The 122,239-nt window shown below is 43.4% G+C and overlaps 3 protein-coding genes across 7 annotated transcripts; 2 read left to right on the top strand and 1 right to left on the bottom strand.

Moving 5' to 3' along the window:
* The first annotated feature begins 11,333 nt into the window (after nt 1–11,333).
* LOC120021382 (U2 snRNP-associated SURP motif-containing protein-like) lies at nt 11,334–22,968 on the top strand. 3 transcript variants are annotated; one of them, XM_038965131.1, is made up of 24 exons: nt 11,334–11,387; nt 12,034–12,127; nt 12,214–12,325; nt 12,443–12,552; nt 12,635–12,702; nt 12,796–12,890; nt 12,978–13,081; nt 13,232–13,397; nt 13,515–13,720; nt 14,572–14,615; nt 15,566–15,670; nt 15,774–15,840; nt 16,215–16,387; nt 16,542–16,704; nt 16,930–17,009; nt 17,112–17,199; nt 17,321–17,449; nt 17,628–17,808; nt 17,897–17,971; nt 18,054–18,117; nt 20,405–20,552; nt 22,033–22,143; nt 22,281–22,489; nt 22,580–22,968. In XM_038965131.1, the coding sequence occupies exons 2-24, from the start codon at nt 12,041–12,043 to the stop codon at nt 22,704–22,706; spliced, it is 2,712 nt and encodes a 903-aa protein (XP_038821059.1). In that variant the 5' UTR covers nt 11,334–11,387; nt 12,034–12,040; the 3' UTR covers nt 22,707–22,968. The 3 variants fall into 3 exon arrangements, with proteins under 3 accessions (XP_038821059.1, XP_038821058.1, XP_038821060.1); XM_038965130.1 differs by lacking the exon at nt 11,334–11,387 and adding an exon at nt 11,637–11,753; XM_038965132.1 differs by lacking the exon at nt 11,334–11,387 and adding an exon at nt 11,638–11,753 and having other exon boundaries at nt 13,017–13,081.
* A 143-nt stretch (nt 22,969–23,111) lies between these two features.
* On the bottom strand, nt 23,112–44,205 carry LOC120021383 (WD repeat-containing protein 44-like). 2 transcript variants are annotated; one of them, XM_038965133.1, is made up of 20 exons: nt 43,700–44,205; nt 43,223–43,256; nt 42,686–42,763; nt 30,653–31,268; nt 30,279–30,403; nt 28,799–28,891; nt 28,530–28,666; nt 28,257–28,340; nt 28,029–28,135; nt 27,751–27,902; nt 27,466–27,604; nt 27,285–27,358; nt 26,999–27,109; nt 26,781–26,903; nt 26,448–26,639; nt 26,186–26,287; nt 24,283–24,398; nt 24,070–24,197; nt 23,825–23,971; nt 23,112–23,689 (listed from the first exon to the last, which is right to left on the bottom strand). In XM_038965133.1, exons 1-20 carry the CDS (start codon nt 43,771–43,773, stop codon nt 23,601–23,603), a joined length of 2,721 nt encoding a protein of 906 aa, XP_038821061.1. In that variant the 5' UTR covers nt 43,774–44,205; the 3' UTR covers nt 23,112–23,600. The 2 variants fall into 2 exon arrangements, with proteins under 2 accessions (XP_038821061.1, XP_038821062.1); XM_038965134.1 differs by having other exon boundaries at nt 27,294–27,358.
* Nucleotides 44,206–45,432: 1,227 nt separating this feature from the next.
* On the top strand, nt 45,433–116,032 carry LOC120021409 (kelch-like protein 13). 2 transcript variants are annotated; one of them, XM_038965167.1, is made up of 8 exons: nt 45,433–45,517; nt 51,611–51,684; nt 85,845–85,986; nt 99,101–99,233; nt 101,422–101,618; nt 101,850–102,645; nt 105,721–105,834; nt 114,999–116,032. In XM_038965167.1, exons 2-8 carry the CDS (start codon nt 51,632–51,634, stop codon nt 115,484–115,486), a joined length of 1,923 nt encoding a protein of 640 aa, XP_038821095.1. In that variant the 5' UTR covers nt 45,433–45,517; nt 51,611–51,631; the 3' UTR covers nt 115,487–116,032. The 2 variants fall into 2 exon arrangements, with proteins under 2 accessions (XP_038821095.1, XP_038821094.1); XM_038965166.1 differs by having other exon boundaries at nt 51,611–51,696.
* Nucleotides 116,033–122,239: the final 6,207 nt, after the last annotated feature.

Below are 122,239 nucleotides of genomic sequence, written 5' to 3'. Positions count from 1 at the left end.
GTATTGTGTGTAGATTGATGAGGAAAACAATTAATTTAATCAATTTTAGAATAAGGCTGTAACGTAGCAAAATGTGGAAAAAGTCAAGAGGTCTGAAAACTTTCCGAATGCACTGTACAGGGAGTATCAGTACCAGATCTTTGAGGTAGATATGTACATGAAGGCAGGTTCAAGTGACTAGGCATCAGGATAGATAATAATAGGAGTAAAATTAAGAACAGTACCTACCCACTACACCTCTGCTGCGCCTCATCCATGTCCCTCTCCCTCCATCCCCAGGGCGAGCCCCCCAGTGAGTGGAGGACAGCAGACTTCCGGATGTTCCGTGGGGCTCCATCCTCAACCCCTACCTCCATGGAGATGAGGAGGCGGGGGAGGAACATTTCTAAAAACCTGTTTTTGCTTTGTCATTATGGGGTATTGTGTGTAGATTGATGAGGAAAACATTTTATTGAATCCTTTTTAGAAGAAGGCTGTAGAGTAAAATAATGTGGAAAATCTGAATGCTTTTCGAATGCACTGTATGTGGACGGAAAATTACTGATTACAATTACAAGATGTGACAAAAGGTATTTTTTTTACCCTAACAAACAGTTGTTCAGAGGTGCATTTTATCAACCTTACAGAGGTCCCCCAGGAGCTTTAAGGACGTCAGACACAGCATGCTTTGCTTAATGCATTATCACCGCACTTTCGTAATGCATAAGATTGTCTTAGATTCTGACATGAATGGCTTTCATTCCCTCTGAGTGCATGGGGTTTACAGTATGTGTATAGTAAACACAGGATTTGCACATCAGTTATGCAGTTAAAGATGCACTCCAGGAACTTAAGCACAACAAATTCATAACATACTTTATCATTCGAATTGCAATATATATACTGTGCCTTCAGAAAGTATTCATACCCCTTGACTTATTCCACATTTTGTTTTGTTACAGCCTGAATTTCACCCATCTACACAGTACCCCATGATGACAAAGTGAAAGCATGTTTTTAGTTTTCTTTCTAATTTCTTGAAAGTGAAATACAGAAATATCTCATTTACATAAGTATTCACACCCCTGGGTCAATACATGTTAGAATCACCTTTGGCAGCGATTACAGCTGTGAGTCTTTCTGGGTAAGTCTCTAAGAGCTTTGCACACCTGGATTAAAAAAATATTTGCACATTATTCTTTAAAACATTCTTCAAGTTCTGTCAAGTTGGTTGTTGATCATTGCTAGAGAGCTATATTCAAGTCTTGCCATAGATTTTCAAGACAATTTAAGTCAAAACTGTAACAAGGCCACTCAGGAAAATTAAATGTAGTCTTGGTAAGCAACACCAGTGTAGATTTGGCCTTGTGTTTTAGGTTATTGTCCAGCTGAAAGGTGAATTTGTCTCCCAGTGTCTGTTGGAAAGCAGACTGAACCAGGTTTTCCTTTAGAATTTTGCCTGTGCTTAGCTCTATTCGGTTTGTTTTTATCCTAAACAACTCCTGAGACCTTGCCGATGACAAGCATACCCATGACATGATGCAGCCACCACCATGTTTGAAAATATGAAGAGTGATACTTAGTGATGTATTGTGTTAATTTCTTTGCTACATTTTTAGCAGTTTTACTTTAGAGCCTTATTGCAAACAAGATGCATGTTTTGGAATATTTTTTTAATATATTCTGTACCATCTTCCTCAATTTCACTTGGCCATTTCTCCTATCATTTCAGATTTCTCCTATCACAGCCATTAAACTCTGTAATTGTTTTAAAGTCACCATTAGCCTCATGGTGAAATCCTTGAGCGGTTTCCTTCTTCTCCGCCAACTGAGTTAGGAAGGACACCTGTATCTTTGTAGTGATTGGTTGTATTGACACACCATCCAAAGTGTAATTAATAACTTCACCATGCTCTTAGGGATATTCAATGACTGCTTTATTTATTTTTATCCATCTTTGCGAGGCATTGGAAAACCTCCCTGGTCTTTGTGGTTGAATCTGTGTTTTGAAATTCACTGCTATACTGAGGGACCTTACAGATAGTTAGTTGTATGTGTAGGGTACAGAGATGGGGTAGTCATTCAAAAATCATGTTAAGCACAATTATTGCACACATTATGGGGTATTGTGTATAGGCCAGCGACACAAAATCTCAATTTAATCAGCCTGTAATAGAACAAGATGTGGAAAAAGTGAAAGTGAAGACTTTCTGAAGGCACTGTATATAAAAAAAACATGACGCATAAAAACAGTTCATTTGAGCATATACAGTGGGGAGAACAAGTATTTGATACACTGCCGATTTTGCAGGTTTTCCTACTTACAAAGCATGTAGAGGTCTGTAATTTTTTATCATAGGTACACTTCAACTGTGAGAGACGGAATCTAAAACAAAAATGCAGAAAATCACATTGTATGATTTTTAAGTAATTAATTTGCACTTTATTGCATGACATAAGTATTTGATCACCTACCAACCAGTAAGAATTCCGGCTCTCACAGACCTGTTAGTTTTTCTTTAAGAAGCCCTCCTGTTCTCCACTCATTACCTGTATTAACTGCACCTGTTTGAACTCGTTACCTGTATAAAAGACACCTGTCCACACACTCAATCAAACAGACTCCAACCTCTCCACAATGGCCAAGACCAGAGAGCTGTGTAAGGACATCAGGGATAAAATTGTAGACCTGCACAAGGCTGGGATGGGCTACAGGACAATAGGCAAGCAGCTTGGTGAGAAGGCAACAACTGTTGGTGCAATTATTAGAAAATGGAAGAAGTTCAAGATGACGGTCAATCACCCTCGGTCTGGGGCTCCATGCAAGATCTCACCTCGTGGGGCATCAATGATCATGAGGAAGGTGAGGGATCAACCCAGAACTACACGGCAGGACCTGGTCAATGACCTGAAGAGAGCTGGGACCACAGTCTCAAAGAAAACCATTAGTAACACACTACGCCGTCATGGATTAAAATCCTGCAGCGCACGCAAGGTCCCCCTGCTCAAGCCAGCGCATGTCCAGGCCCATCTGAAGTTTGCCAATGACCATCTGGATGATCCAGAGGAGGAATGGGAGAAGGTAATGTGGTCTGATGAGACAAAAATAGAGCTTTTTGGTCTAAACTCCACTCGCCGTGTTTGGAGGAAGAAGAAGGATGAGTACAACCCCAAGAACACCATCCCAACCGTGAAGCATGGAGGTGGAAACATCATTCTTTGGGGATGCTTTTCTGAAAAGGGGACAGGACGACTGCACCGTATTGAGGGGAGGATGGATCGGGCCATGTATCGCGAGATCTTGGCCAACAACCTCCTTCCCTCAGTAAGAGCATTGAAGATGGGTCGTGGCTGGGTCTTCCAGCATGACAACGACCCGAAACACACAGCCAGGGCAACTAAGGAGTGGCTCCGTAAGAAGCATCTCAAGGTCCTGGAGTGGCCTAGCCAGTCTCCAGACCTGAACCCAATAGAAAATCTTTGGAGGGAGCTGAAAGTCCGTATTGCCCAGCGACAGCCCCGAAACCTGAAGGATCTGGAGAAGGTCTGTATGGAGGAGTGGGCCAAAATCCCTGCTGCAGTGTGTGCAAACCTGGTCAAGAACTACAGGAAACGTATGATCTCTGTAATTGCAAACAAAGGTTTCTGTACCAACTATTAAGTTCTGCTTTTCTGATGTATCAAATACTTATGTCATGCAATAAAATGCAAATTAATTACTTAAAAATCATACAATGTGATTTTCTGGATTTTCTCTCACAGTTGAAGTGTACCTATGATAAAAAATTACAGACCTCTACATGCTTTGTAAGTAGGAAAACCTGCAAAATCGGCAGTGTATCAAATACTTGTTCTCCCCACTGTATATATTTGAAGAACGTAACATATCATACAAAATGGATGACGTGGTACACAATTTGATGACATAGTACACAGAAAACAGGGACCAGTTTTGGCTCGTGAGCACCACTTTCAAAACTGCTAGCTGAAATTATACAAAAGCCTCAGAGTGCATCTTTAAGAAACATTCAAATTAGTACCCAAATGAGCTTCAGGGAGCTGTGGGAACCTGCTGTAAATTCATGTTGGCCTGGACCACTTTTATTACAATATGTAAAATAATATTTTCAATTTACTTATGGCATGTGATTTTGATAGATAGGTTTATGTATGAAATATATTGTTTACATGAGTTTACAATTCCATGTACTATTACTCTTCGTGATTATGCAAGGGATATTTTTTATATTTTTCATTATTTGTACAGTCATTCTTTATGAGTCTGTTTCTTGTGTTACCGTATTAGGCCCCTATCCCAATTCAGAGGGCAGAAGAACCCACCATTCCAGCCCAAACAGAGACAGAGGGGTGTGAAGCCATTCGTCCTAAACAGAGCGGTATTTTGTTATTTTTCTATTTTTAACACTTACACACAACCTATAGTAGGCCATGCTATGCTATTCAGAGGAAATAATCTACAGTGCCTTCGGAAAGTATTCAGACTCCTTGACTTTTTCCACATTTTGTTACATTACAGCCTTATCCTAAAATTGATTAAATAAAACAATTTCCTCAGCACTCTACACAAAATACCCTATAATGACAAAGTGAATACAGTTTTTTTTGAAATTTTTGCAAATGTATTAAAAACAAAAAACAGAAATAGCTTATTTACATAAGTGTTCAGACCCTTTGCTATGAGACTCGAAATTGAGCTCAGGTGCATCCTGTTTCCATTGATCATCCTTGAGATGTTTCTACAACTTGATTGGGGTACTCCTGTGGTAAATTCAATGGATTGGACATGATTTGAAAGGCACACATCTGTCTATATAAGGTCCCACAGTTGACAGTGCATGTCAGAGCAAAAACCAAACCATGAAGTCGAAGGAATTGTCCGTAGAGCTCCGAGACAGGATTGTGTTGATGCACAGATCTGGGGAAAGGTACCAACAAACTTCTACAGCATTGAAGGTCCCCAAAAACACAGTGGCCTCCATCATTCTTAAATGGAAGACATTTGGAACCACCAAGACTCTTCCTAGAGCTGGCCGCCATTCCAAACTGAGCAATCTGGGGAGAAGGGCCTTGGTCAGGGAGGTGACCAAGAACCCAATGGTCACTCTGATAGAGCTCCAGAGTTCCTCTGTGGAGATGGGAGAACCTTCCAGAAGGACAACCATCTCTGCAGCACTCCACCAATTAGGCCTTAATGGTAGAGTTGCCAGACGGAAGCCACTCCTCAGTAAAAGGCACATGACAGCCCGCTTGGAGTTTTCCAAAAGGCACCTAAAGTACAGAGAGATCCTTGATGAAAACCTGCTCCAGAGCGCTCAAGACCTCAGACTGGGGAGAAGGTTTACCTTCCAACAGGACAACGACCCTAACCACACAGCCAAGACAATGCAGGAGTGGCTTCGAGACAAGTCTCTGAATGTCCTTGAGTGGCCCAGCCAGAGCCCGGACTTTAACCCGATCGAACATCTCTGGAGAGACCTTCAAAATAGCTGTGCAGCAACGCTCCCCATCCAACCTAACAGAGCTTGAGAGGATCTGCAGAGAAGAATGGGAGAAACTCCCCAAATACAGGTGTGCCAAGCTTGTAGGCTGTAATCACTGCCAAAGGTGCTTCAACAAAGTACTGAGTAAAGGGTCTGAATACTTACAGTACCAGTCAAAAGTTTAGACACACCTACTCATTCAAGGTTTTGTCTTTATTTTTACTACTTTCTACATTGTAAAATAATAGTGATAACATCAAAACTATGAAATAACACATATGGAATCATGTAGTAACCAAGAAAGTGTTCAACAAATCAGAATATATTTTAGATTCGTCAAAGTAGCTACCCTTTGACTTGATGACAGCTTTGCATACTCTTGGCATTCTCTCAACCAGCTTCATGAGGAATGCTTTCCCAACAGTCTTGAAGGAGTTCCCACATATGCCGAGCACTTGTTGGCTGCTTTTCCTTCACTCTGCGGTCCAACTCATCCTAAACCATCTCAATTGGGTTGAGGTCAGGCGATTGTGGAGGCCAGGTCATCTGATGCAGCACTCCATCACTCTCCTTGGTCAAATAGCTCTTACACAGCCTGGAGGTGTGTTTTTGGTCAGTGTCTTGTTGAAAACCAAATGATAGTCCCACTAAGCACAAACCAGATGGGATGGTGAATCGCTGTGGTAGCCATTCTGGTTAAGTGTGCCTTCAATCCTAAATAAATCACTGTCAGTGTCACCAGCAAAGCTCCCCCACACCATCACACCTCCTCCTCCATGCTTCATGGTAGAAACCACAGATGCGGAGATCATCCGTTCACCTACTCTACGTCTCACAAAGACATTGCGGTTGGAACCAAAAATCTCTAATTTGGACTCATCAGTCCGAAGGACAGATTTCCACCGGTCTAATGTCCATTGCTTGTGTTTCTTGGCCCAAGCAAGTTTCTTCTTCTTATTGGTGTCCTTTAGTAGTTGTTTCTTTGCAGCAATTCGACCACGAAGGCCTGATTCACACAGTCTCCTCTGAACAGTTGATGTTGAGATGTGTATGTTACTTGAACTCTGTGACGCATTTATTTGCGCCGCAATCTGAGGTGCAGTTAACTCTAATGAACTTATCCTCATGAGAGCCAGTTTCATTGTAGCGCTTGAGGGTTTTTTGCGACTGCACTTGAAGAAACTTTCAAAGTTCTTGACATTTTCTGGATTGACTGACTTTCATGTCCTAAAGTAATGCTGGACTATTATTTCTCTTTGCTTATTTGAGCTGTTCTTGTCATAATATCGACTTGGTCTTTTACCAAATAGGGCTATCTTCTGTATACCACCTCTACCTTGTCACAACACAACTGATTGACTTAAACGCATTAAGAAGAATAGAAATTCCACAAATTAACTTTTAACAAGGCACACCTGTTAATTGAAATGCATTCCAGGTGACTACATCATGAAGCTGGTTGAGAGAATGCCAAGAGTGTGCAATGCTGTCATCAAGGCAAAGGGTGGCTACTTTGAAGAATGTCAAATTTAAAATATATTTTTTGATTTGTTTAACACATTTTTGGTTACTACATGATTCCATATGTGTTATTTCATAGTTTTCATGACTTCAGTATTATTCTACAATGTAGAAAATAGTCAAAATAAACAAAATCCCTGGAATGAGTAGGTGTGTTCAAACTTTTGACTGGTAATGTAACAAAACGTGGAGAAAGTCAATACTTTCCGTAGGCACTGTATCACTGCACTTACAGTAATAGAGACATGCAAACAGAGGTAATTTACAGCACGAGGAAAAGAAGGCATATTACTGGGTACTGTTCAGTTAATGCTTTTTTCTTATGGTTTACAATAAATGCTCTTAGTACGATGTCTAATACCTACTAATTAATCTTAATGAATACACAGAATTATAGAAAAATAAACAATTAAATGTTCATTTTTCCGGTTCCTTCTCCGTTTCCTGGAGCAAATGGAAAAATGTATAAGTACCAAAAGGTTAGAAGGTGAGATGACGTAACTGTGGTTGCTTGTGACAAATAAACAATTTTATATTGGCAGTATTGCTCATCGTCATCTGCTCTCATATAGCTGGAGAAAAGCGTCCTCTAGTGGTTCTACCTTGACAGTGTCACTTCCCAACTGAAAAACCAATCCAGAGCCCACATACAGTAGTACAAACTGCAACCCTGCTTTACTGAAATGCCTTTGTGGTTTCTGTACAAACCAAAGGTTTACTTGTAATTAATATTGATTCAGATAGTCTACAAAAGCTAATCCTTATCTGTCCTGTGTCTTTACCTGATGTCTCTTAGGACCAAGGTTAAGGAGGCCACAGTAATGGACTGATTCAGTCCATCAGGGGCAGGGGGTGGGACGTCCCTCCAGGCTAAAGGCATCCCTCTCAGATTTAACTTCAAAGCCACTATAAATCAGGTGATATGCCATTACCTGTATTTAGAACATTTACTACCACAACACCTGCTCGTCAAACATTTTATTCCAAAATCATGGGCATTAATATGGAGTTGGGCCCCCCTTTGTTGCTATAACAGCCTCCACTCTTCTGGGAAGGCATTCCACTAGATGCTGGAACATTGCTGCAGGGACTTGATTCCATTCAGCCACAAGAGCATTAGTGAAGTCGGGCACTGATGTTGGGTGATTAGGTCTAGTTCGCAGTCGGCGTTCCAATTCATCCCAAAGGTGCTCTATGGGGTTGAGGTCAGGGCTCTGTGCAGGCCAGTCAAGTTCTTCCACACCGATCTGGAAAGACCATTTCTGTATGGACCTCGCTTTGTGCTCGGGGGCATTGTCATGCTGAAACGGGAAAGGGCCTTCCCCAAACTGTTACCACAAAGTTGTAAGTACAGAATCGTCTAGAATGTCATTGTATGCTCTAGCATTAAGATTTCCCTTCACTGGAACTAAGGGGCCTAACCTGAACCATGAAAAACAACCCCAGACCATTATTCCTCCTCTACCATTCTTTTAAGTTGGCACTATGCATTCTGACAGGTAGCGTTCTCCTGGCATCTACCAACCCCAGATTCATCCGTCGGACTGCCAGATGGTGAATCGTGATTCATCACTCTAGATAACACGTTTCCACTGCTTGAGAGTCCAATGGTGGCAAGCTTTACACCACTCCAACCAACGCTTTCCATTGCGCATGGTGATCTTAGGCTTGTGTGCGTGCGGCTGCTCGGCCATGGAAACTAATTTCATGAAGCTCCTATTGTGCTGATGTTGCTTCCAGAGGCGGTTTGGAACTCGGTAATGAGTGTTGCAACCGAGGACAGACGTGCTACGCACTTCCGAACTCGGTGGCCCCATTCTGTGAGCTTGTGTGGCCTACCACTTTGCGGCTGAGCTGTTGTTGCTCCTAGATGTTTCACTTTACAATAACAGCACTTACAGTTGACCGGGGCAGCTCTAGCACGGCAGAAATTTGAGGAACTGACTTGTTAGAACGGTGGCATCCTATGACGGTGCCATGTTGGAAGTCACTGAGCTCTTCAGTACAGGCTATTCTACTGCCAATGTTTGTCTATGGAGATTTCTTGGCTGTGTCCTCGATTTTATACACCTGTCAGCTACGAGTGTGGCTGAAATAGCCGAATACACTAATTTGAAGGGGTGTCCACATACTTTTGTTTCCTGGTTTTCAGACAGGAGTGACCCTCAATGATCGCTTCACTGGTATGAGGATCAGGGCAGGCCCAGGACAGGGTCCACAGAGGTGCAGTGGCGGGGAAGAGGCAGAGGCCGAGTAGGCCGGATTGTCATCATGCAGTGATCACTGTTGAGGACCCTTGTGCTTTCTGTAGCCTATATCAAAAGCATCTCATTAATCACACTCTTAACCCTTCCGATAGGCTTACATTTAACACTTTAAAAACTCAACATCATTGAAAATAATCTTCAGTGTTCCACCACTAGTCAATTTAAAAATGTTTGCTTTCTCTTTACAGATTTACTGAACATCAACTTGTTTGACTGTAATCTTAAAGCACTAACGCAGTTACTGTACATGCGAAGAAATTCGGGCTTGTCACCAAAAGCACTCACAAACCTTTACAGATGCACAATCGAGAGCATCCTGTCGGGCTGTATCACCGCCTGGTACGGCAACTGCTCCACCCACAACCGTAAGGCTCTCCAGAGGGTAGTGAGGTCTGCACAACGCATCACCGGGGGCAAACTACCTGCCCTCCAGGACACCTACACCACCCGATGTCACAGGAAGGCCATAAAGATCATCAAGGACAACAACCACCCGAGCCACTGCCTGTTCACCCCGCTATCATCCAGAAGGCGAGGTCAGTCCAGGTGCATCAAAGCAGGGACCGAGAGACTGAAAAACAGCTTCTATCTCAAGGCCATCAGACTGTTAAACAGCCACCACTAACATTGAGTGGCTGCTGCCAACATACTGACTCAACTCCAGCCACTTTAATAATGGAAAAATGTATGTAAAAAATGTATCACTAGCCACTTTATAAAATGCCACTTAATATAATGTTTACATACCCTACATTACTCATCTCATATGTATATACTGTACTCTATACCATCTACTGCATCTTGCCATCTTTATGTAATACATGTATCACTAGCCACTTTAAACAATGCCACTTCTATATGTTTACATACCCTACATTACTCATCTCATATGTATATACTGTACTCGATACCATCTACTGCATCTTGCCTATGCCGTTCTGAACCATCACTCATTCATATATTTGTATGTACATATTCTTCATCCCTTTACACAATGTGTGTATAAGGTAGTTGTTGTGAATTGTTAGGTTAGATTACTCGTTGGTTATTACTGCATTGTCAGAACTAGAAGGACAAGCATTTCGCTACACTCGCATTAACATCTGCTAACCATGTGTATGTGACAAATAAAATTTGATTTGATTTGATTTGGCTTTCTCATAAAGGTACATAAGTACATGAGTCTGAAAGTGTCAAAAAGGCAAGTCCTCAAATAGTCCAGTAGTCAAAGTTCAATGAAGTACCCAAAGATGTAGGATGTTGCCACTTTATCTTGATGTTGGTTTTAGTATGTATGGCACAGATATTCATTACATTTCTTGGCTGTTTTAATAATCAGTTATATGGAAACCCGCAAAAGCATTTTGCAGAGCAGTTAGGCCCATCACCTGAATTAGATTTGGCATGTCAGAGAATTTATGTGGCCGTGTTTACAAACGTTTTTGACCTCTGAAGAACTCAATTAATATTAGAACTCAAAATGACAAGTGATAAAGAAGAGCTGAAGTGACAGGCTACACCTATGTTCACACTCTTCATAAAGACCCTAGGCACACATGTTATTTTGGGAAATATCATGTGAGGTTTGGACAGTGACCTGAGCCTGTTACCCAAAGTATTTATAGCACTGGTCTATGCAGCTGCATGTATATGTAGGCCATATTACATGATGTTTATAGCAACTGCTCTGGAAATCTACTGATAAAATGTCAAATATTGATTTTAATGAGACTATTACTCATATGTTGTAAATTGGTGTAAATTAATTACGAAATATACAAAGGAACGTAGTAGAATTAAATGTTTTATTTATTTGGTAATCAATACATTTGCATTACCTGTATCTACACGTACAGAGTATTGGGTAAATATAAATTGTATTAAATGAAATTAGAAAGATTATGTAGCTAAATCACATTGCATGCATATTATGATATAATGATTTTATTATAGCCTTGGCCTACTTTTATGAACGCCTTCTGAAAGAGCTGACAAACTGAAGTCATCTTTCTGGGGTTTTTATTGGTCAGAGGGTGTAGTGACATCAGTTTTTCTCTATGTCCAATTTTGTCGTATTCAAAATGGTGGAGCAATAACAAACGCATTGTAAATTTCTACGGTAAGGAATTTGCTACTTTTAGTCTTAATGATTCATACTCATTGCGATGTAGATCATTCAAACCAATCATCTATTTTATTAACTACATATTTGTCTTGCAGTAAGTTAGAAATGATCGCCGTAGCAAAGCTTTGCACCAGATCACACACAGCAAGCAAGCGAGATTTGGCCTAGCTAGTTAGTAAACGTTAGCCACACAGTGATTGTATGGGAGGAGGGGAGGGGGGTTGGCTGGCAGGCAGGCAGGCAGGGCTCGTGTATGATCAACTGAGCTAACTAGTTTTTTGAAGAGTAATGGAGGAAATGATAGCTGGCTAGATATTAATAAGCAAGGTTAGGTTCGTATCTGGCGACAGAAATGTGCAGGTATGTCACAGTCAACAAATATGATGACATGTCTAGCTAGCTAATGTTGGTTGGCCATAGCTCGCAGTAGTTAGATAGTTACAGAACTTTCCTAACTACTGTTATTTGTTCAGATTCATGCATCTGCAGTTGTAATAAGTTTGCATGCAATTGCATTCATTACACAACACGCTTTTGCAGAGCTGTAGTTGAAATAAAATAGAAGTGTGTGAAGAGACAGAGTAGGGTGCATTTTCTTCTCCATTTCTTCAATATGACACACTGTGTTTTTTTGTATAAGTATCAGCATGGCAGACAAAAATGGCAAGAAAGGGAAACCTGTAGGTGTGAAGAGAACATTGACCAAGAGAGAACAAGAAGATCTGAAGAAAAAGGTAAGAGATTTGACCATTTTATAGATAGGCCTACACTTTGTTGCAGATGGCTATGATTTTCGATTTTAAAACAATCCCTTTTCCAGGAAGAAGAAAAAGCAGCGGAAGTTTTTGAAGAGTTTTTAGCATGTTTTGACAGTAACGACAAAAGTGGAGTGAAGACTTTTGTCCGTGGGGGTATCGTCAATGCAACTAAAGGTGAGTGAAACATCCTGGCTAATCCAACTTTGGTTGGGTCTGTGTTGCGAACACTATTTTTCATTGTTTTAATATCTACACAGTTACAATTTCTATTTGTTTTTTGTTTTTTTGCAGAAGAGGAAGCAGCAGAGGTTAAAAAGAGCAAGCTTTACCGACCAATCACCAAGTTTACTTCAGTGTCCCAGAACATCTCACCGGCACACTCTTCTGAAATCAGAAGGCCTGTGAGTATCCATGTGAATCACTTACTGTGTATACAGAATGATACATTATTTTGTCCCCTTTATATGTTTGTCTGGTCCACAGATTGTTAAAAAGAAGATGGAAGAGAAGAAGAAGAGCAACCTTGAACTTTTTAAAGAGGAGCTAAAGCAGTATGTTTTTGACACGTCGTAGTAATTCATGTTCTTTCATTATTTTACCAATTTGTTGTTTATTTTTGTGTGTAAATAATTCTGTTCTCCTAGAATACAGGAGGAACGTGAAGAAAGGTACAAAAGAAAGACAAATGAGCCTGGAGGAGGATATGGAGACTTGGACATACCACTAACGCGACGATCAAGTAAGAGCCAAGTCTGTCCCTTGCAGTGGAATAAGAATGGTTTACTACAATAAGCCTTTGTCCAAATCAAAGATGAACCCTCTGTAGCTTTTACATGTTTAGCTACATATGAACGTCTCCCTCCAGTATTTGATGATGACCCAGCCATACCGAACACAACCAACCTGTACATTGGCTGCATTAGCCCCAAGGTAAAGAAACTATCTGCTTGAGACGTTTTGACAGGAGATAAAGATTCACAATATAGCCAGCTCTTCGTTTGTTTGGGACAAATTCAACTAACTTAAATGCTGACAGAATTTTTGTGAAACTTTGCTGATATGATACTTCTAATGTGTCAGATGAATGAAGAAATGCTTTGCAAAGAGTTTGGCAAGTATGGTCCCCTGGCGAGTGTGAAGATCATGTGGCCCCGTAGTGACGAGGAACGCACAAGGGTCACAAATAGAGGCTTTGTGGCCTTCATGACCAGGAAAGATGCAGAGAGGGCCTTGGCTGCTCTAGACGGTGAGTCAATCTGTGATGAGGGAATATTGCATTCTGTTCAGTAAACAATACCAGATGATAAATGCCCTGCTCCGTGTTCCATTAACCTTGTAGGATCATTGCACCTTTTTGCTGCAGGTAAAATGGTTATGGGTTTTGAAATGAAGCTGGGATGGGGGAAAGCTGTTCGCATCCCTCCCCAGCCACTCTATACACCCATAGGGGTACTTAAAATGTCCACACCCCCACCCCCCTCCGGCCTGCCCTTCAACGCTCAGCCCAGAGACCGCTTCCGCAATGACTTTACCAAGCCATGGGGCAGGTCCAAGGAGGAGTTTGACAAGGTAGGTTGGCCCTTTTTTTTCTTCTTTTTTTTTAGTGTAGGGTAGGACTCTCCAACCCTGTTCCTGGAGAGCTACCATCCTGTAGGTTTTCGCTCCAGCCCTAATTTAACGCACCTTTCTAATAATTAGCTGGTTGATAAGCTGAACCAGGTTAGTTACAACTGTGGTTGGAGCGAAAACCTACGGAAGGGTAGCTCTCCAGGAACAGGGTGAGGAGACCCCTGCTATAGTGTGTGTGCATGGTTCTGTCAAGTTGTTTAAATAATTGTTTTACTTTGTTTTAAACTACAGTTAATTTGCCAATTTTAGGTGTGTGTAGTAGATATTCTATGCAGGTTGATACATTTATCATAGGCTCAATCAACTGGACATTGCTTCGAATTTGATCAAGAATTCAGAATGGCATTTTATGCACAAAACAAAAGGGATGTGATGGTCATGTTCTGAAATAGCAGTTCCGAGTTCCCTTTTTTAAAATCCAGTTGGTTTGTCCTGTGGTGCGTGTATAGACATGTTATGAATCTATTCCTTAGACTAGTAGTGTCTTAGTTTTAGGATATGTTCTAAGGCTGGGGAATTTGACCCAGATGGAGTTATGAGGTAGTTACAGAACCATATGTAATTAAAATGTTACTGTAAAAGTAAGAGGGTGGGGGTATTCTATAGATAATGTACTTTTAACGACAGTGTACCTGTCTCTCGAATGTGGGAACTTTTCCCCTCGTTAAAATAAAGTATAGCTGTTACTGCTGTCCTCAGTTGATATGCTGTATGTATCCTGCAGTGTTTCATCTGTGTATATATACTCACTTTTTTTATATCTTCACTATTTGATTTGACTTCACGAACAGACTCTGTCCGAAGCTGTAGTCAAAGTGGTTATCCCAACAGAAAGGTACACTCTCTCTATCCATTCTTACTACTACGACTGACCAGACATTCTCACAGACAGAACCGTGTTAGAGGACAGAGGCCCTGCCCTGGTGTACTGTTCTTGTGTACGTACGTGACAGACAGGAAGCCCCAGTCCTAAGTGCTACATCTGTATGTACATGACTAATGGGAGAGGACAGCTGAGAACATAACTGTCTCATAGTTTGTAGTAATGTTCAGGGAATTGGTAACCCCTGCTGCTTAAGACTGGAGGCCCTATATCTAACTAGTAGGAGGGCCATGGGCCTCAGTTGAACATGGTTGAAGTGAATCATTGGCCTAGTAAGCAAAGCCCATAGTTTATCACAGTTTATTCATTCATGTCATCCTCATTAGATTAGTAAATGTCACCATTGTAATCCCCTGTCAGGAAAATGGATTGTTAGACTTAAGTGATTGTTGGAGTCAATTATATCCATTGAAACATACTGGTACTAGCTTCAGTGGCAACCTTTGTTCTTCCTACCTGTGTTGGCTGAGACACTGCAGACAGATGCAGCTAGAAAGCAAATGCATTTTAGATTAAAATCAGTAGTAGCTAATAGTAGTATAATGTTGTCACTTTCATGTATATATAGTCCCTCTTTTTTCATTTACACACTTACTGCTTCTTCATTTCGACACATAATACTAGACACATGACAGAAAGACTAGTTCTGATGTAACTACACACTAGGGACAGACCGTCTCCCCCACTCACTCGTGTGTGCAGACCAACACACATCACACAACATATCCTCAACGTTGCTGTGATAAATGATTGCAGAGGGACAAATGTTCTAGAAGAGAGACAGAGAGAGGTTAAGGGGCTTGGGGCCAGTGTTCAGTGAGAGCTTTGACATGGCCACTGGTCTGGATGAGGGGGGACAAGTCACAGTGTCTGGTCTCATCCCCTCTCCTTTTACTCCACAGGAATCTGTTAGGCCTCATCCACAGGATGATAGAGTTTGTGGTGCGTGAGGGACCCATGTTTGAAGCCATCATTATGAGCAAAGAGAAGAACAATCCTGACTTGAGGTGATCTACCATTGCTGAGCTCTCCCTTTCCCTCTAGTCATACCACTGGTCTAAAGATGTCTTTTTAAACTCATTTTGAAACTGTTTTTATTCATGATTTCAGGTTTCTCTTTGACAACAAAAGCCAAGAGCATGTGTACTACCGCTGGAAACTCTACTCCATTCTCCAGGTAGGTCATGATCTGTCCTGGCTACAGCCCTATGACCATGAGGCCATCTCAAATCAAGTGTTATTTGTCACATGCGCTGAATACAACTGGTGTACTTGACCATGAAATGCTTTCTTACGAGCTCTTCCCAACAATGCAGAGTTTAAAAAAATAATACAACTAGTAACACAATTGGAATAACAAACAAGCATGAAGCTATATACAGGGAGTATCAGTACCAGACCAATGTGCAGAGGAATTTGAGGTAGACATGTACATGAAGGCAGGTTAAAGTGTCTAGGCATCAGGAGAGATAATAATAGAAGTGAAATAAAGAACAGTACACACTACACCTCTGCTGCGCCTCATCCATGTCCCTATCCCTCCATCCCCAGGGCGAGCCCCCCAGTGAGTGGAGGACGGCAGACTTCCGGATGTTCCGTGGGGGCTCCATCTGGAGGCCGCCCCTCCTCAACCCCTACCTCCATGGAGATGAGGAGGCGGGAGAGGAAGAGGAGTCTCCCTCCCTGGAGGAGGAGCTGCTGAAAAAGGGCCAGCTGAAGACAGAGTGAGTGTTGCTGTACATACAGGGCAGAGAGGGAGGTTCTGAGGCAGACTGAAGATGAAAAGCATTCTCTCATGGATCTGACGTGTTACTGGAAAAACTGACTTTGGAATATGGACATTCTCAGGATAACAATGAATGCGTGTTTTTATTCCAGGCACAGGGAGAGACTAGAGATGCTGCTGAGAGGACTCACCCCTCGTAGGGAGGACATTGGTGATGCTATGCTGTTCTGTCTGGAGAGAGCCGAGGCAGCGGAGGAGGTGGTGGGGTCCATCGCAGAGTCCCTGTCCCTCCTTCAGACACCACTGCAGAAAAAGGTCCCTTATCCTATGACAGTCTTACACGATCAAGCACATTCACATGGCATATAGTATATAGAAAACATGTATTATCAACGATCCCTGGAGAAATTAAGGTTAAGTGACTTGCTCAAGGCACATCGACAGATTTTTCACCTTGTCGGTTACTGAACCAACTCTAACCACTAGGTTACCTGCCGCCCAGATTATTGCTCACAGTCATGTCTATCTTTATTCCCACAGATTGCCAGACTGTACCTTGTATCCGACATCTTGTACAACTCCTGTGCCAAAGTTGCCAATGCATCTTATTATCGCAAATAGTAAGAAAAGTATATTTTAAATAAGTCTGTCATTACATAATACACATGCTCAGTGGTCATACTGTGTCCTTCTAACGGTTTATTGTTTCTCTGTTCCTTCAGTTTTGAAGCAAAATTGCCCCAGATATTTGGTGACATTAGTGATGCATATCGAAACATACAAGCAAGACTACAAGCTGAACAGTTCAAGGTAACGAGTGAAGTTTTTAAAAAATGACAATGATTTATAATGTTTTTCCATGCTTGTGATCTGTTATTGCCTTGACCAGAACAAATACATTATCACTCACCCATATGTCTTCTGTCCTCAGCAAAAGATAATGGGCTGTTTCAGGGCCTGGGAAGACTGGGCCGTATACCCAGAGTCTTACCTGATCCAGCTGCAGAACATCTTCCTGGGTCTGATCAAGGCAGGAGAGGAGGTGATCGAGAGGGTAGAGGTGAGCTGGATCTCAGGACCTGTCCTGGACAAGACCTGGAAAAGAGTTTTGATCAATGCCTATTTTACTGATGACACTGTTACATTCTCTGATAGTGTGTGTAAATATACAATTCAGCTAGAAGCAGAGCTGAATTTAGCAACATTGGTTTATATGGGCTGGGTATACCTCACCTCAGGTGTCGTCTCCAGACCTGGATGGAGCCCCGTTGGACGGGGCGCCGTTAGACGGAGCTCCACTGGACAACCTCGACGGCTCACCCCTGGCCTGGGACCCTGCCTCCCTGGACGGGGTGCCTGTTGATGACATCGACGGGGTTCCCCTGGGTGCACCCATGGAGGACATTGACGGAATGCCTTGTAAGTCAATCTGGCAGAATTTCTGTGAAAAATGGAAACCATGAAAGCGTTAAAAGATGTGGACTTGATGTAAGTTTGTGTTCTGCAGTGGATGACCTGGCCCACTCAAGAGTGGCTCTATCTAAATGGGAGAGGGTGGACGATGCTGACGCTCTCCCACAAGGTACTGTACTGTCAGCACTGTCAACCCAACAATCATATCTCTACTCCTAACCTACAGCTCACCCTGCCGCTTCCTCTTTCAGCTAACACTGAATCCAAATGGGACACTTTGGGAGAGCGAGACTTGGGGGATGACCTGAATGCCAGGTAAGAACCTGGTGCAGGCACTCTTTTCCCCATCACTGAAACCCAAAGCATCACAGAGTTACTGTAATGTAGCATGTGCTGCTGTTGAGTGGTGTTTTCCAGCGCCAGTCCTCCAGTACCCCCAACAGTACACAGTTTTGTTGTAACCCTGCACAAAAAAAAGGGCTTAATGATTAATTGACAAGTAGAATCAGGTGTGCTTGTATGGGGCCATAACACATATGTACTGTTGGGAGAACTGGAGTTGGGACATAGTGGCTCTTGCATTTTGTTAGAGATTAGTTGACTGGCAACAAATTGTTGCTACATTTGGGGGAAAGTTCATCGATTTTGTTTGGAACAAATCGTAGATTGCTTAGGGCTGACAAGATACAGGTACACTGCAGGCAAGGAGATTGAGTCTAAAACAAGTAACTTAACTTGGTGTGTCCCTAGATCAATCCCTTTCTGGAGACCTGATTGCTGCTAAAATTATTTCTAAAATGGCAAACAAATGTAAATGTTTATATGATATTGGATATTTTAACATCAAAGTTAAGAAACTGCTTGTGTCATGTTGATTATGCTGCTCTGCTTGGTATAGTGGGCTATCAAAAAATCTGAAAGAGAATGCAGGTCATGAAAAATAATGTTATCTGTTATATGCTGAATGTCCCCCCTAGGACCTACATAGTGTTATCAGGTATATGCTGAATGTCCCCCCTAGGACCTACATAGTGTTATCAGGTATATGCTGAATGTCCCCCCTAGGACCCACATAATGTTATCAGGTATATGCTGAATGTCCCCCCTAGGACCTACATAGTGTTATCAGGTATATGCTGAATGTCCCCCCTAGGACCCACATAATGTTATTAGGTATATGCTGAATGTTCCCCCAAGGACCCACATAATGTTATCAGGTATATGCTGAATGTCCCCCCTAGGACCCACATAATGTTATCAGGTATCTGCTGAATGTCCCCCCTAGGACCCACATAATGTTATCAGGTATATGATGAATGTCCCCCCTAGGACCCACATAATGTTATCAGGTATATGCTGAATGTCCCCCCTAGGACCCACATAATGTTATCAGGTATCTGCTGAATGTCCCCCCTAGGACCCACATAGTGTTATCAGGTATATGCTGAATGTCCCCCCTAGGACCCACATAATGTTATCAGGTATATGCTGAATGTCCCCCCTAGGACCCACATAATGTTATCAGGTATATGCTGAATGTCCCCCCTAGGACCCACATAATGTTATCAGGTATATGCTGAATGTCCCCCCTAGGACCCACATAGTGTTATCAGGTATATGATGAATGTCCCCCCTAGGACCCACATAATGTTATCAGGTATATGCTGAATGTCCCCCCTAGGACCCACATAATGTTATCAGGTATATGCTGAATGTCCCCCCTAGGACCCACATAATGTTATCAGGTATATGCTGAATGTCCCCCCTAGGACCCACATAATGTTATCAGGTATCTGCTGAATGTCCCCCCTAGGACCCACATAGTGTTATCAGGTATATGCTGAATGTCCCCCCTAGGACCCACATAATGTTATTAGGTATATGCTGAATGTTCCCCCTAGGACCCACATAATGGTATCAGGTATATGCTGAATGTTCCCCCATAATGTTATCAGGTACATGCTGAATGTTCCCCCTAGGACCCACATAGTGTTATCAGGTACATGCTGAATGTCCACCCTAGGATCCACATAGGGGTACAGGAGTTCCGGAGAGGTGGGCTTGTTGCCTATGGAGTCCAGAGTGGACCAACTTAATCATACGTTTGACATCTTAAATGATCGTGCCCCAGGTTACATGAAAAACCACATTGGTATGGTCTATAACCAACACAGTCACAATACCAGAGCTAGTATTATGTCTTGTAAAATCCCAAGAGTAAACAGTGCTGTGAGGAACACATTTTGCTATGGAATAGCCTCCCCCTTGGAGATCAAGAAAAAATATCTTTAAAAAGCAGGCAAAGGTTTTCATTTGGACAAGGTTGTCTAAGTAAGAGAAATCACTCCACTGCCCCTTGTCCCTACTGCTGGTCAGGTGTATTTATTTGAAGGATCGGTATGACGTGAAATTAATATGGTTGGTTAGGGAAAAGTGACACTTTAGGATGTCAACATACATGAATGAATGTTTTTACCATCGAGGTCCACTTTGGAAACAAGCATTTTAATTAATACTTTCGAGTGATATCCTCCGGGTCCACATTGTACATGTCTGTTACCCAAAATAAATTAAATTCCTCTTATCTCCCCCTGGTCCACAGTGCTAACATTAAGGGAGGAGATGGGAAGTCCGAGGGTGACAGCAGCGATGATGACAGCCCCTCCAAGTACGACAATGCTGACTTCAAGAGCTCCCTTAGCAGTTTTGAGATGTCCGAAAGCAAGAGGAGCCGGCTGAGAGAGCTGGAGGTAAGCACAGTCAACAATGCCTACTAGGACCAAGTAACACAGTACGTAACACACTGCAGCAGACCTTCAGACTCAGTCCATACCGGTCAACCGACTAATACTAATACATACAGGGCCTTCAGAAAGTATTTACACCCCTTCACGTATTCCACATTTTGTTGTTACAGCCTGAATTCAACATGTATTTGTTTTTCCTCACCCATCTACACACAAAATCAATCACATTTATTTATAAAGCCCTTTTTACAGCAGCAGATGTCATAGTGCTATACAGAAACCCAGCCTAAAACCCCAAACAATGCAGAAGCACGGTGGCTAGGAAAAACTCCCTAGAAAGGCAGGAACCTAGGAAGAAACCGGGCTCTGAGGGGTGGCCAGTCCTCTTCTGGCTGTGCCGGTTGGAAATAAGAGTACATGGCCATGTAAGGCCATAATGGAAAAGTGAACAAATTTATTGAAAATGAAATCTCATTCAAATAAGTATTCACACCACTGAGTCAGTACTTTGTAGAATCACCTTTGGCAGAGATTACAGTGAGTCTTTCTGAATTGTGCAACATTTACCCATTTATTTTCAAAAATCTTCAGGCTCTGTCAAATTGGTTGTTGATCATTACTAGACAACCATTTTCAGTTCTTGCCGTAGATTTTAGTCAAAACTAACTCAGCCACTGTCTTCTTGGTAAGCTACTCCAGTGTAGGACAGACATCTATTGTCAGAAAGCTTAAATTCTTGTTAATCTAACTGCACTGTACAATTTACAGTAGCTATTGTTTGAGTGCAATTTAACAGTTATTACTAAAACAAATTAGGCATATTTGATCAATTTTGACCAGAAATGCAATGGTTCATCGAATCAGTCAAACTTTGCACATACACTGCTGTCATCTAGTGGCCAAAATAATACATTACGGCCTTTCTCTTGCATTTCAAAGATGGTACAAAAATAACGCTTTTTTTTGTGTATTATCTTTTACCAGATGTGTGTTAGTTTCCTTTCAAATGGTACCAAGAATATGCATATCCTTACTACAGGCAGTTAGATTTGGGTATGTCATTTTGGGTGAAAATTGAAAAAGGGGCGGATCCTTGAGTTTGAGTAAATTCTTAATTGTGGGTTAACGACAGATTTTTACCTTGTCAGCTCGGGGACAAGGTACATTTTTTTAAACACTATTGCACACAGAGTTCTTGATATGCACATTTAACCCTGAACTTATTTAGGCTTGCCATAACAAAAGGGGTTGAATACTTGACTCAAGATATTTCAGCTTCTCATTAATTTGTAACAAAAAAACAAAATTATCATTTTTAAATTCAGGCTGTAACAAAATGTGGAAAAAGTAAAGGGGTCTGAAGGTAAAACCCAATTACGCTTGGCAGTTTTTGATTTCCATTAATTTATGCAACAATTGGACCCACTGTCCAAACAGTATGAATGTATGTATCTTATATTTACGCAATGTGTCTCTGCTGCAGGTGAAGGTGATGAAGTTCCAGGATGAGCTGGAGTCTGGGAAGAAGCCCAGGAAGTCAGGGTTAAACATGCAGAAACAGGTGGCGCACTACAGGAACAAGCTGTTGCAAGAGGTGGGTTTCTAGTGTACTTTTTCATAAGCCCAGCAGTAAGGGAAACTGTCCAGATACCATGAAGTTGCAGGTTTAAATGTGACTTTAAAAGAAAACTTCACCGGTTGCAATGGCTCCACATGTTCTGTTTACCTCAGGAGTTTGATAAGGATGACAAGGAGAAGAGAGAGAGATCCATTCCGAAATCAAAAGAGCGATCAAAGAAGGATGAGCGGAGAGACAAGGCGGAGGAGACCAGTAAAGGACGGGACAAGGAGAAGAGTAAAAGGAGTCAAGACCGGGACAGGGGACGGAGTAGAGACACAGAGGAGCGGACACACAAATACAGAGGACATTCTCCTGCAAAGTAAGGCCTATGTGAAACCATTGTTCCATTTAATTTGTGTTCAGAATTCTATATTTGTGCTGACTCACCCCTATCCCACCCTTCCAACAGAATCAAGTCAAAGTCTCCCAAGAAGTCCAAGCGGTCCCGGTCGCCCTCGCCAGTCAGGAAGACATGGAGGTCTAGCTCCCGGTCGCCACACCGCTCCCACAAAAAGACTAAGAAGAGCAAACACTGATCCTGAGGCCTATGCCTCTCCCCCTGAAGCAGCCAGGCGGCTTTCATGGACTGCCCTGCTCCGCCACACGCTTCTTTCCCACAATGCCTCTGAACTGCCTCTGCAGACCAACTGACAGCTGTTTCCCTCTGCAGTGAAGATTTGGCAATTTTTTTGTAAGATGAACATTGTTTGTACAGTTCTGTTTTCCCGTCAGGTTGTTTTTAAACCCCATTCAGATTGCGACTAGTTCCTGACACAATAAATCACTCTTGGCAATGTGTCTGTGTTGTCATCCATGCTCCAGGATGGGGAATGGATTAGCTGAGGGTACCACGTCATGTCATTTAGCCTTTCTAAACAGCATTGGAAACTAATCTCATCTCCATGGAAAAAAATAGAAGAGCACTTTATAAATGAAAATCATTATCCTTAAAAAGTGGTTCCATTTTATTTTTCATAACATAAGACACAGATGTACCCGAATTGATTGGAGTTGGTTTTAATTTTAAGACTGACATTCCTGGCAAGGAGGAGAGGGTACTAGAAAAGCAGTGAAGTTCAGAGTAAGACAGTGCCTGTTAAAACTGACAAAATGTACATTAGTGTCATAACCATCCACACTGCACTTGTTTAACCAAATTCTGATCCAGTCTCACAAACCTGCTTTACTTTAAAACACAGCGCACTTGTTCTTTGTGACAGGACATCTGTGAGCCACCTTCCCATCATCATCCTCTACTTTAGGGTCCCTGTTCTCCGGAGGGTAACTCCTCCCTCCCGGAGCACTCACCAGTAGGAAATTGTCCAGTTTTAGAAGCATTGGCAGGGCCGCGTGTTGCTCTGCCTCCATGGTAGGACTGTACACTGGCACACTGACAAGAGTTCAGGGTGAAGCCTTTAAGGCAGAAGTGCTCAGTATTTTTTTACATTGATGAAAACTTTAATGGCGCCGGTGAAGTCAGCAGAGAGCAGAACCTCTGTATGATCGGCCTTCAGAGCCCCTGTGGAAAAGAAATACCATGTTAAGCATTGAAAGTATACAAAAGTGTTTTACTATCCACTCAACACAAACCATATATCTATCAGTTTATGGTAATCCCTCAGTCTTTAAGCATACAGAAACCGGCATGCTGTACCTGAGGGAATGGTCTCGGAATCAGTGGAGTCCACGCTCTTACACTCCGCATCGGCCCCAGCCCCCGCTTTCTCTGCCCCCGCCTCCTGGGGGACGATCAGGTTAGGATGGGGGGCGAAAATGGCCGATGTCACTACTGCATTGTGGGCTGAAAGACAAGAGACTAGAATTAGCGGAGGGACACTACACCCAAACTTTCATGTTACCAACAGTAAAGACCTGAGCACCACTACAGTATCTAGGTACCTTTAATTCCCTCCCAGAAGTCATTGCGGTCTCGTCGTACGGAGGTAAACTTGCTCAGATCATGGTAGGTGCTCCAGATGTACACGTACTTGTCTTCTGAGCCACTCACAATGAACGAATAGTCATGGCTGGAAAATAAAGAGCGTAGCAGTTCCTCATGATTTGTTGACCGGCAACATTGAACATGGCGGACTGAGGTGGAGCTGTTCTCACCTGAAGCTGGCTTTGATCTGACTACTGCTGTTGACATAACCCTTGTACTTCATGGACAGAGACAGGTCCCTTAGGTCATACAGGCGGATCCTGCAGTCATTGGAGGTTACCAGAATCTAATAACAAAATAAAGAGACTTAGCTAACAGACAACTGTCACTAGCAAAGTACCCTCAATTTTAAGTTACAGTTTCAGACAATGGTCAAGTAGGCTACTGTGGTTATTTGATCATAATGTAGGCCTACCAGAGTGGCTTACCGTCAAAAACAATAGAGAAAATGCATCCCATAACATTTTAACATGATAGCAGTTTATCATTCAGCCTACTGTAGCAGCCTTTGTGTGGTGTTCAATGTTGGCCTACATTCCATGAGACTTTTTGGAAAAAAACATGCAGGGCTTGACAACCTGTTTTCCACTTGTCCTACTGTAGCAGCCTTTGTGTGGTGTTCAATGTTGGCCTACATTCCATGAGACTTTTTGGAAAAAAACATGCAGGGCTTGACAACCTGTTTTCCACTTGTCCGTCAGACAAGGAGGTGACTGAAAATGTGTTTGATGCAAGAAACCACTTTACAAAATAAAATGCATTATTATTATTACAGAGAATCAGACAAATGATACTACCCTCTGCCTATTGGCTACTTAGCTTATTCAAGCCTGTCTCAAAATACAACACTGCCCCATTAGGACAAAAAAAAGCTCTTTACCTGACTCACTTTTCAAAGATGTCTAGTTTTGTGCTCTTATAGGAAGCAATCACACCCCCATTGCAATCACTCCCCCAAATGATCTATAAAATGGGCTAATAACTCACTAACTAGCAAAGGATATGTGCACACGCGGCTACATGCAGCTCTTGCTTTGATCTCAGAACAAGCGCATCTACTCACGACCGCTCACCCTGGACATAGTCCAGTTCAAAGTGAATGGCACAGATCCATACAGTGCATTTGGAACGTATTCAGACCCCTTGACTTTTTCCACATTTTGTTACGTTACAGCCTTATTCTGAAATGGATTTAATCATTTTTTCCCCCCTCATCAAGGGGCTCCCGAGTGGCGCAGTGGTCTAAGGTACTGCATCAGCGCTAGAGGAGTCACTACAGACCCTGGTTTGATTCCAGGCTTTATCACAACCGGGCGTGATTGAGAGTCCCATAGGGCGGTGCACAATTGGCCCAGCGTCATCCGGGTTAAGGTTTGGCAGTCATTGTAAATTCGAATTTGTTCTTAACTGACTTGCCTAGTTAAGGTAAAAATATAACACACCACCCCCCCACCCCCCCATAATGACAAAGCAAAAACAGGTGTATAGCCATTTTTAGACAAATTTGCTTTGTCATTATGGGGTATTGTGTGTAGATTGAGGATTTTAATTTATTTAATAAATTTTAGAATACAGCTGTAACGTAACAAAATGTGGAAAAGTGAAGGGGTCTGAATACTTTCCGAATGAACTTTATATGACAATTGTCTATTTGCATATAGGCCTACTGCAGCTCTGATTACACAGACCGCTGCGGCATGACCAGAGTATGGGCTGAGTCGTGCGTGTCAATAAAATGGAATACTACTCCGATGCATTCTGCCTACCTACAACAAAATCTCTTGCATAGTTAGTTTTGGTATGTTGCATTGAAAGTGGATAATAATGCGTTGATTTGATCACAATTCCCACAGTAAAGGGAAATGTTAATAGTGTTAACTAAGGAGGAAAACTAGAGAAAGTTGAGTGAAGTTCAATCTTGTGTTTCTCTGCGTGGGCTGATATTTCTTCTGCGCGGCAGTCCCGGGGAGCTGCACGCCCACAAATGCGTGCAGCTTAGTGGGAACATTGGTCACTAGTAGGTCATCTCCAGAGAGGCATGTCTATGGAAAGTTCATCAGAGCATGGCTATACCTTGTTCTCTCCAGGCAGAGGCTCGATGCCTGTGATTTTCCGTCCCACTCGGTTCCTGCCTCTGGTTGACCGTACATGGATCTGGGTGTGGTATTTAAGGCGCTGAAAAAAGAACCAACTTAGAAATGGTGAACCATTTCCTGTGTTCCTCATTTTCATAATTATGTTCAGCCATTGTAATGCTCAAAGAATCATCAAACATTGCCTGAAATAATGATTCTTCAAACTTGAGGAACAGTGTATAATTCTCCCTCCACCGTACCTCTGTGTCGTAGAAGATGCAGCGGCCATCGTAGGTGCCAATGACAGCGTACTTCCCGTTCTGGCAGAAGTTGGCAGCAGTGATGAGGCGTGTTTGTCCATCCACCTCGTTCCACAGAGCCACCTTCTTGTCTGGGATGTTCCACAGACGCAGTTTCCCATCCAGAGAGCCACTCAGAAAGTACCTGTCATCCTAGGAGAAATAACAGATAATTAGTCTGGCTATCAGAGTCAGAACACAAATATAGCCAACTCACTCTGCACTTAAAAAGGTCCATACTTAAACCTAAACACGCACTAACAAAGGCACACAAGCTCACAGAGGCCCACTTACTCTGGGATGGAAAGCGATGGCTGTGACAAAGTCAATATGCTGAAAGCAGCATAGACACTCTCTCCTGGATATGTGCCACAGTCGGACGGTCTTATCCATCGACGAGGAAAGCAGGAAGTAGTTCTGGATACAAAGAACACAAGGAATATTAGGACACAGTGTACAGTCATTTGGGAGTGTTGCTTTTTTTAAAGGAGGAAAGGGATTTGGAGTATCACCTTTGACCAGGACAGGTCAAGCAGGTCAGCTGTATGACCCTTGTACTTGCAGAACGGGACTTGGCGGAAGGGGAGATTCTTGTCCTCAGGGTCTTCAGGAACACTGCTCATCTGGGAACAGAAGACACTGTTGTCTGTCAGACTGGTGCTGAGGTCTGAATGGTAACACTGGTTAAGTTAGACCTTCTAGACAACTGGGTGTGATTGAGCTATTACTTCCTCCTTTAGTGGTTTGAGTTAACACAAATAAACCATGCATCTGATTATATCACAGACGGGTCCTAACCTTACTCACCCCACCGTCCGTGTCTGATTTGGAGGAACACAGGCTTTCCTGAGAGGGAGAGGGAGACACACGACCTGGTTGACAACATAAAGGGAGGAACCATGAGAAACCCACCAAACAAGCCTTACATTTTCCAAAGGTGTGGTAGAGAGAGAAACTAAACTACTCACGGTCTACCTACCTTCAGTGTTGTACTTTGCCCTCATGTTGTTGAAGTAGTCAAAGGAATTTTTCAGAACCCAGATTCGCACCACGTTGTCCTGGCCTGCTGTCGCCAACAGCCTCCCGCAGTGAGAGAACTTCATGGTCCACACTGCACCCTGAAGGAACCACAGAACAAGGATTTGGCAAAATATACATATACTCACATTTTACATCTACATTCATGGTAACATATGCTTCAGTCATGGCAGTAGTCAATTGTTTAATGGAATGAAAGCACTGACACATTAACACACAATCTTACCATGTGCTCTCCGCTCAGGTCCTGGACCACCTTAACCTGATCAAAGTCGAAGGGGCCCTTGAAGCTGTGGGCTGCCTTGAACTTGACAGGCCGGGTGTAGGGCATCCCCTCATCGTCACTGGACGACGGGTCATCCTGGTCGTTATGGAAAACTGAGACAACAACCACGCCGTGAGACTAAACAGCAGCAAAACTACTGACCAACTGATGAAGAGCAAATACAAATATGTCCATCATGAAAACAAGCAGGCATGTGATTGGGGTGGGGTTTGGCATACCTTCATCACGGACACTCTTCACCTTGTTGACGGCCTTCTCCCCATACTCCTCAGCCAGATGCTTGGCCCTCTTCACAGACTTGCCCAGGAACTTCTTCAGCCGAGTGCTAGGGGAGTGAAGACAGAGGAGACATAAAACTCCATGAACTTTATCACAGGCTCTGTCACAGCAGCAGAGAGAAAAGACTGTAACCACAGCAAAAGGCAGGGCACTGTTCCAAGTCTTACGTTTTCTGTTTCAGCTTCCCTCCGTCTGTGTCAGTCAGCGGAGCCTGGCCTCTGTCATCATCATCGGACTGTGCGGCGTCATTCCTGACAGGAAAAAAGGAACAAACGGTGGTATCTTCTTCTGTATTGCTGCATGCGAGTGCTCCTTACCAAAGCAATCTGTTAGCACAGGGGAATGATTATATAGCTGTATGTTTTTTAACCGTATACCAGGGATTGGTGTGAGCCCATGAGATATTAGAATAGTTGAGGTAATAGGAGAGCAGTTCTTACGTGATGTACTCCTTGGTCCTCCTCATGATGTGTAATGTGAGTGGGTTGATCCCTGTAGGAAGCTTCTCCTCTGCCTGGATCAGAGGGATCTCCTCCCCAGTGTCCAGATTCTTGATCATCACACTCGCCAGGATCTCCTATTACAGAGACAGCACACCCAATCAATGAATTGGAAACACACACTCAAAAAGGTATGCGTAGACAGAAGCAAACCTGTACAAAAGAAGCTGAAGGCTGGATGAATGGAAGACAGAGACGACGATACGTACCTCATCAGTCAGCTCTCTGCCAGAGTTGGAGCGTGGGCGCTGAGGACCTAGAGAGTCATCAATGGGACCGGATGCCTGCTCATCCTCATTCTCCTGTGGGAACACACACAGGTGTTAACTAACAGGTATTCAAAATTGTTAAAGGCTGTTGAAAGAGGACAACATAGAACTAAAATCCACACACTGGTATGCCGCTCTTAAAGTGTTTAATCCGAAAAGGACTGGGTCTTCGTCAGGACAAAGTGTTCACCAGGTGCAGAAGAATATATACAGTGCATTCGGAAAGTATTCAGACCACCTCCCCCTTTCCACATTTTGTTACGTTACAGCCTTATTCTAAAATTGATTGTTTTTTCCCCCCTCATCAATCTACACACAATACCCAATAATGACAAAGCAAAAACAGGTTTAGACATTTTTGCAAATGTATTAAAAATAATAAACTGAAATATTACATTTACATAAGTATTCAGACTCTTTACGCAGTACTTTGTTGAAGCACCTTTGGCAGCGATTACAGCCTCGAGTTTTCTTGGGCATGACGGTACAAGCTTGGCACACCTGTATTTGGGGAACTTCTCCCATTCTTCCCTGCAGATCTTCTCAAGCTCGGTCAGGTTGGATGGCGAGTGTCGCAGCACAGCTATTTTCAGGTCTCTCCAGAGATGTTAGATCAGGTTCAAGTGCGGGCTACTCAAGGACATTCAGGTTGTCCTTCTAGAAGGTTCTCCCATCTCCACTTTGAGGCTCTGTCAGACTGACCATCGGGTTCTTGGTCACCTCCCTGACCAAGGCCCTTCTCCCCCGATTGCTCAGTTTGGCCGGGCGGCCAGCTCTAGGAAGAGTCTTGGTGGCTCCAAACCTCTTCCATTTAAGAATGATAGAGACCACTGTGTTCTTGGGGACCTTCAATGCTGCAGACATTTTTTGGTACCCTTCCCCAGATCTGTGCCTCAACACAATCCTGTCTCGGAGCTCTTCGGACAATTCCTTCGACCTCATGGCTTGGTTTTTGCTCTGACATGCACTGTCAACTGCGGGACCTTTATATAGACAGGTGTGTGCCTTTCCAAATCATGTCCAATCAATTGAATTTACCACAGGTGGACTCTAATCAAGTTGTAGAAACAGCTCAAGGATGATCAATGGAAACAGGATAAATGGAAAGGGAAACCTGAGATAAATTTCGAGTCTCATAGCAAAGGGTCTGAACACTTATGTAAATAAGGTATTGTATTTTTAATAAATTAGCAGAAAAATACTAAAAACCTGTTTTTTCTTTGTTATTATGTAGTAGTGTGTGTAGATTGATGAGGAAAAAATAGGACGTAATACATTTTAGAATGAGGCTGTAATGTAACAAAATGTGAAAAAGGGAAGTGGTCTGAATACTTCCCGAATGCACTGTACTTCTTGGGCAACAATTAGTGGACCTGTGTGCTGTGCCAATGGAACGCATGGGAAACAATTACCAACTGACCTGTGCTGTGACCACCTTGTCCCCGCTGGTGGCGCTGGCCAAGTCCAGAGAGTGCTGCAGATCCTTGGTGATGCCTCTCACTGTGCTGCTGGGAGACACCAGGCCACACGGCTCCTCTGGCTCCGCTGCACACAAAGGCCAATCACACAGCAGACATGCAGGGTCAAAGGTCAACACAGTAACCTTGTCTCCATGGTTAAACAATTAAATTACCTACAACCTTAATTTTAATATAAATTATAAGTAGTAGGTGTGGGGACAGAACTGTAGGAACATTCCCTGTAGGAACATTTTTAATTGACATGCATATCAGCATTCAGTCTATTGACCTTATACAATTGGGTGTGTGGAGAAACAAGTACAGCGTTATTTACCATCCAGTCCTGTGGGCCTCATACACTCCTGGGACTTCTTGCTGAGGGGTAGAGCAGGTCGGGATGGGGGAGGTGGTCGTGGAGGAGGAGCTCCGCTGGGAGGAGGGGGGCGTGAGGGCGGAGGCTTCTTGGTGCTGGCTACAATGTCGGGCTCTACAGTGAACTGCCGTGGGGGTTTAGAAGGCCCAGGGTCGGTGGAGTCACCTGGCTTCTTGTCCCCCTCACAGACCTGGTCTAGGATGTCTGCAGGTCTCTGCTCCCTGTCCTCTGCAGACACCCGGGGTAGGTCAGGGAGGTCCGGCGGGAGGTCTGGTTGACTCTGGCCCTGACCCAGGGTGCTGGTGATGTCTGGGGGCTGGACGTGCTCCTGTGACCCAACCGACGGGCCGGGGATGTCTGGGAGAACCATGGAACACGCTCCCTGCTGTTCCTGAGGCTGCTTTGATCTCTCAACCACAGGCTGAGGTTCCACAGCAGGATGCTCTGGTTCTACAGGGGCCTTATTCTCCTTCTTCACCTGTGACTCCGCCCTTGTCTCAACATCCCTCTCTCCCACCAGCAGAGCCTCCTCCGCCACAATTCCCTTCTGGCTCTCCTCAATGATGCTGTCGATGATCTAGGAGGAACAAGACATCACAGATGAAAACATCATCATCCAAAGGGATGTTCTCATAACAGGATGTTCCTCTAATGATGAGTTTGTTCTTGTATTCAGTCACGGTGAAAGAGGGGTGTGGAGAAGGATTAGACAGACATGTTGAGGGGCTGTGTGCGTTGATTTTAAAGAGCGACTGCCCCTAAAAACCAACTAATCCCTTTGAAAACGTGTGGCATGTGGCATCGATACGAGTCAAACATTTATTCTAGTGTCAAAATTGACTAGTGTAAATAGGATAATTTTGATAAACAAACTCAGCAAAAAAAGAAACATCCTCTCACTGTCAACTGCGTTTATTTTTCAGCAAACTTAACATGTGTAAATATTTGTATGAACATAAGATTCAACAACTGAGACAAACTGAACAAGTTCCATAAGACATGTGACTAACAGAAATGTAATAATGTGTCCCTGAACAAAGTGGGGGGGGGGGGGGGGGGGTCAAAAGTAACAGTCAGTATCTGGTGTGGCCACTAGCTGCATTAAGTACTGCAGTGCATCTCCTCCTCATGGACTGCACCAGATTTGCCAGTTCTTGCTGTGCGATGTTACCCCACTCTTCCACCAAGGCACCTGCAAGTTCCCTGACATTTCTAGCCCTCACCCTCCGATCCAACAGGTCCCAGATGTGCTCAATGGGATTGAGATCCGGGCTCGTCGCTGGCCATGGCAGAACACTGACATTCCTTTCTTGCAGGAAATCACGCACAGAACGAGCAGTATGGCTGGTGGCATGGTCATGCTGGAGGGTCATGTCAGGATGAGCCTGCAGGAAGGGTACCACATGAGGGAGGAGGATGTCTTCCCTGTAACGCACAGCGTTGCGATTGCCTGCAATGACAACAAGCTCAGTCCAATGATGCTGTGACACACCGGCCCAGACCATGACGGACCCTCCACCTCCAAATTGATCCCGCTCCAGAGTACAGACCTCGGTGTAATGCTCATTCCTTCGACGATAAACGCGAATCCGACCATCACCCCCGGTGAGAAAACAACGCAACTCGTCAGTGAAGAGCACGTTTTGCCAGTCCTGTCTGGTCCAGCAACGGTGGGTTTGTGCCCATAGGCGACGTTGTTGCCGGTGATGTCTGGTGAGGACCTGCCTTACAACAGGCCTACAAGCCCTCAGTCCAGCCTCTCTCAGCCTATTGTGGACAGTCTGACCACTGATGGAGGGATTGTGTGTTCCTGGTGTAACTCGGCAGTTGTTGTTGCCATCCTGTACCTGTCCCGCAGGTGTGATGTTTGGATGTACCGATCCTGTGCAGGTGTTGTTACACGTGGTCTGCCACTATGAGGACGATCAGCTGTCCGTCCTGTCTCCCTGTAGCGCTGTCTTAGGCATCTCACAGTACGGACATTTCAATTTATTGCCCTGGCCACATTGCAGTATGCCTAAGGCACGTTCACACAGATGAGCAGGGACCCTGGGCATCTTTCTTTTGGTGTTTTTCAGAGTCAGTAGAAGGCCTCTTTGGTGTCCTAAGTTTTCATAACTGTGACCTTAATTGCCTACCGTCTGTAAGCTGTTAGTGTCTTAACGACAGTTCCAGAGGTGCATGTTCATTAATAATTTATGGTTCATTGAACAAGCATGGGAAACAGTGTTTAAACCCTTTTACAATGAAGATCTGTGAAGTTATTTGGATTTTTACTAATTATCTTTGAAAGACAGTTATCTTTTTTTGCTGAGTTTACATATATTTTCCTAAAATAAATGTAAGAATTGAACTCGTTTTCATTGAGAAGGCAGATAAAACGTCTTTACCAAAAGCAATCACTTTTGCATGTGAGTACACAGAATCCTCCTCCCTCCACATGTTTGTTTACGTCACATTTGTTTTGAGATGACTTCGCCGTCGGCCAGAGCCGGGCACCTGGCTCTCACCAGGGAGCCAGGTGCAATCACTTCTCACCCTGTTCAAACTCCTCCCACCGGGGTAACCCAGGCCAGATAAACAAACCCCCTCAATAGGGATCCGCGAGAAAAAGATCACGTCGTTTGTGACTGAAAAGCCCTATACAGATTGACCAACTATGGTTTGTATCCCCTACCGAAGGACGCCATCATACGGAATAGGTGGTTGGTGTTTTGTTGGTCCCCAGAGCAGTTGTAGTGAGTATACAGATATCTAGACCATAGACTGCTAGTTATGTATATTATGATAACCATGATCACTATCATTGCTAGCGTCGCTGACGTTAGCTAGCGTTAGCCTACCACAATACAACTTGGATTTGTCTCAGAAACACATTTCAAAAGGCAAATAATTAGTAGGAAAACCTTTTGTCATAATTGTGATGTCGCCAGATTGACTTTAGATGCTGTAGAACTTTAGCCTGTTAATTAAGACTGAAGGGACCACTGTATTTTAGCTAGCTAACATTACCAAAGCTAGCCATTTTTGACGCGCTTTGATCACGCACTCCGTAGCCGATGTGAGCAAGACCTTTAAAACAGGTCAACATTCACAAGGCCACGGGGCCAGACGGATTCCCAGCATGTGTAATCAGAGCATGCTTGGACCAACTGTCAAGTGTCTAAACTGACATTTTCAACCTCTCCCTGACCAAGTCTGTAATACCTACATGTTTCAAGCAGACCACCATAGTCTGTGTGCCCAAGAACGTGAAGGTACCCTGCCTAAATGACTACCGCCCCGTGGCACTCACGTCAGTAGCCATGAAGTGCTTTGAAAGGCTGGTCATGGCTCACATCAACACCATTATCCCAGAAACCCTAGACCCACTCCAATTTGCATACTCCCCTAACAGATCCACAGATGACGTAATCTATCGCACTCCACACTGCCCTTTCCCACCTGGACAAAATGACCTCTTGTTAGAATGCTATTCATTGACTACAGCTCAGCATTCAACACCACAGCACCCACAAAGCGCATCACTAAGCTAAGGACCCTGGGACTAAACACCTCCCTCTGCAAATGGATCCTGGACTTCCTGGCAGGCAACACAGCCACGCTGATCGTCAACATTGGGGGGCCCTCAGGGGTGTGTGCTTAGTCCCCTCCTGTACTCCCTGTTCACCCACGACTGCGTGGCCAAGCACGACTCCAACACCATCATTAAGTTTGCTGACGACACAATGGTGGTAGGCCTGATCACCGACAACGATGAGACAGCCTATAGGGAGGAGGTCGGAGACCTGGCCGTGTGGTGCCAGGACAACAACCTCTCCCTCAACGTGATCAAGACAAAGGAGATGATTGTGGATTACAGGACTGTAGTGGAACGGGTTGAGCGTTTCAAGTTCCTTGGTGTCCACATCAACAAACTATCATGGTTCAAAACACACCAAGACAGTCGTTAACTTCTCTAGGGTAGGTGAGACGCTAACGTCCCACCAGGCCAACATCCGGTGAAACTGCAGAGAGCTAACATTTTAAATACACTATTCGTTGTATTAAACATTCTTGTAAATACATGTATCTTACATCATTTAAAAGATGAACGTCTTATTAATCCAGCCGCTGTGTCAGATTTCAAAAAGGTGTACTGCAAAAGCAAACACGCGATTTTCTGAGGACGGCGCCCCACACACACAAGTATTACTAGCATTTTCCAACCAAGCATTAGCGTCACGAAAGTCAGAAATAACAATAAAATAAATTGCTTACTATTGAAGATCTTCCTCTGGTGGCAATGCCAAGTGTCCTAACTACACAGTGAATGTTCGTTTTGTTTGATAAAATCTGTTTATAGCCTAACACTAAACATTTGTAAACCGGTTGCGTCGTGATTTCCCTCTCATTCAACTTTGGACGAAGCGTTCGTGGTAATTACACACACTAAACAAACGTTTATCCGGTCATGGTTGGTTTCATTGCAATCCTCTGGTTGTTACTAACACAACCATACATGATGGCTCTTTTCCCGGGACGTATTGACCTAAACAAACCGATTTGAAGACACCAATCAATGACCTCATTGCGCACCAATGGTAGGACCGGTCTATCGTTGATTGACTGTATTTTGGCCCAATGACCACTGATCATCTTGAAATCTATCTTGGAAGATAGCCAATGAGCTGAGGTAAACGGCAATATGTAATGGTTATACGTTTGAAGACCAGCCTTTGTCGTAAACTCTGGCGTAAAAGAGCTTCATTCGCCATTGCAAATCCTACTTGACGGCGCCACGAGTGTTACGCATAGCAGTACATATTCAATAGCATTTAACAAATTTATATATTTAAATTATGGCGAATAAATCAGGAAAAGCTAAAACAAAGTCTAGGTATACAGATTTAACCCAAATTATAGAGGATATTGATAGACATCGCACAGCTAGCACAGCCATCTCACAGCTAGCCTTCAGGGAGCTGCTCATCCAGGAGCTTGCTAGCTACAGCAAGTCCACTGCAGCACATTCTGCTCCGTCAACCAGTGGTGTTCACCTGCCCAGATTCATCTCTGCAGGCATGAATGTGCCTCAGGGCAAAAAGGGCACAGTGGGGAGGCGACGTTGTGGCCTTTGTCACAGGAAATGCCCCATCACCTGCACCACCTGTTCAGTAAGCCTCTGCTTTACAGCAGAAAGAGACTGCTATGGGCCATGGCACCAGGACTGAGGGCTGAGGGTCTTCACAATATTTATCTATTTATTTATAAAATATACAATATTGTAAATAGAAAGTGTAAATAGTTACCCTTGTTATTTGTTTGTTATTTTTTATTATTCTTTTTTTCATATACACTGCTCAAAAAAATAAAGGGAACACTTAAACAACACAATGTAACTCCAAGTCAATCACACTTCTGTGAAATCAAACTGTCCACTTAGGAAGCAACACTGATTGACAATAAATTTCACATGCTGTTGTGCAAATGGAATAGACAAAAGGTGGAAATTATAGGCAATTAGCAAGACACCCCCAATAAAGGAGTGGTTCTGCAGGTGGTGACCACAGACCACTTCTCAGTTCCTATGCTTCCTGGCTGATGTTTTGGTCACTTTTGAATGCTTTGGTGCTTTCACTCTAGTGGTAGCATGAGACGGAGTCTACAATCCACACAAGTGGCTCAGGTAGTGCAGCTCATCCAGGATGGCACATCAATGCGAGCTGTGGCAAGAAGGTTTGCTGTGTCTGTCAGCGTAGTGTCCAGAGCATGGAGGTGCTACCAGGAGACAGGCCAGTACATCAGGAGACGTGGAGGAGGCCGTAGGAGGGCAACAACCCAGCAGCAGGACCGCTACCTCCGCCTTTGTGCAAAGAGGAGCACTGCCAGAGCCCTGCAAAATGACCTCCAGCAGGCCACAAATGTGCATGTGTCTGCTCAAACGGTCAGAAACAGACTCCATGAGGGTGGTATGAGGGCCCGACATCCACAGGTGGGGGTTGTGCTTACAGCCCAACACCGTGCAGGACGTTTGGCATTTGCCAGAGAACACCAAGATTGGCAAATTCGCCACTGGCGCCCTGTGCTCTTCACAGATGAAAGCAGGTTCACACTGAGCACGTGACAGACGTGACAGAGTCTGGAGACGCCGTGGAGAACGTTCTGCTGCCTGCAACATCCTCCAGCATGACCGGTTTGGCGGTGGGTCAGTCATGGTGTGGGGTGGCATTTCTTTGGGGGGCCGCACAGCCCTCCATGTGCTCGCCAGAGGTAGCCTGACTGCCATTAGGTACCGAGATGAGATCCTCAGACCCCTTGTGAGATCATATGCTGGTGCGGTTGGCCCTGGGTTCCTCCTAATGCAAGACAATGCTAGACCTCATGTGGCTGGAGTGTGTCAGCAGTTCCTGCAAGAGGAAGGCATTGATGCTATGGACTGGCCCCCCGTTCCCCAGACCTGAATCCAATTGAGCACATCTGGGACATCATGTCTCGCTCCATCCACCAACGCCACGTTGCACCACAGACTGTCCAGGAGTTGGCGGATGCTTTAGTCCAGGTCTGGGAGGAGATCCCTCAGGAGACCATCCGCCACCTCATCAGGAGCATGCCCAGGCGTTGTAGGGAGGTCATACAGGCACGTGGAGGCCACACACTACTGAGCCTCATTTTGACTTGTTTTAAGGACATTACATCAAAGTTGGATCAGCCTGTAGTGTGGTTTTCCACTTTAATTTTGAGTGTGACTCCAAATCCAGACCTCCATGGGTTGATAAATTTGATTTCCATTGATCATTTTTGTGTGATTTTGTTGTCAGCACATTCAACTATGTAAAGAAAAAAGTGTTTAATAAGAATATTTCATTCATTCAGATCTAGGATGTGTTATTTTAGTGTTCCCTTTATTTTTTTGAGCAGTGTATATATATATTTATTTTTTGGGGGTGTGTTAGAATAGCATTTATGTATTTTGTATATAGTTATTTCCTTCAAAATGTATTACTGTACCAATTCGGCCACTTGGGTACATTTGTGTGGGACACCTGGGTGACTTCATGCTCAATGTCATGTAGCTCGCTCATTTTTGAAGTTATGTCTAAAACGTTGCTCAGCTATTGTTGCCATCTTATGTTCTTCGTTCAAATCATCCTATCTGTATGTTTGGCTGTTCTTGGTCATTTGAAAGATGATGCAGCAACAAAAAACAGAAAACGTATGTTTATTTCCTTGTATTTTCTTCTACCAGATCTATTGTGTTATATTCTCCTACATTCAATTCACATTTCCACAAAATTCAGAATGTTTCCTTTCAAATGATACCAAGAATTTGCATATCCTTGCTTCTGTGCCTGAGCTACAGGCAGTTAGATTAGGGTATGTCTTTAGGCGGAAATTGAGAATGGGGGGTACCCCAAAAAAGTTAAGAGGGCACAACAAGGCCTATTCCCCCTCAGGACACTGAAAAGATTTGGCATGGGTCCCCAGATACTCAAAAGAGTTCTATAGCAGCACCAGAGAGTATCCTGACCATTTGCATCACCGCCTGCTAAGGCGACAGCTCGTCATCCGACCGTAAGGTGCCACAGAGTGTAGTGCGAACAGCCCAGTACATCACTGTGTCCAAGCTTCCTGCCATCGAGGACCTATATACCAGCCGGTGTCAGAAGAAGGCCCCCAAAAAATAAAAAGTCTCCAGTCACCCAAGTCAGAAATACTGTTCTCTCTGCTACCGCACGGCCAGCGGTTCTGGAGCGCCAAGTCTACGCCCAAAAGGCTCCTTAACAGCTTCTACCCACAAGCCATAAGACTGCTGAACATTTAGTCAAATGGCCACCCAGACTATTTACATTGACACACCCCCTCTTTGTTTTTACACAGCTGCTACTTGCTATTTATTATCTATGCATTGTCACTTTACCCCTACCTACATGTACAAATTACTTTGACTAACCTGTACCCCCGCACATTGACTCAGTACCGGTACCCCCTGTATATAGCCTCGTTAGTGTCTTGTGTTATTTTTTTTACTTTAGTTGATTTAGTACATATTTTAACTATTTCTTGAGCTGCTTTGTTGGTTAAGGACTTGTATTAAGAATTTCACGGTAACGTCTACACCGGTTGTGTTCAGCGCATGTGACAAATAAAATGTGATTTTATTTAGTAACAGTAAATGGCAACATTGCCAAATCTCAAAGTACACTACCATTCAAAAATTTGGGGTCACTTAGAAATGTCCTTTTTTGAAAGAAAAGCTATTTTTTTGTCCATTAGAATAACATCAAATTGATCAGAAATACAGTGTAGACATTGTTAGTGTTGTAAATGACTATTGTAGCTGGAAACTGCTGATAAAAAAAAAAAAGGAATATCTACATAGTTGTAGAGGCCCATTATTAGCCACCATCACTCCTGTGTTCCAATGGCACGTTGTTAGCTAATCCAAGTACATCATTTTAAGGCTATTCCATGCGAGTCCTCAACTGGCAGCTTCATTAAATAGTCCCCCCAAAACACCAGTCTCAATGTCAACAGTGAAGAGGTAAACTCCAGGATGCTGGCCTTGTTGAAGGGAGTAGTACACAGCGTTGTATGAGATCTTCAGTTTCTTGGCAATTTCTCACATGGAATAGCCTTCATTTCTCAGAACAAGAATAGACTGACGAGTTTCAGAAGAAAGGTCTTTGTTTCTGGCCATTTTGAGCCTGTAATCAAACCAACAAATGCTGATGCTTCAGATACTCAACTAGTCTAAAGGCCAGTTTTATTGCTTCTTTAAAATCATCACAACAGTTTCAGCTGTGCTAACATAATGTGATAGCAATGGTTTAGTGACCTCCAAAAATAATTTTGTTCACTTGCTATTTTCACAGCTTGTCAGGCAAGACCTCCGAATAAAAGTGTATCATTTGACACAAGTACCCTTGTGACACCTCCGTTGTTGCCAGTCTTCCATGACTTCAATGAAAAGGCCCCACCACAATGAGGCCTCTGATAGTGACCCGAATTGCTGCCCTAATGAACAACGACAGGTAATGTGTTTTATGTGAAAAGTTGTATATAAAAAAATCCCTCCAAGTCAACACCACCTCATAAGATTGCCTGTTGCAGTTGTTAGAGAGAGAGACAGTTTGTAGCCAAATATGCAGCATAGACAATACCAGCAAGGGGGCCCTGAACAGCAACATGCCCTTACTTTGAGAATTCCTATGAATGGAACAGTAAGCCACATGTTGGCAAGTATCCGGCCAGCAACAGCTTTCACAGGTTCATAATTTGTACAAATACAGAAGGTAACCCACTTCATTACTTTGATAAATTGCTGCTTATTTTCTACTTCTTAAATGCATATAATTTCCAGGGCATAACCAGCCTGATCGCTGTGTTTGCGATTTTATTTCACTTCACATTTTATGATATCTGAAGTGAAATAGAAAGGTTAACACAGAAATTAGGTTGGTTCCACTATTGATAATGTAATCAGTGCTCTGTGTGACCAACCAGTATTTTTGGTGAGAGGCCAGGAGCTTATCTACGCTGCTATGCCCATCAATTGGGCTCTGGCAAAGACCTCACCTCTTGCCTGCTCACCAACGGTTGTCGATGGGGAGAACAGAATTAGGTAGGTTTGGTCTGACCCGTTCAAACTTCAACATAGTATATGTTTGTGTGTCAAATATCACCGATCCCTAACTGCCATTAGTAATAGAACAGTGACTGTTTACAGAGCATTCAGAAAGTATTCACACCCCTTGACTTTATCCACATTTTGTTGTGTTACAGCCTGAAATTAAAAAGGATTACATTGAGATGTGTCACTGGCCTACACACAATACCCAATAATTTCAAAGTGGAATAATGTTTTTCAAAATTGTACAAATAAATAAAAAGCTGAAATGTCTTCAGTCAATAAGTATTTTGTTATGGCAAGCCTAAATACATTCAGGAGTAAAATTTTTGCTTAACAAGTCACATATGTTGCATGGACTGTGTGCAATAAAAGTTTTGAACATTAATTTTGAATGACTACCTCATCTCTGTACCCCACATACAATTACCAGGGAGGTTTTCCAATGCCTCGCAAAGAAGAGCACACATTGGTAGATGTGTAAAAAATAAATAAACATTGAATGCATGGTGAAGTTATTAATGACACTTTGGATGGTATCAATACACCCAGTCACTACAAAGATAAAGACATCCTTCCTAACTCAGTTGCCAGAGAGGAAGTAAACCACTCAGGGATTTCACCATGAGGCCAATGGTGACTTCAAAACCATTACATAGTTTAATGGCTGGGATAGGAGAAATTTGAGGATGGATCAACATTGTCATTACTCCACAATACTAACCTAAATGACAGAGTGAAATGATGGAATCCTGTACAGAATAAAAATATTCCAAAACATGCATCCTGTTTACAAAAAGGCACTAAAGTAACACTGCAAAAAATTTGGCAAAGCAGTATTTTTGGGGCAAATCCAATCCAGCACATTACGGAGTACCACTCCATATTTTCAGTTTATGGGTATGCTTGTAATCGTTAAGACTGGGGAGTTTTCAGGATTAAAAAAAGAAACAGAATGGAGCTAAACACTGATCAACCAATTTGAATGTGGGATAAGTCAAGGGTCATGAATACTTTCTGAAGACACCATATGTGTTCAGATGCATGAATGCAGGAGAGAGCTGGCACTCAACACATCCACAATGAGGTGATTACTAATAATACAGTACAGCACAAATGTCCAGTAATAGCAACACCCTTTTCATTCCATGTGTCAATGATGAACTCTGCCTATTTCTACTGATGGACTGGAGATGCTTTTGCCAAACGGCAGCCTCAGTCATTTGATGGGGAGACCATAGTAGGGTAGGTTTTATCTGACCTGTTCAAATTTCCACATAGTACCTGTCTGTATGTCAGATATTACCTATCCTAACTGCCATTGGTAATAGAACAGTGACTATGTGTGTGTGTTCACAGAAACATGGAGACATGATGTTTCAGACTAACAGACAGGCTTGATGTTTCTGAATGGAGAGACCTGGCACTCGGCATTAAAATGTGCCAAGGTAGCCCCCATTAACACCAATAGGCACAGTATCTATATCAACTGAGAATGAAAGATGTACATTGTTATATTAGCAGAGCACTGCTTCTATGGTATTATGTTTATTCTACATGGACCTGTAATTACATTTGAAAGTTGTCAAAACACTTAGTTTAGAATATCTACATAAATTCAGCAATTGCATTCTTCTTATATTACTCTGTAGGCTACTGACCTATTCAAAGCTTCCTCCAGCATCTCACTATACATCTGCATGTATTTATTGAACTCAGCCTGCAGGAGATATGTTTGATGTGATTGACTGGGGGGAAACAGTTGCAGGAAAGGTTCTGGCCGATTGGTTTGGTGTGGGGGTTTCTTGACACACCACACACCCAAACCAACTCACATTTGGCTTCTGCCAGCATTTCTTGAGGAGCAAGCCAAAAGGGTGCAGGTTTTTTATTGAACCTTTAACTAGGCAAGATAGTTAAGAACAAATTCTTATTTAAAATGACGTTCTACACCGGCCAAACACGAACGACTCTGGGCCAATTGTGCACCACCCTATGGGACTCCCAATCACAGCCGGTTGCGATACAGCCTGGATTTGAACCAGGGTGTCTGTAGTGATGCCTCAAGCACCGAGATGCAGAGCCGCTGTGCCACTCGGGACCCCCCAGTTCCCCTTTAATGACCTAGACCACTTAGTGGTGTAATACACCCCTCACTGGCAGTGACTCAATAGATCAGTGACAGACTAGCTACATTTACATAAAGCCCAGGACTCAGCCACCATAAAAAAATAAACATTTAGACATGAATGACACATACTCGGTGACTTTTTTTTTTAAATCACAGGGAATAAAACAAAACTTTGCTTCATAATGACATTCACAATGCCCCATCTGAGTAGGGATTCATGAGCGTTGGCATAGATTTGAAGATGAGGAAATACCTGGATGGGGTCATCTTGGCGTGCCTCAAGTGTGGCCAGCCCAACAGCCACGTCCTCTGGTGAACTCTCTACCACCCCCTGCAGGAACACAAAACAAAGGCACAAAAACAAAAGGGAGCGTCAAACAACCTCAAACAGTGCATCCAAGCACTTTAAAATACTGGGATGTGCTTATGTTTTGTAATATTTTACTAGTAAATGAGATGACAGTGTCCTGAATAGAGTCTTTAAAACACAACTTCACTGGCAACTCAGGACATGTAATAGCAAACTGCTTATTGCAAACAATCCCACTTAAAGTTGTGTTTTGGGTTAACTTTAACCTCAATAGAGCACTTAAAAGCCATCCTCTAGCTAGCTCATTCGAAAGTAGTTAACAGCTGATATGCCTTTTAAGTAATGATTTAACTAAAACCAGCACTCTGGGTTACAGTCTTTGATATGCCGCTCCAAAGTTAAACTTGACTCTTTAAAAAGGAGATGGCTGTTAGAAACAAATGTTCAAAACTGTAAAATGCTAGTAAGAGGAAGACATACCTGAGGTGTGGGAAGAACAAACTGTGTCGGTGTCCTAAGCAATAAAAAAGACACGTAAAAGTGTGTTAGTCACAAGACTAGTCCTGATATGGTTGTGTGTCAGAGACACAAGTCAGACTTCTCTCTCCCTTACACTTTGTTCACCGTGAAAACACAATTACTGTTGGTAGACTTGGGGAATTGATCTCCCCACAACATTTGAATAATTAAAAGGATGGGAGTAGAGTAAACAAGGCAAAATCATCCAGACAGATGAGTCGTTATTGTTGTCAAATAACTAATGTTTTTGTTCCTTTATTAGCTACAGAAGAAACACTGAATGTATGAACAAAACAATGTTCTCTCTTGCTAACATCTGGTGCAACTCAATAGCCAGCATCATCTACGTCATATCTGAGAACGTTTCAATACCTATCACAGCATATAAAAACACACGATAGTTCTTTAACAATAGCTGTAATTAGAAAGGTCACTTACAATTTAGGCGGTGGAGTAAAATGTACGTCTTCAGCAGCATCGTAGAATTCCTCTGTATCACTATCTGACGCCATTTAGCTAGCTAACGTGAACTAGATATCGTAGAGGCCCTGCATACATCTAAACTAAGGGAAATCGCTGCTATATTTATGTGTTCGGTTCGAAGTGATGAAGACTTCCAATTTGTGCAGCAATTAAAAAGGTCATAGACTGAAAACTCAGTTACTTCCCTAGGATACACCCAGATGTTGCTAGCTACTAAGTTGCTAATGCATTTGAGAGGCCACTCACCTGTGTGTACTAACTACTCCTAACTGGCTGCTAACGTAACCAGCTAGTTAACGAAGTTACTTAGCGCTAGTTTTTACCTAGGTACCTACCAAGTTTCTTGAATCAATTCATAAATACATACTCCGAACTAAATGTCTAACGATAAAACGCCTGCCCATTACGGTCTTCCTCAACAACAACAAAAAAGGGCTGCAGCCGGGCCAAATGTAGCTAGCTTGTGTAATCACAAATAAGGAAGAACACCCCAAAAGATTAATAACGCATACGGAAATCTCGCGATAACTTATCTGAGCCCACTTCCAAGCCCACTCCTCTCTTCTCCTCCCCTCATATTGATGTAAATGAGAACTTGTTCTCAACTGGCCTACCTGGTTAAATAAATGTTAAATAAAAAAATAAAAAATATCCTCATGTGTACAGTACATGGCATGCGTCTCTGATGGCTTCACAATCGGACACAATTGTAGCAAACAGTGAAACACCCATTGTGGAACTCGAAACTGGGTATATATTGCTAAACACTGCTCCAATAGGGTTAACCCACTTGAGCTTTTCTTGTCAATGTTTCATGTTTTTTCATGTTTTGTGTGAACCCCAGGAAGAATAACTGCTGCTTTTGCAACAGCTAATGGGGATCCTAATAAAATACCAAAAATACCACTTTGGGGGGATTGTATTGAGCCTATTACACTATTACTGAAAAAAAAGTACAATACGCATGAATCCTTCATTAACAGCCCTGAAAGAAGTAGACAATTGACCAGATCAGGTTCCCTCTTTGTTTATATATGAAGGAGAGACGAGGACCATGAGCATATGAGAGGAGGAGAAGAGAGGAGTGGGCTTGGAAGTGGGCTCAGATAAGGTATTGTTGCAAAAGCAGCAGTTATTCTTCCTGGGGTTCACACAAAACATGAACCATGACATAATACAGAACATTAATAGACAAGAACAGCTCCAGTGGGTTAACCCTTTTGGAGCAGTGTTTAGCAATAGATACCCAGTTTCGAGTTCCACAATGGGTGTTTCACTGTTTGCTACAATGGTGTCCGACTGTGAAGCCATCAGAGAGGCATGCCATATACTCTGGCTTGGGGAGCAAACATAGTCTTCAGGTCTGAGGAAAGAGTGTGGTTCATCGAAGCAATTCAATTGCAGGGGTTCAGACCAGACTCAGAAATAAAACACACTTAATCTTGTTTAAAAAATTGCAAAAAAAATTGCTATCAATAAAATTGATTTATAAATAAAACCAACAAGATCTATATTTACAGAACTCTTATTTCTTCTATGAGGTTTCACAACTCCAGTAAATTGCATATTCTACCACCAGCTGGACCACGTCTACTTTGTTTGGTGTTTCAGTTTTGTGAATATGAAAAATATTGCCGTATGATCCTACCATTTACCAGCGTGGCTACGTCACGTTCCTTGCAAACGACCATTGGATAGGTTGTAGGCGGACCTTAGTGAGATCTATGGGTAGAGTGGATTTGAGGGTTTAAGAAGAAAACAAGGACGTATCAGGTAGGAATTTCGCTATTTAAAAGTTTATAGAATGTCTTTTAAATTCTCTTTTATATGTAAAATGTTGAATACAACATCAAACGCAACCCAACGTTTTCAATTACGGGTAACTAGCTAAAGAAGTAGCTAGCTAGCTAAGTAGCTTAAGATGTAGCTTCAGCTGGCTAACTAACTTCACGGGTAGCCATGCTGTGTGGTTTGTCCTTCCTACAAATGCTCTCGCCCGGCGAAGTTGGTATACATTGACACTGCTTAATGGGTTTCAGCACACCACGATAGCTAACTAGCTAGCTAGATAAATATACGTTCCACCTTTATTTCTAATTGTTGCCTTAGCTTTTCACTTAGGTGATCATGAATGTTTGGAATAAAGATGTGTTGTAACTAACTATCCAGCCTGTAGTTACAGCTAGCTAGCTATCCAGCCTGTAGTTACAACTAGCTAGCTACCTAATTTTCAGCCTTTCTGAACAGTGGTGGTCATACTAGGTAGCTAGCTAAACAGCTAGCAAGCTAGTGAAAGTTTTAGAAGTTTCCAATAAACATGTGTAGTCATGTCCTCCATGCATGGCTACGCTGGGGTTAATTCGCTGCTAAACTTGGAGCTAGCTAACAGTTGACTGTACAGCAGCAAGTTAACTGTTATGTATTTGATATTTTGGTTAGCTAGTATGAACGCCAGGAAAGTGAGGCTTGGATAATTCTGAATAATACTTTACCTTGTTACCACGATATCGGTGTGACAAACTGAGGTTTAGAATATTAAATTGAATTGAGGGCGTCAACTGGGCGCTGTCCTTTTTTCCAGTTTCAGATTACATTCTTGCTGCTCTTTATCATCTATGGTAACGTATTGACTGACATTAGCTAATGATTTAATGAACTTTAACAATGTTAAATTTGACACTCAATTGCTCGACAATTTGTGCATCACCTGTCAGAAGGCCTTCTCGTGTTAATAATTTGTTTGTAATATAGGGTCGGTATAGGTGCACTCAGAAGGTGGATGTGTTTATTGGAGGAGCTGGTGTCATGTGGATTGCCATACTAGACAACATCCAAACCGCTAACTGAGTTAGTTACCTGCCCCAATGGGGCATGCATGTATTTGCTTTCAAAATCAGTATATCATTATGGAAGTGTAACAGTATAACTTTAAACCGTCCCCTCGCCCCGACACGGGCGCGAACCGGGGACCCTCTGCACACATCAACGACGGTCGCCCACGAAGCATCGTTACCTATCGCTCCACAAAGGCCACGGCCCTTGCAGAGCAAGGGGCAACACTACATCTAGGTTTCAGAGCAAGTGACGTAACTGATTGAAACGCTACTAGCGCGTACCCGCTAACTAGCTAGCCATTTCACATCCGTTACACTCACCCCCCTTTCCGCAGCAACCAGTGATCCGGGTCACGGCACCAATGTAACAGTATAACTTTAAACCGTCCCCTCGCCCCGACACGGGCGCGAACCGGGGACCCTCTGCACACATCAACGACGGTCGCCCACGAAGCATCGTTACCCATCGCTCCACAAAGGCCACGGCCCTTGCAGAGCAAGGGGCAACACTACATCTAGGTTTCAGAGCAAGTGACGTAACTGATTGAAACGCTACTAGCGCGTACCCGCTAACTAGCTAGCCATTTCACATCCGTTACACTCACCCCCCTTTCCGCAGCAACCAGTGATCCGGGTCACGGCACCAATGTAACAGTATAACTTTAAACCGTCCCCTCGCCCCGACACGGGCGCGAACCGGGGACCCTCTGCACACATCAACGACGGTCGCCCACGAAGCATCGTTACCCATCGCTCCACAAAGGCCACGGCCCTTGCAGAGCAAGGGGCAACACTACATCTAGGTTTCAGAGCAAGTGACGTAACTGATTGAAACGCTACTAGCGCGTACCCGCTAACTAGCTAGCCATTTCACATCCGTTACAGAAGCAGCAGACCGTCACCCATCACATGAGCCCTTTTTAATGTAATGCCAATTGTTCTTTTGATACATGTTTGTCAGATCTGTCCAAATGGGACAACTACATAACATGTACAGTAGGCTACACAGTATACATCAAAACTGCACACCTCTGTGTAGGCTAGAGGCTAGCCAGACCTAGTGGACTAAACTCCACGGTGAAGGAAGTTGATGATGAACTTCACCAACAGAGTGGAGCAGAGACCAGGCTTTGTGGAATTGAGCTCCGACGACATTGATTCGGCCATGGTCAATACTTAAAGGTAAAAGGGTAGGCGTTTCATGATTTACATGTGTCCTCTGTAGTTGCTTGACTTTCTTTGTATGCTGAAATCATACTTTCAATAAACGTGAATCAAATACAACCACCAACCTTTTGCTCGTTTCTGTCTCTCAACGATGACAACTCAGCGCAAATGCGCATGTGTAAATTGAATCTCAAAGTATGAATTTCAGCAAACAAAGGCATGCAAGTACAGATGACAAACATAGGTATAGTGTAGGCATTTCCTGATTGAAAGTTTTGACCTTGGGTGAATCGATGTAGTCGGAGCTAGATCCCACAAAGCCTGGTCTCTGTTTCACTCTGTTGGTGCAGTTATCATAAACTTCCTTCTCCATGGAGTGGTGTTTAGTCTGCTAAGCCAGACTTAGTTTTTCTCTATGTTGGCCATATTGGATGTGTTTTTGTGTTCTTTGCCCTGAGTGTGACTGGAGAAAATAGTCTACACATTGTTCACAGTCAAACAAAGGGCCCTTTGCCACTGACCTGCTACAAATAACAAGTAATGTGCCATGTTCAAGATGGCCACTGCTTGGCTTTGTGTTTTGGCCTCTCTAGATGGAGGATCATGGTTGAACCTTGTTTGTCCCGTCTAGGCCTAGTAGTTTAGTTCTTCAAGGTTGCCCTCTCCTGGCTTAGCCTGACCTATAATCATGTCCTCAGATGGAAACTTTCTAGATCAGGAGGCATTTTGTTTAGCAAGAGACGAGAGTTAATTTCAATCTTCATAGAGTTTTTTTATTTAGGCAAATTAGGCTAGGCACCGGTCGTGGACTGGTCTTTTCCAACCAATTGCATTTCAGCTTGACTAGACTAAAGTCATGCCCCAGCCCCTGTTGCACTGCGTGTATGACAACTCCAGCTACTTTGATATGCTTCTGAATTCTGACTGGTAGGAAGAGATTTCTGTTACTACTTTAAGTCATTAGGATATGCAATGTAGCTACATAATTGTACAATTTTAATGCCACTATGCTCACCTAAAATTAGCTCGGATGGTGTGGAAGCCACAGGTGTTGTCACCTTTTATTACAGGTAGCAGACTAACCACTATATTAACTACTCGCTTTTCATTTTCTGTCACCTTTCTTCCTATGTCCTTCTGTCTGACTATGTAGACCCCTGGTGTGGTCCTGTGGACTGAACTATCCACACAGACTGTGCTGCAATTATCACCCCATCTGATCTCCACTGTAATCATGACCAAGCTGAACAGTGGGGTGCAGGGAGGACAGATGGCAGACAACGCCCCAAAATATGAGTCTGAAATATTAATAGAAAGGCCATATGCTCACGCCGCTAATAAATGGAAAAAGAGAGGAGGCAGAGCTGAGCTCTGTCCACCTGGCCTTGTGGAAATTTGGGAGAGAAATATTTGTTGCTTATTTAATTGTACAAAATTTAATTGTCAAGTGTTTAACCTTTATTTAACTAGGCAAGTCAGTTAACCTCTCTTGGGTACTTGAGACGTTAGCGTCCCACCTCTTCAACAGCCAGTGAAACTGCTGGGCGCCAAATTCAAATACAGAAACACTCATGATAAAAATTCAGAAAACAAAACATATTTTACATAGGTTTAAGTATTAACTTCTTGTGAATCCAACCACGGTGTCAGATTTTAAAAATGCTTTACGGCGAAAGCATACCTTACGATTATTTGAGAACATAGCCCAGCAGACAAATCATTACAAACAGTAACCAGCCAAGTAGAAGAGTTACACAAGTCAGAAATAGAGATAAAATTAATCCCTTACCTTTGATGATCTTCATATGGTTGCACTCAGCAGACATTCATTTACTCAATAAATGTTCCTTTTGTTTGATCAAGTCTCTTTATATCCAAAAACCTCTGTTTTGTTCGTGCGTTTTCTTCAGTAATCCACAGGCTCAAACGCAGACAAAAAATCTAAATTGTATCCGTAAAGTTCATAGAAACATGTCAAACAATGTTTATATTCAATCCTCAGGTTGTTTTTAGTCTAAATAATCGATAATATTTCAACCGGACAATAACGTCGTCAATATAAAAGGTAAACAAGAAAGGCACTCTCTCGGTCGCGTGCATGAAAAAGCTCTGTGACACTTTAGGGTCCACTCATTCAGACTGCTCTTACCTCCTTTTTCAGAATACAAGCCTGAAACAATTTCTAAAGACTGTTGACATCTAGTGGAAGGCATAGGAACTGCAATTTGAGTCCTAAGTCAATGGATACTGTAATGGCATTGAATAGAAAACTATAAAACCAACAACAAAAAAACTACTTCCCGAATGGATTTTTCTCAGGTTTTTGCCTGCCAAATCAGTTCTGTTATACTCACAGACACTATTTTAACAGTTTTGGAAACTTGAGAGTGTTTTCTATCCAAATCTACCAGTTATATGCATATCATATCTTCTGGGCCCGAGAAGCAGGCAGTTTAATTTGGGCATGCTTTTCATCCAAAATTCCGAATGCTGCCCCCTACCCTAGAGAAGTTAAAGAAGAAATTCTTATTTACAATGATGGCCTCCCCCGGCCAAACCCTAACCCGGACGGCACTGGGCCAATTGTGTGCCACCCTATGGGACTCCCAATCACGGCCGGTTGTGATACAGCCTGGAATCGAACCGTGGTCTGTAGTGACGCCTCTACCACTGTGCCACTTGGTCAACCCTATCTCTCTTATTGAAAATATTTTATAATGAGATTAATTAGGATAAAGATGAAATAAAATGCAACAAAGTCTTAAATGTAGAATTTTGAACGGCTATATTTGAGCAATATTGCTAATAACATAAACCACGAGGTAGAGCTCTGCTACCCAACACGAGCCCGACATTTATAATGGATTTGCTAAAGGAGGAAGTTATTTTGGGTTCCAGGCTGGGCCTTACATTTGGCTATTGGGCCTGGGTAGGGCCTGAACGTCGCGGGCTTAAAATTCATGCCCGTGCAGGGTTATACCCTGAGGTGCCTTATTTGGGATGGGCGGTGTCCAGATTTTCATATGGTCATGTTGTTTCTGTACCATACCGGGGTATACGGTATTACCTAAAGTGCACACAAGGGGTGCTATTTCTACAAAAAATGATTGGACGCAGCGATCTTGATCCAGGAAGGGATTGAATGTCTCTGCTGTAACCAAGAAGCTTGATCTTGACATCTAGCCACTTAGCTAGCAAGTTATCAAACCAAATGCATAGCTGGAGCCCAGACCTGGATATAATTTATTTGACACCTTAGATTTTTTATAGTAATACTTAACTTATAAGCAGTGGCATTGGTATTTCGGGGGGGGGGGGGGGGGGGGGGAACCTCTACGGTATATCACCCGAGCCTTATTGATATTATAAGCTGGTTACTGGCATGAATAGAACAGTAAACACCTATTTTTGTATATAATATACTACGTCTTATAGCCATTCCGCATCCAGGACCCAAACTACCCGGTTTATAATGCGAGTTTGAAAACAAATGCACTACAGGAAGGGATTAGCCTATTGCATTTTATGACTTTGAAACTTAACAGGGGAACGGGGTTTGGCTAGGAGTCAGTCAGTGTTGGCAAGGGGGGTAGCACTGTGACAACTGTTAAAGTAGTGTAGATTGTCCATCTCCCATTTCCAGTTTGCGGTCTCGCAGCCCTGAGCTTCGGCTTTCACTGGGACAGAAGGTGACAGTGGAGAAGTGGGATAGAACTGAACCTGTCTTAGATTTTCCAAACACTCCACAAACTTTCTTTAGGCTATTCATGTGTACAGGCGAAGGGGTTGATGATTGTATTATCACCTAAATGACCTTTGAAGAGCCCTGACAATATCATTAATGTATTGTTCACCTGTTTTTCAGTGGTGTGGTTTTGGCGAGGGCATGGAGCACCCTGTACACAGAGGGGAGACGATGTCCCTCGGACTGCACGACAGGTACTGTGCAATGTATGTCCAAAATTTCTTCTACATCTATACACACAATCATTCAACGTTCCTCACTTTCCTCTGAAGTGGCTCATTTTAGCCGTTCTGGGTTTTCTCATGTTATGTGTGAACATGTAACGTTAGTAATTCTCTCATCTCTTAATTAATATATGAAGTTAGTCTAACGACATGACATTTTTTTTATTCTCTCATATTTTTGTCAGGTCTGCTTGCTTTCTCTCACGGACAGAGATAGAAATTGTGGTTTTAAACAAAAATAATATTTCCTTTTTGATAATCTGAGTTTCTACCTCTTGCATCATTTGCAATATTCTGTTTCTGTTTTAACTTTAACTTGCCTGATTACATCTTTAAAGTGAGTTAAAGACATGGACTCAGTATGGAGTGTTCATGCAGCTCAGTGTGTGTGTGTGTGTGGGCTAACTTAGCTGTTGACGATGCTGCAGCAGTGATTCAGGTTGGGTTACAGCGTGTATCCATGACTCAGTCTGTCAGAGGGCTGTCATTGTCCCCCTGTTGCTGGGTAAATGGCTGCCTCTTTGGGCCTGTCTCCAGGCCCCTCTTTGGGACGTGTTGTTTTTGTACCAAGTGACTAATGCCTTATTTCAAGCTGTGAGTGGATTTTTATCCGTAAGCCAGTTACTATCGTCAACGGTAATGAATTAGGAAGTTGTGTGATTGTGGAGAGCCAGGGGAGATTACTCACAACATCATGACTGTTGACTATTTTAAATTCTGCTGCTCTCATGACTGTATTTTTCTGTGTCCTCTCTGGTGTAGTGTCAGCGAGGCTTCTCTAAGCCCCTGTCCTTTGTGCCTTCCTGTGTGTTGCTGCAGCTGTTCAGGGATTTTGTCTTCTCGGAGCACTTCATGAAGATTTTAGTGGAGTGCCTCAACTAGAAATGCTTTCATGACACAATGTTACAGATTTAGCTCTGACTAGAAACTGTGTCAGTGCATTTTGACCTATGGTTTATTAGAATGATGAGCTCTGACTACTCAAGTATACTGTTTTTTTGTTTTTAACAAATTGTATTTCTTTCCACCAAAACAAGTTGCTGTTATGTCTAACCTAATCCTGCCTTCAGCCATTTCCATGACCATAACCACAACAACCGATCTTAATGGGCAATGCTTCAGTCGTGTGGTTTTATTGTTTCCCTTTTATAAAGTTTGTATTTCCTTATTATATTGTGTCCAGTACTTTTGAAGCTAAGCAGTAGTTTGAGGCAGCCGTTCCATAGGCTTGGGCAGGGCTCTACGCTGACCTTTTTTACAAGGAGCACGTGTGCGCCTAAGTTAAAATTGTAGGCACGCACACATAGAAATTTAGTAGCACAATGAAAAATATTTGAGGTAATAAAGCTAGAATTGTACATTTTCTAGGCTCACTGGTGCGCCTAAATAAAAAAAAATCCACATCCCACAGAAAAATATTTAGCCGCATATGCCAGTACAATTGTTATACACTGTAGATAGAGCCCTGGACTTGGGCGGTATACAGGGGTATGATTTTCAATACCGTTGAAACAATTTCTAGCTTATTCTTTATTTTTAAATAAATACCTGCAGTCGACTTGTGCGCTAGGTTAATAGATAAAGCAGATCGCATTCTTCATTTCACCTGTTGCATTATTGTTTCATTATGAAGCTGTTCCCCAAAGCAGCTGATTAAGCCAGCCACATGGTAGGTTTGTTAACAAAGAGAAAACGGAATCTTTTGGGACATGACGATCCACTGTTGTGCAAGAGAGGTGATCAAGTTACAATTGAAATTCACTACAACTGTTTGCCAGCTAAATATCTTATAACTATAGGTTTAACTATCTAAGATTCTCTACAGCTCAGGGCTCCAGCATTTGGTTTGCTAACTTGCTAGCTAAGTAGCTAACTTGCTCAAGATCAAGCTTCTTGATTACAGCAGAGACAGTCAATCTCCTGGATCAAGATCCCTGCTGTCTAATTATTATTATTTTATATATTTGAACTTTATTTATAGATTTTCAGATATAACAAAAACAGTACAACACCAACCCCTCACCCCCCACCCCCCCCCACCCCCCACCCCCCTTAATTATTTGTTTTGTGATTGTAGCAAACTTTCAGTAGTCTATTGAGATAGTTGTATAATAAGCTGGGTTGTCTGTCCTTGCAATTAGTTTGTTTGCTTGCGCTTGTTAGCATTTAGCTACTGTCCGCTATGGGAAGTTTGGAAAGACTTGCACTGCCGGTAATACAGTATACCCCGGTATGGTATAGAAACAGCATGAAAATCTATGAAAATCTGGACACCACCGAAGCCTACTGGACCAGCATGTCCCTCTGTTGTCACGCAGCTTGCTACCTCCTAACGAGCATCAAGGAATAGTTGCTAGGCAGTGGCAGTCTTTGGCCAAAGAGCGTGCCTCTGGACTGGACAACGTGGTGCAGTGGAGCGAGAGTAGACTACAAGCTGATGGGGGAGGGGTTGATGGCTTAATCAAACACACAGATTGGCAATTATTATTGACATAATGGGTTTGTCATCATTCCTCCCCTCCCAACCAACAGTAGCTTCAGCTCTCCACCATCACTATTTTGAGTGCTATTGTAATGAATAAACCATACAGCAGCTTGACTGGGTTTTAGCGAGTATATTGTGGGAGTTGAGGCGTTTTATTTCTGTCTTTCATTCTGTGCTAAGCAAAGTGTCTTTTCAATTTAAGTAGGATCACTATAATGTACATTTCATGTCCAGATGGAGGTAGTAACAATGTACCAAAAAGGCAGGAACATTTCAGTGCGTCACTTGGCAAGTTGATACTCCTAATGCCACAGTTGTTGGCCAGCAAACACTAGACTGCTGCAAACCTTCTTTTGAGGTGGACAGTTGACTCTTCTAGGCACTCTTAATAGCAAGCTCATGGGAACGTGTGCTGTTGGCAAGGTTTGTTTCCCCCATGTTCACTTTTACCAGCTTCCATCTGTTGCATCGATACCCGCCAATTGGCAAATCTACATCTGTATGCGGCTCTACGCTTCTGCTGCCCACATATGAACTCAAGTACCTAAATCCAATGTCTATTCAACCCTGTACATTGGGGGGAATCTGTATTTTCTAAAGCCGACTCTTACTTCTGTCCTCAACCACATACAGTGTGACGATTGGTTTTGTCAAAGGTCTTTTTTGTACTGCCCTGAATTGATCCCTGTGACCTAGCCTAACTCTGTCTGTATTAGAGGTCGACCGATTATGATTTTTCATCACCGACACCGATTGTTGGAGGACCATAAAAAGCCGATACCGATTAATGGGCTGATTTTTTTTTTTATATATATATTTGTAATAATGACAATTACAACAATACTGAATGAACACTTTTATTTGAACTAAACATAATACATCAATAAAATGTATTTAGTCTCAAATAAATAATGAAACATGTTCAATTTGGTTTAAATAATGCAAAAACACAGTGTTGAAGAAGAAAGTAAAAGTGCAATATGTGCCTTGTAAGAAAGCTAACGTTTAAGTTCCTTGCTCAGAACATGAGAACAAATGAAAGCTGGTGGTTCCTTTTAACATGAGTCTTCAATATTCCCGGGTAAGAAGTTTTAGGTTGTAGTTAATATAGGACTATTTCTCCCTCTACCATTTGTATTTCATATACCTTTGACTATTGGATGTTCTAATAGGTACTTTAGTATTGCCAGCCTAATCTCGGGAGTTGATAGGCTTGAAGTCATAAACAGCGCAATGCTTGAAGCATTGCGAAGAGCTGCTGGCAAACGCAGTAAAGTGCTGTTTGAATGAATGCTTACGAGCCTGCTGCTGCCTACCACCGCTCAGTCAGACTGGTCTATCAAATCATAGACTTAATTATAATATAATAACACACAGAAATACGAGCCATGGGTCATTAATATGGTCAAATCCGGAAACTATCCTTTTGAAAACAAAACGTTTATTCTTTCAGTGAAATACGGAACCGTTCCGTATTTTATCAACGGGTGGCATCCATAAGTCTAAATATTGCTGTTACATTGCACAACCTTCAATGTTATGTCATAATTACGTAAAATTCTGGCAAATTAGTTCGCAACGAGCCAGGCGGCCCAAACTGTTGCATATACCCTGACTCTGCGTGCAATGAACACAAGAGAAGTGACACAATTTCCATAGTTTAATATTGCCTGCTAACATGAATTTCTTTTAATTAAACATGCAGGTTTAAAAAAAGATACTTCTGTGTATTGATTTTAAGAAAGGCATTGATTTTTATGGGTAGGTACATTTGTGCAACGATTGTGCTTTTTTCGCAAATGCGTTTTTGTTAACCCCTTATGGCTGCAAGCCCGAGGTCGGTACACCTATGACAACATCCCCCACCCCCCCCCACACTGATTAGCATCGCTAGCATAGCGTCACAATTAAATAGTAGCATCTAAATATCATTAAATCACAAGTCCAAGACACCAAATGAAAGATACAGATCTTGTGAATAAAGCCACCATTTCAGATTTTTAAAATGTTTTACAGGGAAGACAAAATATGTAAATCTATTAGCTAACCACGTTAGCAAAAGACACCATTTTTCTTTGTCCACCATTTTTTCTCTCCACCAGTAGCTATCACCAATTCGGCCAAATAAAGATATTGATAGCCACTAACCAAGAAAAAACCTCATCAGATGACAGTCTGATAACATATTTATTGTATAGGATAGGTTTTGTTAGAAAAATGTGCATATTTCAGGTATAAATCATAGTTTACAATTGCACCCACCATCACAACTCGACTAGAATAAATACACTGAGCAACGTGTATTACCTAATTACTAATCATAAAACATTTCTTAAAAATACACAGCTCACAGCAATGGAAAGACACAGATCTTGTGAATTCAGACAATATTTCAGATGTTCTAAGTGTTTTACAGCGAAAACACAATAAATCGTTATATTAGCATACCACATGTGCAAACGTTACCAGAGCATTGATTCTAGCCAAAGAGAGCGATAACGTAATCATCGCCAAAATATATTAATTTTTTCACTAACCTTCTCAGAATTCTTCCGATGACACTCCTGTAACATCATATTACAACATACATATAGAGTTTGTTCGAAAATGTGCATATTTAGCCACAAAAAAACGTGGTTATACAATGACAAAACTAGCAAAACTAGCCTGAAAATGTCGGGCGCCATATTTGACAGTGATCTTGTCTCATGATTAACTATTCATAAACTTGACTAAAAAAATATAAGTTGGACAGCTATCGAAAGACAAATTAGTTCTTAATGCAATCGCTGAATTACATTTCTAAAATTATCCTTACTGTGCAATACAGGGTTCGCCAAGCGAAGCTATACCAAAGAAAATGGCGGAATATGCGTTTAAAAATTTTCGACAGAACAACGATTTATCATCTTAAATATTTCTTACTATGAGGTGATCTTCCATCAGAATCTTGGGCAATGTATCCTTTCTTGGGTCTAATCTTCTTTTGGTCGAAAGATGTCCTCTTGTCCGTCGAAATGCCCACTAACGTTCGACCGGTACTGGAAACGTGCCCAAAGCTTCAAAGTGCATCACTAAGAATTGCCTCAAAATCGCACTAAACGGATATAAATTGCTATAAAACGGTTTAAATTAACTACCTTATGATGTCTTTAACACCTATAACGAGTAAAAACATGACCGGCGAAATATTACTGGCTAAACCCAAGCTTGGAAAGAGAGCAGGTCCAACGTCCATCGTGCGTCAGGCGCAGCAGGAAAAGAACGGTACATCCGGTCTTTGGCTTTTTATACAGGCCCTGATTGCGCAATCGACTCCATTCAAATTGTCACCTCTTACTGACATCTAGAGGAAGGCGTGGGCAGTGTTTGTATCCTCATAGGATTTACAGGGACTTTAAAACTGACCTGGGACCAGAGGCCAACATTTCTGAAATCTCACTCCATATCAGGAAAAGTGCTGTAGAATGAGTTCTGTTCCACTCAGAGACATAATTCAAACGGCTATAGAAACTAGAGAGTGTTTTCTATCCAATAATAACAATAATATGCATATTGTACGAGCAAGAATTGAGTACGAGGCCGTTTGAAATGGGCACCTTAAACAGAGCTACTCAATACTGCCCCTGCAGCCATAAAAAGTTAAACTTGGCTTTGTTAGGAAGAAATGGTCTTCACACAGTTCGCAACGAGCCAGGCGGCCCAAACTGCTGCATATACCCTGACTCTGTTGCACAGAATGCAAGAGAAGTGACACAATTTCCCTAGTTAAAAGAAATTCATGTTAGCAGGCAATATTAACTAAATATGCAGGTTTAAATTATATACTTGTGTATTGATTTTAAGAAAGGCGTTGATGTTTTAGGTACACATTGGTGCAAAGACAGTGCTTTTTTCGCGAATGCGCTTGTTAAATCACCCGTTTGGAGAAGTAGGCTGTGATTCAATGATAAATTAACAGGCACCGCATCGATTATATGCAACGCAGGACAAGCTAGATAAACTAGTAATATCATCAACCATGTGTAGTTAACTAGTGATTATGTTAAGATTGATTGTTTTTTTATAAGATACGTTTAATGCTAGCTAGCACCTTACCTTGGCTCCTTGCTGCACTCGCATAACATGTAGTCAGCCTGCCACGCAGTCTCCTCGTGGAGTGCAATGTAATCGGCCATGATCGGTGTCCAAAAATGCCGATTACCGATTATTACGAAAACTTGAAATCGGCCCTAATTAATCTGCCCTAATTAATCTGCCATTCCGATTTATCGGTCGACCTCTAGTCTGTATGCCGTATTCTCTGACTGGCTGTCTGTGATTATACAGATGAGGCTAATCTCATCCGATTTAAGATGTGTAAGAAAGATGCATTTCCTTGACCGTTAATGTGAAAAGTTAAACATTAATCAGTAAACCATTACCCAGCTAAGCCTAATTCTAGTAGCAGTTCTATTGTACTACACCCTGGCTTGTTTTATTTAGGACTACACAGAGTTTGTATTGTCTGGCTGAAAGTGGATCATGACAAAAGACAGAATGTGAAAAGGCATACATAGAGAGTGTTCTTATGGTAGATGTTTGTAGGGCTTTGAGCACGGTTCTATCCATCCTTCTCCAGCCCTGCCTGCCTGCTGCTGTTTCTGCACTCCTCAGTAGAAGTCCTCAGCCTTCAGCACCTGCTGGAGGCCAGGCAAACTTTTGTTGCTCTCTACCTCAGTCTTTGATTTTTCTACACGTGGTGAGTTTCTCTTAACTAGCACTTTCAGCAGGATTATTTCTCACCCCAGAAACGCTTTGATAACGACAAATGCATATTATTTTCTGATAATTGCCAAGCCTTTCGAAATGTGAAACAAACCAGGCGCTGTTTCATAGCTGGAACATGACGTTCAGGGCACTTGCTTTTTTTTCTTGCTTTTTTTACATGGTTCTTATTTGGATAGTGCTGAGCCATTCATACTTTTTCATGTCGGTTCGGTTTCAGTTAGATTATATAAAAATGATCACGGTTTTCGGTTTTGATTTTTAGATTTTATTTTTTTACATTAAATTCACTATACGTTATGTGGGTTCAATGCCGTAACACAGAATAAAACAATTCATAAAAGTCCCATGATGGTAGTGACTGCCCATTACAGCTTATCACTTATTAACTATAAGTCATTCACATTACTTTTTAAAAATATTTCAGATGTTGTGTATATTACATTTGTTTTGTTTAATTACTTTATTTAATTCCAAGTCATCATCTCATCTCTATAGAGCTGCTGCCTATGCTGTATGACAAAACCACTATACCAACTATCAATCACTTAGAAGATCATGTATTTTCAGGCTCGTGAAGCAACTGCTTTATATTTCTCTCGATAGTGCGTTATCTCAGTCTCCGTGTCTGCTGCGCACAAACTGACAAGTTTTTATGCGTGTGTGCAATGGATTATGGTCATTGTAGTTAATTACCACATTTTCAGCGCTAAACTATGTAGAATATTGGCTTGTTGGAAACTTCAACTCCCTGCTACATTGCACAGTTCAGGCTGATCTGATTTATCTCTACAAAAACTGTACATCGATCTCACAGAAAAAAAAGCACGAAGTGGAATTCAAATGATTGAACCGACGTCGGTCAATTATACTGAACAAAAATATAAACGCAACAATTTCAAAGATTTTACTGAGTTACAGTTCATGTAAGGAAATCAGTCAATTGAAATAGATACATTAGCATTAGGCCTAATGAATAGATTTCACATGACTGGACAGGGTTGCAGCCCACTGGGGAGCCAGGCCCAGCCAATCAGAATGAGTTTTTCCCCACAAAAGGGCTTTATTAAAGAAATAAATACTCCTCAGCACTGTTTTACCAATCCTATGACAGCTGGATAGACTGTCAGATGAGATGAAGGTTTTGATAATTCTGATCGGGCCAGAGATAGGATGGATGAGGAGCCACACTGTGTGGTGGTAACTGCATGCGCAGTCAGCTGCTTGCTTGAGGGGGTATATGGCGTTTAGACAGTACAGTTCCCTCTGTGTCCACTAGATGGTATATGTTTGTCTGTTCTGCAGTCAGTCACGAGGGCTGTCTGTTCCCCTTATGCTCATACAGGCATGAACCCACACCCAATGGCCAGTACAAATGTCAGGCAAAGGCAAGGTGCACCAAACACAATGCAAAACAATCTTATGGACAAGAAAATGTGTAGATGGTCAACACTTTTTTTAATATGGTGTATGTGTTATTTTAGTCCAGTGTGTTTCTGTTAGAACAGTGATGGGGTGTGCGTTAAAGTGAGACAGAGTATAGCAGTGTTACAGCACAGTGAGGATGCATTCCTGTCATCCAGGGCTGTTGGGTCAGTGTGTTTGCATAGCTCAGGAGTCTGTCTGTTTCTCTCTCGCGCTGTCTCTCTCCCCTCCCCCCAACGACCCTAATCGCTTCTGAAAGAAGTCCACAGATTGATGCTCACCAAGGCTCTGATAAAAGCAGCCATTGTCAGGCTTCACTCTAAAAGCTGGAGGAGTTTGGTTATTGAGGACTAGGCTATCAGTGCTGCCTCCCCTCTTTGTTCCCAGCCTGTCTTGTTCTTCATAATACTGCTCAGTTATTGTGGCTTCCAGGGCAGAAGTCAAACGACGTAATAATGACGCAGTTTCTTCAATAGATGTTCAGATGACATTCTGTTTTTGAAGAAGGGAAGTGTTTCATGATGAAACATACAATGATTGCAAAATTGCATTGGCCTAACTAGCTTAGTCTTTTTAAATGGGCAACTCTACATTTAGGACTATCTGGTTTCATGACAGATCCAGTACCATGTTTAGATGTTTGCCCTCCGTTTTTGATTTAGGATTGTATCTAAATAAAGAGGAGCAGCTTTAGTACCCTAGATACAGGCTGTAGTACAGGTCAGTATAACCTGCACACACAGCTCGGGCTGTAGTATAGGGCAGTATAACCTGCACACACAGCTCGGGCTGTAGTATAGGGCAGTATAACCTGCACACACAGCTCGGGCTGTAGTATAGGGCAGTATAACCTGCACACACAGCTCAGGCTGTAGTACAGGGCAGTATAACATGCACACACAGCTCAGGCAGTAGTATAGGGCAGTGTAACCTGCACACACAGCTCAGGCTGTAGTACAGGGCAGTATAACATGCACACACAGCTCAGTCTGTAGTATAGGGCAGTATAACCTGCACACACAGCTCAGGCTGTAGTACAGGGCAGTATAACCTGCACACTGAGCTCAGGCTGTAGTACAGGGCAGTATAACCTGCACACAGAGCTCAGGCTGTTGTACAGAGCAGTATAACATGCACACACAGCTCAGGCTGTTGTACAGAGCAGTATAACATGCACACAGAGCTCAGGCTGTAGTACAGGGCAGTATAACATGCACACAGAGTACAGGGCAGTATAACATGCACACAGAGCTCAGGCTGTAGTACAGGGCAGTATAACATGCACACAGAGTACAGGGCAGTATAACATGCACACAGAGCTCAGGCTGTAGTACAGGGCAGTATAACATGCACACACAGCTCAGTTTTTTGATCCAGAGACAGGCGTGGTGTGTTTTTTCACCCTGATATTAATTGTATTTTGTATGGAGGAGGAGCAGGTACAAATGAACATATTCAGCCATGCTTTGTTCACTCAGACAGACGCATATTCATAATTTTTATGTGCTCACATCTGGCTCAGCGCCATCCCCACTCATCTGACAAAGGGGTTTTTAATCCCCTGGTTTCCATTGTCTGTTTCATTCCTACCGCCATCATACAGTTTAATCTGCACCCATAAACATATTCTCCCCGTCATCCTCTGAAACCACAGACAGAGACTGAGAACATGACTACCCTGCCTGAGAGACCAGGCTGTGTACTCTGTTGAAAGAGTTTCATAGTGATGAAGTGGCCCAAGACATCATGGCTCCAATGAAATTACCTGCAGTGGTTCTATTGGTTGATATTCTCCCTAGTTATGGGATGAGATAGTGAGGAGTCAACCTTGAGGGAGGGGTTAAGGGCAGGTTGGAAGACATTCCCTTAAGCTCCAGAGTGAGAAAGCAGGAGTGGGGTGACTAGGGGTCCCAGCTTGGCTGAGGCTGGCACTCTTAGAAGTTCCACAATAGGTCGTTTTTCATGACGATGGGAGTAGAAGAGATTTGAAACAAAGGGCTAGAGAGAGGGCTTGTCAAAAGGAAGTAGCACACAGGAAATGACTTCTTGACAGGGCCTTCAGAGCTCTTTGGACGAGAGAGACTGTAATCGTGGAAATGAGCTGCACAGTGCTCTATTCATGGTTGTATTTTTCTCTTAGTGCTTGGGTGAATGTTGATCTGAGGTTTAAAGGTGTTTTAGTGATCCATCTTGATCAGCTAGCTGCCTCAGGCAAGGCCGTGGCTTACTGCACACTGTGGGAAGATCTCAATTGCATACTCCTCGCATCCTCTCTCCTTGTCCCCTTTTCAAAACCCATTGGATTAGAAAGCCAGAGATCCCTCCCCTTTTGACTTTCTGATCCAATGGGTTTTGAGAAGGAGACGAGGAGAGAGGACGCTAGGAGTATGCAATTGAGATGATCTGTGTTCCTGCTAGATAAGAGGGCACCATGGATGACGGCCATGCAGTAGACACTATGTGGGGACAATCTAACTGCAAGGGTCCAGTGGAATGAGATCTTCATTGTATATCTACACAATCTGCCATGCTTGCACATTTTATCTTTGATTAAAGTCCGGAGTGGAGAATAAACATTCCCTCCAAAGGTGTAGAGGGACAAGTTGTCCGTAGAAATATAATTCTATTCCTATGATGTACTCTCTCTCCCACATGGAATTACACCTAGCCTCCTAGCCTTTGTGGGTGTATCCGAAGTCGCACTGTAGAGGTTTTATTACTAGTTATAAATGGGAGGATGTTAACTTAATGGATTGCTGGTTAGAAATACCAAACGTTCCTTTCTATTTCCCAGTGTAAACTAGTGGTATTTTAGGCACTGCTCTCCTGAGGGTGGGGAGACGCTAGCTACTGTATTTAAGCCTCTGCTCAGTGCTGTGGGTTTTTCTCCTCCCTTTCTCTTACTCATCCCTCCTCTCCCCTCCACCTCCCCCCTCACTATAACAAGCCCAGCACTGCAGTCGCCGCTCCTTTAACAAGGTGGCACTGTTGTTGAGCTGCTGGGCTAGAGCAGCCTCAAAGGACGGGAGGATTTTTCCCTTCTAACAGAGATGACTGTGAGCTGCCGTTGCCCCTGTAGACACAGGAGATAGGATCCATTGGCTTCTTCTCACTGCTACCACTGCTACCGTTAGTGTCATAAGCCGGTGTAGCCTGCGCTGCTGCTGCTGCCTGTACCACTCCACCGCTGTCGCTGCTGCTCTACCTGCCTCTGATCCTTGTGGGCAGAGTGGGATGGAAGCCCTCGCTGGAAGCCTTTTCATGGAAATGCTCTTTGCCGTTGTTTGCGCTGTAGCTCCGTGCTGGTGACAACATGCCGTTAAAATGGAAAAGCGGTTCTCCTGTCAGCTGGAAATTCCCAGTGCAAGTTCTTAAGACATCCAGGTCCTCACCGCTCTCTCCTGCCTATATGTGAGTAAGGAAAAAATTCCATTCATAGCATGCTGTGGTGGTGTATTTTCAGTTTTAGATTTCAGTTCAGTTGTGGTGTATTATTTTGGGGTATGGGGAGTCCCCCTCTCTCATTGCAGCCTAATTGGGCAGAATATGATGGGAGTGTTGTTGTGTGTCGATTTAATACCCTCCTTTGTGCCGCGTGTGATGACTGGCCAGCTAGCGGAGCGCTGTACTCTAGATCGGTGTGATGACTGGCCAGCTAGCGGAGCGCTGTCCTCTATAGCGGTGTGATGACTGGCCAGCTAGCGGAGCGCTGTCCTCTATAGCGGTGTGATGACTGGCCAGCTAGCGGAACGCTGTCCTCGAGCGGTGTGCTGACTGGCCAGCTAGCGGAACGCTGTCCTCTAGAGCGGTGTGCTGACTGGCCAGCTAGCGGAGCGCTGTCCTCGAGCGGTGTGATGACTGGCCAGCTAGCGGAACGCTGTCCTCTAGAGCGGTGTGCTGACTGGCCAGCTAGCGGAACGCTGTCCTCTAGAGCGGTGTGCTGACTGGCCAGCTAGCGGAGCGCTGTCCTCGAGCGGTGTGATGACTGGCCAGCTAGCGGAACGCTGTCCTCTAGAGCGGTGTGATGACTGGCCAGCTAGCGGAACGCTGTCCTCGAGCGGTGTGCTGACTGGCCAGCTAGCGGAACGCTGTCCTCTAGAGCGGTGTGCTGACTGGCCAGCTAGCGGAGCGCTGTCCTCTAGAGCGGTGTGCTGACTGGCCAGCTAGCGGAACGCTGTCCTCGAGCGGTGTGCTGACTGGCCAGCTAGCGGAACGCTGTCCTCTAGAGCGGTGTGATGACTGGCCAGCTAGCGGAACGCTGTCCTCGAGCGGTGTGCTGACTGGCCAGCTAGCGGAGCGCTGTCCTCGAGCGGTGTGATGACTGGCCAGCTAGCGGAGCGCTGTCCTCTAGAGCAGTGTGATGACTGGCCAGCTAGCGGAGCGCTGTCCTCGAGCGGTGTGATGACTGGCCAGCTAGCGGAGCGCTGTCCTCTATAGCGGTGTGCTGACTGGCCAGCTAGCGGAGCGCTGTCCTCTAGAGCGGTGTGATGACTGGCCAGCTAGCGGAGCGCTGTCCTCTATAGCGGTGTGCTGACTGGCCAGCTAGCGGAGCGCTGTCCTCTATAGCGGTGTGCTGACTGGCCAGCTAGCGGAGCGCTGTCCTCTAGAGCGGTGTGCTGACTGGCCAGCTAGCGGAGCGCTGTCCTCTATAGCGGTGTGCTGACTGGCCAGCTAGCGGAGCGCTGTCCTCTATAGCGGTGTGCTGACTGGCCAGCTAGCGGAACGTTGTCCTCTAGAGCAGTATGGCTTATTATCCATGGACGTGGCCCATTTTACAATTTTCTGGGGCAAGGACCACATCCACTGCCCCTCTCCGCCCTCTCTGGGGCTGTGTTTTTCCACCTGCAAGGACTGTCGGCCTTCCACAGCAAGCTTGGGAGGAGGAGCCTGCCTTCCTTTGTCAGGGCGTCAGGCTTGCCCTGGTTTAGGAGCTATTGTCTGTTGCTGTGGAGGGGGGAAGGGCAGAATATGGAGGGTCCCTCCAGGCTCTCCTTCCTCCATCTCCTCCTTTCTGGGCGAGAAGCCCCATATCATCCTCTGCCAGTCACCCTGCTAGGCTAGCTCTAGGTAAATGGCAGGGATCAGAGTATCTTTCCTAACCAGTGTACAGTAGTAACCTGTTTTAATCTGTCTTGGAGGATAGTATACAGTAGTAACCTGGTTTAATCTGCCTTGGAGGATAGTATACAGTAGTAACCTGGTTTGGAGGATAGTAAACAGTAGTAACCTGGCTTAATCTGGCATGGAGGACAGTGTACAGTAACCTAGCTTAGTCTGGTTTGGAGGACAGTGTACAGTAACCTGGTTTAACCCGGTTTGGAGGACAGTGTACAGTAATTTGGCTTAATCTGGTTTGGAGGACAGTGTACAGTAACCAGGCTTAATCTGCCTTGGTGGATAGTATACCGTAGTAACCTGGCTTGGAGGATAGTATACAGTAGTAACCTGGCTTTATCTGGTTTGGAGAACAGTGTACAGTAACCTGATTTAATCTGACTTGGAGGATAGTGTACAGTAATAATTTGTCCTAATCTGGTTTGGAGGACAGTATACGGTAACCTGGCTTAGTCTGGCTTGGAGGATAGTGTACAGTAGTAACCTGTCCTAATCTGGCTTGGAGGACAGTGTACATTAATCTGTCTTGGAGGACTGGCATCCTCAGGAGCAGAGACGGTATCAGTGCTGTCAATCCTGGCAAGTGAAAATGAACGTTGGTACATTGCTTCTTAGTTAAAGCTAGATTGAAAGGCTAATGGTCAGTTGATGAATGTGTGTTTGATTTTTGGCTTCATTTTATCCTCATATTTCTAGTGGAATTTCAGGCTCTGTTTGCTCGTTCTTTATTGCAAAATGAATGAGATGGTCTCGATATATGCTTTACCATACAGTAGATGCGTCATTTACATTAGATATTGCATGCAGTAACATTAGGCTTATTGACATAAAAATGTCTACATTTTACCTTAACTTTCTATAAACTTTCTATGCCTCCTGAGTGGATGCAAATACTGTAAGTTTGTTTACATTGCGGTCATCCATGCCCTATTTAAGTGAACTCCCTAATGCGTTGCAGATGCATAGAATGTTTGATTTTTCCCATCAACCCAATTATATTTACATGGTAAAGCACCAAGAATATGCCTTCAGTGTTCTAGTGTTCAGGGTTTGAGGTAAATGGAATGGCAGGTAAATCTCTAAAAGAAAAATGGTTGAGTCTTAATGTGCATTAGTTTACATACGGATTCACATCAAGTCTCTGCCTGTAATGTTTTGGCTAATATTTCCCAAAACCAGAATGACATCATGGGAAAAATTCCTTTACAGTCACAGTACATTTCTAAATGTAATTCAAATTGAACATTTGCGCATAATTGTATATCAAAAGAGTTCATTTATTTTTGTATCCTAAATTGAATTGACATGGACTTGACCACAGTCCTGGAGCCACCAATTCTCACATGGGAGACTTAGTTTAACCTTTACTGCTCCAGCGTTCAGCCAGCGGAACTCCTCCCACATTCCACTGAAAAGGCAGAGCGCGAAATTCAAAATATATTTTTTAGAAATATTTAACTTTCACACATTAACAAGTCCAATACAGCAAATGAAAGGTACACATCTTGTGAATCCAGCCAACATGTCCGATTTTTAAAATGTTTTACAGCGAAAACAGCACGTATATTTATGTTAGCTCACCACCAAATACAAAAAAGGACAGACATTTTTCACAGCACAGGTAGCATGCACAAAGCCAACCTAACTAACCAAGAAACAACTTCATCAGATGACAGTCTTATAACATGTTACACAATAAATCTATGTTTTGTTCGAAAAATTTGCATATTTGAGGTATAAATCAGTTACATTGCAGCTACCATCACAGCTACCGTCAAAAATAGCACCGAAGCAGCCAGAGTAATTATAGAGACCAACGTGGAATACCTAAATACTCATCATAAAACATTTCTGAAAAATGCATCGTGTACAGCAAATGAAAGACAAGCATCTTGTGAATCCAGCCAATATTTCAGATTTTAAGTGTTTTACAGCGAAAACACAATATAGCATTATATTAGCTTACTACAATAGCCTACCACACTACCGCATTCATTCATCAAGGCACGTTAGCGATAGCAATAGGCACGTTAGCGTTAGCGAATAAACCAGCAAAAGATATTAATTTTCACTAACCTTCATAAACCTTCCTCAGATGACAGTCCTATAACATCAGGTTATACATACACTTATGTTTTGTTCGAAAATGTGCATATTTAGAGCTGAAATCAGTGGTTATCCATTATGCTAACGTAGCTTCTTTTTCCCAGAATGTGCGGATATTTCTATTAGACTCTCACCTATTCTGACCAAATAGCTATTCATAAACATTACAAAAAAATACATGTTGTATAGGAAATGATAGATACACTAGTTCTTAATGCAATCGCAGTGTTAGAATTCTAAAAATATCTTCATTACGACATAAGGCTTATGTTATAGCGAGAGAGTGGCCAAAACCTGGGCGCAAAACTACTAGTACACAGTTCGACAGATATATGAAATAGCATCACAAAATGGGTCCTACTTTTGGTGATCTTCCATCAGAATGTTGGACAAGGGGTCCTTTGTCCAGAACAGTCGTTGTTTGGATTTAGAACATCGTTTTTCCCTCTTGAATTAGCAAGCACACTGGCCAAGTGACGCGAAGCTCTCCTTTCTGAACAAAGGCACACAACGCAACACGCCTAACGTCCCGAATAAATTTCAAAAATCTAATAAAACTATATTGAAAAAACATACTTTACGATGATATTGTCACATGTATCAAATAAAATCAAAGCCGGAGATAGTAGTCGCCTATAACGACAGCTATTCAGAAGGCAAATCCAGGTCCAACTTCGCGCCTTCCTGAAAACATGAATGGGTGACACGTCATTCCAAGAGGACGTATTCCATCTCAGACCAAGATAAACACTCCATTTCTTCTCTCACTGCATCTTGACATCCAGGGGAAGGTGTATGACGTGCATGTATACTAATAGGTATCATGCCCATTTATAGGCAGGACCCAGAAGAGAGCATCGATTTCAGATTTTCCACTTCCTGGTCAGGAAGTTTGTGCCAAATGAGTTCTGTTTCACTCACAGATATAATTCAAACGGTTTTAGAAACTAGAGAGTGTTTTCTATCCAATAGTAATAATAATATGCATATTGTACGAGCAAGAATTGAGTATGAGGCCGTTTAAATTGGGCACGTTTTTCCCCCAAAGTGACAACAGCGCCCTCTGTCCTCATCAGGTTAAAGATGATTCATATGGATTGAGAAACTAACATACAGGGATATAGACCTACATATTTTACCATTGCATATAGTGCTTTGTCTCTAACGTTAGATATGGCCGTTTTCAACATGGAGACTGAGTAGCATATAGGGATGCCTGTTTAACATCTACCACAGGGATAGGGTGTTTTTTTTGTTTTAATGTCACGGGCAAAAGTACAGTGAAATAAATACATTTCTAATAAGAGCTAACTTCTGCATTGCTTGCTGTTTGGGGTTTTAGACTGGTTTCTGTACAGCACTCTGACATCTTCTGTCAGGAAGCTATATACAGGGTCTGTTCCAGGGTCAGTAAGCTATATACCGGGTCAGTAGCTATATACAGAGTCAGTTCCAGGGTCAGTAAGCTATATACAGAGTCAGTTCCAGGGTCAGTAAGCTATATACAGAGTCAGTTCCAGGGTCAGTAAGCTATATACAGGGTCAGTTCCAGGGTCAGTAAGCTATATACAGAGTCAGTTCCAGGGTCAGTAGCTATATACAGGGTCTGTTCCAGGGTCAGTAAGCTATATACCGGGTCAGTAGCTATATACAGAGTCAGTTCCAGGGTCAGTAAGCTATATACAGAGTCAGTTCCAGGGTCAGTAAGCTATATACAGAGTCAGTTCCAGGGTCAATAAGCTATATACAGAGTCAGTTCCAGGGTCAGTAAGCTATATACAGAGTCAGTTCCAGGGTCAGTAAGCTATATACAGAGTCAGTTCCAGGGTCAGTAGCCATATACAGGGTCAGTTCCAGGGTCAGTAGCTATGTACAGAGTCAGTTCCAGGGTCAATAAGCTATATACAGAGTCAGTTCCAGGGTCAATAAGCTATATACAGAGTCAGTTCCAGGGTCAATAAGCTATATACAGAGTCAGTTCCAGGGTCAGTAAGCTATATACAGAGTCAGTTCCAGGGTCAGTTGCTATGTACAGAGTCAGTTCCAGGGTCAGTAAGCTATATACAGAGTCAGTTCCAGGGTCAGTAAGCTATATACAGAGTCAGTTCCAGGGTCAGTAAGCTATATACAGAGTCAGTTCCAGGGCCAGTAAGCTATATACAGAGTCAGTTCCAGGGCCAGTAAGCTATATACAGAGTCAGTTCCAGGGTCAGTAAGCTATATACAGAGTCAGTTCCAGGGTCAGTAAGCTATATACAGAGTCAGTTCCAGGATCAGTAAGCTATATACAGAGTCAGTTCCAGGGTCAGTAGCTATATACAGAGTCAGTTCCAGGGTCAGTAAGCTGTATACAGAGTCAGTTCCAGGGTCAGTAGCCATATACAGGGTCAGTTCCAGGGTCAGTAGTTATGTACACGGTCAGTAGCTGTATACAGGGTCAGTTCCAATACTATATTTACAATGTGCATGGATACTGGAGTGATGGAGGTAGATAGGTATAGGGGTAAGGTGACTAGACATGAGGATATATGATGAACAGAGTAGCAGCTTCGTAAATTAAGATTATATGTGAGTGAGTATACGTGTGTGTGTGTGTGTGTGTGTGTGTGTTTTTTGGAGTGTCAGTGTGCGTGAGTCAAATCAAATTTTATTGGTCACATACACATGGTTAGCAGATGTTATTGTGAGTGTAGCGAAATGCTTATGCTTCTAGATCCGACAGTGCAGCAGTATCTAACAGGCAATATCTAACAAATTCCACAACATAACCTAATACACACAATCTAGTAAAGGAATGGGATGAGAATATATAAGTATAAAATATATGGATGAGCAGTGACAGAGCGGCTAAGATGCAATAGATAGTGTAGTATACAGTATATACATATGAGATAAGTACTGCGAGATATGTAAACATTCTTAAGTGTGCAGAGTCCTGTGAGTGTGCATAGAGGCAGTGCAAAAATAAAACAAGGGCCAACTCAGATAGCCCGTATAGCCATTTTGTTAGCTATTCAGCAGTCTTATGGCTTTGGGATAGAAGCTGTTCAGGATGTCTGGTTTCAGACTTTATGCACTGGTGCCACTTGCTTTGCTGAAGCAGAGAGAACAGTCTATGGCTTGGGTGGATGGAGTCTTTAACAATTTTCCGGGGCTTCGTTTCACACACTGATTTTAAAGGTCCTGGATGGCAGAAAGCTCTGCCACAGTGATCTACTGGGCTGTCCTCACCACCCTCTGTAGTGCCATGCAATCGAGGGCGGTGCTGTTGCCGTACCAAGCAGTGATGCAGCAGGTGAAGATGCTCTCAATGGTGCAGCTGTAGATAGTGCAGCAAAACATTTTCTCAACCTCCTGAGGGGGAAGAGGCGTTGTTCGCGCCTTTTTCACGACGGTGTGTACACCATTTTAAGTCCTTAGTGATTTGGACCCCAAGGAACTTGAAGCTCTCGACCCGCTCCACTGCAGCCCCGCTGATGTGGATGGGGGCGTGTTCCTGTAGTCCACAGAAGAAGAGCTGGTGTGTGTGTTAATGTGTGTTAGCTGGAGATTATTATAGAGAGGGGTATGTGTGTTTGCCTTCAGTGATTCCACTCGTGTCTAAATATAGCCTCTGCCCATAGTGCAGATTTCACGCTTAGAAGGAATGGCAAAGGTGCACTGCCCAGAAGACACATGGAAGTTCACTGGGAATTTCAGGTGTTTATCCTTGCCGCTATGCAAAGTCCTTTACAGTTAATTTCATCCTCACGTCAAGGACACTGGTAAAATCTGAAATTATATTCAGCGGTTTGTGCTATTTTAACATTCTTAAACATTTCCCCATCTGTCTTCCTCAACCAATGTCCATAAGATTGTTTGACCCTATGTTAACCACTGAAAGACAAGGCCATAGGACAAATTAGTATAGGCTGTACGATCTGATCTTGAAATGACATCATATTAATGAAACATTAGGCCTAAAGTGATCAACAAGAAATGAAATGGAAGCGGATTATTTTTCTATGGTGGCGTAAGGAGAAACAACAACCTGATGTCCTGATTTTCCTGGCATCTGAGGGAAAACAATTAACTTAAGTGGAAAAAAAGAAACATGTAATAAACTGTCTGGAAAGCATATTGTGCAGTAAGACTTTGCATTTGGCGGCAGAATCAGCTCATGCAAACATTGGTCTCTAGTCCCTGAGGAATGTAGCTGGCTGGCCCTAACCCATCATGGCTGCTCCGTATCTCTATTTTCGGTTCTCTCTCCACTGCTCCCAGTTCCCTTGACACCACTGTTTTACCTTGTTACAATGAGGCTGGACACTACAGTCCAATTTGACACTACTGTTTTATCTTGTTACAATGAGGCTGGACACTACAGTCCAATTTGACTTGTGTGATAATCATCCTGGCTTGGCAACCAGAAAAGTGGAGTTTCCAACCTAGTGGCCCATACCATAGCAGGGGGGTTTGTAGACTAGTTGAACTGTAGCTAGTCTAACCACACATTAATTTTTGTCTCATTACTTTCAAGAGAGCCGGCCAGGAAATCTCTTTTTTGGGGGGGAGCCTTATGGGTTTTTAACTGTTTTAGCCTTGTTTCATCAAAAGCATCTTACTCTAATCTTACATTATTGTTCTTTAGTGAATGGGCTTATTAAGTGGTGTGAGTGTGTCTAGCCTGGCAGGTACAGCAATGCCACCAGTGCCATACGACGTCCCCAGTCCACCGTGATAGACAGCTAAACACAATAGCACCACATTTCTCCTAGTTTGGCCTGTTTGATTAGGTTTGATTGTCCAATGTTTTCAAAAACACTCCAACACTCATTAAGCCTACATGTTCTGTGCCCCCTGCATATCAATTCAGTACGGTTGAGAAGAGTGAGAAGAGCACACCCTCAAAAACCCAATCTAAATGTGATTTGATTATGCAATACTCAGGATTTATTTACACAATAGGCTAGTAATAATGCTTGAATGGTTTGTCTACAATTCAGAGTCCTTGCTCTCCCCCCCAGACAGTGTTTTCTGATGAATCATACCTCTGTTTTCACAAAATGGCCACAATGAACCTTTGCTACAGAAATAGACATTTGGCAAGTAAGACTTTCTTCAAGGGGCAGTGCGGTTAAAAATGTGATTTTCAATGTCTTTTGGTGATATTTCCACACTATGATGTCGAAATAACACTCTGAAATTGTGAAAATTATGATACTGCCCTGTTTGTCTAAGAGCTGTTTCAAAAAAATGCCTGGATTTCCAGCCTGCTCAGGTGGGATGAAACTTTTGGTCCACATCATGATGTCACAATGTGATCTGATTTATAATAGACCAATGACTGTTCATCTGGTTAACCTCTCTTGGGTATGTGAGACGTTAGCGTCCCACCTCTTCAACAGCCAGTGAAACTGCTGGGCGCCAAATTCAAATACAGAAATACTCATTATAAAAATTCAGAAAACAAAACATATTTTACATAGGTTTAAGTATTAACTTCTTGTGAATCCAACCACGGTGTCAGATTTGAAAAAATGCTTTACGGCGAAAGCATACCTTACGATTATTTGAGAACATAGCCCACTAGACAAATCATTACAAACAGTAACCAGCCAAGTAGAACAGTTACACAAGTCAGAAATAGAGATAAAATGAATCCCTTGCCTTTGATGATCTTCATATGGTTGCACTCAGCAGACATTCATTTACTCAATAAATGTTCCTTTTGTTCGATAAAGTCTCTTTATATCATATCCAAAAACCTCTGTTTTGTTCGCTTTTTCTTCAGTAATCCACAGGCTCAAACGCAGTCAAAACAGGCAGACAAAAAAATCCATATTCTGTAAAGTTCATGTCAAACGATGTTTAGATTCAATCCTCAGGTTGTTTTTAGCCTAAATAATCGATAATATTTCAACCGGACAATAACGTCGTCAATATAAAAGGTAAACAAGAAAGGCACTCTCTCGGTCGCGTGCATGAAAAAGCTCTGTGACACTTTAGGGTCCACTCATTCAGACTGCTCTTACCTCCTCATTTTTCAGAATACAAGCCTGAAACAATTTCTAAAGACTGTTGGCATCTAGTGGAAGGCATAGGAACTGCAATTTGAGTCCTAAGTCAATGGCATTGAATAGAAAACTACAAAACCAACAAACAAAACTACTTCCTCAATGGATTTTTCTCAGGTTTTTGCCTGCCAAATCAGTTCTGTTATACTCACAGACACTATTTTAACAGTTTTGGAAACTTGAGAGTGTTTTCTATCCAAATCTACCAGTTATATGCATATCATATCTTCTGGGCCCGAGAAGCAGGCAGTTTAATTTGGGCATGCTTTTCATCCAAAATTCCGAATGCTGCCCCCTACCCTAGAGAAGTTAAGGGGGTGGGCTCTAGTCCAGCCTATCTGCCAATCAGGGCTGTTTAAAATACTGTATAGTCACATTTGTTTCCTAACACCAAAGAAGCTCAGGAAAATAAATGATAATGAAAATACCTCTGACATATTTTTTAAATATACAGTTATTTCAAATCAAATTATTGGTCGCATTCACATATTTAGCAGATGTTGTTGCGGGTGTAGCGAAATGCGTGTGTTTCTAGCGCCAACAGAGCAGTAATATCTAACAATTCACAACAATACACACAAATCCAAAAGTAAAAGAATTGAATGAAGAAATAAATAAATAAATATGAGGATGAGCAATGTCAGATTGGCATTGACTAAAATACAGTATATACATATGACATGAGTAAAGCTATGTGAACATTATTAAAGTGACTAGTGTTCCATTATTAAAGTGAAGCCGGCTAGTGATGGCTATTTAACAGTCTGATGTCCTTGAGATAGAAGGTGTTTTTCAGTCTCTCGGCCCCAGCTTTGATGCACCTGTACTGACCTTGCCTTCTGGATGATAGCGGGGTAAACAGGCCATGGTTCGGGTGGTTGATTTCCTTGATGATATTTTTGGCCTTCCTGTGACATCGGGTGCTGTAGGTGTCCTGGAGGGCAAGCAGTGTGCCCCCGGTGATGTGTTGGGCAAACTGCACCACCCTCTGGAGAGCCCTGCGGTTGCGGGCAGTGCAGTTGCCATACCAGGTGGTGATACAGACCGACAGAATGCTTTCAATTGTGCATCTGTAAAAGTTTTAGGGTTTTAGGTGCCAAGCCACATTTCTTCAGCCTCCTGAGGTTGAAGAGGCACTGTTGCGTCTTCACCACACTGTCTGTGTGAGTGGGCCTTTTCAGATTGTCCGTGACGTGTCGCCGAGGAACTTGAAGCTTTCCCCTTCTCCACTGCGGTCCTGTCGATGTGGAAAGGGGCTTGCTCCCTCTGCGGTTTCCTAAAGTCCACGATCAGCTCCTTTGTTTTGTTGCCGTTGAGGGAGAGGTTATTTTCCTGGCACCACTCCGCCAGGGCCCTAACCTCCTAGACATACAGTGATGATTTAAAAATACAATTACTAAGACTGCATGGGGCCTTTAATCTATGTAGGCTAAATGGAATTGATATAGGCTTATGCAGGTGTATGTGTTCAGGTGGAGGAGACTTGAGAGGATTGGTATTTTATTAGTGTTGGGAATAAGTCTCTCTAATTGAATTGGCCTTTGCCTTTTTATGAATAAGAAGGTAATTTTCCCGAACACATGGATTGCTGTCTGCCGCTGTGACAGTCAGTGGAGAATAGATGCTGCTGTGTGTTTGGTGTGGCTCCTCTTCATAAGCTGCATTCACCCCAAGGTTTATTTCTGTTCCAGACAGCTCAGATAGGATGCTATTACGGCAGCTCCCAGTAGCATTAGCATATCTTTCTTCCTGACTTTTTAAATTATGAAATAGAAAATCTGCCGACAATACTGCTGGATAAATAAATGCTGGAGATCTTAAGTGTTTCTCAGTAAAGCACATTTGGTGCAGGATGTGGTGACTCATATTGCGTGACTGGAACTTTATTCTCCTTCATATCAGAAATGTCAATTTTCTTGGCATAATCTCTCAAACTATCTCAACAGTGGATGCTCACAAACTGCAGATCACATGCACTCATATTAATGTAGCAGGAGATGATACCAGAGGGTTGCATGAGCATTATCAATCAAAAGGGTTTTTAGCTGCTGTGTCGACTTAACAGTTGAGTGCCATCTGTTTGCAGTTAAAATGCACCCTCTCTTAATAAAAATGCCCGCTGCTTATATTACATCATGGCTACTTTTGTCTCGTTGAGAATTCTGACTTCAAAGCTAGTATTATTATACATCTAACATTTTCTGTAAATTAATCTGTTGTTTTTGCTCTTTATTCAAGTGCTTGGTGCTTTATTTGCAAATGGGTATAAACACTAACGGGCACAGCAACCATTTTATTATTTTCTAGTAAGCAGCGTCCCGATTTCAAAAGTCAATGGGGGGGAGTAGAAAGACACCTTTCTGTTTGATCTGGTCGCTCCCTCTACGCTTAATCCAGAGGCGAGCGTCGTGTCCAACAAAGTTAAAAGTGATGTTGGGTAGTCAAAGATGGGGATGTGCTAAGGTCAGTCCCTCAGTGTATCTCATTCACAGGGAGAAGAAGTCTGGCACAGAATGAAATCACATCACAGCTGCCCCTCAAACCAGTAGCCTATTGGAACACGCTGTAGTATATCATTATGATTTATTGAAACATTTGTTATGCTAATTCTCTATTTTAGGGATTGTGCTGTTCGTTTCTTTTACCTGTCTGAAACAATGTCCTGGTTTTATAAAGCGACACAGTAGAGGAGTTCATGAGGTGAATTAGGATTTCCCCGATGTGCTGCAAGGGGTCTTTTCACCTCCTTTGGGGTACTGTTGGTCATTTTATACAGCAGGTAGGGGTTTATTGTTGGCTTGTCCATCACGCTACACACTTTGAGGTGCAGCCCAGGTAGCAAATATGGTATCATCCTGTGTTGGTTTTGGAGGGGAAACCTTGGCCAAACTATAACATTGTAAAACATGACTTGCTGCGAATGAGTGGCTTTGTTGGATCAGTATGCTGCATAGCATCTAGTCATTTAATTATACTGAACCAGTTCCCTGGGGGAGGGGGGGTATTATCTTTTGTTGGTGTTTCTGATGTGTTTTTTTTTGCAGTATGTTTCTTTTAATTATTTAATTGTTTTGTCAGTAAAGGCATTGTCTTTATTTTGTTATTCTTAATTCCAATGATTGTCACACACACAGGAAGTGGAGAAATGGCCTACTAAACAGTGTCAGTTTGATGAATGAGCAGCTGTCAATGGGTTTTATTTCCTCATTGTAGGGTGGAGATAGATGGTTTGACAACACTCTGTTCCTCTAGCTTCAGTTTTAATCCAATACTTCCCCACTTTTATAAATTAATCCCTCAAACAGATGTGTGAATGAGAGGAAATAGAGACAGTCTGCTGCTCTTAAGATGCATGTTTTCATTATAGTCATCTTCCAATTTACAAAAGCAATTAAGATGCATCGCACACCTAACCCCCATCCAATTTGGCCAATTTTAATTAATTATTCCCTGATGTATTTCTGATAAATGGTTCAGTCCCCATTCCATAAAGCAGATGATTATTGCCATGTTCCAGCATCTTGTTAAGAGAGTACTGCCATCCACAACCCACACACACTGAAGATTTGGGCCTATTAAAATTGACTTTTGTTAAATAAATTGTATTTCTGAGAAATGTGTGTTTGTGGCCTAGTTCAGCAATTCTCAACTAGTGGGTCGCGACCCAGGTTTTGAATGGTTTGCGAGTGGCTGAGAAATGTTTATATATATATAGATCTCTAGATAGATAGATATATATAGAGAGATCTCTAGATAGATATATACAGTGGGGCAAAAAAGTATTTAGTCAGCCACCAATTGTGCAAGTTCTCCCACTTAAAAAGATGAGAGAGACCTGTAATTTTCATCATAGGTACACTTCAACTATGACAGACAAAATGAGAAAAGCAAATCCAGAAAATCACATTGTAGGATTTTTTATGAATTTATTTGCAAATTATGGTGGAAAATAAGTATTTGGTCACCTACAAACAAGCAAGATTTCTGGCTCTCACAGACCTGTAACTTACTTCTTCTTTAAGAGGCTCCTCTGTCCTCTACTCGTTACCTGTATTAATGGCACCTGTTTGAACTTGTTATCAGTATAAAAGACACCTGTCCACAACCTCAAACAGTCACACTCCAAACTCCACTATGGCCAAGACCAAAGAGCTGTCAAAGGACACCAGAAACAAAATTGTAGACCTGCACCAGGCTGGGAAGACTGAATCTGCAATAGGTAAGCAGCTTGGTTTGAAGAAATCAACTGTGGGAGAACTTGCACAATTGGTGGCTGACTAAATACTTTTTTGCCCCACTGTATATATAAATATGGAAAAAGTATGAACTTAAACCAGGTAGAAAGTGTGTTGAAATTATTATAATGAACGAATTAATAAATAATTTAATCTCTCAACAATTTTTCTTCAATCACAGTATTTTCAATCTAGAGATTTGTGGTCTCAAACCAGTGAGTTTATTAACATTATTCATCAATAATATTGGCAAAATTGTATTATTGAAAATGAAAGAGGTGGGAATGTTGTTCCCTTCTCATAGAATTGTTACATTTACTATCAATATAGCATTAAAAAAATATCCAGATATATTTTGCTGATTTATTTTTCTAGACAATTTCGGTCCCGAGGCAAAACTAGTTCACAAAAATTGGCTTAGTCTGTGCGTTTTTATTTCACGTGTGTGTGTGTTTTTCACTGTAAATCTGCTGCTCGTGGATTAAACGTCAGATGCCATTTGTGTTTGCTCCTCCCACCGACAGCAAGAAACAGAGTTTTTATGACTGGGATGCTGTAAATCAGGGGTCCCCAATTACATTCAGTCATGGGCCGATTCTTCCTTGAGCGGATGATCGGGGGGCCGGAACGTAGTTATACATAATTTGTACAAAGCAAATTGACCACAAGAATCCTAAACAGTTATATAGTATTTGACAAAGACAGAATAGTTTCAAACCTTGCTTAAATTGGGATATAATCACATATACCCCTCTAGTTATTCCTAAGAATACTTGAACAGATTTCCTCAATTAAAATCACTTTGAACTCATTTACTGGTGATTGTACAGTGTTTTATGTCCAAGAACGAACATTATTATTGTTTTTGTTCAGAGAACTTGGGAGGCCAAATAACATCATCCTGCTCTAGATGTTGTTCTCTTTGTTTTTCGTTCCGGCAGCCACCAGCACTCCTTTGTGGTATGGACAACCCACTCTCTCCTTGCTGCTTCTCCGACTTACCACCTGACAGGGTAAATGTACCAGTACCCTGCCTGTGCTGTGTGTCAGTGTGTTTGTTGTCACTCCTCTAGCCATGAATCCTCAGCATCAAGTGGTGGTGGTTTTGACCCTGAATTCCTGCAAGCTAGAGCCCACTAGGCCATCCACCCTCCCCTCCCTGTAGAAACACTAGAGCCCACTAGGCCATCCACCCTCACCTCCCTGTAGAAACACTAGAGCCCACTAGGCCATCCACCCTCACCTCCCTGTAGAAACACTAGAGCCCACTAGGCCATCCTCCCTCACCTCCCTGTAGAAACACTAGAGCCCACTAGGCCATCCACCCTCACCTCCCTGTAGAAACACTAGAGCCCACTAGGCCATCTACCTTCAGCTCCCTGTAGAAACACTAGAACCCACTAGGCCATCTACTTTCAGCTCCCTGTAGAAACACTAGAGCCCACTAGGCCTTCCACTCTCACCTCCCTGTAGAAACACTAGAGCCCACTAGGCCATCCACCCTCACCTCCCTGTAGAAACACTAGAGCCCACTAGGCCATCCACCCTCACCTCCCTGTAGAAACACTAGAGCCCACTAGGCCATCCACCCTCCCCTCCCTGTAGAAACACTAGAGCCCACTAGGCCATCCACCCTCCCCTCCCTGTAGAAACACTAGAGCCCACTAGGCCATCCACCCTCACCTCCCTGTAGAAACACTAGAGCCCACTAGGCCATCCACCCTCACCTCCCTGTAGAAACACTAGAGCCCACTAGGCCATCCACCCTCCCCTCCCTGTAGAAACACTAGAGCCCACTAGGCCATCCACCCTCCCCTCCCTGTAGAAACACTAGAGCCCACTAGGCCATCCACCCTCACCTCCCTGTAGAAACACTAGAGCCCACTAGGCCATCCACCCTCCCCTCCCTGTAGAAACACTAGAGCCCACTAGGCCATCTACCTTCAGCTCCCTGAAGAAACACTAGAGCCCACTAGGCCATCCACCCTCCCCTCCCTGTAGAAACACTAGAGCCCACTAGGCCATCCACCCTCCCCTCCCTGTAGAAACACTAGAGCCCACTAGGCCATCCACCCTCCCCTCCCTGTAGAAACACTAGAGCCCACTAGGCCATCCACCCTCCCCTCCCTGTAGAAACACTAGAGCCCACTAGGCCATCTACCTTCAGCTCCCTGTAGAAACACTAGAGCCCACTAGGCCATCCACCCTCCCCTCCCTGTAGAAACACTAGAGCCCACTAGGCCATCCACCCTCCCCTCCCTGTAGAAACACTAGAGCCCACTAGGCCATCCACCCTCACCTCCCTGTAGAAACACTAGAGCCCACTAGGCCATCCACCCTCCCCTCCCTGTAGAAACACTAGAGCCCACTAGGCCATCCACCCTCCCCTCCCTGTAGAAACACTAGAGCCCACTAGGCCATCCACCCTCCCCTCCCTGTAGAAACACTAGAGCCCACTAGGCCATCCACCCTCCCCTCCCTGTAGAAACACTAGAGCCCACTAGGCCATCCACCCTCACCTCCCTGTAGAAACACTAGAGCCCACTAGGCCATCCACCCTCCCCTCCCTGTAGAAACACTAGAGCCCACTAGGCCATCCACCCTCCCCTCCCTGTAGAAACACTAGAGCCCACTAGGCCATCCACCCTCACCTCCCTGTAGAAACACTAGAACCCACTAGGCCATCCACCCTCCCCTCCCTGTAGAAACACTAGAGCCCACTAGGCCATCCACCCTCCCCTCCCTGTAGAAACACTAGAGCCCACTAGGCCATCCACCCTCCCCTCCCTGTAGAAACACTAGAGCCCAATAGGCCATCCACCCTCCCCTCCCTGTAGAAACACTAGAGCCCACTAGGCCATCCACCCTCCCCTCCCTGTAGAAACACTAGAGCCCACTAGGCCATCCACCCTCCCCTCCCTGTAGAAACACTAGAGCCCACTAGGCCATCCTCCCTCACCTCCCTGTAGAAACACTAGAGCCCACTAGGCCATCCTCCCTCACCTCCCTGTAGAAACACTAGAGCCCACTAGGCCATCCACCCTCCCCTCCCTGTAGAAACACTAGAGCCCACTAGGCCATCCACCCTCCCCTCCCTGTAGAAACACTAGAGCCCACTAGGCCATCCTCCCTCACCTCCCTGTAGAAACACTAGAGCCCACTAGGCCATCCTCCCTCACCTCCCTGTAGAAACACTAGAGCCCACTAGGCCATCCACCCTCCCCTCCCTGTAGAAACACTAGAGCCCACTAGGCCATCTACCTTCACCTCCCTGTAGAAACACTAGAGCCCACTAGGCCATCCACCCCCCCCTCCCTGTAGAAACACTAGAGCCCACTAGGCCATCCACCCTCCCCTCCCTGTAGAAACACTAGAGCCCACTAGGCCATCCACCCTCCCCTCCCTGTAGAAACACTAGAGCCCACTAGGCCATCCTCCCTCACCTCCCTGTAGAAACACTAGAGCCCACTAGGCCATCCTCCCTCACCTCCCTGTAGAAACACTAGAGCCCACTAGGCCATCCACCCTCCCGTCCCTGTAGACACACTAGAGCCCACTAGGCCATCCACCCTCACCTCCCTGTAGAAACACTAGAGCCCACTAGGCCATCCACCCTCCCCTCCCTGTAGAAACACTAGAGCCCACTAGGCCATCCACCCTCCCCTCCCTGTAGAAACACTAGAGCCCACTAGGCCATCCACCCTCCCCTCCCTGTAGAAACACTAGAGCCCACTAGGCCATCCACCCTCCCCTCCCTGTAGAAACACTAGAGCCCACTAGGCCATCCACCCTCACCTCCCTGTAGAAACACTAGAACCCACTAGGCCATCCACCCTCCCCTCCCTGTAGAAACACTAGAACCCACTAGGCCATCCACCCTCACCTCCCTGTAGAAACACTAGAACCCACTAGGCCATCCACCCTCCCCTCCCTGTAGAAACACTAGAGCCCACTAGGCCATCCACCCTCACCTCCCTGTAGAAACACTAGAGCCCACTAGGCCATCCACCCTCACCTCCCTGTAGAAACATACCTGATAGTATTAACTGACCCCCTGATTGTCTCATCCAGTTACATTCATTAGAGACTCCTGGATGATCATCATATCATGTGTTTAAAATAACTTGTATAGAATGTGTTGTAGATAAATATGGACTGGTTGTCCTTAGTTATGGTGGTAGCCCTAGATCTATAAATAGATCTCCCTTCGTGTGAATCTGATTTTTCTTTGTTAGTTTTATATATTTTTGCATTACCATGGTTTTTTCATGCCGTGTGATGAGAATGAGATTCACAATTATTCTTCCCAGCCCCTCTGTCTGATTATTCTTCCCAGCCTCTCTGTCTGATTATTCTTCCCAGCCTCTCTGTCTGATTATTCTTCCCAGCCTCTCTGTCTGATTATTCTTCCCAGCCCCTCGGTCTGATTATTCTTCCCAGCCTCTCTGTCTGATTATTCTTCCCAGCCTCTCTGTCTGATTATTCTTCCCAGCCCCTCTGTCTGATTATTCTTCCCAGCCCCTCTGTCTGATTATTCTTCCCAGCCCCTCTGTCTGATTATTCTTCCCAGCCTCTCTGTCTGATTATTCTTCCCAGCCTCTCTGTCTGATTATTCTTCCCAGCCTCTCTGTCTGATTATTCTTCCCAGCGCCTCTGTCTGATTATTCTTCCCAGCGCCTCTGTCTGATTATTCTTCCCAGCCCCTCTGTCTGATTATTCTTCCCAGCCTCTCTGTCTGATTATTCTTCCCAGCCTCTCTGTCTGATTATTCTTCCCAGCCTCTCGGTCTGATTATTCTTCCCAGCCCCTCGGTCTGATTATTCTTCCCAGCCTCTCTGTCTGATTATTCCTCCCAGCCTCTCTGTCTGATTATTCTTCCCAGCCCCTCTGTCTGATTATTCTTCCCAGCCCCTCTGTCTGATTATTCTTCCCAGCCCCTCTGTCTGATTATTCTTCCCAGCCCCTCTGTCTGATTATTCTTCCCAGCCTCTCTGTCTGATTATTCTTCCCAGGCTCTCTGTCTGATTATTCTTCCCAGCCTCTCTGTCTGATTATTCTTCCCAGCGCCTCTGTCTGATTATTCTTCCCAGCCCCTCTGTCTGATTATTCTTCCCAGGCTCTCTGTCTGATTATTCTTCCCAGCCCCTCTGTCTGATTATTCTTCCCAGCCCCTCTGTCTGATTATTTCAGCACTGCCTATCTTTGAAGTAGAAACCATTGAATCATTATTTAATGCAAAATGATTTGATGAGAAGGAGGGGGGAAACGTCTTCAGTCCACACAAACAACTGCTCCATTTCTAATAAAAGTGATTGTCTGGGCTTTCTTCCCAAGTGATCCTGAATGTGTCTGGCTGAATTGTTACAGCATTAAAGCAGCATTAAATCTGTTCTGCTTAAGGAATTCCCAGGGCAGTTGCATGCTCCATTGTGATTAGGAGTGTGGAGACATGTTGGCAATGATGCATCTCATAAGAGTGCATGGTGCTACTTTTCCTTGTCTGAGAGAACGACTTCCCAGAGTGAGCTCCCCCTCCTCCTGCATGTCCTCAAGTTAATGACCCTCATGGTTTAGGTGCTGTGCACTACTAATCAGTGGAAACACTGGTCAGTCCCCAGTAATTAAAGGCCTAATTATAGTTTCTGTAGTTAAAAGATGTTGCGTCGGTGTGTTGCATAGAGCGCTAGTATTGCTTCATCAGATTTGGAGTGGAGCGCTCCTAATGATGGAGCGGAACGTGGCGGAGGAGTTGAGCACACCATTATGATTGGCTCAGGGGCACCAACCAAAGCAAGTTGTGTCATTCTCTCACAATCTCAATGAGAGCAGGGCGAGACCCTCTGACATCAGAAACTATGGGATGGTAATTGCAGTTTCTGATGTACAGAAGGTTGAGGTTTGCTGTGGTTTGAAGTGTGAGGATGATGATAGGATAGTGCAGGGGTATTCAACTCTGACCCTACGAGCTCTGGAGCCTTGTGGTTTTCTGTTCTACCTGATCATTAATTACACACAACTGGTGTTTTATTTTGTATGTTGTTAGTTCTCAAATATGATCTTATTTTTAAATATATAGCTCCGTTATCTTTTATACATATCTTAATATCTGGTTTTAGTCTTTTAAGTTTACACTGACAATGTTTTAACATCCCAAAAATGATTTCTCCACCCACCCCAAAAGATTAAAAAAATTATATATACATTTTTTGCAGTGGTGGCCACGATTTAGCAGAGGTGGTTCAGCACTGCTAAATGCATTTAAGGGAAACAGGATCTCTTCACTCGTTAATGCTGTGTATTAATTATCCTTTTCCTCAAACCCCCTTCCTCAGCCTCTGTGCTGTACAGTGCATTCGGAAAGTATTCAGACCCCTTGACTTTTTCCACATTTTGTTATAGCCTGATTCTAAAAATGATAAAATTGTAATTTTCCTCATCAATCTACACACAATTTCACATAATGACAAAGCAAAAAGTTATTTACAAAAAATGTGCAAACGTATTTATAACATTTACAGAAGCATTCAGACCCTTTACTCAGTACTTTGTTGAAGCACCTTTGGTAGCGATTACAGCCTTGAGTCTTCTTGGTATGATGCTACACCTGTATTTGGGGAGTTTCTCCCATTCTTCTCTGCAGATCCTCTCACAGGTCAGGTTGGGTGGGGAGCGTTGCTGCACAGCTCTTTTCAGGTCTCTCCAGAGATGTTAGATCGGGTTCAAGTCCGGGCTCTTGCTGGGCCACTCAAGGACATTCAGAGACTTGTCCCGAAGCCACTCCTGCGTTGTCTTGGCTATGTGCTTAGGGTCGTGGTCCTGTTGGAAGGTGAACCTACGCCCCAGTCTGAGGCCCTGAGCGCTCTGGAGTAGGTTTTCATCAAGGATCTCTCTGTACTTTGCTCTGTTCATATTTCCCTCGATCCTGACTAGTCTCCCAGTCCCTGCCGCTGAAAAACATCCCCACAGCATGATGCTGCCACCACCATGCTTCACCGTAGGGATGGTGCTAGGTTTCCTCCAGATGCGACACTTGGCATTCAGGCCAAAGAGTTTAAACTTGGTTTCATCAGACCAGAGAATCTTGTTTCTCATGGTCTGAGAGTCTTTAGGTGCCTTTTGACAGCCCACTTGGAGTTTGCCATGTGCCTTTTACTGTTGGTGGAGTGCGGCAGAGATGGTTGTCCTTTAGGAAGTTTTTCCCCATCTCCACAGAGGAACTCTGGAGCTCTGTCAGAGTGACCATCGGGTTCTTGGTCACCTCCCTGACCAAGGCCTTTCTACCCCTAGTGCTCAATTTGGCCGGGCAGCCAGCTCTAGGAAGCTCCAAACTTCTTCCATTTAAGAATAATGGAGGCCACTGTGTTATTGGGGACCATCAATGCTGCAGAAATGTTTTGCTACTCTTCCCCAGATCTGTGCCTCAACACAATCTTGTCTCTGAGCTCTGTGGACAATTCCTTCGACCTCATGGCCTGGTTTTTGCTCTGGCATGCACTGTCAACTGTGGGACCTTTATATAGACAGGTGTGTGCCTTTCCAAATCATGTCCAATCAATTGAATTTACCACAGGTGGACTCCAATCAAGTTGTAGAAACAGCTCAAGGATGATCATTGGAAACAGGGTGCACCTGAGCTCAATTTCAAGTCTCATAGCGAAGGGTCTGAATACTTATGTAAATAAGGAACCTGTTGTTGCTTTGTCATTATGAGGTATTGTGTGTAGATGAGAACAAAATAATATTTAATCCATTTTAGAATAAGGATGTAACGTATCAAAATGTGGGAAAAGTCAATGGGTCTGAATACTTTCCGAATGCACTGTACTTGCAAAACACACTCAATAAGTAGATTTTTATTATAAATGTGTGCTTGTACTGCTTGATTGTGAGCTAAACGTCTCTTTCCCTCTCTCTCCCCCTCCCTCTCTGCCTCCCCTGAAGATCCCTCGTGGAGGACGACGACCCTCACATGAAAGTGTCGCTGGGGTGTGGTGACATGGGCATCTCTGCCCACCTACAGGCTTCCAAAACAGGAAACACTCGCTTCTTCACAAGCAACACACACAGCTCAGTGGTCCTTCAGGTGAGCAGTAATGGATGGGAGGGAGAGGAGAGAGACCGAGAGATGGTGTTGCTTCAGAGGATGTTCAGATTGATACAGATTGATGAACCTCATAAAAGCCCTAATGAAATATGCCAGGGTGATTTTCATGTGCCTTCAGAGATCCAGTGATTGATTGAAAAGCTAGATAGTCAGTATGTCTGTATGGTGTCTGAGAATCTTCCAGACAAAGGCCAAGGGTCTGATCTGGCCTTTACCCAACTCTAAAAATATCTACAACACAACAAGAAATTACACAAATGGCCCTGGGATTGTTTCAATTAGGTTTTCTGTAGAAAATTGTTTTATAAAAGCCATTGCCGGTAACAAAAAGTTGTTCCTGTGCAGCACCAAACATGCTCATCTATCTCCAACAATCTAATCTCTAGTGTATGATATTTTTATGCAACTCTAAATCACAAGTCATTTTTCCTTTACGGTAGTGTTGCATGGTATACCTGTACCACGGTAATATCACAGTACCAAAATGTCATGATACCAACATTTTAGAATGAAGTAGTACCATTTCATATGATACTACCACATTTTTCAGCCCTAGCGATCTAAAGAACCTGCTGCAATTCAGTTGAATTGAAGCGACAGCCACTAGTCTCTTTTATGCACAGGTCCAATCATATCCACTTCACTTTCATGCTCACATCACGTGTAGCAGCTGTAATCAGCCAGCATAACCCCCTACCAGCCCTCATTCACCTGCTTCTCTCCTTCTGCTCTTCATGAGCATCTATTCCTCAGTCAGTTAAAAAATATATAATTTAGCCATGATGGCGACGGGGATGCAGACCCTGATGAGTCTTCTGTTGTTAGAGTTGTACATTTGTTACATTGGAGCAGCACGCAGAGCGAGCAATGATGATACATTGTATCATTACATCACCTGTTATAACCATTTTATAAGATTTCACAAACTATGTTGCGGGCCGTTTTAAACTAATCCCGGGACTCTAATTATTGGTTTGATAACAAACAATGTTGTTCAGTCATGATACCTACCTAGCTAACAACCTGGTAACTTGACAGTAGGTCAAGGCTAATTTGATTGGCACAGGAAGAAAGGAAAAGGGTCTGCTACTCATGAGATGTGCTTCAAAGGGAGGATTCATATAGGCTAATGTAAGCTTAAACTATACCACAAATCAATGTCTTTCTTGTGCTCCTTAAATTCTGTTTGGTGCCTAACGTTTTAAAAGTTGGGGCAGTGTGTGTGTATATGTGTTTAGGAGCAAGAGAGTGGTGTGTGTGTTCATGAGAGGGAGACAGAGAGTAAGGGAGGGAGAGTGTGTATGTGTCTGTTAACTGAAGAGTAGAAGGTTTCAGGCAGTGTTTTCCCCTTACTGACACAATAACAAGCAGATCATTATGCAGTGTTTTCCCCTTACTGACACAATGACCAGCAGATCATTATGCAGTGTTTTCCCCTTACTGACACAATAACAAGCAGATTATTATGCAGTGTTTTCCCTTTACTGACACAATAACAAGCAGATCATTATGCAGTGTTTTCCCTTTACTGACATAATAACAAGCAGATCATTATGCAGTGTTTTCCTTTTACTGACACAATAACAAGCAGATCATTATGCAGTGTTTTCCCTTTACTGACATAATAACAAGCAGATCATTATGCAGTGTTTTCCCCTTACTGACACAATGACAAGCAGATCATTATGCAGTGTTTTCCCCTTACTGACACAATGACCAGCAGATCATTATGCAGTGTTTTCCCCTTACTGACACAATAACAAGCAGATTATTATGCAGTGTTTTCCCTTTACTGACACAATAACAAGCAGATCATTATGCAGTGTTTTCCCTTTACTGACACAATAACAAGCAGATCATTATGCAGTGTTTTCCCCTTACTGACACAATAACATGCAGATTATCATGCAGTGTTTTCCCCTTACTGACACAATGACATGCAGATCATTAAGCAGTGTTTTCCCCTTACTGACACAATGACAAGCAGATCATTATGCAGTGTTTTCCCCTTACTGACACAATAACATGCAGATCATTATGCAGTGTTTTCCCCTTACTGACACAATAACATGCAGATCATTATGCAGTGTTTTCCCCTTACTGACACAATGACAAGCAGATCATTATGCAGTGTTTTCCCCTTACTGACACAATGACAAGCAGATCATTATGCAGTGTTTTCCCCTTACTGACACAATGACAAGCAGATCATTATGCAGTGTTTTCCCCTTACTGACACAATGACAAGCAGATAATTTTGCAGTGTCTTCCACTTACTGACACAATGACAAGCAGATCATTATGCAGTGTTTTCCCCTTACTGACACAATGACAAGCAGATCATTATGCAGTGTTTTCCCCTTACTGACACAATAACAAGCAGATCATTATGCAGTGTTTTCCCCTTACTGACACAATGACATGCAGATCATTATGCAGTGTTTTCCCCTTACTGACACAATGACAAGCAGATCATTATGCAGTGTTTTCCCCTTACTGACATAATAACAAGCAGATCATTATGCAGTGTTTTCCCCTTACTGACACAATAACAAGCAGATCATTATGCAGTGTTTTCCCCTTACTGACACAATAACAAGCAGATCATTATGCAGTGTTTTCCCTTTACTGACACAATAACAAGCAGATCATTATGCAGTGTTTTCCCCTTACTGACACAATAACAAGCAGATCATTATGCAGTGTTTTCCCCCTTACTGACACAATGACAAGCAGATCATTATGCAGTGTTTTCCCCTTACTGACACAATAACAAGCAGATCATTATGCAGTGTTTTCCCCTTACTGACACAATGACAAGCAGATCATTATGCAGTGTTTTCCCCTTACTGACACAGTAACAAGCAGATCATTATGCAGTGTTTTCCCCTTACTGACACAATGACATGCAGATCATTATGCAGTGTTTTCCCCTTACTGACACAATGACAAGCAGATCATTATGCAGTGTTTTCCCCTTACTGACATAATAACAAGCAGATCATTATGCAGTGTTTTCCCCTTACTGACACAATAACAAGCAGATCATTATGCAGTGTTTTCCCCTTACTGACACAATAACAAGCAGATCATTATGCAGTGTTTTCCCTTTACTGACACAATAACAAGCAGATCATTATGCAGTGTTTTCCCCTTACTGACACAATAACAAGCAGATCATTATGCAGTGTTTTCCCCTTACTGACACAATGACAAGCAGATCATTATGCAGTGTTTTCCCCTTACTGACACAATGACAAGCAGATCATTATGCGGTGTTTTCCCCTTACTGACACAATGACAAGCAGATCATTATGCGGTGTTTTCCCCTTACTGACACAATGACATGCAGATCATTATGCAGTGTTTTCCCCTTACTGACACAATGACAAGCAGATCATTATGCAGTGTTTTCCCCTTACTGACACAATGACAAGCAGATCATTATGCAGTGTTTTCCCCTTACTGACACAATGACAAGCAGATAATTTTGCAGTGTCTTCCACTTACTGACACAATGACAAGCAGATCATTATGCAGTGTTTTCCCCTTACTGACACAATGACAAGCAGATCATTATGCAGTGTTTTCCCCTTACTGACACAATGACAAGCAGATCATTATGCAGTGTTTTCCCCTTACTGACACAATAACAAGCAGATCATTATGCAGTGTTTTCCCCTTACTGACACAATAACAAGCAGATCATTATGCAGTGTTTTCCCCTTACTGACATAATAACAAGCAGATCATTATGCAGTGTTTTCCCCTTACTGACACAATAACAAGCAGATCATTATGCAGTGTTTTCCCCTTACTGACACAATAACAAGCAGATCATTATGCAGTGTTTTCCCTTTACTGACACAATAACAAGCAGATCATTATGCAGTGTTTTCCCCTTACTGACACAATAACAAGCAGATCATTATGCAGTGTTTTCCCCTTACTGACACAATGACAAGCAGATCATTATGCAGTGTTTTCCCCTTACTGACACAATAACAAGCAGATCATTATGCAGTGTTTTCCCCTTACTGACACAATGACAAGCAGATCATTATGCAGTGTTTTCCCCTTACTGACACAGTAACAAGCAGATCATTATGCAGTGTTTTCCCCTTACTGACACAATGACATGCAGATCATTATGCAGTGTTTTCCCCTTACTGACACAATGACAAGCAGATCATTATGCAGTGTTTTCCCCTTACTGACATAATAACAAGCAGATCATTATGCAGTGTTTTCCCCTTACTGACACAATAACAAGCAGATCATTATGCAGTGTTTTCCCCTTACTGACACAATAACAAGCAGATCATTATGCAGTGTTTTCCCCTTACTGACACAATGACAAGCAGATCATTATGCAGTGTTTTCCCCTTACTGACACAATGACAAGCAGATCATTATGCAGTGTTTTCCCCTTACTGACACAATGACAAGCAGATCATTATGCAGTGTTTTCCCTTTACTGACACAATGACAAGCAGATCATTATGCAGTGTTTTCCCCTTACTGACACAATAACAAGCAGATCATTATGCAGTGTTTTCCCCTTACTGACACAATGACAAGCAGATCATTATGCAGTGTTTTCCCCTTACTGACACAGTAACAAGCAGATCATTATGCAGTGTTTTCCCCTTACTGACACAATAACAAGCAGATCATTATGCAGTGTTTTCCCCTTACTGACACAATAACAAGCAGATCATTATGCAGTGTTTTCCCCTTACTGACACAATAACATGCAGATCATTATGCAGTGTTTTCCCCTTACTGACACAATGACAAGCAGATTATTATGCAGTGTTTTCCCCTTACTGACACAATAACAAGCAGATCATTATGCAGTGTTTTCCCCTTACTGACACAATAACAAGCAGATTATTATGCAGTGTTTTCCCTTTACTTTTATTTTATTTATTTATCCATTATTTTACCAGGTAAGTTGACTGAGAACACGTTCTCATTTGCAGCAACGACCTGGGGAATAGTTACAGGTGAGAGGAGGGGGATGAATGAGCCAATTGTAAACTGGGGATTATTAGGTGACCGTGATGGTTGAGGGCCAGATTGGGAATTTAGCCAGGACACCGGGGTTAACACCCCTACTCTTACGATAAGTGCCATGGGATCTTTAATGACCTCAGAGAGTCAGGACACCCGTTTAACGTCCCATCCGAAAGACGACACCTTATACAGAGCAGTGTCCCCAATCACTGCCCTGGGGCATTGGGATCTTTGTTTAGACCAGAGGAAAGAGTGCCTCCTACTGGCCCTCCAACACCACTTCCAGCAGCATCTGGTCTCCCATCCAGGGACTGACCAGGACCAACCCTGCTTAGCTTCAGAAGCAAGCCAGCAGTGGTATGCAGGGTGGTATGCTGCTGGCATATAACTGACACAATAACTGACACAATTTACTGACACAATAACAAGCAGATCATTATGCAGTGTTTTCCCCTTACTGACACAATAACAAGCAGATCATTATGCAGTGTTTTCCCCTTACTGACACAATAACAAGCAGATCATTATGCAGTGTTTTCCCCTTACTGACACAATAACAAACAGATTATTATGCAGTGTTTTCCCCTTACTGACACAATAACAAGCAGATCATTATGCAGTGTTTTCCCCTTACTGACACAATAACAAGCAGATCATTATGCAGTGTTTTCCCCTTACTGACACAATGACGAGCAGATCATTATGCAGTGTTTTCCCCTTACTGACACAATGACAAGCAGATCATTATGCAGTGTTTTCCCCTTACTGACACAATAACAAGCAGATCATTATGCAGTGTTTTCCCCTTACTGACACAATGACAAGCAGATCGTTATGCAGTGTTTTCCCCTTACTGACACAATAACAAGCAGATCATTATGCAGTGTTTTCCCCTTACTGACACAATGACAAGCAGATCATTATGCAGTGTTTTCCCCTTACTGACACAATGACAAGCAGATCATTATGCAGTGTTTTCCCCTTACTGACATAATAACAAGCAGATCATTATGCAGTGTTTTCCCCTTACTGACACAATGACATGCAGATCATTATGCAGTGTTTTCCCCTTACTGACACAATAACAAGCAGATCATTATGCAGTGTTTTCCCCTTACTGACACAATGACAAGCAGATCATTATGCAGTGTTTTCCCCTTACTGACACAATGACAAGCAGATCATTATGCAGTGTTTTCCCCTTACTGACACAATGACAAGCAGATCATTTTGCAGTGTCTTCCACTTACCGACACAATGACAAGCAGATCATTATGCATCTATATTCCTTCCTCCCAATCCTCCAGACAAATCACAGGTAGGCCTTTGCAAATATGAGCAAATCAGCCATTCTATAAACTATTATATTATACACTAAGCAGTGTGAAGTTAAATTCAATATGTTAGATTGAGTAGAAGTGTGAATTTCACTGCCAGGTTTTTGCGTAGCACATGCACAGAACATTTAGGAAATGGGAACAAGCGTCCGGGGGACAGGGCAAACAGGACGCTAGGCCACAGATTTTTGCCACTGTGGTATCGTGATACTTCTCGGTATCGTTATACTTGGCCTGGTATCGTTAGTAAAATGACACTGCAACACTAAGGTTATAATTCTCAAACACTGTTTACGTTTCTTCTTTTGATGTAGAAAATATTATGGAATTGTTTCAATGAACGTCAAACTTGTTATAAGCACATCAGGGTTTAGACTTCACTAAAAAGAAACCCATGTTCTCAAATTTGGAGATAAAAATGAGGGCTGTCACTGACTAAAAACAATCTTTGTCGACCGAGAGTCGTCCGTTTCTTTCGACCAATCGATTGGTCGAAATGTTTTTACTTATTTTTCCATATATAGACAGACACACCTATGTGTTTGAATAAAACCAACTACATATTTTTTATTTAACCTTTATTTAACTAGGCTAGTCAGTTAAGAACAAATTCTTATTTTACAATGACTGCCTAACACGGACGACGCTGGGCCAATTGTGCGCTGCCCTATGGGACTCCCGATCACGGCCGGTTGTGATACAGGGATCGAACCAGGGTCTGTAGTGACGCTTCTAGCACTGATATGCAGTGCCTTAGACCACTGCGCCACTCGGGAGCCCAATGCACTGAGTTTGTCTGATGTTTTAAGCACACTGTTTGATTAAATGATTAAGACACACACATGACTCAAGAACGAGCCCGACGGTCACACTTTAAAAAAAGTTAGTGCCTGTGTGACTGGCGCACGTTGTCTCGCTCTCCTCTCTACTGCAGCAAAAAGGCACCACAGCACAGCAAGTGTTTATTGCGCTGTCCGTGCTGAAGCTGCTACATCATTTCAGCCATTTAGTTTCTTTCTTGCTTCTGACTCAAACGCTATGTTACCGAAATCATTAATTTGTTTAGGAAAAACATTCTCTGTTCCCTCAACACTTGCTCTCTTTATGTGAAACATGAACGCATTTCATCGCATCTGGCCAATAGGGCCTGACCTATAGCCTATCATAGTCACATCAATAAATGGCTTATAACAAACTCCAAACACAGTAATGTCGACAGCAAAATGAATGCTGAGGACGTGAAAAAGAAACTCGAAACGGGCGAATGTTTAATGGTTTCTCAGGAGGGAAAGGGGAAGTCAGATACGCGGAACACATTTGACTTAGTTAGGGAAACTACAGGAGATCAAGAAAATGGAGCGTATAGGAGCAAGCGTTGCGTGAGTATATTATGTGTGCCAAACAGTTGCATTTTTCTGACCATTTGGAACATTGTAAATAATGATATTGACATTACTTATTATTATTATTAAACTGATGATCATAATAATAACAACAATAAGGAGATTATAAAAAGGGAGGGAATAGGAGTGAGAGCTGCGTGCATATCTGTGATAATCCAGCCCAGCCTCATGGATAATCAGGTGCTGTTAGATTACGATATTATTTTTCTGCCTGTTTGGAACTGTGTAAACAACACAAAATAAATGATAAGTAGTACCAGTCTGTTGTAACGAAAAAAATTGGAAAGCCATTATTACAGCATAATAAATGCCAAATCTGTGAAATTGCTTTATCCGACATTTTGCCATTGCATGAGACTTGGTGTACACGGAATCAGTAGGCTATTAAACAAACACTCAAAATGGCAACAGAAGCAGCATTTGTCTTATTTCATTAGATATATATGCATGATTGATAAAGCCAGGCACATTTAACAGTTAGGCTATTGATTATATACCTAATTTAAATTGGGGGTTGCCCGCTCCTCAATTTTCTTAGACAATTGGGCTAAACCCTATTCGCATTGGGCTAGTATTACTAGAGAACGTTGGTTATGTAATTATTACACCAGAATGTCCATTAATCCAGAGGACGATTCGGATGGGATTAGTTTTTTCCAAACTGCTCCCTGTAATTATTACATTTTTTCTAATAAATTGACAGTGTGAAGACAAGTCCAGACGATAAAAGGGCTACACTGATAACTCGAGCTTGGTTCCCAAGTTTCTAAACCATACCAAACCGTCTTTGGTGTAGTGTCGCCATAATATTTGAATTGAGGAAGTGTGATCATAATCATTAGGATATTTTAGCGATCCGTATTATACGTCCTAAATGCCCCACAGCCTTCAGATGTGAGCTAAACAGTGCACTTGCACTTGAGATGCGTTTGAAGGCTGTGGATGCGAAAGTGAACTTATTATTTCCCAACATTTAGGTCAGTTGTATGCTGCTTTGCGATCTATTAACAGAAATGGTTACATTAAATAGGCGCAATATTTTTTATCTGATGCATTTGTCAATATTCAATTCATACTCACAAAACGTATGAACAAAAACATTCACTGTGAAAGTTGATACATGTAGGCCCTTCATATATTTTGAAGGGCCTACATGTATATCATATAGTTTTCTTGCTCAAACTGTTAGAAACACCTGTCAAACTCAGACATGTATCTCAAAACACAGGGATGTCGATTCGCATAGGTCTAGTATAATCAGAGGACCTTTGAGACAAAAAAAACTGTACAAATTACTGACATGGCAGATTCGGACGGGACTAAAATTACAGATGTGGTGTTTTGTGCTTGTGCACATAATTACATTACCCGACCACACCCAGTAAAACTAATCCCGTCCGAATAGATTTTAAGGCAAGGACTGCCTCCGCAGCATTGTTCTCAATCCCAATATGATGGTTAATTTTGCTATTATGCACATAGCAACATAGGGAAAGGCGCATTAATTATACGGCGCACTGAATATTGTTTCAGAACCGCATACGGTGAGCATATCCAACGCGGGATAAAGCGCATTTGTTATAAAATAATATTGGATTTATTAGTGTTCCACCATTATTTTTACATAATATAACCATATGCAATTTCAGTATCACATGTCTTAAAGTGATGGACTGTGCCATCCCCATGGCCTCCGCAATGGATTAGTCCACTGAGACAGGCGCGAATCAGGTGCGACAGGTGTTTTGCGACTGCTTGACTACATGCTGACCACACCGCTTGCATCACGCTCGCCAAAGTGCGTCTGCGTTGCCAAGCCCTAAAATAAAGTCAGTTTATTTGTGATGCTGAACACGGTGCAAGTCCTGCATCTCCCATCTACTCATTGGTTTATAGAAGCATATACCCACATGCCATCTCCTCATTGGTTAAACCCACGTGGGTGATTGAAAGATGAACTGAGGTCGGTTGTGGTAATACACCTTATTATGAAAGTTAGTTGCCAATCGCCATATAAAGTCCAAAGAAAAAGCCTGGAAGGAGGAGAGATGACTAGAAACGATACGGTTGACCGTTTTATGTGTGGATGAATTGTCGGAGTAGAGGACCTTGTGCATTTCAGGTAAAATAACAACTCAACGTTTATACCCCAGGACAAATTAGCTAGCAACAGCAAGCTAGCTAAATAGGACAAATTAGCTTGCAACTGCAAGCTAGTTAGCTTAATTGCCATAAATGTTTAATGCTTTTCGACCTGTCCCCAATTTAATATAATTGGTTCTGAGTTTTTGCTATTTCAACCTGCGTGTCGTGATCGCGTTTGGTGTGGGGGGACAAAATCTATTTGCACATGATGGCGCACGCGCGTGCCTGGTTTGGGCATGGTAGAAATCTCTGTCGACCAAACAATGGACCAGTCGACTAAATGGGGTCAGCCTTAGACAAAATCTGGTGAGTTTTTTCACAATGCAGTTTATATAATTCTGACAATCACACTCACACTAAGAACACGACCCACCCACTCTAATCACTGGCACATCTGAAGTCAGGATGCGATGTGTGTGGAGGGTCAAAGCACATAAATAACGGAATAAATCAAGGTCACGTGTGCAAGCTGGTTAAGATATATAAGACTTGACTTTCATACCCATTCACTGCATTTGATAAGGACGATGATCAGTAAATTCTTCCGTTGACTCAAAGGGAATTATGTTCTAAGAACATTGAAAACTGTCTGTTATGCTCTCTACAAAGAGTTGTCAAACTGATATCTTCATGAAGTTGGATTGTAATATTGGAAATGGACTGTTCCCTCTAGTTGAAATGGTTTACTTTTTTCACCGCATGCATAGAACAAGATGTCTTCTGCATATGAGAAGATAAAAAGAAAGCGTGATAACAATTGAATTGGAGAAGAAATCCATGATATTGTTTATATACAGTAGCTAGCTGGAAGGGAAAGACAGAGACATGGTGAGTGAGTCAGTGAGTCAGGCTCCAAGGCCTGCCTTGCCCATGCCAGTCTCTGTCCACATGTGAAGGTCGTCACAGAGAGAGGGACCCCCAGGCCAGGCAAGAGCTGGCAGAAAGCTGTTGGACTCGTCAATGTGTGACCTTTCCACACTGTGTGTATTCCACAACCTGCCACGATGATGGAGGTGTGTTGTGTTGACGTGTGGACGTGTTGTTAGACAGAGTGCTTCAAAGGTTTCCCTTCAACAGTGTAATAGCCTTTTAGCTGGTGAATAGTTTTTATACCTGCTGTTGAAGAGCGTATTATTGTGTTGAAAAGGTCTCAGGAACACAGCACAGAGTGGGTGTATACGTGTGATTTAGCCCAATGCTGATGTGGGATGTCACTTAATCACATTGACACTGTCTCTGTCGTTGCTGCAAGTAGGGCTGTGATGGTCATGGAATTTTGGATGATGGTAATAGCAAAGAAATAATAATGTTTTTTTAGATGCACATTGCCTCCTTTCCTCTACTCCTGAATGCATGTGCTGCCATAGAAATATAATTACTTCGTCAATGATGGTATAATGGGTGGACTGGCGGCCATTGCGAGTGTAACTATAGCAGCATCGCATTAGTGGAAACCAAGACTGTTCTCAGGGCAGGCCTGGTTGTAGCTAGATATGTTCGAGTCGTGTCGGGGACAATTTTAGCTAACCATTTTCCTAACCTTAACCTAATTATTCTAACCTGAAACGTTAATTATTCTAACCTGCTATGAAAAGTCACTTCTGCTAGTCAATACCGGCAGACTTGCCCTGAAAACAGTCTTGGTTTCCACTAATGCAATACAGTGTTCCCATAAGCGCAAAGCAGGAGGTGTACCCATCTATATGTGCTGTGATTTGTTGATTCAACTCAACTGACATTACAAAAAATACCTTCCATTGCATGAGCCACATCCACTTAACTTAATTTGAGTGAACATTCTACATTACATGGAAATTATTGATTTGATATTGCATCACAGTATGGTGCACAGAAAAATGTGCATTAAAACTATTCATCTCAGGGCCTCCTGAGTGGTACAGCAGTCTAAGGCAGTGCTAGAGGCATCACTGCAGACCCGGGTTCGATCCCAGCTGTATCACAACTGTCCGTGATCAGGAGTACCATAGGGCGGCGCACAATTGGCCCAGCGTAAACCCGGGTTAGGGGAGATTTGGCCGGGGGGGGGGGGGCTTTACTTGGCTCATCGCTCTCAAGCGACTCATTGTGGCAGGCTGGGCGCCTGCAGGCTGACCTCGTTTATCGGGTGAACAGTGTTTCCTCCGACACATTGCTGCGGCTGGCTTCCGAGTTAAGCAGGCAGGTGATAATTAAGAAGCGCGGCTTGGTGGGTCATGTTTCGGAGGATGCATGAACTCGACCTTCGCCTTCTGAGCCTCTTGGGGAGTTGCAGCGATGAGACGAGATCACGATGGGGGATGGGGAGACGAGATGGGGAGAAAAGGGGGTAAAATGTTTTTAAAATATGTCTCGTTGAATAATAACAAACACTTTATTGAATAATCCCTACTGTTGACCAATCACCGGCAACAGGGCGTAGACTTTGGCTACCGACTTTGGCTACCGACTTTGGCTACCGACTTCGGCTTGCCTCAAAAAAAAAAAAAAAACCTTGACGAAGACCAAAAAAGACGAAGAACAAAAAAGTCACAAAATGTTGTCGTAATATATACACAAACTGTTCCGAACTGTTTCAGATGGGAAGCATGCAGACACGTTTAGACTCCACTGTGGGCTTAACGACACCATAATTGTCCTATTTAGCTAACATCGACATCGGTTTTTCCTCAACATAAAAACGTTTATTTTTATTTTTATGTTGCTGGAGTAATGACTTTGTATTCAGAATGTCAAGGAAGCCGTCTAGAAACAATCAATTTGACCAGTAGAAAATGTGATATCATTGCTATTAAGCCGGGTGAGCATTATAGTTCTGTGGCATATTCATTTAACATGTATTTGTCTGGTTTTACCCCCCAAAAATATTTTCCTGGCAGGAATTTACATTAAATCAAAATGAAATTTAAAACGTGCTGTAACATTTTCTTTATGAGGGTAGACAAATGATGACTTTAGGGATATACGTGTTTTATTTGCAGGAAGGTTGTCAAGAAACGTTAGCGCTGTCGTGTGGTGATTAAGTTAGGATCATCCAGTCTCGGTGTACCAGTCTGGGCAGGGCTATAGAGAGCAGGTTGAGCCCCTCAGGAATGAGGCCATGGTTCAGGACAGACAGGGTCTCTCCACAGTACACAGAGCAGCTCTCTAATAGGCTGGTCTCTCCTGTCTCTCTCTCTCCCTCCTTCCCAGGGATTTGACCAGCTGAGGATAGAGGGATTACTGTGTGATGTCACGCTGGTGGCGGGGGACGGAGACGAAGCCTTTCCAGTGCACCGCGCCATGATGGCCTCCTCCAGCGACTACTTCAAAGCCATGTTCACAGGTAAGACAATATGCCTCTGTCTCTCACCTGCAGCACAAATCACGGGATGGGATAACATCATATTGTGTTTAATGTTCATTAACAGACTGAGTGATCAGAGGATTAGCCTGCTTGTCACACATCCGTCAATCACTCTCCACTCTGGGGCTCTGCTGCTGTTAGCATTGTGTTGTCTGGTTGTTGCGTAAATCTCCTTCTGATGGAAGCACTCTCTCTCTCTCTGTGTGTGTGTGTGTGTGTGTGTGTGTGTGTGTGTGTGTGTGTGTGTGTGTGTGTGTGTGTGTGTGTGTGTGTGTGTGTGTGTGTGTGTGTGTGTGTGTGTGTGTGTGTGTGTGTGTGTGTGTGTGTGTGTGTGTGTGTGTGTCAGCCATGGCGAATCAGAAGGGCGTTGTTGGTCTCTGTCTTGTTTCTCCTGCCTGGTAGATGGAAACATTATTAACGTGTCAATCTCCCTGAAAGAGGCTTCTCCCAAAGTGCTCTTTCTCTTTAAGCACAACGTGAATCCTCCAGGGTTTGAGATGCTGCTTTTTACTTCCCTTGTCATCTCTACAATCTGACAAGCTACACTACATGACCAAAAGTATGTGGACAACTGCTCGTCGAACATCTCATTCCAAAATCATGGGCAGTAATATGGAGTTGTTCCCCCCTTTGCTGCTATAACAGCCTCCACTCTTCTGGGAAGGCTATCCACTAGATGTTGGAACATTGCTGCGGGAACATGCTTCCATTCAGCCACAAGAGCATTAGTGAGGTTGGGCGTTTAGGAAGCACAGAATCGTGTAGAATGTCATTGTATGCAGTAACGTTAAGATTTCCCTTCACTGAAACTAAGGGGCTTAGACCGAACCATGAAAAACAGCCCCAGACCATTATTCCTCCTCCACCAAACTTTACAGTTGGCATTATGCGTTCGGCAGGTAGCATTCTTCTGGCATCCACCAAACCCAGATTTGTCCGTCAGACTGCCAAATGGTGAAGCATGATTAATCACTCCAGAGAACGCGTTTCCACTGCTCCAGAGTTCAATGGCGGCGAGCTTTACAACACTCCAGCCGACGCTTGGCTCGGCCATGGAAACCCATTTCGCAAAGCTCCCGAAGAACAGTTCTTGTGCTGACGTTGCTTCCAGAGGCAGTTTGGAACTCGGTAGTGAGTGTTGCAACCGAGGACAGACGATTTTTACGCGCTTCAGCATGCGGTGGTCCCGTTCTGTGAGCTTGTGTGGCCTACCACTTAGTGTCTGAGCCGTTGTTGCTCCCAGACATTTCCACTTCACAGTAACAGCACTTATAGTTGACCAGGGCAGCTCTAGCAGGGCAGAAATGTGACGAACTAACTTGATGGATTTTATACACCTGTCAGCGACGGGTGTGGCTGAAATAGCCAAATCCACTAATTTGAAGGGTCCACATACTTTTGTATATATAGTGTACCTTAACTTGAATTAGACATGGGGCCTTTTCCCCAGGTGTTAAGGTTTTGATTTGCCTTGTGCTTTTACAGAAATAATAAGGCTTTTCACAAGACAATGCAAATATTGCATTCATCACGGAGATGAGCCTGGGGTTGTTTAGAAATGTGCTTTATTTTATTGTACAATGCCTGGGAAATCATTTCTGTGATCAGCAACGATATTCAGCATTTCGTTTTTTATTTTATTTCTTCTTGTAGCTTAGCAACTGCCTCACTGAGGACGTGAATAGAAATGACTTTGATAGATGGAGTTATTCCCCAAAAGTTAGGCAATATCATATGTCCTTTTCTTAACAGCCAAAATTGGAAAGCCTTAATACATGTAAGTGGTTCAACAGATATTTGACATGTGTGCAGCCTATCTGAGAGGTTCACAAGTGTTGCTAAGCTGAAATAGATGTGTTAAGAGGGAAGTGAGTCACAGTTTAAGCCTGTAGTAAGGAGCGGAAGTATGCTGTTGTGACGCTGGGCAACAGCTTTTTACTGCAACTCACAGCCCGTTCTGGGTGAATTATACAACAGTCTCCAGGCTTTGGTGAATACATTTCCTTTACATGCAACCATAATGGTAGATGTGTGAAAGCTCGGTGGAGTGGCGTCTGTTTCTTCGGTTAGCCTTGACTGTCAATGGTAGAGCTCATAGGTGATGCTGTTCTGTTTTTATCTGACTGGTGCATTGTATAATGCTCCTCTCTCTCGCCTCATCACGCAGGTGGAATGAAGGAACAGGATTTGATGTGTATCAAGCTTCATGGTGTCAACCGAATAGGCCTGAAGAAGATCATAGACTTCATCTACACGGCCAAGCTGTCTCTCAACATGGAGAACCTGCAGGACACACTGGAGGCAGCCAGCTTCCTCCAGATCCTCCCGGTGCTAGACTTCTGCAAGGTCTTTCTCATATCTGGGGTAAGGAACCTAACACAGCCTGCTCAGCCATCTAGCTCAGCCCTCCAGAACCAGCCAGGGGGGTTATACTCAGCAGTTTAAGATATCTGACTACTGTACTCTACTGCTTACTTTAATATCTACATTTGGTCTGCAGTTAAAGCACTGTGTAAAATGTGTTTATGTGTGGTGTTTCTGTGTGTGATTGAGAGTGGTTGCTTCTCACTGCTTCCCCTCTCTCCTTGGCTGCAGGTGTCCCTGGATAACTGTGTGGAGGTGGGGCGCATTGCTAACACGTACAACCTCACGGAGGTAGACAAATACGTTAACAACTTCATCCTCAAGAACTTTCCCTCGCTGCTGGGCACGGGGGACTTTGTCAAGCTGCCCTTTGAGCGGCTGGCCTTCGTTCTGTCTAGTAACAGTCTGAAGCACTGCAGCGAGCTGGACCTGTTCAAGGCTGCATGCCGCTGGCTCCGCTATGAGGACGGACGCATGGACCATGCCCCCAAGCTTATGAAGAACATCCGCTTCCCCCTCATGAACCCCCAGGAGCTCATCAACCACGTACAGACTGTGGACTTTATGCGCACAGACAACACATGTGTCAACCTCCTCCTGGAGGCCAGCAACTACCAGATGATGCCCTACATGCAACCGGTCATGCAGTCAGAGAGGACAGCCATCCGCTCAGACAGCGGCCACCTGGTCACCCTGGGCGGCGTCCTGCGCCAGCAGCTAGTGGTCAGTAAGGAGCTGCGTCTGTTTGACGAGAAGGCCCACGAGTGGAAGGCGCTGGCGCCCATGGACGCCCCTCGCTACCAGCACGGCATCGCCGTCATCGGCAACTTCCTCTTCGTGGTGGGAGGCCAGAGCAACTACGACACCAAAGGCAAGACTGCGGTGGACACAGTGTTCCGGTACGACCCGCGCTACAACAAGTGGATGCAGGTGGCGTGCCTTAACGAGAAACGCACCTTCTTCCACCTCAGCGCCCTCAAGGGACACCTCTACGCCGTGGGCGGCCGCAACGCTGCCGGAGAGCTGGGTTAGTTTAATTCACCAGGGTCGGTTTATCACGCTGCTTTTAGTCCTACTCTGAGGCTTAACATGTCTGGGTATATTTGGAAAGGGACATCTCACAGGAAATGGTAAAAGGCAAGCGTAAGGCACAGCAGTTGTCACATCTTGATGGTGTAGCACAGGTGGCTGTGTGATTATGGCATAGCCCTGGACCAGGCAGAGTGTAGGAGGGGATGAGGGAGGGCTAGCTGCAGCCAGACCCTGTGAACGACTGCAGCAGAAACCTCAAGGTGAAGGAGGAGTTGGTCAGGGTGGAATGTTTGTAAGTAGCATTGCAGGACACTGTGATCTGATGTCAGTGCCCAGCTCAGCACATAGACTCTCATTGCAGAGTGCCACCCTACTACCTCGATGCGGCCCTGCAATTGTAGGGGACAGGCTGGCCAGGTCATGCTATCCACTCTGCTCCTCTGGGCTCTGGGCTGTAATTACCACATTGGGCATGGGTCCTCGTGGGGCCCCCCTGCGCGTGCGTGCACTAGTACACTCTGAATGGACAGTCTCCTTGGCTGGTTAGTGCCTGTTATCCTTGGGAAGCCAGTCTGGCACTCAGACATTCTATCACTTGTTTCAAACGCAGCACAGAGTTCAGCCTTTTGAACATAAATCGTTATTTGATGTAGCCATGCGGAGGAGGGAGGGTTTTGAAACTTTGATTTGTTCCTGAGGTTCTGTCAGCTTATTTTAAAAGATTTAAAGAACATGAAAGGCTCCCCTCAGTCAGGGCGGTTTGAGATTACAGGATGGCGATGTGTGTGTGTGTGTGTGTGCGTGCGTGTACAGTCAGTGACACACACTAACACACAACCATTTGTTAACATAAGTTCTGATGGATGATGTGGTTATATTTTCAGGTTTAAAGGCCATCCATCCTGTTTATACCTCTATGGCCTCTCTCCATAACTGTCCATGTGAAGGCCCGTCATATTAATCCACTGAGACAGCCAGAGTACAAACATGTGAGGAACAATGACTGCACAGCTATCTCTGATGTTTCAATAATTCATTTGTAGGACGCTCTTGTAAATATAGCAGCATGTAACGAAAGCTCTTGAGCACTCATTTGCATGTTTACCTTAAAGCACCAAGCACTCTAAGGACAAGTGAAAATGTACTTGGTAGCTGGGGCTATTACTTAATTTTTAAGTTTTGGATATTTTTCAGAATGCATTCTTGCAAGTCATCCGTTATTGTTTAGGAACTGTGTGGGAAGTAGTAGATAGAGAATAGAGAGAGAACAGATGACTGATTAGTAGGGTTCTAATGAATCACTAAATGTCTGGTGCTGCCGTTTTAGTCTCCCAGTAAAGTTCGCTAAAGATATTTCTTCTTCTTCGAATGATATGGACTGTTAATGTTAATTAGGCCTAGGCTGCTTCCCCTTTGACAAGTTCTCACAGGAAATATTGGAGAAGTGAACACTGGCCTTAGTGAGATAATGATGATAACGTGATGTAGTGATGCTCTGAATTGGAGACCATCCATTTGGTCCACTGGGACTGCTCTATCAGAACTGTAGCCAGAGCTCTTTGTATCTGGGTTAAACCCTATAGGTAGGTCCCAGGGATTAGATCCCAAGGGTCAAATCAGCACCACGTTGGCACATAGGCTACCATTATTTCCCAAACTCGGTCTTCGGGATCCCAAGGGGTGCACTAATCATCAAGCTTTAATTATTTGAATCAGCTGTGTAGTGCTAGGGCAAAAACCAAAATGTGCACCCCTTGGGGTCCCCAGGACCGAGTTTGGGAAACACTGATAGCCTATGTGCCAACACGGTGCCGATTTGACCCTTGGGATCTATTTACTTCTATATTCAGCACACAAAGTACAGGTCAGTAAGGAGAGTGGAGGGTCAAGAAAGATGCTCTTGACGAAGTTGGAAACAGAGCTTTAGGAGATGTTAAGTGGTTATAGGGAGAGGTAACTAAACTAGTGTTTCCCCTATATGTATTTTGCAGTGGCGTAGTCCACTTACCCATTCAAAGTAGGAGGATACCTTTATTTAATTTTTGTAAATATTTTTTTTACCCTTTTTTTCCTCCCCAATTTCGTGGTATCCAATTGGTAGTTACAGTCTTGTCCCATTGCTGCAACTCCCGTACGGACTCAGGAGAGGTGAAGGTCGAGAGCCATGCGTCATCCGAAACATAACCCAGCCAAGCCGCACTGCTTCTTGACACAATGTCATGCTGTGGGCCAACAATTTAACAACAAAAAAGTCTGACACTAAAAAGACATTATCATTTTCACAATTTCAGAGTGTTATTTCAACCTCCTAGTTTGGAAATATGATTAAAATCACGTTTTTGACCGCACTGCCCCTTTAAATACAATAAAATATTTTGCCCTTCCTTTGCCTGACCAATAACCATCATCCAAATGTCTATGACTGTCACAGCCCTAGCCAGGGCTATGACAAAGGAGGATTGAGTGTTTGACCTGATCACCTGGACAGTTAGGTGGTATCTAAAACCTCATCACCCTCCAAACCAGCTTCTCCTTTAGACTACCTGATAATATCCTTTCTACTTCCAACTGCCATATGGAGACTCCTTAACCATTCTGCCCGGGTGCCAGCCAGCTTGAGAAATCAGCTTTGCCCTCTGTCTGGAAACTTGATTGGACAAATAATGTTCTAACCTGACAAATCACTGCACAATTGAGAGGTTCCAGATGGAGTGGAGTGAAGAGAACATCCCAGTCTGGCACCAGGCACTACTGAATTATGATAAGAGCCTTCAAGTGGAGTGGTACAGAGTAGGCCCTAATTATGTAATGGGGAGTAGATGCACCCTCCCTAGTATCTCTGTATAGACTAGAGTCACTGCAGGGTAGGAGCTGGGGAAGGGGCTAGGGAGGGGAGTGGTGGTTGGTGGGGGGATGTCTGCTTTGTATTTAGGTTCCTGGTTCAGTAGCTCCCACACTGACACCCTCCAAGGCTGCATTTGCAACTATGTTTGTTCTCCTTAGTTCTCTCTTGAACTACTTTCCCCTTTAATACTCTGTTTGTTTTCTCCTCTATTTCTTCCCCATGCAGCCACAGTGGAGTGCTACAACCCCAGGACAAACGAGTGGACGTACGTCGCTAAAATGAACGAGCCACACTACGGCCATGCAGGGACGGTGTACGGTGGTTACATGTATATTTCAGGTACGTTAGTACTATTAGATCCGGGGTTTGGTGAGCTTTTGTACTATGGGGGATAGTAGATTGACATAGTGTAGTGCTTTTGTTGTTCGTTAGGCCTACTCATCTTGTTGGCTGATGAAAAGTACATGTGGACAGTTCTTCTAACATGTTCAATATGCGTCTCAGAATTGGATAAGAAGGACGCACACCGGTGCGTTCCTGATGTGTCTGTCTTCACTTGAAGCCTACTTCGGAGCTGAGGTGCCTATGAAAAGGACCCGATCAATTGAGGTCATTGGCTAATAAGAATTGAGATATCTGACAGAGCTATGTAAGGGAAAGGTGCTTCAATGTGCGGCGATTGGCAGCCAGGGGAAGGGAATTATAATTATTATATTCAGCCCAAGGGCAAAATGTCCACTTTGGCCAAAGGCATGGATTTTTTTTAGGGGGCATAACAGCCTCACAAGGAGCATGCCACTGGGAAATTCGAGGTCTGGTGAGAATATTATCAAGTGCTTGTCAAATTGTGATTGAGAGACTGATGAAGTGTGTGCAGCCTGTGCAAGAAACAAATCAGAGCTCATGCTTTTCATGCAACTATTTTCAAATCATTAGAGTTGCATCATGCAGCCTTTCTTTGTTCACCACTCAACACAGAATATCAGCATGCCCACACTCCCTCGGAAATCGTTTGGAGAAAATATTGTTTCTATGTTATTCGGCTATGTTCAATTGTGTTCTTCATACTATAAAATAATGCCACAGAATTCTGAGCAAATCTTGTCTGCTAAATGAACTAGTGTAGCCCACACCCATATGGCATAGCCACATCAGGACCTAACATAAGGACAACACAGAGTATGCTATTCTGTTCTTCTGGAGTAGACTGCATTTTCTTTATATCATGTTTCTTTAGACCTGTCTAAAATAAATCATGGATTTATTGTGATGGTGTAGGCTATATTTTAGACTTTTTAAAATGTAGATGTTCCAAAAGTCAGCATCAGTGGTTGTAGGCTGTGTGTGGAAGCCAGGAGATTGTAAACATGTTTGTTAATTAATGGTCAATTACCGTGAGACAGTTATTTTCTTGACAATCACCGGCTGACAATTTCATGACTGCCACAGCCCTACGTGGTACCCCAATGCGGCCCACCACAAACTGAGCATTCATTTTCCAGAATCAATGTTCATTGATACTCCCGTTTTAGTAGTGTCTGTTCTGTGTGGAATCTGAGTAGTTGAGACATAAAAAGGGTATAGTTAGAAAAGGTCACTTCTCTTTTACAATAAAATAATATCTCTGTTTCAGTGTCCGTATGACCAATTCTGTTGGACCAAACCTGTTGGTGTGAGAGGCAGGGAGAGGGGCTTTGTGTGTGTATGTGAGAATTGAAGGTGCACACAGCACAGGAGACGAGACCAAAAAGACAACATGAGAACAAATGGACATAAAACGTAACAAAAACCTTGATTTATCGCGCAAAAACATATGTTTGAATGAATTGGATATATCCCCCTACTGTGATGTCAGTAAAGCATCCTTCATTAGAAGGTCATACAGTGGCATCCTGCAGACCTCACCCCCTCCCTTACACATCACATTGCTGGGGTCCAGTTCTCTGTGATGTTTTTGGGGGGATATTCTAAAGATGATTGGAAGTAATGATTGTGTAGTTGTCTGACTTTGGTGCTACTAAATCTCCTGTCTCTCTGTTGGAGTCAGCCCTGTGCTTGTTTACTTCATAGGATTGAAATCAAATCCTGCCTTAAGGAGAGATGAGCCCCAGTTTCCCAATGTGCGGCTAACACAAAGTGATGCTGTACAGGGCAAAAGAGAGGGAAGGATAGGTGAGTGAGAGAAATGGGAGGGACAGGTTGATGACTGTGTAGGAGGTGCAGAACCATAGAGCCACAACACACAGGCCAGCCACCTACCCCGAACACCATAACCCTCCCTCACCCAGTGGCACCTCACCTGCTCTGCTCCAGCTTGAGCCTCCATTAAAGTAACAACATGGGCTTGGTGGCTCTAACATTAGCATTTTAGCTTCCCAGCCGAGGGGGTTACTGCCTCATCCTCCATGTCAGTGGTTCACGTTTTGTTTTTTTCCCTAGCACTACACAGCTGATTCAAATAACCAACTCATTGTCAAGCTTCGATGATTTGAATCAGCTGTGTAGTGCTCGGGCAAAAAACAATACGTGCACAAAGGGTTAAACCCTGGTCTATGTATTTCTGTCTCTGGTTGGCTTATGGTCTGACTGACACCTCTGGGTTCCTTTACTGAGAGGAAAAGGGAGGGGTGATGGTGTTTGAACTATTAATACACCAGAAAGTCAACTTCCCTCCCTGTGAGCATCTCTTAGTGTCATCCTGATCTCACTGCATGTGTACCTCACTATAGTTACAGTAGTCTGCCTGGAGGAACTGAGCAATGGTTAGGCCTAAATATCTCCACCTTCCCAGATAGATGTCTGTACTGTACAACTTAATGATTAAACAGGCTCCCATCAAGCACAGAGGCAGGCTTCATTCTTCCAAGGTTACTGGCAACATGCACAGATGAGATTTTCTGACAGACTGCATGTTATAACCTCTCACTAGTGATGGTAGTCAGGTGGAGTTGAGTCATTTTTTTGCCTGTGTCTCAGTCCGGGAGCGCACCCCGTATCTCAGGGGTCATGACCTCACTGTGCAAGGTGACTCACATGGGGGTGCAGGCTGTGTCTCGCTGTCGGTCCAGATCAGGTGCTGGGCGGTGGCTGTGCTGGCGTGCTGTCTAAAGACATCTTGTCAGGTGAATGGAGCTGACACGCTGAGTCAAGCCACAGGTCATCATTGCTCTGGTCTCACTCTCAGGGTGGGGCTCAGACCCCTAGCCAGCACGGCTTCACATTACCACTACTGTCACACAACACAACGCTACTGGAAACCGCGGGGGAGGCGGCACCTTTACTTCAATCTGGAGTACAGTGACCACTGATTCACTTATTTAAATAAAAAAATCTAAATATCATGATTATGATCACAATAAATGCATTTTATTTTCCTCTTTGTCTGTGTTTTGATCTGTAAAGAAGGATTTATTTTAATAGGATTCTATTCTATTTCCATTTTATCTGCTCTACAGTATATCTCTCTGGCTTAAACCAACTGCCTCCTGAAGCTGCCGGCCATCCTGTCTATTTATCATCGTTGGGTATTTTTGGAACTTGCTGACCCCATGGTTTTGTGTCTCTCCTCTGTGTTCCCCGCCTCGATTCTTTGGGTCTCATTTGTGCCAGTGTAACGGATGTGAAATGGCTAGCTAGTTAGCGGGTACGCGCTAGTAGCATTTCAATCAGTTACGTCACTTGCTCTGAGACTTAAGTAGTGTTGCCCCTTGCTCTGCAAGAGCCGTGGCCTTTGTGGAGCGATGGGTAACGATGCTTCGTGGGCGACCGTTGTTGATGTGTGCAGAGGGTCCCTGGTTCGCGCCGGTGTCGGGGCGAGGGGACGGTTTAAAGTTATACTGTTACATTGATGCTGTTGACCCGGATCACTGGTTGCTGCGGAAAAGGAGGAGGTTGAAAGGGGGGTGAGTGTAACGGATGTGAAATGGCTAGCTAGTTAGCGGGTACGCGCTAGTAGCATTTCAATCAGTTACGTCACTTGCTCTGAGACTTAAGTAGTGTTGCCCCTTGCTCTGCAAGGGCCGCGGCTTTTGTGGAGCGATGGGTAACGACGCTTCGTGGGTGTCAGTTGTTGATGTGTGCAGAGGGTCCCTGGTTCGCGCCCGGGTCGGGGCGAAGGGACGGTTTAAAGTTATACTGTTACACCAGCACTGTGCTTCCTCCAAGCAGGTCATACATTTTTACGACGGGTCAAAGCACCGGCACAATTTTATCTCCACGAATAATTCGATAAATGTGCCAGGAAAATGGCAATCATTGTGAGCTATCAAGAGGGCACCGCGATCAATGAGCTCAGGAGTCTTTGAAAGGACAACCATTTATACTGTCTTAAAGATACTAATATTTTTAAGCATCTCCGAATGCTTGCAGTTGTTTTCTATGCAAAAGCTTTTGCCTTTGTTTTAAATGAAAGCTCCAATCGTCTTTAAACTGATGATACACATTCCTTAATTAAAGGCGGTAATTAATAGTAATAATAAATGATCATGGTTAATTTTTTTGGTACTTTTTACCCCCTTTTCTCCCCAATTTTGTGATATCTAATTGGTTGTTACTTAGACATACAGTTGAAGTCAGAAGTTTACATACACCTTAGCCAAATACATTTAAACTCAGTTTTTCACAATTCCTGACATTTAATCCTAGTAAAAATTCCCTGTCTTAGGTCAGTTAGGATCACAACTTTATTTTAAGAATGTGAAATGTCAGAATAATAGTAGAGAGAATGATTTATTTCAGCTTTTATTTCTTTCATCACATTCCCAGTGGGTCAGAAGTTTACATACACTCAATTATTATCTGGTAGCATTGCCTTTAAATTGTTTAACTTTGGTCAAATCTTTCGGGTAGCCTTCCACAAGCTTCCCACAATAAGTTGGGTGAATTTTGGCCCATTCCTCCGGACAGCGCTGGTGTAACTGAGTCAGGTTTGTAGGCCTCCTTGCTCGCACACGCTTTTTCAGTTCTGCCCACATTTTCTATAGGATTGAGGTCAGGGCTTTGTGATGGCCACTCCAATACCTTGACTTTGTTGTGCTTAAGCCATTTTGCCACAACTTTGGGAGTATGCTTGGGGTCATTGTCCATTTGGAAGACCCATTTGCGACCAAGCTTTAACTTCCTGACTGATGTCTTGAGATGTTGCTTCAATATATCCACATAATTTACCTTCTTCGTGATGCCATCTATTTTGTGAAGTGCACCAGTCCCTCCTTTAGCAAAGCACTGCCACAACACGATGCTGCCACCCCCATGCTTCACGGTTGGGATGGTGTTCTTCATCTTGTAAGCATCTATCTTTTTCCTCCAAACATAATGATGGTCATTATGGCCAAACAGTTCTAATTTTGTTTCATCAGACGAGAGGACATTTCTCTAAAAAGTACGATCTTTGTCCCCATGTGCAGTTGCAAACCGTAGTGTGGCTTTTTTATGGCGGTTTTGGAGGAGTGGCTTCTTCCTTGCTGAGCGGCCTTTCAGGTTGTGTCGATATAGGACTCGTTTTATTTATTTTGTTTTTCCCATGATGTCAAGCAAAGAGGGACTGAGTTTGAAGGTAGGCCTTGAAATATATCCAAAGGTACACCTCCAATTGACTCAAATTATGTCAATTAGCCTATCAGAAACTTCTAAAGCCATGACATCATTTTCTGGAATATTCCAAGCTGTTTAAAGGCACAGTCAACTTAGTGTATGTAAACTTCTGACCCACTGGAATTGTGATACAGTGAATTATAAGTGAAATAATCTGTCTGTTAACAATTGTTGGAAAAATTACTTGTCATGCACAAAGTAGATGTCCTAACCGACTTGCCAAAACTGTAGTTTGTTAACAAGTAATTTGTGGAGTGGTTGGAAAAACAAGTTTTAATGACTCCAACCTAAGTGTATGTAAACTTTTCTTTACAAGCAAAGCATTTGTGTTTAGTGAGTCCGCCAGATCAGAGGCAGTAGGGATAGTGGTGGAAAAAGTACCCGGTTGTTATACTTGAGGAAAAGTAAATATACCTTTAATAGAAAATGACTGAAGTAAAAGTCACCCAGTAAAATCCTACTTGAGTAAAAGTTTTAAAGTATTTGGTTGTAAGTATACTTAAGTACCAAAAGTTAATGTAATTGCTAAAATATAAGTATTAAAAGTAAAAGTATAAATGATTTCAAATTCCTTAAATTAAGCGCTTTCTTTTATTTACGGAGAGCCAGGGGCACACTCCAACACTCAGACATAATTTACAAACAAAGCATTTGTGTTTAGTGACTCAACCAGCTATGACCAGGGATTATCTCTTTAAGTGTGTGAATTAGACAATATTCCTGTCCTGCTAAGCTGTCAAAATGTAACTAGTACTTTTGGGTGTCAAGGAAAATGTATGGAGTAGAAAGTACATTATTGTAGTGGAGTTAAAGTAAAACGTTGTAAAAAATATATAAATAGTAAAGTACAGATACCCCAAAAAACTACTTAAATAGTACTTTAAAGTATTTTTACTTAAGTACTTTATACCACAGAGTAGGGATGACTCAACCAGCTATGACCTGATTCCTGCTTACAAGCACAAATTAAAACAGGAAGCACCAGTGACTAGATCAGATGGTCAGATGAAGCAGATGCTAAGCTACAGGACTGTTTTGCTAGCATAGACTGGAATATGTCCCGTGATTCCTCCAATGGCATTGAGGAGTACACCACATCTGTCATTGGCTTCATCAATAAGTACATCGATGACGTTGTCCCCACAGTGATCGTACATACATACCCCAACCAGAAACCATGGATTACAGGCAGCATCCGCACTGAGCTAAAGGCTTCTTGAGACACTGCTCGCTTAAGCCGGAAGCCAGCCGCACCAATGTGTCGGAGGAAACACTGTACAACTGGCGACCGTGTCAGCGTGCATGCACCCGGCCCACCACAGGAGTCAATAGAGTGCGATGGGACAAGGACATCCCGGCCGGCCACACCCTCCCCTAACCCGGACAATGCTGGGCCAGTTGTGTGCCGCCTCATGGGTCTCCCGGTCGCAGCCGGCTGCGACACAGCCCGATATTGAACCTGGATCTGTAGTGAGCCGCTATGATGATTAGTTTTAACAAAAAACTGAACATTGAGTCTCTGAGATTCTTTTGTCAAATTTTTGGAAACAAAATCTATCCTCTCTCCACATTTGCTGTAAAAATATATCTGCAATAAAGCTATCCTTCAGCCATTAGAAGCCCTGAAGGTTGTTGGCTACTTACATCAGTTAGTGTAAGATGCTACTTACCTTGGGCAGTGAGCTGCAGCTCAACATACAAAAGAACCACAGCCCGTATCAAGCTGCTGTTCTATTAGTGGGTTTGATATGTCTTTCTTGTCTCAGAGATTATTTTAATGATGCTCTCTCACTCACTCACTCTCACTCACTCACTCTCACACACACACACACACACACACACACACACACACTTGAATAACGAGAATGGATCGAACTCTGGCATCTAAGTGTTTGCTCTAATGATCGAGGAGGAGGCTGGTGTTAGACTTCTGATCAGTCAGGGCCACTGACTAAAAATAGGTCTGTATAGATTGAGTATGGGAGGGAGAGCGGGAGAGAAAGAAAGAGGTAAAGAAAGCGAGAGAGATCATTGGGCAGCAGTGGATGAATTGGGGCTCCATTCAGCATGCACTGCAGATCTTCACCTCGCTGGGTATGCTCGCAGCCACTCTGCACAGCACAAGGAGGAAGGGGTGCCTGCCTGGCTCCCACCCAGTTGTATGCTGGGATTGTGTTCCTCTTTATTTTCAGCCTTCCCTATAGACATGTCCTGTTTTTTTTTCTTCTCCCTTTTCCGGCAGCTTTGTGTGTCCCTTCTATTCCTTTGTTTCCACCATTACGGTGCCTATGTGTACACGCCAAGGTTATTAGTTAACTAAAATAAAGTTTCTGTAAGATAAAATAGTTTTGAAAAACAGTTTAAAACTATACTGGAACTATTATCTTTGGCTGCTAAAATAAACATAAATTATGCTCAGGTTTTTTTTTTAATCAAATGGGTTTTCAAGCTTTTTTTCCCTAATGGGGTGTTCGAGCTTCTGATTCTGGTGAGTAAATGTTTCAAATAAGATTAGCTTGTGCATCACTATCGCTAGCTATCACCAGAGAGGAGAGGTGACACGAGAGGATTACCTCCGCCCAAAATCAGGCCCCGCGAGCTAAGCGCAGACCTTTTAGCATGGAGGTCTATGAGAGTGTCAAATTACATTTGGCTTATTTGATCAAATCGAGTAATGTTTAGGTTGTTATAAATGTAATGATAGAAGTGGATTCATATGACATTCTGTAACTTTGAGAAAAACTACTTAGTTGTGCCTGTTGTTCACACACGTATCTGCCCTCTCATTGGCTAGAATGGTCCCAATTGATCTCGTCTCCTCCCAATGGCCTTCCATCTATGAGGACATGTATTTTAATTGTTTGAGCGGTTACTTGAACATCTTTTCAAAATAATAGACCATCTTTGCTATCACTAGCTAACAACAGGAAACTCAAGAAATCCAGGGCAAAGACAGAGAAAGCGAGACGTCAACTCTGGTCTGCGTATTGTCTCCGCGGAGGGGACAATACGACTGTGTCATCGACTGACTGATTGCTATAACATATGATGTGGTCAGCTGATACTTAAAGTACCTATCCAGGTGTTGAAAGATCTGTCAGGCGTCAGCAATGTCTATGCTCTGGAATTAAGATTGATTCATAATTTAAACCTAACTAAACCTATGACGTTCCTTATTACTGACGACTAGTGGCATGAAGTGACATCCTAAAAAACCTAACTATAGACCTACCACACATAAATGGCTCCTAGCCTCTCACGCATAGACTACTCTCTGTCCCTAAAAATACAACTGAAACTAAATCAGATAATCATGTCGTCCTTCTATCAAACTAGTAAAAACTACTATAAAAACTAGTAAATCAAATCTGAAAAGTAACTGAAACTAAATAACAGAATTTTAAATAAAAAACTAATAGAAATAAAAATGAATATAAAAACACAAAACTATAATAACCTTGGTACACATGCACTGTATTATAGTGTTATGAATTTCTGATTTATTTTATTTGTCAATATATTTTATTGCAGGTATGTGGCTGAGAAAATGTGTGTAGTGTGTGTTAGTGGTGCTAAGCATGGGCTAATTGTGTGTGTGTTGCTGGGGAGAGCAGCCGTGTGTTTCTGAGGGGGTTGGGTGGAGTAAAGTGAACTGGGGGTTCAGGATTACATGCTCTGCAAGGCCAGTCACAGTGCTGTGGTCTGGCCATGTGACTGACAGGACAGGAGCTGGTCAAGGCCCAACGTGGCAGAGCTGAATGTAGATCTAGGTTGAGGCCAGGATAGAGTTACTATTAGGTCCAGTTCAATTGGCTCAGGCCGTTAAATGCTTTTGATTAGACCCCAGGGTGGTAACCCCAGGAAATCAATGTCATGGGTCTTATTTAATATGGTTTTGTTCTGTGTTGCAGGGGGAATCACTCATGACACGTTTCAGAAAGAGCTGATGTGCTTTGACCCAGATGCAGACAAATGGACTCAGAAAGCGCCCATGACCACGGTGCGTGGCCTGCACTGTATGTGCACGGTGGGTGACCGCCTCTATGTCATCGGAGGGAATCACTTCCGGGGCACCAGCGACTACGATGACGTGTTAAGCTGTGAGTACTACTCCCCGGCCCTGGACCTGTGGACGCCCATCGCCGCCATGCTGCGGGGCCAGAGCGACGTGGGTGTGGCCGTGTTCGAAAACAAGATTTACGTGGTGGGAGGTTACTCGTGGAACAACCGCTGTATGGTGGAGATAGTGCAGAAGTACGACCCGGAGAAGGACGAGTGGCACAAAGTGTTTGACTTGCCTGAGTCGCTGGGCGGGATCCGAGCCTGCACACTGACCGTGTTTCCTCCAGAGGACTTGATGGGCTCCCCCTCCAGAGAGTCACCCCTCTCAGCACCTTGAAGAACAGGGGGGGAGCCCACCCCGCTCCTCTCACACCCCCACAACACCCTATAGACATTGTTTGCACTTCTTCTTTGGACTACATCTGTACTGCATCCCGATACAACCCTTCCTCCCCCAAAGCTGTGCAGAACCCCCCTCCCTAGTGATGAAATCCACATACCGATATGGTTTGGCAACCTAATTACATGTTAATGTTACATATTCGGTATATTTTGGCAGGAAATACCTTGACTTGAAGAGTGACTTTGCAATTCAACTTTTCTACCTGATGTCTTTGAAGTTTTATTATATCCTTTTTCTTTAGACGTTTTAGCGGGTAAAAACCATGCTGTTGGTTACCATACTGACTCTGTTTTAGTCTGCCAGGTTAGGGCCAGTTGACCCCCAGCGCAGCAGGATAGGGGCAGCTGAGCTCCACACAGAGATGGTTTTAAACTCAGGGGTCGGCCCACCCCCCCTCTCTCCCTCTTCAGTTTCAGTTCTTTCCTGCTATTGCTATGAAACCGTTAACAAAATTGTGTTTTCTAAATTTAATAAACAAGATTTTGAAAAAAGAATGGTGTCTCCCCAAAGTATCTTGCCATTTACTTAGGCACATGGTTGGCGCGTTCTCTTTTTTTATTGAGCTTAACATCAACTATCTGTTTTAGAACCTCCTGGAAAGTGTATTTTCCCCATTAAAAACACTGACACGTTCTATTTCTCTATTTACTTGTTGAAAATAATCTCATTAAGCATTATGTCCCTTCAGTAGCAGCTACAGCCTCAGACCTCCTCCCCTCCCCCCGCCTTCTCTTCTCCAGTCCCCTCCTTCTCTCCTCCAGTCCCCTCCTCCTACTCTCCTCCCCCTCCTCCTACTCTCCTCCAGTCCCCTTCTTCTCTCCCCCCCTACTCCCCTCCCCCCTCCTACTCCCCTCCTTCTCTCCTCCTCCTCCCCTCCCCCCTCCTACTCCCTTCTCTCCTCCAGTCCCCTCCTTCTCTCCTCCAGTCCCCTCCTCTCCTCCAGTCCCCTCCTTCTTCCTCCAGTCCCCTCCTTCTCTCCCCCCTACTCCCCTCCCTCCTCCTTCTCTTCTCCAGTCCCCTCCTTCTCTCCTCCAGTCCCCTTCTCTCCTCCAGTCCCCTCCTCCTACTCTCCTCCAGTCCCCTCCTTCTCTCCCCCCCTACTCCCCTCCCCCCTCCTACTCCCCTCCTTCTCTCCTCCAGTCCCCTCCTTCTCTCCTCCTCCTCCCTTCTCTCCTCCAGTCCCCTCCTTCTCTCCTCCAGTCCCCTCCTTCTTCCTCCAGTCCCCTCCTTCTTCCTCCAGTCCCCTCCTTCTCTCCCCCCTACTCCCCTCCCCCCTCATTCTCTCCTCCAGTCCCCTCCTTCTCTCCCCCCTCCTACTCCTTTCCCCCCTCCTTCTCTCCTCCACTCCCCTCTTTCTCTCCCCCCTCCTCCTACTCCCCTCCCCCCTCCTTCTCTCTTCCAGTCCCCTCCTTCTCTCCCCTCCCCAGCTAGTGTTGTCCTCAGAATGAACCAGTTGTCATCTGATTAAATAGAAAAGCCTTTATTGTTCTCAAGATACAGGAGATTTTCAAGACAGTAACTGTAGATGTACACACAAAGTGAAGATGCAGTGTCTGCTGTCTTAATCCTAATCACAACCATAACCACTATTCTTCACTGAGTTGATTCCTGTCCACTGTGCCCAGTGATTCAGGATACCACCGTCCTCCACTGTCTCCTTTCACCTGGCAGACAGACGGTAAGGTCACCCACAACCTGGCCACCTGCCTCTGGCCCATTAAAACCTCAGTGGCAGCATATGGTGTCCAACACAAACAAATCTGCTACACGCTGGAGCAAGGAAAGGAAGACTGTGATATGTCATTGGTTGTTTTTGTTTGATGGTGCATGAAAGGATACACTATTGGGCACAGATTATTTATTTTTTTAAAGAAAAATGTTTCATATAGAAATATATGACTGAAAACATGTGAATGCTATAAGATGATCCAGTGGTGCCTCGGGCGGTGCATCTGTGCAGCAGCCTCCAGTGAATGTGCTCCATCACCACCGCCTGCCCTTGTCCTGTTCACTCATGTCTCCTTCAGCTCCAGACCCTCAGGGCCAGTAGTGTGCTGGGCTATTTTAACACGTCCAGATTCCAGCGCCAGTTCGAGGGCAGGCGACTGGGAACCCCGGGGGATCAGGGGAAGGTACTGCTGGGGGAGGGAGGGAAGGAAGGAAAGATATGGCGGGGAATGGGACTGGAGTGATTGGCCTTGGTTTTCCTGATGGATGTTGTTCTGCTCATCGACAGCTGCACTCTGAATACTACTCATAAGGGACTCTGAGCTCAAGTGCCGGCAGTTGTTTACTGAGAGTGGAGAGTGCCATAGCTTGGTGCTCTTTTCTCAGGAACCATGTGCTATTTTACACTACGCTTGAATTACTTGCACTTAACTGAAAAGTCTTTCCATCAGTTCATCACAGTCACTGATATTTGAGGGGCACAGAGGTCCCTGGGAGAGGAGACTACGCTCTCACTTGAATGGGAAATTAGTTTAGTCCCAACTCATATTTGAGACGTGCAATACAAATCCTAACCCATCTCATAGTAGGTGTATAGTAAAATGCTCTGGACTTACACATTGTGATAAGAGATCAACGTGACCTTCATGGATGGTAAATGTATTCATAATGCCAACCAAGAGGACAGAGCAAGCCCTTTATTTGGATGTTAGGGCTGATGGTAAAGCTAGTTAGTCACAAATTTGTTCTGTTCAGAAGGTATACTTCATGGCTGCTTCAGTTGGCCTACTTCACATTTACATCAGCAGGGTGCGTCATCAGTCGGTTATGTTTTTTACATTAATGTTTGCTCGCCCTGGTCGTGTGGACCAGGATATGGTAATGGTCTGTGTGGACCAGGATATGGTAATGGAATTCTCTGTGGACCAGGATATGGTAATGGAATTCTCTGTGGACCAGGATATGGTAATGGAATTCTCTGTGGACCAGGATATGGTAATGGTATTCTCTGAGGACCAGGATATGGTAATGGTCTGTGTGGACCAGGATTTGGTGATGGTATTTTCTGTGGACCAGGATATGGTAATGGTATTTTCTGTGGACCAGGATTTGGTGATGGTATTTTCTGTGGACCAGGATATGGTAATGGTATTTTCTGTGGACCAGGATATGGTAATGGTATTTTCTGTGGACCAGGATATGGTAATGGTATTTTCTGTGGACCAGGATATGGTAATGGTATTTTCTGTGGACCAGGATATGGTAATGGTATTTTCTGTGGACCAGGATATGGTAATGGTATTTTATGTGGACCAGGATATGGTAAAAGCTTAATTGATTTTAAGTGGAGAGAAGAGAAGATATATCATGCATTTTTTGCACTGATTAGAATGAAGCTGATTAATGAAATAGTTTTTTGGGCTATTTATCCTACTCCAAGGAGAATAGGCAATAAACGCAACAATTTCATTGATTTTACCGAGTTACAGTTACAGTTCATATGAGGAAATCAGTCAATGTAATAAATTCATTAGGCCCTAATCTATGGATTTCACATGACTGGGAATACAGATATGCATCTGTTGGTCAAAGATTCCTCCCCAAAAATGGGTCTCACAATGGGCCTCAGGATCTCGTCACGGTATTTTTGTGCATTCAAATTGCCATCAATAAAATGCAATTGTGTTCTTTGTCTGTAGTTTATGCCTGCCCATACCATATCCCCACCGCCACCATGGTGCACTCTGTTCACAACGTTGACATCAGCAAACCGCTTGCTCACACGATGCCATATACATGGTCTGTGGTTATGAGACCGGTTGGATGTACTGCCAAATTCTCTAAAATGACATCATCGTTCTCTTATGGTAGAGAAATGAACATTACATTCTCTGGCAACAGCTCTGGTGGACATTCCTGCAGTCAGTATGCCAATTTCACGCTCCCTCAAAACTTGAGACATTTATGTCATTGGGTTGTGTGTCAAAATTGCACATTTTAGTGGCCTTTTATTGTCCCCAGCACAAGGTGCACCTGTTTAATGATTATTCTGTTTAATCAGCTTTTTGATATGCCACACCTGTCAAGGTGGATAGATTATCTTGGCAAAGGAGAAATGCTCACTAACAGGGATGTAAAGAAATTTGTGCACAGAATTTGAGAGAAATAAGTTTGTGTGTAAGGAACATTTCTGGGATCCTTTATTTCAGCTCATGAAACATAGGACCAACACTTTACATGTTGTATTTATATTTTTGTTCAGTATATATTAATTATATGCTAATGTAAACACATTCTCCATGAATTAAAAAACAATTAAATGACAGGGTGCTTCAGCAAAAGTCTTCCAGCCTGTGTCGGTAGCCCCCTGTCTGTCTGTCCGTATAGAGCCCAGTCAAAATTCCCCCCGTCTGCCAGGGTCTCTACTGTCATCCATTACAGCTATCATCATTCTCACTTCATTAACCCTGTCTGCCAGGGTCTCTACTGTGATCCATTACAGCTATCATCGCTCTCACTTCATTAACCCTGTCTGCCAGGGTCTCTACTGTGATCCATTACAGCTATCATCATTCTCACTTCATTAACCCTGTCTGCCAGGGTCTCTACTGTGATCCATTACAGCTATCATCGCTCTCACTTCATTAACCCTGTCTGCCAAGGTCTCTACTGTGATCCATTACAGCTATCATCATTCTCACTTCATTAACCCTGTCTGCCAGGGTCTCTACTGTGATCCATTACAGCTATCATCATTCTCACTTCATTAACCCTGTCTGCCAGGGTCTCTACTGTGATCCATTACAGCTATCATCACTCTCACTTCATTAACCCTGTCTGCCAAGGTCTCTACTGTGATCCATTACAGCTATCATCATTCTCACTTCATTAACCCTGTCTGCCAGGGTCTCTACTGTTATCCATTACAGCTATCATCGCTCTCACTTCATTAACCCCTGTCTGCCAGGGTCTCTACTGTGATCCATTACAGCTATCATCGCTCTCACTTCATTAACCCTGTCTGCCAAGGTCTCTAATGTGATCCATTACAGCTATCATCATTCTCACTTCATTAACCCTGTCTGCCAGGGTCTCTACTGTGATCCATTACAGCTATCATCATTCTCACTTCATTAACCCTGTCTGCCAGGGTCTCTACTGTTATCCATTACAGCTATCATCGCTCTCACTTCATTAACCCTGTCTGCCAGGGTCTCTACTGTGATCCATTACAGCTATCATCGCTCTCACTTCATTAACCCTGTCTGCCAAGGTCTCTACTGTGATCCATTACAGCTATCATCATTCTCACTTCATTAACCCTGTCTGCCAGGGTCTCTACTGTGATCCATTACAGCTATCATCGCTCTCACTTCATTATCCTGTATGCTTAGTGTTCTCACACAACTGATTGTGAAAAGGTCAGCAGTTTGGGCCTCCCGGGTGGCGCAGTGGTCTAGGGCACTGCATCGCAGTGCGCCACCAGAGTCTCTGGGTTCGCGCCCAGGCTCTGTCGCAGCCGGCCGCGACCGGGAGGTCCGTATAGCGTCGTGGCATAGCGTCGTCCGGGTTAGGGAGGGTTTGACCGGTAGGGATATCCTTGTCTCATCGTGCTCCAGCGACTCCTGTGGCGGGCCGGGCGCAGTGCGCGCTAACCAAGGGGGCCAGGTACACGGTGTTTCCTCCGACACATTGGTGCGGCTGGCTTCCGGGTTGGAGGCGCGCTGTGTTAAGAAGCAGTGCGGCTTGGTTGGGTTGTGCTTCGGAGGACGCATGGCTTTCGACCTTCGTCTCTCCCGAGCCCGTACGGGAGTTGTAGCGATGAGACAAGATAGTAATTACTAGCGATTGGATACCACGAAAATTGGGGAGAAAAGGGGGTAAAAAAAAAAAAATCAAAGAAAAAAAATAGAAAAGGTCAGCAGTTTTACCGTGATGTGCTGTTGCCACAGTCTCATGTAGAAGGGGGAGCAGGGAGGGGCTGTTGGAGGAAATGTGTTCCCAAACCCTGACTGCTGCTTTTGTGTCTGCAGGTAGAGTAGACTGGATCAGATAGGCTGCAACATACTTCTGCAACATACTTCTATATAACACATAGATCGGTAAAGGGGGTGTATGTGTTTTCATCATCGTATCAATAATGTAAGATATTAGATTTAGTCACCACAGTCTAATTAGAGTCCCATTGTTATCTTGTGTTTCCTATTGGTCAGTCTCAATGCAGCAGCATCTAGAGCCTGGCTAAACACATCCTTTAGTCTCTAGCTTTGGTTTGTTAATGAGGGCTGCTGTGCCCCAAATGCTAATCCGACATTAAAGGAACAACAGAATGCAAGGAGAAGTGGAGTGCTTTGGAGTTGGAAATTACACTGCCCCCCCCCCCCCCATTTTACTCACCCCTCTCCCAGGTGTTCAGCACCACTGTCAGCATGTCCACTTCCTTTTTTGAGAGAGAGAGAAAGGAGATGGAAGTAAATGTGGATTCAGTGTGAGTTTTTACACATGCATGGTTTTATATGTTCCCAGTGGGACTGTGGTACCAAGCAGCAAATGACCCAGATTCTCCAGGATGTAGGTTGTGTGCACAACACATTGTCAGTCAAAATATTGCTTGTGTTGGATTAAGTAAAATGAGTGTGGAGGAGATGGGTATCAAACGATCTGGGGGGTCTGTGTTGATAGCTAAGGTAATGTAATGGTGAACAGTGTAGGGCTCTCGACTCTGCTGTCTCACTAATA

Source organism: Salvelinus namaycush, chromosome 26 (genome assembly GCF_016432855.1).
Source record: "Salvelinus namaycush isolate Seneca chromosome 26, SaNama_1.0, whole genome shotgun sequence".
NCBI classification, from domain to species: Eukaryota; Metazoa; Chordata; class Actinopteri; order Salmoniformes; family Salmonidae; genus Salvelinus; species Salvelinus namaycush.
Note: the sequence above shows the minus strand (reverse complement) of the source record. Positions and strands in the feature narration are given on the sequence as shown.

Coding starts and splice junctions, on each gene's coding strand:
- LOC120021382 (XM_038965130.1), top strand. Junction 16,388..16,541: donor AAGGGCCAGCTGAAGACAGA/GTGAGTGTTGCT, acceptor TTTTTATTCCAG/GCACAGGGAGAGACTAGAGA. Junction 17,200..17,320: donor TACAAGCTGAACAGTTCAAG/GTAACGAGTGAA, acceptor TTCTGTCCTCAG/CAAAAGATAATGGGCTGTTT.
- LOC120021383 (XM_038965133.1), bottom strand. CDS start 43,773: ATGGCGTCAGATAGTGATACAGAGGAATTCTACGATGCTGCTGAAGAC. Junction 31,269..42,685: donor GCCAAGATGACCCCATCCAG/GTATTTCCTCAT, acceptor TGTTCCTCCTAG/ATCATCGACAGCATCATTGA. Junction 23,972..24,069: donor CTTCTGGGAGGGAATTAAAG/GTACCTAGATAC, acceptor CTTGTCTTTCAG/CCCACAATGCAGTAGTGACA.
- LOC120021409 (XM_038965166.1), top strand. CDS start 51,632: ATGGAGCACCCTGTACACAGAGGGGAGACGATGTCCCTCGGACTGCAC. Junction 51,697..85,844: donor CACGACAGGTACTGTGCAAT/GTATGTCCAAAA, acceptor CCTCCCCTGAAG/ATCCCTCGTGGAGGACGACG. Junction 102,646..105,720: donor CAACGCTGCCGGAGAGCTGG/GTTAGTTTAATT, acceptor TTCCCCATGCAG/CCACAGTGGAGTGCTACAAC.